Genomic DNA, 103,777 nt, shown 5'->3' on the forward strand with positions numbered 1-103,777 from the left:
ATCGACGGCAACTAGTACTCGCCCACAACACACAACTTTGTACCGTAGCATGACAGTATAAGGCACTAGTTCATAACCTGCCCCTCACTAGGTCTACCCATGAAACCTCTCGATACCAATGACATCAATGTCAAAATGATCATTACCAAAAGCACTACGGGGACCAACATTTTGTGAGAGTTGAGATATGGTCCAAGATGTCCGGCCGGACCATCCTGGCCAATCCCAAAACTCTGACAACAATGCTATAGGTACCGCTATGCTTAAGGTCTTAAATCCTCAATACAACAAAAGCAACAACTCCAATGTCTCAAAACACTCCTATTAACAACATCAATCAAAAATCCAAAGCCTTCCAGATAAATCAACCCCACCATGAATCAAAACGAACCTCAATACAAGACATTTCATCGAAAGTCCCACATATCTCCCTGAAATAGATCAACTACAAAACTATACCGAAATTAAACATCAGATCCACATCCTTATCATGGATAACTAAGTCCTCGAAAAACAAGCCCACCACGTGGCATACACATTAAAATTCTGACAACTATGGTCATAAAAACAGAGTCTATCAAAACCGTGCTTGGCAATACCAGGCTAAATCAAAATTCCTCAATTTCATTCCATACCCAATCACTGGAATTACAATTCCTCAAAATGATGCTAGCCATAACTAGGACGAGAAAACTTCACGAACAAGCCAAATCCAACTGCGATCCTTCAAAACCTCTCCTAAGGGTCAACCACATCCAGCTCTCCAAAATCGAAACAAGTCTCCAAAAGACATTCTCAAAAAAGCATTGAGCTCACCTCACAAATAAAAAAAAAATCCTCAATAATATGGACACAAGTCCTCGTAAAATGATCTCACACAAATCAACTCATCCTGAGCGCCATAACTCCGTCAACAAACACAGTAAAAACTCCCCAAGGGACGACACGAAAGAAAGAAAACCACCAGTCCTAAGAAGGACAACACCACGACTCCACCTCTGAAACAAAAGACAACAAGGTCATAGACTTCACCCCCTACTTGGAAATAAGTCGACCAAAATCCACCAAACCCTCACCAAGGACTCAAGACAACCACGGTGATCCGTACGGACCAACCAACCCCAAAATTGTGCACGAGGCGACGAAGAGAAGAAACAACCAAGAAAAAGAGGAGGAACCCTATCCACCCATGAGTGTTAACACAATGAACACAAAAATGGAGCGTTCTTCCCACCGTAGGGAAGCAGATAGCTCAAAACAAAACAAATGTGAAAACTCCTCCACAAGGAATCTCACAATGGAACCATTACAAAACCCACATATGCACTAAGTGCGACCGGAGGAAACAAATGGGAAAACTAAACATGAAAGTCATGCATATGACAAGGAATGCAACTACCAAGTAAGCAAATCTACTCACATAGATAAAATTAAAAGTACATGCAGCATGTCTCCACGTAACGCAAAAGCATATTATTAAAGTATAGTAACAACATGGCATCTCTAAGCATGTAAATAAGGTATGCTAATATCATACAACAAGAAAAAAAATGTGGATAGACCTCCACCTACTCATGCATTACAATAACATAAATAATACTACTAACATGGTAATAAACGAAACTGTAGAAGATAAGATGATGCAACAATGAACCCTATGGACATCGTGTCCTAGAGTGTCTAAGTAAAAGGAAAACAAGTCCTAACTATAATCTGACTCCAAACAAACGTGAGACCTTACCACAACGGTAAGACTCTAACAATCTAACTCCGAATCTAAAGGTGACACTACAAGTGACACTAACAGTGCAGTGCTCTCACTACCCAAAACATCAACCAATTGACTTGATCCCAAAAGCGTCATCACGCAAGAACTCCTCAAGGAAAATGGCAACTACAGCCATACCAATAACAACTAAATCAATCACCACGACTGATCCCCAAAACAACCATCATCATCACTGATCAAAGGACAACGCCTATCAAAACAAAACCAACACTGATTCCATCCAAACTGCGCTTGTAGCTAGCCAGCACGGTAGCATGACAGTGCCATGCACCCGCCACAAACGTACCCACCCACGAAAATTGCAATCTCAGAAGAATCTTCCTAAACAACCAAGGACCCTAAGAGGTCCACAACTTCATCATAACCCAAAACCAACAAATCCAGCACTACGGCTACGCCTAATGGCTCACCCCACGAGAGCCTAAACAAAAGGTGACCATCCACCTATCCAAAGCCAACGCTAGGTTAACAACGACCTAAACTACCATGAAACCAAACTGACAATTGCTAACAACATCTAAGAAGAGTGCCTAAACAAAACCAAAACACACCAAATATTGCACTAAGTGCAAACTCACCAAACAACCCAACCTCGAGGCAAACATCCGTGACTAATCCCAAGTCCTATCAAATACGCAAAACAATATGCATATACAAATCTAACCTAGCATACATCATATGTCATGCTTCTTATACTAGAAGAAAATCATGTTTTAACCAAACGATATACTACATATACCATCTAGGCACATAAACATGTTATCAAACTAAAACATGTTATCCTAAAGCATATAAACAAATAGAGCATGGCAACACAAGCATGATATGCACCCAAAACCCGTCGTCCAAGGTATTCAAACCTAGGAGCTCTGATACCACATGTAACGACCCGGATTTCTCAACCCGGTGCGTTAGTGATGAATCAGAAGTTGACCCGATAACGGACCCGAAATGCGGAAGCGAAAGAAACCAAATGACCTCAAGAGATGTACGTCATCCCTAAGGCCCCAAAATGACTCTTCATGAAGCCACGGAACTCAAATGAGCCAAGCAAATGAAGCAAGAATGCCTAACCCGGAAAGAGACAAACTAAGGGCAAAATGGTCATTTCTCACTGAAAAGGGTGCCACCGTGCACACCATTGGAAGGACAACGAAAAATGAACAAAATTAGACTCAAGAATTATTTGATTCTAAGTCCGGGCAGAAAAGATATGAAATTCCAACACCCGATGCGAAAGTTATGAAGCAATGACTTAACATTTTCTAATATTTTCATAGTAAACTTTGAAAACAAAAGTGCATAGAAAACGAGATACATGTCATTGGCCTCTGGCCTCATCTCATACATGTTAAATACATTGAAAAGAGTGCACTTACGTACACTTTACATATACGAGTCAACGAATACAAGTTTAAACAAATAGGGCTACAAAGAGGCATCTTATGCTAACATATGCATAAAATAGAAACTTAGAAACTGTAAGCCATCCAAGGAGTAATGGAATCTTCAAATCCTGAGTCCTGTACCTGAAATATGCCCCAGTATCGTAGGGGTGAGTAACATAAAGCTACTCGTAGGAAATGAGCATGCATCGACCTAGCATTTTACAATTTTATCACCTTATGGTGAAACATGTTAAAGGGGCTCATGTCACCTAATGTCTATATCAAGATGAGACCCAGGGAGCATCCTAAGCTACCTAGATCATTTCTATCATAATCACATTGTTCATGCAATTCAAACAACATGGAAACATGTTGTACAAGGCAACAATATATAGATTTTCAAAGTCTTCAACTTGAAATCCAAAATACGAAAACAACAAGTGTGAGTCATACCACCTAACGTCTATGTTCAAAATGAATCTATAAGGTCATTCCTAAACTACATTTGAACATCAAAACATAAATTATGAAATCGATGCAATTTAACTAACAATAGAACTTTCAATACAACGCATGAAGCATGCTTTCACAAAGCTACATCTTAAGCTCAAAATAAGAAATCAAATAAGGAACAACAAGTTACGATATCATCTAGTTATCAACTTGAAATGAAATACGCAATCAAACAAAGTCACGCCGGATCAGACCGACAACATAGTTACTTTAAGGTTACTAGCCCATGGGTAACCTCCCTATGTGCGGACTAGACTATTTAGAGGGACAATCCCCCGTACTAGAACCAAGTCATAGCCGTAGCCAAACAACGACATCACCAAGTTTCCAAAATCCACAAATTGTGCAACAACGTATATATATCAACATGTATATACAAGATATCAACTATTTATCAAGCACAATCCAAATTTTGGAAACTTATACAATACATGCTCAAAATTCACAACTACTATGGCATGTAAGATGTCAAATACAAAGTGTGCAATTCCTTACACATAGCAACAATATATTCAATAAGGAAAAACAAATTCTCATGAATATAAAAGTAACAACTATGTTATCCAATGCTCAAAAGTAATCAAGTGAACATACATTAAATCCAAATCAATGATTTAAATATAAAAACAACTTCCAAAATGCATTTAAATCCATGGAGTAATAAAGTAGAATTTAATTAAACATAAATAGTTAAATTCTCTAAATTCCAAGTGAATCCAAATAACCTCAATTTAATATATATTGAAAGATATGTCATGGTCATCATATATATAAACATCAAATGACAAGTTAAGTGATTAAAACACTTAAAACAAAATTAATCAAGCTAATTAATTAATTTCCTCTAGATTTTTAAACAATTCCAAATGCCCTCAATTTAATCTATGTTAGAGAACATGACAGGGCCTATTTAAATATCACATTACAACTTGATTTAATGCTTGATACAACCATGTGAATTAAACTTTCACTAAAGATAAATATTAAATAAAAGTTGTAATTTTTAATCAAATGATCCAAATTTAATATATGTTAACCAACATATCTAACCATAATTTCCTAACATGTTACAATTCAAATCAAAGTTATACATCATCATAAATTTTAAATCTTATACAAAGAAATAAAAATTACTAACTTTCTAAATTTAATACAAGGCATACATATATGTTGTATAATCATGGCAAGCACACAATACAACACACAAATAATCCTAAAGCATTCCCTACCTCAATTGGAATGAAAATCCCAATTACCACAGAAATGAAATCGCCCCAAATTTTCGGTCCGCAAAACAGATTTTTCAGCTTGCTACCTTCAACTTGTAAAATTCATAAAAAAATTCAATTCTAACCCAAATTGAATGAATCCAAAGCCCAATGAAAGCTTAAACACTGTAATTTGATAATATCAATTAAGTTTAACAAAATATTTTTCCAATTAAAACAGTTTTGACCCACAACTTTGAAACAAATTCTGCCCAGAAAACACATTTTCAGCCTGTAGCTTCCAACTTTGAAAATTCATGAAAAATTCATTTGGTATCAAAATTGGGCAAACCTAATTTATTTTGGAAGTAAACATATGAAAGTGTAAAATTGAAAATTTAAGCCATGATCCAATGTCAACAGGTTAGTGAAATAAATGATCTAAAAATATGTTTTCCAGCTGCAATAAAAACATGGATAGCAGATAGTTTCGGATTTTTTAAAAAAATTAGAAATGCTCTAAAATTGTGAAAAAAATTTAGACAGTATAAAACCAAGGGGGGAAGTTTCAGTAAAAATTTCAAGGCAATTGAAGCACCACAGCTCCATATAAAAATTCATTTCCGGACTGAAAAGGAAAAGCTTCAAATTTCCAGCAACTAGCTTGCAACTTCAAAAATTCATAACTAATTCATTTTAAATCCAAATTACATGAAACCAAAACTAAATGAAAGATAATTGAGTATATTTTCATATTCTATATTTAATTTGAAGTTTAAACAATTTAAGGGCAAAATACAAGTCCTTCTCTTCCATACATGTAAAACACTCAATAATGACATAAAAATACTTCAAAATAATAGATCAATACCTCACTAGAAAATTGAATCTCTAGATACCAAAGCAAAACTAGGAGTTAGGCTAGATCCTTCAAGGGTTTTGAAGAGGAGGATGAGGGGAACAAAAAGTATTCCAAACTTTATGGTCTAAAGTAAGTGGAAGGGCCTCAAAGATTAAGGTCAATGCCTAAGGCTTCAAGCTCCATCCATCGAGGTTAGGATTTTCTTGTAAGGAAGAGAATGAAATAATGTGGTTAAGTGTGAGTGGAGGAAATAGAAATCCTCCACTCACTATGTGCTCTTACACTATGGTCAACACATACATCTATGGTCAATTGCACAAAAACCTTCCTTTAAAACCATAATCCCAAAGTGGCCCAAAGATATTTGCAAGACTAAATTGTGAACCTACACTTGTCACCAATCCATGGCTCCTTCCTAGGCTTAATCCCACACCTACACTTGTCAACCATCCAAGCCAACAAGTGCACCAATCCTAGGCCAACAAGTGGGTGAATCCTCACCCTCCAAATGTCATCATCTAATGCATTAAAGTGTTTTCACACAAATGTTAACAAGTGGACCAATGAGAGTGGGACACTTGTCACACTTTTCAAAAATTACAAAAAGGTCCTTTTTGAAAATATCTTCCAAATTTAATTACAAAATAGTCCCCAAGATGAAAAATAATTACTTTATTTAATTACACTAAAACCCCACAAGTTAAGGATAATTACACTAAAGTATGCATTAATGTCCCTTTATGAAAGAAATAAGCAATTAACGTGCTTTTCTAGAAAAGTAAAAATACCACTATCATGGAAATTAAATATTATGAATGCATGCAAAACCGGAATCAAATCCGAGCACAAAAAGTGAGGTTGTGCCAGGAAAAAGGATAAACGAGAAAAAGACAAAATGTGAATAGTGTTTAGAAAAATAAAATATGGAAATGACACAATCCCCAAAGGAGGTTGTCAATCCAAGGAAAAGAGTCTCGGATTTCATTCCAGAGCACTTGAGACGACATCAAGTGATGGAAAACCGAGCAAAAAAAGGAAAAGACAACGGAAAAAAAATATTCGTAAAAATCTGAGAAAAAGAAAAGGAAGAAAAATGACCGGGTCATTACAACCTTCCCACCTTAAAGGGATTTCGTCCTTGAAATCCAGCCCCAACAAAACAAAAGGGTGAAACCAAGATAACTACAGAGTACATCTTCGAGTATCCCATACAACATGCTACGAAAGCAATCCCAGAACTGAAAGACAATGTACAACCCCATGTCATTCGCACTCATGTGCTCATGATAGGACAACCCCTCAAAAGAAAAGTGACGACATAGCCACACGACAAGTCAAACTTACACACAGAACCCAAGGTTAGACAAAGGAACAGAAAACAACAACAATAAGCATCCCTCCTGACGAACCATCATAAGGAATCAAAAACAACCAACAAAAGAACTTCAAGATAACCACATATCAAATCAGGGTACAGAACAAACACAACGTGGCAGCACGAATAGTGACCAAAATCCGCCCACGACGTACTCAAATGTGTGGTAGCAATGACAGTACCTAGTGCCCACCCACACTTACTCGTCAGTAAGGTAGCATCGACGGCAACTAGTACTCGCCCATAACACACAACTTTGTACGGTAGCATGACAGTATAAAGTACTAGTTCATAACCTGCCCCCACTAGGTCTACCCATGAAACCTCTCGATACCAATGACATCAATGTCAAAATGATCATTACCAAAAGCACTACGGGGACCAACATTTTGTGAGAGTTGAGATACGGTCGAAGATGTCCGGCCAGACCATCCTGGCCAATTCTAAAACTCTAACAACAATGCTATAGGTACCGCTATGCTTAAGGTCTTAAATCATCAATACAACAAAAGCAACAACTCCAATGTCTCAAAACACTCCTATTAACAACATCAATCAAAAATCCAAAGCCTGCCAGATAAATCAACCCCACTATGAATCAAAACGAACCTCAATACAAGACATTTCATCGAAAGTCCCACATATCTCCTTGAAACAGATTAACTACAAAACTACACCGAAATTAAACATTAGATCCACATCCTTATCATGGATAACTAAGTCCTCGAAAAACAAGTCCACCACGTGGCATACACATCAAAATTCTGACAACCATGGTCATAAAAACAGAGCTTTCATGTTTTTGTTTCAAAAAATCTTACAATAAATGGATGTTACCAAACATGTTAGCAATTATTATTCAAAATACTTTACAACAAAATACTTATTTGTTTCAGGTTAAAACAAAATGCCAAAAATGAAATGCGAACCAAACAAGGCTTTGGTATGTGTATATAAATTTTTATAATTTGAAAATTTGTAGTAAATTTCCCCTTAATAGTATATTTTGATCATTTTTTAAATATAAAAACTCCAAAATACCTTTAATAAATTTTGTGCATATAAGTGTTCTATATTTTTATTTTGTGCTTTAAGGGCAACATTTTCGGTATTGAGAAAATGTATTTATTTATTCAATTTGAAAAATGTAAGAGGGCCACAAGTGGGTAAGTCATTTGGCCTTCATGAAGTATCAGGTCTATGGTTTGACAACTTTGACTCCTTTTGAGTGCAAAGAATTCATTGGGGTGGGTGTGTGAGTATCAACTAAGAAACAAAATGTATGGAGTTTTTTAACATCAGGGGTTTTTGCACAGTTTGTATATAATAAAGGTTTTTTTTTTTTTTTTTATTGCTTTACCCTGTATAATTATTATAATACCCTATAAATTATTTTTAAAAACTTAAATATCCATTTTTTACCAAATGTTAACCCAATAATTTTCTACCAGTTTTTCATCCTCACCACCCTCTCTCTCCCCTCAAGCGAAAAATGCACAGTGCATAGCATGAGAATTCAATACCTCAACATCAAAATTCTGAAAGGTTGTTTGGTTAGAAGAAAAATTCGTAAAAAAAAAAAAGAAAGAAAGTGAAATGAATAAAAAGAAAATTAAATTTTCAATATGTTTTGGTTAGTATGATATATTTTTCAAGAAAGATATGGAAAAATATTATTTTTTTAGTTGGGATACCATAAGAGGGAAACGAAGATGGTTGTTGTTACCCAAGTATAGACTCTAGAGGGGGGTGAATAGAGTCTTTGGCAAACAATGGCCAATTTTCGAATTTGCAAATTCTACTAAACCCTTCTAACAATTATGTTATAACCAAGATATAAACATAAGCAATTAATTGCATAAATATAAAGGAGATAAGGGAAGAGAGATTGCAAACATTCACACGGTGATTTTAGCGAGGTTCGGAAACTCCTACTTCTCGGCTCAAAACCCCTCTTAAGACTTCCCAATCCACTATGGCACCTCCTTACGGGTGGAGAGCAAACATTTACATAAAGCAACACCTTACTTCACTTTGCTAAGAGACAACCTCTCTTAATCTTCCTTTGGGTCACACTAACCCTTACAAATTTGAAGCCAACTAGCTTCTTCTTCCTTTGCTAAGAGAATACCTCCTCTTAGGCTTTACAATAGATTTGAATATCAGATTTTCAGTACAAGATAATCTCTCACAGATTTGAAGCACAAAGTTTAAGCTCACAAGCTCACTCTAGATTATATATATGAATATAATGAAGCACAATACTCTTTTAATGATATGGGATGTATAAATGGAAGAACAAAAGCTCTTTGGATGCTATATGATGTTTTTCTATGGTAATAACTCTTAATCCTGAAGTCTCCTTACTCTATTTATAGAGTTTCAGCAGCTAATTCAAAATTAGAGCTGTTGTGCACGTTGCCCGAGAGGAAATAGCTGTTTAGATTCCAATCTGGGTAGTTTCGGTCAACCGAACTGAAACACCATTGTGTTTTGGTCGTCCGAAATAGTTCAAGGTTGGCTATCATTCCTGTTTTGGTAGGCTGAAATAATTTTCCTTTTGTTTTGGTCGACCGAAACTCCTTCTTCCTTTGTTCTAAAACTCTCTGTGAGAATCGGTCGTCCGATTCATATTGCCTCTTAGTTTCGGTCGTCCGAAACACATAGTAGTGTTCTTTCATTAACTTATTTCGAATATGACACATCTGAAATGTCTTTACAATATTTATATGTCCATTTACTTTAAGTTTACAATGTAAATAAGGAAGTGTCCCTCATTTGGATTCAATAAAAAATACTAGAAAATTGAAATCCAACTAAATCAAAATATAGAAATTCAGTTTTAGTACAAATTTGGATTTTCGACAGTTTTGGTAAAATTGAATCCTTATGTAGACCAATGTAGACTTGGTCAAAAATTCTGATAAAATCAATTTAGGCTAGTTTAGGTATAAGGAGTTATTACCGGGAAAAATTATTTTGAAATAATCATTATTTCAAAAATCCATTTTTTACGCTTAGTCAAAAACACAGTTTTTCGTGACGCGCATTCTGGGATCCTAATGTCCATTACCAACTCATGGTAATGAAGGCTTCTCATGCCTTAATTGTTGACCAATATGAATTATATGATTAATGTGCATGGTTTTAGCATTTCTAACACAAATGATGAGTTCTTTCAAAGCTTATGCAAACTTGAACTAACTCACTCTTTAGCAAAGACTCCATATGTCAATTGTATATGAATGAAATGCATAGTCTATTGCTAATGGATATAGGAGCATATGAATGATGATATGATATGCATGGTCCTATAGAGATGAGCTTCAAATGGATTCATAAATATTTTGACATTGAATCCTAAACACTCATCATCCTATCTACCCATTTCTTCACGCTTTGTCCATGATCGTGTAGGCTTTCAGGTAGACTCGTTTTCTTCCTTTCTTTGAGTTACTTTCTTGCTCGGTGTAGTCCAAGCTATCTTTGGATGGACTTTGCATTTGGTTCCTTGCAACTTCATGTTCCTTTGTCTCTTTTGCTTTCCATAGATGTGATCTTGAGTAATGGAATACTTGGAATGATCTTTTGTGCTTCATTGAGGTCACCCTTTGAATATGAATAATCTATAATACTCAATATAAACATTAGTCCTTAAACATTATTAATGGTTTCTTATCATCATAACCTCTAGATTGTCCTTGGATGGAGTCATTAAGGTCAACAGTTGTACTTATCAAAACTACCCTTATGATTTCAAATATTAAACAAATAAATAAATTTGAGTTAGATCAAACCCTTTATATAACCAATTGTTTATATTTATTTTTAGCAATATATATATATAAATAAAATAAAATTATATATTATTAAAAATAATAATATAATTTTTCATAACTATTTAAAAATTGTTCATATTTGAGGAAGGAATCATAATATTTTTAACGCCTAATTGCTTACTTCCAAAATATATAGTCAAGGGGATATTTGGAAAGTTATACATATCAAATTAGATTTAAGAGACCAGTTTCCTTTCGATAATGTTCGGTAGGTACGAAGGAAGGAAAGGTGTGGAGAGAAAATAGGAAAGAAAGAACGAATTTTCTTTGTTCGGTAGAATTGATATAAAGAAAGAAAGGAAAATAGGAAGGATGACACATCCTTCCTCCTTTATAAATTTTCATTCGTCAAAAATGGGCAGAAGAAAGTAGGGAAGACAAGTAGACTATTACAGAAGTTTTAAAATAAATACTATCCTAAATTATAAAAATCTTAAATTAAAATTATATCCTTTATAGATTACAATATTATAAATATAATTTGATATAATGGTAAAAACAATTAAAACTTTCTCTTTCCTTCTCTTTTAACGAACATAGTAAATTTTTAGTTTGTTCTCTTCTCTTCTATCCAACCAAACAAAAAGAAGGAAATACATAATCTCTTCCCTAGAGATGTCTTATCCATCCCTTCTATTCAATTTTTTTTTTTCATTTTTACCAAACATAACAACACATAGAATCACCAATGGAGCATAATAGGAAGATAAAATATCAGAGGACATCTTTTATGAAAACTTAAAATTTTCTTGTCTTTTTTACGAAAACGTTGTGGGAAAAATGAACCGCACGTAGGAATCCTACTTTCCTCAAATTTTTCATTTTCCTTACAACCAAACTCCTAAAAAATTTAAAATTTTCTCATTTCTTTTCCTTTCCTGCTATTTCTACCCTAACCACATCACTCACTCCTACTCCATGCAATAAATTTTCCCATTAGTTCCTTTATCATCAAACACCAACCACAATTTGGTTCCCCTACGTGCTCTGTTCTGGCTGTGAGATGTTGAGAGTTTGTGTGTAGCAGAATGGTTATGAAATATAATATGGATAAATAACCTAAAGGGGTGGTGAATAGATTCAACTTGCTCTTTTATCCAATTTTTACTTATTCTAATTTTGCCAAAATAAAACTAAAATCAAACCACAAAGCAAAAATAAAGTGCAAGTAAAGTAAATAGAGTTTGAGATGTGACACTAGAATTTTAGCGAAGAAACCCCAATTAGTAGAATATACCAATTGTAACAGGAAAAACCTCATTGGACTTTGCAGCCCTGAGATAAATGATTCACTATGTTTGAAACAAAGTATACCGAACTTTGACTCAATCTCATACCCTATCGTTCTACCAAAAACTAATTACTGACGATCCTTGACTTTACGACTCCCCCGTCCAACAGCTCTCGACCTCAGGCTTACTCTTGATCTCTGTAGAAGAGTTGCAGGTAGATCAAACAACACTCCACGAATATTTTGACCCGATCAAAGTGTAATCGCTCCCCTTTTCTTCAAGATCTGAATTTGATGAAGAACGAATAAATTCTGCTTTTCGGAATTTCTGAATCTTCAATTATGCTCCAATTCTGATGAGATAGAGAACAATACTACGAAATCACTCTTGTGTTTATATGCGTGCTCTCAAAAATAAAATCAGAAAAATTAGATTGATTTTCTGAATAAAAATATCTCTCAAAGATGGCTTGCAATTGGATCTGAATTTTGTATGCAAAAGCCGTGTATAAACCTAGATGACTATCATGGTTATATAGAGTTTAGAATGTCCTATTCTCTTTGAAAATATAGAAATTTTTGTGCATAGGACTTGGTATATTTCTAAACCAAATAGGAAAGAATTCTGAAACAGGAAACTAGAAGTTGTATTGTTGTCAGAACCTTTTGAACTGGTTCAAGGGTGCTGAACCAATTTAAGATTGGCAGTGAGAATTTGAAGCCAATCTTAAAGGCCTTGAACCAGTTCAAGGATACTGAACCAGTTCAAGTCTAACAGACTTGAATTTTTAGGTTAAACTTGGTAAAAACCCTATTTTGGATATATCTATAAATATACCAAGTATGGAATATGTCCTCACCTTTTTAAATTCCTTCCTAAAGTGTTATTCTTACCTTTCTCGAATGATCTCAGTCATGGTGACTTTGAACAACCTTTCAATTCCGCAGTCACTGTTGATCCCCATATAGTAACTTAAAATTACAACTTGACTAGGACTTATTTTGACACCGAAAGTTGCTAATTATAGAATATATATTTTTCACAATCTCCCCAAAATATATATTTCACAATCTCCCCCTTTGGCAATTTCGTGACAAAATCCTAAAAACAACATGTAATCTACCCAAGCAGAAAAAATAAATTACAATAATTGTCAAAGAAATAAAATGGAACTCTTCTTGAACCACATGAAGCTTTAACACTTGTAGTATCTCCAACTTGTAATCTGCACATCAGTTCAACAAAACTACCCGTTAAGCTTAATCAAGAAAGATAAACAATCAACATATATCAATATATATATATACATATCTCCCTCTCAATTCTAGAAACTCTTCCTCTCAAATATGCACATTTCTCCCCCTTTTTGTTACAAATTGACAAATAAAGCTCAACAAAGAATGAAAAGAAATAATGTAGGAGAATTAACAAGAAGAGAAACCAAAAATATCATCTATGCATAAGATATTTCAATAAGCACAAAAACATGATGATATATAGTAGTAATGGTACCAAAGACAAGTATCCAAGATAACACGTGTTCTATCCACAAAATAAATAGAACTAATCATGCTTAAAATCACACGCATGATATCTCCATCCAGTCAAAAATGAAAATTCCTAATAAAAATTAAAAGGAAAATCTTTATGGATTTTTTTTTTATTTTTCTGATATTCGAACAAAAATAAAATATGAGATAACAATTTCCATGAATTTCAAACATAAATGAGATCTAAAATTTTCTGAAGAATTTAAAAACACGAATTTTTTTAGACCCCACAAATTATTCAATCAGATCAATTCTCAAGCATGCAATCACAACATGAAATTCAACTTGCAATTTTTATAAAAATTTAGAAATTTGTCGAACAAGTTCATATGTGTGTGTGTGCAATCCAATCTCATCAAATTTCAATCAAATCACATTGACCAACTATCTAGATTATATTGATCGAAAAGCGTCAAGATAAAATTGTTTTGAGCAAATTTTACTAAGCAAGATGGCTTTCACCCTAAAGCATAGATAACAATTCCCTCTTTCGACTTATCTCCTCCTATCTTTTTATTCAATTAGCTCATCTTTAAAGTCTAGTAGGAGCTTTCGAACTAGTCTCAATAGGTAGTCTTTTCCTTAGCAAAGATTTTCAGAATTCTTTTGATTTTTCATTTCTTTTCATGCTGAAATTTTTCATTTTTTTTTTCTTCAAACACATGCTCTATTTTTTAAAAAAAACAATAACCTTTATAACTTTTATGAGCAATATGACCTAGTTCACTTCACAATGATTTTCAATTAAATTTTCTCAGAGTTGGACTAGTACACATGAAAAATATGAACTTAAGAGACTCTTCTCTAAAAAGAAATAAATAAAGCAAATTGTCTTTCAACATATAGATTACATATCAAGAATCTTTTCATCAAATAATCATTTATCCCCAATTTGCATTCAAAAATAATTAATTCAAGAGAAATAATTATCACTCATGCATTGATAAGAAAAACGTGATCATCATTTTCTCATGAATAAAATTTTTTAAAAAAATCTAAATCCTAAACTACAAGATATGGTCCAATGGAAATAAGATATTCATTAAATCATAACCCATGACCATAAAACCTTTTTAGGATTTACTCTGGGGTTTTTCATCCAATGACCTATTGGAAACAAATTTCTTAGCATCTATAGACACATACAACCTTAAATCCTCTTTCTTCACCCAAATAGTTTTTACCTTCAACTTTTGAAGAGATTTTTTAGGAACACCAACAACATTCTTTTTCTTATGTGAATTCCTTTTAGCATGAGAATTTTTAGGTTTATTCCAATTATTTTTCTTTCTAGCATGAAACTTATTCTCTGCAAAGGAATTATGACCATGAAATGCAGAAAAAGAATTGTTTCTGCTTTTATAAAAAAAGTGTTAACTATGTTCAGTTTTACCACAGTAAGAATAATAAAGCACATTAGACACATTCTTAGCATGCATAGGCTCAACAAAAAGTTTAGGCTTAACAATAGGCACATTCAAGCTCATGGGTTTAACAAAAACAGTTTCACCCTTCTTACTAGATGAAACCTCATTAAAACCTAATCCAATTTTATCACTTACATGCTTACCAACACTAATCATCTTATCAAGCTTAATCTGTCCAGAAATAAAAGCAATCAATTTTTCTTGTGACTTTTTCAATTCAAGCTCAAGAAAATTAAATTTGGCAACAAGAGATTCTCTAGCAAAATTAGCTTGACTTACCTCACTCTTGAGAATTTTTACTTTACCTTGAAAATTCTGAATTTCAATTTTGTTCTCCTCGAGCAATTTTTGTTTTTGCTTATTCTCCTTCTTTAATAGATCATTCTCCTTTTTCATCAACTCTAGTTCCTCAGATTGCTCCTGACTAGCCTTTAACATTGGCTCAAAGATTTTCAATGTATTGCTTTCACTTGGTTCTTCTTTAAATTTCTTATCATCCGAATCAGAAGAACCAACCTTGCTCAATGTCACAAATTTGGTAGAATCTCCTACACAAAAAGAAGAATTATTAGCAGTATCATTATCAACATTAGCAAGAAAAACATTTTTTAGCATCTTTCCTATTTTTCTTATCTTTGAATTTAGAAGAATCTCCTTTACTACAATTTTTATTCTTTCTATTTTTAAGGAGTCTTCTATGTCTTTTTGATAAACAAGAAAGTTCCTCATCAAAACTTAAACCATCAAAAACAATATCCAATTCACCCTTATTCATAGGATTTTCCATCATTAATTTTTGAAAACAAAAATAATTTTATTTTTCAAAAAAAATAAACTTCCACAAGGAACAACTCAATGTATAGAGGATGGCTTTGATACCATTTGTTGAGAGTTTGTGCGCAGCGAAATGGTTATGAAATATAATATGGATAGATAACCTAAAGGGGTGGTGAATAGATTCAACTTGCTCTTTTATCCAATTTTTACTTATTTTTACCGAAATAAAACTAAAATCAAACCACAAAGTAAAAATAAATTGCAAGTAAAGTAAATAGAGTTTGAGAGATGACACCATGATTTTAGCGAGGAAACCCCAATTGGTATAATTAACCAATTGTAACAGGAAAAACCTTGTTGGACTTTGCAGTCCTGAAATAAATGATCCACTATGTTTAAAGCAAAGTATACCGAACTTTGACTTAGTTTCACACCCTATCGTTCTACCAAAAACCAATTGCTGACGATCCCTGACTTTGCGACTTCCCTGTCCAACAGCTATCGACCTCAGGCTTACTCTTGATCTCTGTAGAAAAGTTACAGGTAGATCAAGCAACACTCCACGAATGCTTTGACCCCTTCAAAGTGTGATCGCTTCACCCTTTTTCTTCAAAATCTAAATTTGATGAAGAACGAATGAATTCTGCTTTTCGAAATTTCTGAATCTTCAATTATGCTCCAATTCCAATGAGATAGTGAACAATACTACTAAATCACTCTTGTGTTTATGTGTGTGCTCTGAAAAATAAAATCAGAAAAATCAGATTGATTTTCTGAATAAAAATATCTCTCAAAGATGGCTTTCAATTATATTTGAATTTTGTATGCAAAAGCTGTGAATAAACCTAGATGACTATTATGGTTTATATAGAGTTTAGAATGTCCTATTCCCTTTGAAAATATAGAAAATTTCTTGCATAAGACTGGTAAAATTTTAAACCAAATAGGAAAGAATTCTAAAATAGGAAACTAGAAGTTGTATGGCTGTCGGGACTTCTTAAACTTGTTTAAGGGTATTGAACCGGTTCAAGAATGGCAGTGAGAATTCGAAGCCAATCTTGAAAGCCTTGAACCGGTTCAAGTTTAACAGATTTGAATTTTCAGGCTAAACTTGATAAAAACCCTGTTTTGGAAATATCTATAAATACAACAAGTATGGAATATATCCTCACCTTTTAGATTCTTTCCTAAAGTATTGTTCTTACTTTTCTCGAATGATCTCAATCATGGTAACTTTGAACAACCTTCTAATTCCGCAATCGCTGTCGATCCCTATATAGTAACTTGAAATTACAACTCGACTGGAACTTGTTTTGATACCGAAAGTTGCCAATTACAGAATATATATTTTTCACAATCTCCCCAAAATATATATATTTCACATGAGACACCGTGGACAACCCAAGCTCAAATAATCCGGATTTTGAGTTCCTCAAACCTGTTACTAAATATGGTTTAACATTTGTTGACCATCCACCATATGCAAAAGAGGAATGCACAATGGAATGGAAATGTTGCCTCATTGATTTTTTTGTCTTAAAAAAAAATACCCATATAGCATGGTTTGCTTCGAAGCAAATAAGCTTTGGATTATCCAAAGGTCTTGTGGAAACCATAGGCACTGATTCAGGGTTTTTCATTTTTAAGCTTTATAATACCCCTAATTCTTAGAGGCTTTATTTATTAAATTAATTGCTTTATTTGAATTATTTAAATTGATTGTATTTATTTAATTGTTTGTGTTAATTTTTTAATTAATATTTAATTAATTGTTAATTGTTTATTTGTGGTTTAATTTAATGTGCTTATGTATATTTAAATTTTTTATTGCGTGAATTAATTATTTTATTTAAATTGTGTATTTATTTTATAAGCAATAAATTGGGTTTGGAGTTTTGGACCAAATGATTAGGGCTTGTACAATTTAGGAAGGTCTTGATGGGTTAAGTGGGCTTAAGGCCCATGGGTATATTGTATGTATATATATATATATATATATATATATATATATATATTTGTATTAGTTGTGTACATGTATATATATTTATATATATATATATATATTTTATTGTTGTGTGTTTTATTATTATGATTATTATTTATATTATTAGTATTATTTTTGTAGTCTGAATAGATTTGGGATTAGGGTGTATATATATATATGTATGTATGTATTATAGCTATAGGGAAGGTTACGTGAAAAAAAAAAAAAAAAAAAAAACAGACGCAGAGAGGAGAGAAAGTGATATTGGAAACTGGGGCATTAAAAACATAAACTTTGGATGAGATTTGAAATAAATTCCACTAATAATTTTTTACGGATCTCTAGACAAGCGCGTTTCTCTCCACAATGAGATGAACGTGGTATATTTACTTTCTAAAATCCGTTTCCGGATGAATGAGAAATTAGCTCCAAAGTGTGATGTTTTGATAAGCCTAAATGGGTATGCAAAATGTGGGAAGTGTTTGTCCCACATGGAAAAAAATGTTGAAACAAATTGAAATTTAAATAAGCTGAGTTTAAGATTTGGGCTTGGGCTTGGGCCTAATTGTAAAGTCCAGATTATTCTTTTTTGAAATTTTGGATTGGGCCTAATTTTGGGCTGGGCTTATTTAAATGGGTTTCACAAATGAGTGGGTTTTTTGGGTGGTTGGTTTTTTGAATTAAAAAAACTACTTTTTAGTTTTTCTAAAAGGTTACACCTTTTAAATTAAAAAACCATATTTTAGTTTTTCTAAATGGTTACACCTTTTAAATTAAAAAACCACTTTTTAGTTTTTTTTCAAAGGGTTACACCTTTTTCCGAACCATCATGACCCATGGTTGCACCCACTTGAAAAGGCACATTGCAACCTATTGGAATAGATGTGTCTATTGGTGAACAGACACCATGTGAACCATTGCAACCTATTGGAATAGATGTGTCTAGTGGTGAACAGACACCATGTGAACCATTGCAACCTATTGCAATGGTTGTGTCCAATAATGAAGAGATACACCCAATCCGAAAAGGTATATCTGTTTCTATAAATACCCCCCTTTGGATCATTTGCAATTCATTCATTTTCATTTTCTTCTATCTCCATCTTTAGACTGGAACCCAACCCAAGTGGGTTCAAACCATAGGTTAAGTGGTTCGAGCCACTTCGACCCTAATCCAATTTCATCGAGTCATATTAAGATTGGTCCGAACCATTTGGTTCGGATTACACCCAATTCAGCATTTATATAGTATATAGATGCATTTTTTAGTCAGAGAGAGTATTACACGGAGGAGGTTCGCCGTATCCACGAGTTTGTAGTGCTGCTACTGGTGGATGTAGACCGTTGTATCCTGGGAGATAGAAGCCACTGAGTCCGTTAGCACCATAGCGGGGCGAATCTGTCTTAAGGACATAGTATCCAATACTAGCCTCGGTCCAGGTTCATTCCTTGCATATTATTATTATTTTATTACTTTATTTTGCATATTTAATTAAATATAGAGTTGCATATTTAATTAATGATTTATTAGCATATTGTTAATTATCTCATGACATATTAGTATAAGGGTTGTTATATCTTAAAAGTTACATTAAGCATATATTTTTCCAACAATCTTAAGACAGATTCCTTCATTGCGTAGATTTTATTATATGTTTCTATTTAAGATATAAACAAGTCGATATTATACTAATAGTTGAGATATGATAAAATAATGTTATATACATTATTATATGATAATATGTTAAATATTAATGCATTCAATATTATGTGAAATTGAAGCATGTTATATAAGTAGATTATTGAATTATTTAATATTGGTTGAATTATTTAATTTTGTAATATGATATTATGAAGTATATGACATTACCTTAAATATGTACCAACTAGAGGTGGAAAAAAGTACTTCGTTACTTTTATCATTGGTTGCACAAGATACCGTTATGTGTATTTGCCACGAAGCAAAGATGAAACCTTAGAAATGTGACATCATATGAATTATGGAAAGGTTTTCAACCTTTCTATAAATTCTTAAAAGTGTGGGGGTGTCTATTTAAGGTTGCAGATCCTACTCCTAAGAAAGGTTAGAGTGGACCTAAAATGTGACAACCTTGTAGGTGAGTGTGTCGTGGATGGGTGCAAGAGGCACTAACAAGCTACCACACTAGGCGAGCTACAAGTACACAGTCCCTACACATAAAACCTTTGATAGGTAATGCTTATAACAGTATTGCATATCATTTTCTTGTGCATAAATCATACAATGAAAATAAAGATGAGCTTAGAGGTAGTAAAAAGGCTAGAACGTCTAAATCTTTTATTCCTGATTTTCTAGCATGTTTATTGGAGAATAAGCCACAAAGCTTTAAGGAAGCAAATTCTTCTCTTGATTATTATTATTTCTTATATTAATTATATGATATAATTAATCATGTGATATAATATGAAACTATATTGTTATGCAAGTTTAATATTATTTTTATAAATGTTTACTTTCATTTGATACTATAATATTGAATTATGTAGTTGAATTACTTAATGTGTATTGTAATTCAAATTTACAACATAATTTATTTAATATGTGATATTATTGAATTTTGTATGAATGGATTAGTCCAACTATGTCAACTCTTCTGATAGTCAAAGGAAAACGATATATACTAGTGTTTAAGACACGTATAGCTGTAAATGGGCTGAATCAGGAAAAATTTTCCAATAACTCGAAAGAATTTAATGGAAAATGTTATGAATACACTAAGCAAGTACACCAAGACTAGCTAAATCAAGCTAGTTAGCTCTAATATACAATTTAGCTAAAAGCTAAAATGTTATTGAGTTGCAAACTAGTTAGCTTAGGTATAAGCTAAAATGATTAATGAGGTACACAGAACCTAAGAGGAAGATGAAAAACTGTCAGTTGGTTCTATCTCTTAACTGATAGTAAAACAAAAAAAAAAAACATGAGGGTGATGAGTAACCATTTTAGCCATAAGCTATTTGAGTTATACATCATATCTGCTCATGTAGGAGGGAATAATACTACTTGTAAAGTAGTAGTTTTTGAAGAATATTCTTCAAAACAAATTATTTTACTACCAAGATAGACCACTAAGATAAGTGTGTACTAAAGCTATGAGCTACTAGAATTGCTAGCTAAACAAACTTAACTTCAAACTAGCGGTAATAACTGAAAAGTGGGTGCTCATCATAATTTAGTAGTGAGATATGAGAAGAATGTGTAATAATACTTGAGAAGTGAGTGCTCACTCTGTGGTGATTGTATCCAAAACTTAAATAATAAGATAATTATTTGCTTAAATGATTGAGTTATGTGATGTGTGACACATGAAAGGTTATGATATGTTAATATGACTAACTTAACATGAATAACTCAATTAATAAATACAAGAGATGTAGAAGCAAATATTAATTAAAGTCTATATCTCTAGCATTAATTCACAGTAACGTCAGTGACATATTATAAAAATAAGTTAGAGATAAAGTGAAAACATATGCACTAGAGACTGTTAGACATGCTTGTTGAAAAACGAATATAGAACCTTGGAAAGGTAAATGAGGTAAAATATTTAATATATGGTATTTCAAGAGTTAGAAAACCATAGGAAATATATCATATATAAAATTTCAGAATTATCTCAAAGTTGTGGGGGGATATTGTCCATGGATAAAATTTACTATGAGTTACCTCACCAAATAAGAAATACTTATAAATGTAGGGTTCTTAATCCTAAGAAATTTTGGATAGAACCAAAAATTATTTATAGTATTATAACAATAGTGCATGTTGTTTCATATAAGGAAAATCTTATGGAACAACTAGAAAAGTTCTTTTTCCAGCGGAAGAGCCGAGTTATTTGTTCTAGTTGAAGAGTAAAGTGTGCAAACTTATAAGTCCTTGAGTGGATTAAAGTTAGTACCAAGACAATGACATAAATGTGATGTATAAGTCATTGTATGCCTTAAAAAAAAAATTAATGATATACTAATTAGTATATTTGATATGAAAGATTTAACATCTAATAACATAGTATATTCTCAATAGAGTGAGATTGAGATAATACTAGTTATGATAACAAAAGCCTAGCTAACTTTTGTAGATGTAAATGTCAAATATAAATACTAGCCAAAGTATATCATTGGTTGAGATTGCAAGGCATCTTAATAACTGTGTTTAATTGCACATTTTCAATCCAGGATCGGATCACTAAAAAACAATAAATTGGGTAGTTGAGATACACCCTAAATCCAATATTGCATAGATCGAGGTATCTAACTAAATTGGAGGTGTAACAGTGATGCAATCTGGATATGGGATATTAAAGACTTCAAATCCAATAGTGGATATGTCTTTTATATTAAAGGTGTAGTTCTATGTTCTTAATATAACTCAAAGTTAGAAACTTTGAATAAATTAAATAGGGAAGTCAATAGACTTCACCTAGAGGAAAATTCAAAGTAAGTTTACACCTGTGCCACTAAAGAAAATGATATTGCTAACAATAAGCAATTTTAGGGCACAAAGTATACAGTTGCTCTCACCTGGAGAAATCTCTGCAGAGTGTAATATTTCTAAACACAACCTTGTGGCCACATATAAAATTGAAGATTGTACTAGAGAGCAATTGTACAGTTCATCGAGGGGAATGGGGTTTAAAGCCGAAAGCTAACGAGTCACCTTAATAGAAACCCAACCTAGATGACTGGAGATCCCAAGATCTAGGTTCAAAAGGACAACAGAAATTCTGAGTGACTCACCAGAAGCACTGGGAAGATATAAATCTTCTACCCATTTCTATGATTAGACAGTGCTACCTACAGCGATGATCAGGATAAGCTACGCTTTTAATGACTCTTATACCTTGAAAATTCAAGTGGGGTTTGGTAGGATACTCTTAATAAGAAGTCACCTATATGAGTGTGAAGTGGGGCCGCTTCTATGAGAACTATAAAGGCTAAGTTTTCTAGAGCACTCATTGAATACCAGGACTTGTTCAGGGCCAAAATGAACACAACAATGAGAACCAACTTTGTGAGGAAAGCTACTGTGTGTTTGTTATTGTCTTGGTTTACACAAACGGTTGAACAGTTCAAGACATCGCGTTCACTGGTTAGCCAGTAAATCCGATAGCAATACACTAGGGAAGGTTCAAAGCCAAAAGCCACCTATCCTGATGCAGTAACTTTTCGACTATACTCTCTCTAGTGTCTGCATGATCATCTTTTGCATTTTACGCAAATTTTCATTCATGTGGGGGATTGTTGGAAACTGGGGCATTAAAAACATAAACTTTGGATGAGATTTGAAATAAATTCTACTAATAATTTTTTACGGATCTCTAGACAAGCACGTTTCTCTCCGCAAGGAGATGAACGTGGTATATTTACTTTCTAAAATCCGTTTCCGGATGAATGAGAAATTAGCTCCAAAGTGTGATGTTTTGATAAGCCTAAATGGGTATGCAAAATGTGGGAAGTTTTTGTCCCACATGGAAAAAAATGTTGAAACAAATTGAAATTTAAATAAGCTGAGTTTAAGATTTGGGCTTGGGCTTGGGCCTAATTGTAAAGTCCAGATTATTTTTTTTTGGAATTTTGGATTGGGCCTAATTTTGGGCTGGGCTTATTTAAATGGGTTTCACAAATGAGTGGGTTTTTTGGGTAGTTGATTTTTTAAATTAAAAAAACTACTTTTTAGTTTTTCTAAAAGGTTACACCTTTTAAATTAAAAGAACCATATTTTAGTTTTTCTAAATGGTTACACCTTTTAAATTAAAAGAACCATATTTTAGTTTTTCTAAATGGTTACACCTTTTAAATTAAAAAACCACTTTTTAGTTTTTTTTCAAAGGGTTACACCTTTTTCCGAACCATCATGACCCATGGTTGCACCCACTCGAAAAGGCACATTGCAACCTATTGGAATGGATGTGTCTATTGGTGAACAGACACCATGTGAACCATTGCAACCTATTGGAATAGATGTGTCTAGTGGTGAACAGACACCATGTGAACCATTGCAACCTATTGCAATGGTTGTGTCCAATAATGAAGAGATACACCCAATCCGAAAAGGTATATCTGTTTCTATAAATACCCCCCTTTGGATCATTTGCAATTCATTCATTTTCATTTTCTTCTATCTCCCTCTCTAGACTGGAACCCAACCCAAGTGGGTTCAAACCATAGGTTAAGTGGTTCGAGCCACTTCGACCCTAATCCAATTTCATCGAGCCATATTAAGATTGGTCCGAACTATTTGGTTCGGATTACACCCAATTCAGCATTTATATAGTATATAGATGCATTTTTTAGTCAGAGAGAGTATTACACGGAGGAGGTTCGCCGTATCCACGAGTTTGTAGTGCTGCTACTGGTGGATGTAGACCGTTGTATCCTGGGAGATAGACGCCACTGAGTCCGTTAGCACCATAGTGGGGCGAATCTGTCTTAAGGACATAGTATCCAATACTAGCCTCGGTCCAGGTTCATTCCTTGCATATTATTATTATTTTATTGTTTTATTTTGCATATTTAATTAAATATAGAGTTGCATATTTAATTAATGATTTATTAGCATATTGTTAATTATCTCATGACATATTAGTATAAGGGTTGTTATATCTTAAAAGTCACATTAAGCATATATTTTTCCAACAAGTGAGAGGCGACAGGTTGAGAGAGAGGAAGAACTAGCTTATGGGATTTAACTATATATGCATATTTATACATAGATGTATGAACTTGTTTGATTTGTTGATTTAATGTTTTAATCTCAATTTTAATGGTTAGAATTTGTGAATATATGTTATATTAATTGTTGGGGATCGTATGGAACTTAGCAAGCATGTTTAGGACCCAAAATGGAGGAGTTGCAAGTTATTTTCTGCTATCGCAAACTAGTGCTCGAGCACTGTGATTTATGCTCTAGCATTGGGCAGAGCTCGAGCACTAAAAGGCTATACTCGAGCCTTAGGACTGGAATTTCATTAAAATTTCCCCAAATGACCCCCAAACTGACTTTTAAGGTCCCAAACATGTCCGCAAGCTTCAGAAACAGCGTCATGAGCTTTAAATACAAGAAATTGTATTATATTCTTTGAGATTGGATGGAAAAGATTTGAACCAACTAATAAGTTGTGAATTAATCTTTTGTGATATTTAAATTGTACGGGTAATTAAATGCATAAACCTAATTTATAATTAAAATCATGTATGTTGGTCTACTTATGATCTATAAGCATGATCTATGATCGTGTTTATATAATTTACCATTGTTAAATATGGTTAAGCTAAGAAATAATATATATATGTGATGGAATTTGTGAGATGGCTAATAAGCTTAGGTCTACGTGATAAGTTTCCATTATAATGGATTTAATGTGTGTATGTGATGGAATGTGTGGGATGGCCAATAAGTTTAGTCTCACATAAATTATGCCATTGTTGGAGATATCTTTGATGATTTGACGAGTAGGTGGGCTGGCTAATAAGTCAAAACACACTACATTGTGCCATTGTTAGATATAGTTTTGTGGTTGATATTACATAATATATGTATGGCCTTATACAAGTTTGTAGTCTCAGGGTTAGTGGTTAAGACTGATGCGTATTATGATGGGCCAAGTTTTGTAAAACCCTGTGCGTTAGTGAATAACCCGAAACTGACCCAATAACAGATCCCAAATGCGGAAGCAATGAAAGAGATGTGGTCTCTAGAGATTGATATCATCTTTAAGATGCCAAAGTGACTTCCTAGAAGTCACGGAACCCAAAGGAAAACAAATGCGGAAGCTAGGTTTTAAAAATGGACAAAATGAACCAAGAGGGGTAAAATGGTCTTTTCACAATGAAATGGATGTTTGTATTCATACCATTGGATAGAAAACAAAAAATTAATAAGTTTAAACTTAAGAATCACTTGATTCGGAGTCCGGACGACGAAGATATGGCTAACGAAAAAAAAAGGTCAAAGGAAAACAACACAAGACCATCTAACCGGTTAGATGATCTATCTAACCGATTAGATGGCAAAATAAAAGGGATGCATGAATGCCGAAGGCCATCTAACCGGTTAGAATATCCATCGACCCGATCAGATGAACTACGCAGCTCAAAAAGCTTTCTGCCAGCAAGGATTGTTTTAGAAAAAATGGGTTTTAAAGGGCCAAGATGAGATTTTTTGAAAAAAGTTTGTGAAGTAATCTCCCTCCAAAATCATGTTTTCTGATCAACCATGGTCCAAAACAAAGTTGGAAAACAATACAAAATGACAAAAATGCCCCCAACAGAAACTATGTCATTGAAGTTAAAACAAGCTGAAATTTTGCATACATTCCATTACATAAAGATGTTTGCCCTTGGCCTCATTACATATATGATGAAACTACATCAAAATAAAGTGTTAAGGTACATATTACACAAATCAAAAGAAACTAAACAAGCTTCCAAATATCATACATCCTTGATATACAAAATGTGGATCAAAAGGCATGCTAAACAATTGCATGCTAGCAAAACCAAAGTGTCTTCAACACCAAAGCTACACAAGAGTCTAAGTGTGATGCCCACCCAATAAGAGAACTTCTTTACCTGAAAAAGGCTCAATCAACTAGGGTGAGTAACTTGCATTACTTGTAGGAAGAAGCATATGCCTATACCCTAAAGTTTCAACGATTCTTTACAACGTAATATAAACGGTTACATGTAGTGCATGCCACCTAACGTCTATGTTCATAGTGGTACTAAGGGATCATCCTAAGTTACCTTAAAACATTTTAAACACAAACCACAATAAGTGGATCAATTAAACAACATTGGAATAGCCAATACAAAACAACAAGTTACGATGATCTACTGTCATCAACTTGAAACGAAATGAGAAATCAAACGATGTGGATATACTTGGACATCACGCCGGATCAAATCCAAGCGAATTATAGCTATTTTGGGTTACTAGCCCGCCGGGAACTACCCTAGTGCGCACGTGTGTGGAGAACTCATATCTCCCGCATTAAAACCGTACTCTAACCATAATCAAGATAACGACGTCCCAAGTTTTCAAAATCAACAAATTGTAAACAATGTACACTAAGTATACAATGCACTTAACCACTTAACATGCACAACCAAACATATATTCACACAATTCATGACCTATGTCCTCAACTACAATGGCAATTTCTATGGTAAGATCACAATGTGAATTCCACTAAGCTACATCAATGTTGTCAACAATTGAATTTCATCTACACTATCACAAATTAAGTCTCAAATCCATGATTTGAACATTAACATAATATTAAATACACAATTGAATCTTCAACCACAAAAATGTAGAAATTTAATAATTATACAAATAAAAATCACACGATTTCAAAACACTACTAAATGAGACAAGATAAATACAATTACAAGGTCATCAACATAATGATTTTAGTCATACTAACATGGTATTCATTAAATCCCTAACTTAACAATGACATAGTCAAATATCACAACACAAATAATGACAATAATAATTCTAGATCAACTTAGTAACAACAACAAGAAGTACTAGAATTTCATTATCTACTAAGTGAAACTACAACAATACAAGTAAATGATCACATATCAAACTTGTATAAAAATGACACCCTATGTTAGATATCATCAATATTCATCTAATACAACCCTCAAACATCATATTACATGTATATAATTTATATCAACAACAAAGGAAACAAGAAACAACAACAAGAGTATAAACATAGGATAACCCCTACCTCACTAGAGGATTGTTCCTCTAGAATTCAAGGCAAGCGAACTCAAAATGTAAAACTAAGAAAAGGTGTTCTAGATCAAGAAGATAAGAAGCTTTGGTCTTCAAAGTGGAAGACCAAATTCCTCAAGTAAGGGGGTCGAATTTCATAAATGGTGGCTGAGGTTTTTGGATTTTTTCAAACTGCTCATTAGATGTTTGTACCTCTAGAATCTGAAACAAACAATGTCAAAATGAAAAACTGGAAAAAGGTGTTCTAGATATGGAAGAGATGAAGATTTAGTCTTCAAAGTAGAAGACCAAATTTGTAATACCCCTAATTTTAAAAGAATAGTCCAAGTATTTATTTAATTATTTTAATTGTATTTTTAATTGTTTAATTACATATTTTATTGTTTAATTGATTATTTGGCTAATTGCTTATGTTTTTAATTGATTTAAGTGTTACTTGATTTTTTGGCTATTTGTCTATGTATTATTTGTATTATTTATTTAATTAAATTGTGTGCGCAAATGATGTGAATTAATTGTAATTTTATTTGATAGATTAAATGTTTATTTTATTTTATTTTTAGTTTAAAAGGATGGATATGGATAGTAGTAATGGACCAACCAATTGGTTCGCATAAAGACCACCCTAGTGTGCACTATCTCAATTGGGGAGAACTCATACCTTCCGCACTAGAGCCAAACTCTAGCCATATCACAGTAATAATGTCCCAAGTGACTCCAAAATAAATAAGTTAACAATTTATATACGTATTAAATAGTACACGAAACTACCTTCATGCACAAGTAGGTTGGAACCACATAATACATGATCTAAATCCACAACTACTATAGGATGACAATGTCGAATCTTCTGAGTGCGATTCGTTACACGCTATAACAACATCACACGTCGAATCTTCAGTGTGCGATTCGTTACACGCTATAACAATATAATTCAATATTGAAATATAATCTCATAAATCCATTACAAGTCTAAAATCATGCGTCAAACATAATATCAATGTCAAACACATGATTTAAATCAGTAATGCAATAGAATCGAAAATTAATCAAGTAAACTAATTAATTTCTCTAAGTTTCAAATCTCAACCAAATGGTCCCTAAATAAATACATGTTATACAACATAGCTTGATCATTACATATATCAATACAAAAACTTGATTAGACCATTTGAACAATAAAATGGAATTTAACTAAATCATGATAATCAAATCCCTAAATTCTAAAACAATATCAAATAGTCCCAAATTAACATATGCTAGTATACAAGTCCTAGTCATCACAAATACCAAGTTAAAAACTTAATTAGGCCAATGGAACCTTTCAATAGATTTTAATTAATCCTATTAATTAAAATCTCTAAATTTTCATACTTATCCAAATGCTCTCAAATTAAAGTATGTTAAAGAACATGCCTAGAATTAATTTAAAATCATATCACAAGTTAATTTCATGCAAGGTACGTCCATGAGAATTAAACTTTCACAAAAGATAATTATTAAATAAAAAGTACAATTCTTATTCAAATAATTCCAATTTAATATATGTTAACAAACATATCAAAGTATAATTTATCATCATGCCATAATTCAATTCTAAGCTATATACATCCTTGTAAATTAAATCTTATACAATGAAATAAATATTACTAATTTTCTAGATTTGATACAAGGCATGCAAATAAGTTGTATAATCATAGAAAACACTCAATACAACACATATAAAATCCTAAAACACCCCCTACCTCCGTTTGAGATGAAATCTCAAATCTCCACCGAAATGAAACTGCTCTGAATCCGACAAAACTTCTAGGTTTTGTAGAGGACAACAAGGTGATCATTAAACACCAAGGAATTACCATGAAAATCCAAACTTGGCTTCAAACCTGAACTCGAAAAATGGCCAAAATTGAACTCTAATAAGGGGGAAAGGTAAAGCACGTCAAGGCGAACATAAAATACTAAGGCACTACGACTTTTTACTAAAGGGAAGTGGCCGGAAAAGAAGAGAGAAGGGTGGTAGCCCCTTGGCTGCCGGCCAAGAGAGAGGAGAGAGAGAGAGAGAGAATTTGACTTTTTCTCTTAAGACCCCCTATTTATAGAAAAAGCCTAAAAGTGTCCTAAAAGGGCCCCGCCGGGTCCGGAAAAGTGGAATTTGAGCAAACGCACTCAAACGGCAAAACTCCGTCAACAAAAGAGAACCGAAATAAGAAAATATGAATAACAGAAGAAACGACGTCGAAAATTAAGTCCCAAGCAGTGAGATATGCCCCAAACAAGTTTGGCGGCAACTAGGGTTAGAAACCCTGAAAGTGGGAAAAACGATCAGAAGAAAATTCTAAGAGTACACGATTCGACGAAAAGTGAAAATGAATCCCGTACGAGAATCCAGACTCAAAATAAGGCATTTAGCAATAACTTTCATTAATTGCACAATGGCCCCTCCAAAAAGTGAAAACTACACAACTGGCCCAGAATGAAAATATCTTCCCAAAAATATTTTTTGAAAACCCCTGAAATAAAATATTTTCAAAAGATATTTACGAAAAATACCCTAAGAAAAGAAAAAGATTCTGAAAAACTGTGCATCCATGCTCCTATGGACACCGAAAGCAACCAGAGTACTAGTCTACAAAAGTAAAGATACGTATTTCGTGAAAACCACTTTGAATGAAGATATGTGAAGTCAAAAACCAACTCCGAACACAAAAGTGTGGTTATGCCAACAAAGTGACAAACGGGGAAAAGACAAAACAGGGAAAATGACGAAAAGTGAATAGTGTCGAAAAAATGAAAATGTGGAAATGACGCGGTCCTCAAAGGAAGTTGTCAACCTAAGGAAAAGAGTCTCGGAAATCATTCCAGAGCACTCGAGACGGCACTAAGTGACGAGAAACCGAACTCAGAAAGGAAAAGATCAACGGAAAAAAAATATCCGTGAAAATCTGAGAAAAAGGAAATGAAGGAAAATGACCGGGTCATTACAAGATATGTCTTTGTTGCCTTGATATACGGCCATTACTTTGGATTGTGTAACTTGAGTTAATGTGTACACTGGAGTAATGTAATCTCATTGGCAACAGGGGCGGACCTAGAACTTTAGGTAAGGGGGGCAAGGCTGAAATTTGTAATAATTTCAGGGGGACATTAGCAATATTTTAGGGGTATATATTGAAAAAAAGAAAAAATAACATGGTATATTAGTAAAAAATAAAAAATTCAGGGGGGGGGGGGACCCCCCACTTGCTACTAAGTCCGTCCCTTATTGGCAATATATGGTTTATTTCGTAAAGATGATGTAATTGAGGCCATAAAACCATTTTATTTTTAGTGTATGGATTACATTTCATTGCATACTCAATGTATGATTTCACATACTCATTGGTTCACATTTGTCCTTGTCATGCGTAGATATTTAGTTTGGACATTTTTATCATGTTTCAGATTCATTTTGAGATCATATATAGGCATAGGTATGATATAAGGTGGCCATGAACCTTTCTGCAGGGTCATTTTTCTAGTCTGTTTTGGTTAGGATCAATCTTTGGTCAGTGGGATCAATCTCAGATTGTGTCTCCAAGTGCCTTTTTCCATTCTATTTTGTAGGGATCGATCCCAGGTTCAGTGGGATTGATACCACACTTTTCACATCACTAGGATCGATCCCACACTTTTCTTAGCACTGTTTTGTGCAATGATTTTCAATGGCCAAAGCTTGCTCATCTTAAATCCAAATTAGGTCATTTTTAAGTTCAAATTGACCATATTGAAATTAGATTTCCAATGGTACCGGTCTCACTTCAAAATTACATCCATGGAGTGAGTTATGATCACTTTTGTGAGACATACTAATGAAATCTTTTAGTCCAAGGATGCCTTTTATATATGGCGAATCCGTTCCTTTGATGTTTGGGACTTCATATAATGTTATTATATGATTGATTTGATCTTTGTACTTTATTTGATTAATCTTTGGGGTCACATTAGCCATGTGCTATTGTGGGTCATCGCTTCCGCATTTGTGACCGTTTTTGATCCTTTATCCTTAACTTCCGTAGTTACTCTTGAGTGTGAGTCTCATTGACTTTATTTGTGATTCCATTGTTGTCTTGGAGATAGTATTCATCTCTAGTGATGTCTTTATTTGTTTTTGCTTCTGCATTTGGACTCGATATTAAGTTGGGTTTGGATCTCTTTGGTTAATGCACTGGATAATGGGATTTGGGGTCAGCTTAAAATGCCCTCCAAAACTTCACTTTGTTGCAAAATTTCCAATATTGATTATGAAAAAGGTAGAAACCTGGGTTCGATTCCCGGCTGGTGCATTAACACACATAGCTGTAGCTTTATATTTTTATGTACATACTTAACCAACAAAAAAAAAAACAAAACGAAAAACAAAAACAAGGGACAATCTGATAATTAGCAACAACTGCAAGCCAAAGTATATGTAATAAATTTCCTTTTTCCATGTCCCCTGGAAGTTCACCCTTAAAAACCATGAAATAGTAAAATCGGGTCTTAATACCAGTTTTACGTAATTATTAGCCCTTTCTTCTCTGCCCCCTTCACTTTCCATAGGGGTTTCTTTAAACTCTCTATTCCTCTGTCTATATTCTGCTCTTTTGCATTTACCTTAAAACAGAAGCAGAGAGCAAGAGAGAGATCGCAGATGGCTCGACAAGCCACAAGACTTATCCCCAACTTGTCTTCAAAGCTTTGCCCCAACGCACACCACTCTCTCTCCTCGCCTTGTCATTCTTTGTCGCAATCTCGCCATTTCGCGGCGGCTCCTTCACCTCCTCCGGCAGTTTTCGTCGACAAGAACACTCGCGTCATCTGCCAAGGCATCACCGGCAAGAATGGCACCTTCCACACCGAACAGGCCATTGAATACGGCACTAAGATGGTAATATATATATATATGTATATATATATATGTATAGTTTTGGTTTACTTTGATCTGTATATTTGTGAAATGTCTCTGTTATAGTATTCTATTTTTAATTGTGATACGATTGACTTACTGGTTTATGGTGTTAATTTGTGCGATCAGTCTTTCTCCCAATTTGTGGATCTGAAATTGGGTTATTTCTTTGATTAATTTGAAAATACATTAGGATTTAGTTGTTGTTCAGAGCAAGTTAATTTAGTCATTGTATTAATTTTGGGTCTGAAGACTACGACAGCTAAGAAGAAAGAATAAGACCAGTACAACAACAAATAGGGCTGCAAATAAACCTAGCTGAGCCGAGCTTGATTCTGTTCTGTTCGGTGTGTTTTTTTGTGGGCTTAGCTCTGGCCTGGCTTGGGATCATGAAAAACTTGAAAATCTGAGCTTGGTTTTGGCTCGTCATTACTTTGAAAAGCTCGGACTTGGCTTGGGGTCAGTTCGTTTAATAACAAAATTTGTTTGGGCTCGGTTTGACCGTCATTTTGCTCATTCATGAACTTATTCGAGCCTACACAAGCCTATGTTCATGAACATACAAACCTATGTTTATTTAACGAACGAGTCTTAGATGAGGTGTTTGTGAACAACTTCGTTCATTTGCAGCCCTAGCATCGTTTGTGTACATAATGGAGTATATATTGACTTTCTAAATTAATGAAGTTACGTATTACATTGAGTGATTTCAGTACCTTGCCTAGGCAGGGGTTTAGGACATGTTCGGGGTGATGACTTTTATGCATTACAAGTTTACTGACTCCTTAGTTTCATAATCAAATGTATTATTACCTTGAGTCCTTGCCTTTATTTTTAAAATTTTCCCAGTTTGCACTGGTTAATTCTTTGCATGCTGGTTTAAATTTCTGCACTAGCATTCTTAATGCATGATGTCACAATTTGCACTGTACAAGGTTTATGCGTTCTGGCATCTAGAGCACGTTTGAAGACCTAGAAATGCCACCACATGTTTCCTCTTGCTGTCCAATTTTTGATGAGATTTTGAGTCTTTCACGAGCACAATGATACTTTAAGAATTTTGACATTGACATAGTTGGCTTCTTTATTTCCTTCTTTTTGAGGTTCACCATAAAAGACATCACAATAAGTAAGGCTATAGTGTATCACTAAGGCATGGACAATCTCTTCTCAAATTGGAGCTTTGTGGGTAGGCATAGTATGGGTGACACTATCTACCAATGCCATGACATCAAGTGAACTTAAGATGCCGAAAATCCTTAGGGTTCATCTAGGTGAAAAATTTCCTTTTGCATTTGATTGTGAAGAAATCTATTTTCTTTGAATCTCTTGACAGTCTTCATGTTCTTAATTCAATAAATATAAAATTATAGCTGAAGGAAATCTCCCTTCACATACTGAAAACATGAATAATATGTTTCTTGAAAATGGCCTACTAGATTCCAATGTTTGCGCAAACTTGATTTTAATTCTTTTTCCCTTCACTTTCCTTTGAATAAGGATGTTTTAAGGCTTCTCTCTCTCTCTCTCTCTCTCTCTCTCTCTAATTCTTATTTTTAACTTCTTATTTTCTGAGATAGGTTGGTGGGGTTACACCAAAGAAGGGTGGAACAGAACACTTGGGACTTCTAGTTTTCAACACAGTTGCAGAAGCAAAGGCTGAAACAAAGGCCAATGCATCAGTGATCTATGTTCCCCCACCTTTTGCTGCAGCAGCTATTATGGAAGCAATGGAGGCTGAATTAGATTTGGTTGTTTGCATCACGGAAGGAATTCCTCAGCATGACATGGTATTTTTTTTATTTTTCCTAAACCCATGACATGGTAATTTAATATCTTCCAATATATATTTTCAACCCTTTGATAGAATGGTTCCTTTGCTGATTATAATGTGGTGTTTGATTAGTTTCTGAACTGTAGACTGATGGTGGAAGAGAAATTAAAAGAGTTTTGTGGTATACAATGAGACAAATAACACAGTTGTTAATATCTCTGAAGTAATATATTGTTTTCTGAAAAGCACATTCCATAGCAAGATAATCTCTACAATGTTTGGATTTAAAATTTGTTGCAGCAAAAAATTATAAGGATATATAGTGAAAACAAATTTATTGCTCTTGTGCGTTTTCACATTGATATGGCATTGGCAATTGGATTTATCCACCTTTCTACTTTGCCAAGAGTTCTGTATCAGCAGTCATGTAGCTTAAAAAAAAATCATGATTGAGGCATGTGGATGAGATTGTTGCTTTCTATGGATTTCATTTGATTAGGTTATAGCTGAGGGGTTAGTGGATGCTCCAGAATGGGATACTCAAGGGGAGATCCCTGAGGTGTGGTCTTTCTACAGGATGATTCTTGTTAGTCAGTGATGGGGGTTCCCATGCTATTTGGCACGTCAAACCTTCTCCAAAGTTGCTTTCTTTAGGGTGGATGATAGTGTTTGGGAACATTCTAATCATTTTTTTTTAATCTTGAATGTGGTTATTTATATCACAAAATATACAATAATTACAAAAGAAACTAGAGGAAAACCACAAAAATTAAAAAACAGAAGCCCACAATGAGGGCATTCTAATCATTTGTAACCTGATGAATAAGAGTATCATTGTTAATTAGCTTGACATATGGAAAGAGGTGAAGAAATGGTCTGTGGGCTCCTTTGCTTGTTCAATTTGGATTTTTTAGGTATGTTATATTGACACGGGTTCGTGTGTTGGGTGTGGGCATATATCCATGTGTCGAACGTGTCAAATCTCCAAATAAAAGGACACATGGACACTGATAAATATTCATGTTATTTAATATTTTTATTTTATTTTCTAGAGTGAAATGGTTTATGTAATATAGTGTTCAATATAGGCATTTTAGTTGTTTTGAAGCTTATATATTACAATTGAACTTTAGATATGATTTTGGGTGCATGTCAAACCAAAAGTATTATGAGAGAGACCACAGGCCATAGTACCTCCAAAGGTATAGCCGGCATAGAACTCCAGCGAGTACATGGCTATCTTAAGTTGGAATTATGAAACTCTTCCTCGATGAAGAGGACGGTGATGGTGAAATGGACGGTGAGGATGAAGAATGCAACATAGGGTTCCGATTCATGGTCAGATTGTCCAAATCGACGAAACTCTTTGAAGCTGACAACGAAGGAGTATAAAGGAAGGTTGGGATGAGAGATCTGCGAGATGGATCTGCGAATGCCATTAGAGGTGATTTCTAGGGTTACAGACTGTTTCTATTAGCATTTATGATACCACGATTTATGGTATAACTTACCATAATAGCCGAGATATGATAGGTCCAAATCATGGGATGTGATTTACCATATTATCTGTGAGATATGATAGCCACAAATCATGTATTTGACTTTATTTACGCATATGTCTAGGCATAGAATATGCAATGATTTGATTTAGTTTCCTTTCTTGTAATATGAGCATGTGCTCATTTTATCTATAAATACTAGAGCTGTGAATGGGTAATTCATCTCATTCAAGCCTTTACGCAATTCTCTCTTTTCTCTTTTTTTTATATATTTCTACTTGGTATTAGAGCCAACACCTTTCCACACCTTTCAGCAGCCTTGCTACTTGTGCGACAGCTACGTTAGGCTGTTTGTGACATCGTGTGATGTTGCCTACACATGTTTTTATGTGTTGCTGTTTGGTGATAAAAAACAGGTATTTTTAAGTTTTACAATTTCTTTTTCACTCTTCTAGGGTTGAGTAAATTGGGATAGTTGGTTTCTAACACCTAGAAGGGCTTGGGTAAAAAAAAAAAAAATAGTTTACAAAGAGGTTCCGAATATTAAGAAAGAGGCTGTCTGGCTATATGTAAGCGGGCAGCGCTCCTTAAAAAGGTATGTATTTGGATTTTTCGGGAATAGTCTGAGGAGACATTGTTTATGGTCTGAGGAGACCCTTTGATTTATTAACAGAATTTGTGGTGTTTTTGGAGTTCTTTTTATTGTCGTGTGACAGATTATGGCAGATTCAGGGTCCTCGACTATTAATTCTCTTGGCTCACTTTCTGTGTGTGGTGGTGCCATTTTTCCCACCAACTCATCAGAAAATCCAGGACTTCAAATCACCACAGTGAAGCTGGATATTTGGGCACAGTCTGCCAAGATGTTCATTGGTGGCAAAGGCAAGATTGGCTATATTACTGGTTCTGAGAAAGAGCCAGCTGAGTCAAAGAAGGCATATCCACAGTGGTTTGCAGATAACGCTATGGTTATGTCTTGGCTAGTCAATTCGATGCAACCAAACATAGCTGTTGGCTATATGTTTATAAAGACTGCTAAGCAGATTTGGGATTCAGTTCAACGCACTTATTCTCAGAGGCAGAATAATGCACGAATTTTCCAGCTGGGGCGAGATATCACCAGGATTTCTCAGGGTGACTTGACAGTTTCAGGTTACATCGCCAAGCTTCGTGCTATTTGGGAGGAGATGTCATATTATGATTCCTTCCACTCTTGGAAGGATCCAGATGATGCAGTTTTATATGCAGGAATTGTGGAGAAGAATCGAGTGTTTCAGTTTCTTGCCGGGTTGAACGACAAGTTTGAGTATGCTCGTGTTCATTTATTGGGCTTATCTTCATTCTCTACTCTTGAGGATGCATATTCTTATGTGTTGTCAGATAAGAGCCGCCGGACTCATCCATTAGGTGTTGTTTCTGTTGATCGTTCTGCTACGGCAGTTCGGATTTCCAACCTTTCAGGAACTCCACCATCCCAGTCAGTTCAGAGCACTACCACCGGTCCTCCTCTGGGACGATAACGTGGACGGTGTGACCATTGCGGAAAAATTGGTCACATCAAATCTCGTTGTTATGCTCTACATGGACGTCCACCGCAACAGAAACAACAGCTCGATCCTCTGCACATTTTGTTACACAACCAGTCTCGTTGTCAACTCCTGACAACCCTGCCTCTACATCTTCTGCCACAGTTACCTTGACTCAAGCTGATTTGGACAAGTTCAAGCAATTCTTCAACCAAATGGAGGCATCATCTTAGCCAACCTCCACTTATGCCCACTCAGGTATTATTGCATCTGCACATAGCGTATCTACATCTTCAACACCATGGATCATTGATTTTGGTGCTTCAGACAATATGACTGGTATGTCCTCACTCTTCCAATCTTATAGTATCTGCTCTGGCCAACGCAAGGTCCGCCTTGCGGATGGCTCTCCATCTTCCATTGCTAGGAAGGGTCACATATCAGTTACTCCTTCATTAACTTTGTCAAATACACTTCATGTTCCAAAGTTGACTACAAATCTTATTTCTGTTAGTAGCGTTACCAAACAATTAAATTGTAGTGTAACGTTCTTTCCCTCTCATTGTATTTTTCAGGATCTGGTGTCGAAACTGACGATTGGCAGTGGGCGTGAAGTGGACGGTTTATACTTGTTGGATGCTCCTTTGTCACCACAAGCACATTCAGCTTCATTTTCTAATATTGTTTCATCTAATAAAGCCCAGCTTATGCGTTGGCACATGCGTTTAGGACATATTTCTTTTGGTTATTTGAAACATTTATTTCCTTCCTTATTTTGTAACGTGGCAGTGTCAGATTTATCCTGTGAAACATGTCATATGGCTAAACATGTTTGTTCCAATTATCCTGCTAGTAGTAATAAATCTGCTTTAACACCTTTTGATCTTGTTCATTCAGATGTGTGGGGTCCTTGCTCAGTTACTTCTAGTCTTGGATTTCGATATTTTGTGTTGTTCATCGATGATCATAGTCGTATTACTTGGGTTTGTCTTATGAAAACCAAAAATGAGGTATACACCATTTTAAAAAATTTTATGACAATGGTTCAGACTCAATTTGGTCATACCATTAAAAAATTCCGATCTGACCAGGGTACAGAGTACATTTATGGGGAGGTAAAACGGTTATGTACAGAATTTGGGATTGCGCATCAGCTGGCTAATGTTAAAACTCCTCAACAGAATGGTCGTTCTGAGAGAAAGAATCGCCACATCCTTGACTTAACCAGAGCAATCTGCATAGGCATGAATGTTCCCCCGTCATTTTGGGGAGATGCAGTTCTTACCGCTGTTTACATCATTAATAGGACTCCTTCTAGGATTCTTAACTTTGCAGCCCCACTCTCAATCTTACATCCCAATTCATCTCTATTTTTGATTCCTCCACGAGTTTTCGGGTGTGTGTGCTTTGTTCAGCAGTTGGGGCAAACTCGTACAAAGCTTGACCCCAAGGCTTTGAAGTGTGTGTTTTTGGGCTATTCTCACTCTCAAAAAGGTTATAGGTGTTACCATCCTCCCAGTCGTCGGCGGTTTATATCCACGGATGTTTCTTTCTTTGAGCATACACCATACTATAGTGGTTCAGTTGGTTCTCAGAGTGAATGGTTCCCATTGAATATAATGGATGATCACCTTCTTCCGTCTTCAACTCCTCTACCATTACCTGTTTCTTCTTCTATAATTCCTCCTCGTGATACCCCTCTAGCAAGGGGAATTGTTCCTTTTTCACAGGTTTATAATCGGAGACAACAGGTACAAGCTTCTACTCCCACGATCGACTGCCTGTTCCTTCGGCACCAGCTCTGCCTTCTCAAGCTATTGTTTCGCTTGATGATCGCCCCATTGCTCTTCGAAAGGATAAACGTTCTTGCACTTACCCTATTTCTAATTTTGTTTCTGATTATGCTCTCTCACCCTCCTATCGGAGTTTTCTTGTTTCTGTTGCCTCGGTTTTTGTTCCTTCCAGTGTTGCAGATGCGCTAGCACAACCTCAATGGCGTGATGCTATGACAGAAGAACTATAAGCACTTGAGAAAAATCAGACTTGGGACATGGTTCCGCTTCCTGTTGGACGAAAGGCTGTGGATTGTCGTTGGGTGTTTACAATCAAGCATAATCCAGGTGGGTTAGTTGCTCGTTACAAGGCCCGATTGGTTGCCAAGGGTTATGCTCAGACTTATGGCATAGATTATCAAGAGACTTTTACCCCTGTTGCCAAGATGAATACCATCCGTGTATTATTTTCCGTTGTTGTAATTCGATCTTGGCCTCTATTTCAGTTAGATGTCAAGAATGCCTTTCTTAATGGTGATTTGCAGGAGGAGGTTTACATGGTTCCTCCTTCGAGCTTTCGTTCTCCTGCTCATTCTGGTATGGTATGTCGTCTTCGTCGTTCTTTATATGGCCTCAAGCAGTCTCCTCGAGCTTGGTCTGACCGCTTTGGCACTGCTATGCTCAAGTTTGGTTTCCATCAAAGTGCAGCTGATCATACCTTGTTTTTACGTCATTCAGGCGGTAAGACAGTTGCTCTCATTGTGTATGTCGATGATATTATTCTTATCGGCGATGATACTACCGGAATTAATGAGGTTAAGAGCTATCTCGGCCGTCAGTTTGAGATTAAGGATCTTGGTCCCCTACGATACTTCTTGGGCATTGAGGTGGCTCGCTCCAAGACTGGCATTTTCATCTCTCAACGCAAGTATGTTCTTGACTTGCTTTCTGCTTCTGGTCAGCTTGGCGCTCGTCCTGCTGATACTCCGATTGAGCAGAATCATCGGTTGGCTGATTCTGAGGGGGAGTTGTTGGCAGATATTGGTTAGTATCAACGACTTGTGGGGAAGCTCATCTATTTATCCCTGACTCGACCTGACATTGCTTATGCCGTGAGTGTCGTGAGTCAATTCTTGCACTCTCCTCGTGCCTCACACCTTGATGCAGCTATTCGGATTCTTCGCTACTTAAAAGGGTGTCCAGGCCGTGGTTTTTTGTTTGCTAATCATGGTCACTTACGTGTTGAGGCTTGGACAGATGCTGATTATGCAGGATCAATTTCAGATAGGAGGTCTACTTCAGGTTATTGTACCACTATTGGTGGTAACTTGGTTACCTGGCGCAGTAAGAAGCAGGATGTTGTCTCTCGATCTAGTGCAGAGGCAGAGTATAGGGCTATGGCTCTTGGGGTAGGTGAGTTGCTTTGGCTGAAAACCTTGATGACAGACTTGTGCCTTCCAGTGTCGCTTCCATTCTCACTCTACTGCGACAACAAGTCTGCCATTAGCATAGCAGCAAATCCCGTTCAGCGTGACAGGAATAAGCATATAGAGGTGGACCGTCACTTCATTCGAGAGAAGATCATCTCTGGTTAAATTTGCACTCCATTTGTCACAAGCTCTCAGCAGCTTGCAGACATTCTTACAAAGGGCGTAAGCAAGATTGTGTTTGAGAATGCATTGTCTAAGTTGGGCGTTTCAGATATCCACGCACCAACTTGAGGGGGAGTGTTAGCATTTATGATACCACGATTTATGGTATAACTTACCATAATAGCCGAGATATGATAGACCAAAATCATGGGATGTGATTTACCATATTAGCTGTGAGATATGATAGCCATAAATCATGTATATGACTTTATTTACGCATATGTCTAGGCATAGAATATGCAATGATTTGATTTAGTTTCCTTTCTTGTAATATGAGCATGTGCTCATTTTATCTATAAATACTAGAGCTGTGAATGGGTAATTCATCTCATTCAATCATTCAAGCCTTTATGCAATTCTCTCTTTTCTCTTCTTTTTATAAATTTCTACTGTTTCTCTCTCTAGATTGCAGAGGAGATTTGATGAGAGAGAAAGGACGGAGTAGTGCAAAAGGGAAAAGTGCACCTATCCTATTACAACGGATCGGAAATGTCTGCTATTTTGTGTGATCGCGATTGAGAACACCGATGGACTTGATTCGTGATCTTGAATTTCTAGGGTTTTTAACTTCATGGTGATTTCTACAATGGATTTGGACTACGAGAAGAGAAATTTACAGAGAGGGTTCGAATAAGTGTGAAGGTCCAGGCTCGAGTTCGGAAAGAGTTGGGCAATTTACCCGAGCGCTCTTGGTGATTTTGGCAAAAAGTTTAGATGGATGTGAGGTGCGAGGTCTCACTTCGAGAAGGGTGGTCAAAGTGATAGAGGGAGGCAAGGTTCGCTGCTACTTGCAAACATAAATAAGGAAAATAAAAATTAAAAAAAAAGTTTGTTTCGTTGGTTCAACCGGGTTTCCTGATTATGTTGATCTACATAGAGCGGACCAGGAGGAAAGAAAGAAAGAATAAGAAAAAAAGAAAAGAAAAAAGAAGAATAAGAAAAACAGAAGAATAAGAAAAATGAGAATGTCCCCGAATCATTGACAACATTCACAAGATTAAATTTGTATAACATTATTAATATATTTTTGTTAAAACAATTGCTAGTGTTGTGCTCAACCCGCGAGCGATCAAGCGTTGGCGGAAAGCTGATCGAGCTCAAGTAGCGGGAGGAGAATGCGCGAAACAGTGCTTGAATGATGCTGACCAAAAGCATTCCTCGATTCGTTAGTAAAATATTCAAGGTCAACAATTAATGTCAGTAAAAAAGAAAGGAATGAGAGGACGTAAAGCTGTGAAATCTGTGATACATTAACTAAGCTGACAAATATGGATGGTGTCATGGAAACACGGAAGAAAAAGGAGATTTGATGGGATAATGACACAAAAACAAATAAATAAATTAAGAATTATCCACAGTGAAAGATTGAACTTTAGTCCTTTGCACATATATGTACTACTGCTATATTACATATGCAACATGTAGAGTCTAAGTCAATAATAATATGTGCATGCATATATATATATTTAATGTTACGTTCAAACCAGGGAGCCAAGTAAGATTAATAATGCTGATAATTAAAAGCTTAAATTGAAAATAAACAAAGTCACGTGCATAAATAGTGGAAGTTAAAATAAGTGATTTATCAACCATCCAAAGCTTATGCAACAATAATAAAACAAAGAGATTTAATTTTAATTTACTCTTACTGTTAGTTTAATTTTTCTTTAATTATTATGCTACAACTTTATGGAGTTGTAGTTGGCTATAATTATATAAGCTTTGAAGTAAAGCTGAGGTGCATACAATATATGTGGCATAGTTTACAATACAGTGTAATAACTTGCCTTGGTCAGTTCATGGTGTGACTAGGTCAAAGTAGCAATTGTCATTTTAGCACATGCAAAACTGTGTGCATAGGGTAATGGGTAGACCAACAAGGTAGTACAAGCTACAATGCAGGAAGTGTCTAACATGTGTCAGAGGTATGTGTAATACATGTGCAAAAGAGAAGTTACAGATAGATGGTGTAATGTAACAATAATAATAATAGCAGAAAATACTTATTATAATTAAAGAGATGAAAAATGGGACCTCGATGACCTCGAATAGGTGAGTCTTTACATGAATAAAGACCTTTAAGGTTTTGTGCCGCAGGACAGTTTAAATAGCCAACGGATAAAAGTTTGCAGGGTGAGTGACAAATGAGATTCTTTTGGAACTCTTTACATTTGAATGACCCGTCAACTGTGTGTGGGATTTATTGATTTCCCTCTTTGTTTTTAATACTATGGTGAGTGGACAGACTGGTGAAAAGTTACAGAGTAGGTGGTGGCAGGTGTCATACATCTCTTATCAAAAAATGTGTATGAAAAGATAAATCAAGTAAAGTACACAATATATATATATATATATAATGGGCACTTTTTTGGATTTTCATTCTCATGGCACATTTGAAAAATCATTGAATTCATCTTTCATTGCTCTTATTCCTAAGAAGGGTGACGCCTCTGACATTAAGGACTTCCGGCCAATCAGTCTAGTGGGATGTATGTATAAGCTTATTGCCAAGGCCCTTGTTCTTAGAATGTGAAATGTTTTGGATGGAATTATTTCAGAGTCACAAAATGCTTTTGTTGGTGGTAGACAGATTTTAGATTTCGTTCTTATCGCAGGAGAATGCGTTGACTCCAGGTTGAAGAGTGAAGTTCCTGGTGTCTTATGCAAACTTGACATCGAGAAAGCCTATGATCAGGTGAATTGGAAATTTCTTCTTTACTTGCTTTGGAGAATGGGGTTCGGGGATCGATGGATAAAATGGATTGAATCTTGCATCTCGTCCGTCATGTTCTCTGTGCTTGTGAACGGCTCTCTTGCTGGTTTTTTCCGAGTTCGCATGGTTTGAGACAAGGAGATCCCTTGTCATCCTTTTTTTTCCTTATTGTTATGGAGGGATTGAGCAGATTAATGAAAAAAGCAGAGAATCTGGGTTACATAAGGGGGGTTCACAGTTGGTAGAGATGTTGCTAATCAGATTGAGATATCCCATTTGTTGTTTGCAGATGATACCTTGGTTTTCTGTGATGCTGATGTTTCCCAACTCAGATATTTGAGGTGCATTCTTATATGCTTCCAAGCGATGTCTGGTCTTAAGATTAATATTGGAAAGAGTGTGCTTGTCCCAGTGGGGGATGTTTATGATATTTCCTCCTTAGCTACAGTTCTTGGGTGTGGAGTGGGTGCTTTTCCACTCCCTTATCTGGGATTACCTTTGGGAGTCTCCTCCAGGAGAGTGGGGACTTGGGATCCGGTGATTAACAGGTATGAAAAAAGATTAGCGGGATGGAAAAAACAGTATCTTTCGAAAGGGGGAAGGTCACTCTTATTAAGAGCACCCTCTCCTCCCTTCCCACATATTTCTTATCTTTGTTTCAAATCCCGTGCTTTGTTGCTGAACGGATCGAAAAAATTCAGAGAGACTTTCTTTGGGGTGGAAAAGGAGAGGAGTTCAAGTATCATCTTGTTAATTGGGAGCAGGTTTGCAAACCTTTGAAGTTTGGCAGTTTAGGCATTCGGAAGTTGGTCCCTGTTAATAGACCCTTATTGGGGAAGTGGTTATGGAGGTTCGGTAAAGAGCGTAATCGACAATGGAGAAGAGTTATCTCGTGTCGTTTCGGGGAGGAGAGTGGAGGTTGGTCCTCTCGTCCTGTATCTGTTACCAGAGGTGTTGGCGTTTGGAAATTCATTCGGAAAGGTTGGGATGTGTTTTCCACCAATATTCATTTCAAGGTTCGTAATGGTACGAATGTTAGATTTTGGGAAGACTTATGGTGTGGTGATCAGTTGTTGTCTCCTTCCTTTCCTCGTCTCTTTAGCATTGCCGAGAATAAGCATGCTTACATAGTTGACTGTTATCATCTTGATAACAGTGGGGTTACGTGGGATGTGCGTTTTAGGCGTTCTTTTCAGGATTGGGAGATAGCAGAAGTATGCATCTTTTTGGACCTGTTTTATAGACAGAAGAATGTTGGTAGAGGTTGTGATGACATTTTGTGGACCCCCTCTCTTTATGGTAGATATGGAGTTCGATCCATGTTCTTGTGTTTGTCTAATTTTACCGGACATAATTTCCCATGGAAGTGTATTTGGCGCTCTAAAGCTCCTCTTAGAGTCGCCTTCTTTGTTTGGACTGCTTCCTGGGGAAAAATTCTAATATTGGATAATCTGCGCAAGAGAGGTAATACCATTATTAACTGGTGCTGTCTCTGTAAAACTGATGGCAAGTCCGTGGACCATATTCTTATGCATTGTCCTGTTGCGTCTGAGTGTTGGAATCTCATATTTAGTATTTTTGGCGTTCAGTGGGTAATGCCTTAGCATTCTTTTCAATTAATTAACGCTTGTAGAACATGCTCTGTTACTAGTCATGCTCGTGATTTTTGGAGGGTCGCCCCACACTGTGTTTGGTGGTGTATTTGGGGAGAGAGAAATAACAGAAATTTGGAAGGAAATGAATCGTCTTTAGCAAACCTAAAGTCTCATATTCTTCGCTCTCTTTTCTGTTATGTAAGAGGTAGCGCTTGCTCCTTGATTGATGATTTTTTTGATCTCTTGGACTCTGTTGGTTCGTAGGTTTGATTTCTGCTCTTTTGTTTTTGTGTATTAGGACGCGTTTCCTTTTTGAACGTTTTTCTAATATACTTTATACTTATAATATATATATATATATATATATATATATATGAACAATAGATATATATATGTATGCATTCTTATTTTATATGTGAAGAGATTAGGATAGTACAACCTTTGTTTATCATCATTTTGGGTAAAGGCAGATTGATATATATACTGGGGCCCTCGACTCTGCATATGGCCACTTTACAAAACCCGTTTTAAGTCGAGGACTAAGGGTAGTGGGTTGCTTGAGGTGTCATGCTTTAAAGGGAAAAGATGGCTGCCTTAAGAATTGGCCATTTTTTTATAACTAGCAGACATGAGACCCACGAGGAATCAATCCAAAATAGTGATGAAGAAAATAATTTTTCAGATAGATAGAGGAGTATAAAATTCATGGCGTGCAAATCGTATTGTTGAATGTAAATAACATGGCATGCTATATAATAGAGATGAAACAAAAATCTAAAGATGAACATGTTAGTTTGAAACTAGAGCAAGCAATAAGAAATTGAGTTTGGAACGAAATCACCGTTTTGAAGCAGTAGATTCATAGAGGACTAATCTCTTGCGAACTCAACATTGATGGAATGCTCCTCCCCAGTGGAGTCGCCAAAATGTTAATGGTAGTTCTTGATGATGTGAGATCATTCCACGTTTGTCGGGATGCTGAGATCAGAGGCTGAGTGGAGCTCCAAGCTAGCACAAGGGATTCTCCATAGAGGAGATTAAGAGAGAGAAGACATATTTGCTTAACACCCATGGTAGCTTGAGTCCTAGAAGACCATTACTTATGGTTATGGTGTGCATATGTATTTTTCAACCTCCCTAAATGGTGAGAGTTAAGCCCTATTTATACTACTTTCATTTGGGTAAGGACCCTTGGTCATGAGAGCTAACTCCCTCTTTATCAATGGTCGCTTTACCTAGGTAAGGACCCTTGGTTACGATGGTAGCTCCTTCTTTATCCAATGGTCGTTCTGTGAGATATATATTTAATGTATTATGTGGTCTCTATTACTTGAGCTCAGCTATTGGGTATTAAACATTCTCTCCCCCTTGTGTAGACCTCGAAGTGAGGCGATTCCTTGGAACTCAACCACCTAACCACTGATACTCGATTCCCGCAACTGAAGATAGGGAAAGAGCCCTCCTCGGGGTTCTGCCTTCTTGGCCCCATCACCCCGTGGGCTTTATCTTGGATCTGCGCCTCGAGGTCCTTGTAGTTAAAAGGGAGCTTGAGAAGAGAAAAATGCCCGAGGTTACGCCTGCAGGAAGTAACCTCGGAAAGGAAGGGAGGAGGGGCCCATCCGACTGGAGCGGGGCACGTCCACAGGAGAAGAAGGGTAGCGATCCCTTCCTTGGCCAATGAGTTCAGTTATAGGACCAGTAGCTCGAGGATACTTAGTCCTTTCAGGGACACGCCAGATAAGTATGGGTCAGGTGTGCTTATTTTCAGAGATGGCGCCACACGAGTAAGCGTCGTGGCACCTTCATTAACAGTATGCAAATGTGGCCTTGCATTAATAATATTAAAATGACAGGTGGCGTCTGACGTAGAGCAGTCATCTACAGATACATATTCCAGACCTATGAATTGTGTGCCTAACACGGGTACTTCACCTACTTTTAAAGAGTCCATATAACACATGTCTTTACTCTTAAGTATGATTTCAGATTGGCGAGCGATGTGCTTGATGGTTGGAGAGGTTGTATAGTGGGGTGGAGAGTGATGACCATGTGGCAAGTGATTCACTTGGGTTATGGAGTGATTGGGTCGAGAGAAATTGGAGGTCTTGTAAAGGATTTGAATCACCTATACGGGTTCTTTTGCATAATATGTTGATTTTTTTTTTTTTTTTGATAAACTATTTTATTTAAAAAGAACAAAGTAAAAGAAAATATTTTTATTTTCTAAAGAAATATGATACATGCATGGATGCAGTAGATTGTTCATAAATTGCTCAGGTAGGTAGATTTTTCTTTAACGTTGCACTTACACAGTTTACCTTTTTGTTTTTATCTTTCTTTGTTTTTTGTTTTTGTATTTTTGTTTTTTTTTTTTTTTTTTTTTTTTTTTTTTTTTTTTCATATATAAATTTTTGTGAGAAACATGTTAAAGTTATATCAAGGATGGGCCTATTCCACACCCCTTTGGGCCGGATTCACATCCTATGATTTGGCTAATTACCCATGATGCGAAAACTGCCTCAAAGGAAAGGAAGGGAGAAAGGCATTACTCATTATGTCTCTCATCTGTTCAATCAGAGTCGTTGATTTTGTTTTCCACTCTTTGCCAAATTGATTATATAGAGTCTGACCTTTTGTACCATCAATGGGGACTTCTCAACAATGGTTTTTGTTGTTTTTAGTTTTATTCATGTGTGTGCATCAAGTTCACAACTTTCCTATTTGAAATATGTTTTTCTAAACTTTTTCTCTTTACGATTTCGACGAGTATTTGGAAGGGACGAAATAAGATTCTTGAGAGAGTTTCAAATGGGAAAAATGAGGTCGTTCTTAGAAGTTGCGAGGTTATCCCGTCTGTTTCAAGGTGGAAATGTTAGATCTGCAAACACTTATTGAGGGCATTCGATTTTTTTGGATAATGATTCGGTTGGAACAAAAAGGGAGGACCTTCGATCGTGTTTGGTGGGTAAGTTCGACAAGGATGTGGGTGATAGGGATCAAATCGCGGCTTGGGCTTCTCGTGTTTGGAAGGTTTCTTCCGGTGTTGTGATTTCACCTCTTCTGGATTCTTTATTGCTTTTTCGCTTTCCCTCTGCGAAGGAGGCTTCTCGCGTGCTTAAAGAAGGTCGTCGTGTTTGGGGGACGGCCACACTACGAATGGAACCTTGGAGCTTTAGGGTGGGGTGCTCCGAGGTGTTGAAGAGTAAGGGCCTGAAGATTGTGACGTTGTACGATCTTCCTCTCCATCTTTGGAGTCATGCACTGTTCGTTATGGTCGGTGATCTATGCGGTGGTTTCTTATGGGTGGATGCTGATGAAGCAATCGACGCTGAAAGGGTTCGCATCACAGTGTCTGACGGCAAGGTTTGTCCTCCTTTTGTCTTCATACATGATGACCGTCTCTGCTACAAAGTGAAGGTGTGGGAAGAGAAGCCTCCGGATAGCTTGGAAGGAGGTGACGGTTCTCATTTGCTGAAGGAGACAGAATGGTTAAGGCGGGATTCTTTGGGAAAGATAGGTTTGACTGAGTTTCAGAGATGGAAGGAATGGAGGGACGAATTATGGAAGCGAAACACGGAATGTTTTAAAAGATTTTTCACTCTGAAAAGGAAAGAAGGCTCCTCGGATGGAACTGATTTTCGACGGCAAGAGAAATCCCGGGAAAGGCATAGGGAAGGTGGTCTCATTGGGGTTGGCCGGCCGGCGTTCAGGAAGATGTGGAGAAAGGAGCGTCATCGTGTTGTTCCTCACGTCAATCAAGCGCGTGGGAGGGGGAGCTTTGACGGCCATACACGTGGTTGGCGCAGGGGCTTTGGCCGTGCAAAGTGGATGACAGTTGCATCCACCTTTAATTCAAAACCTTGGGCTCCGAATAATAGTAAGGCCGATTTGGGCTTTAAATCAGTGGCTGGGCCTAATAATGGGTTGAGGGTTAAGGCTTTTGAATCCAATTCAATTTATTCTGACGGGCCTGTGGATGGCAAGTCTGGTCTAATTAATAAAGGCATTTTATCATCTGGTGGTCCGGATGGAGGTGGAGCGGTCCACTTAATGGATGCAGTTTGTATTGACCAAGGATCCGTGGATTTGGGCTCTAAATTGAAGGAAGGACCGAGTTCTTTTAATGCTTCTTCTGGGCCAGACTTGGGCAACCGTTATGGGCCTTTATGTGTTGCTTTAGATAATTTTCATCCGCCCAGTGATGTTTCGGAAGGCTCTAGAAGAAACAGGCGTTCTAAAGGGCTGTTGCAGGGACACCGTATGAAGAAGAGAGTGATTTTTCCCCCTATTCGCAAAAAATGGTCTAGAAAGGAAAAGCAGAAGTGGATTCCGGTTTCACAGGACTCTGGATCGGTTATGTCTTTTGTTTTGCCTTCTCATTCTCCTTCTATTCCTTCTTCTTCCTCTGCTCACCCTTGCGGGGTGTCTCAAAGGAGTTTGATGCCGAAAAAGGGAGTGGTGTCTTCTGTGTCTAATTGCTTGTCTTCGGTTTTTGAAAGAGAGCCGGTGCTTGCTCTTGAGAAAAGACCTGATGACGACGGTGGTATTGAGACGGGTTCTTCTCGGTTGTGTGATGTTAGCAGTGACGGAATTACTGTGTGTGTGGGGCGAGATGTGAAGATAAGGATTGACGATGTTTCAGCTGCTGTACTCTTGAACGAATTGAGAGCTCATCTGGTCTCGAAAGGTTCTATTACTGACCAGAATGATCGAATGGCTGATGAGGTGTATGGTACTCCACTTTCTAACTGCTCTCCTTCTATGTCATCTGTTGAGTATGGGGAGGATGGGTCGTGTTCATCTGTTCATGGGGATGCAGGTATGGTTTTGTGGAACGGATGCGAGTCTGAGGTTGATTTGTTTACACCTTTGGTAGTTGTAAGACCTGACGGGAACTCTGCGGAAGGGAGGGGTTTTGATGCAGGGCTGGCTGATTTGGAGAATGACTGGATGAAGGATAATGGTGTAGAGATAGGCTCTCTTTTGGGTGTGTCATTTGAGGGTCGGATGGAGGAGGCAACAAACTTATTCCTTGATGTTCTTAATACTCAGTTTGCTGATAGAATGGATTGTAGGGGGAATGTTCCAGTGGAGAGGGAGGAGAGAGGGATTCAAAGTCCCTCGACTCTTGTTACCTATGAAAGGAGGAGGAGGGGGGCTAGGGAGAGGACCAGTGGGAGGAGGGGTGGGGTGGTCAATTCTACTGTTTCCCTATGAAGCTACAAATTCTTTCATGGAATGTCCGGGGTCTCAACGACCCGGCTAGAAGGAAAGTGGTGAAATCGGTGATTCGGAAAGTGGGTGGTCATTTAGTATGTCTTTAAGAAACCAAGATTGCCTCTATGACGGATGTGATTTTTCGAGGTTTATGGGGTGGGCGATTTGTGGAGTGGTTTGCTTTGGATGTGATTGGCTTTTCGGGTGGTATTCTGATCATGTGGGATGTTCGTTGGATCTCTGTTGGACTCTCAGGTTGGGCGTTTCTCGGCATCCCGTGTTCTATCCATGGTGGAGGATGGCTTTCGTTGGGTTTTTTCTGGAGTCTATGGGCCTACGGAGGATTGTGATTGCCATTTGTTCCTGGAGGAGCTGGGGGAGATCCGTAGTCGATGGTCGTTGCCTTGGTGTATAGGGAGGGATTTCAATGTTGTTCGTTCCCCTTTTGAGAGGTCGACAGGGGGCAGATGGACAGCTGATATTATGGCTTTCTCAGAGTTTATTAATGGTTTCTGTTTGCTTGATTTGCCTTTGGTGGGTAGGCCTTTCACCTGGTCCAGTGGACGCTCTCCTCCTACTCCCTCTCGTCTTGATAGATTCTTGGTGTCGAGTGATTGGGAGGAAAAGTTTTCTGATGTTGTTCAGGCCACCCTGGCTCGTCCTTTGTCTGATCATGTTCCTTTGTTGTTGGACTGTGGCGGGTTGCACAGCAGAAGCTCCCCTTTTAGATTTGAGAATATGTGGCTCCGGGCTGAAGGCTTTTTGGAGCGAGTTCGATCTTGGTGGGCAGGGTATGGAGTGGTTGGCACTCCGAGTCATTCTTTGGCAGGCAAGTTGCGTTACTTGAAGAAAGATCTCAAAGTCTGGAACAAAGAGGTTTTTGGTAATTTGGCTTGGAGAAAGAACCGGGTTCTCTCTGAGATTGCTGACATTGATAAGATGGAGAATCAGGGTCTTTTGACGGGTCCTTTGAAGCTCAGGAGGGTGGAGTGTCAAGTAGAGTTTGCTGAGATTGCAGTCATGGAGGAGATTTCATGGAGACAGAAATCTAGAGCTTTGTGGCTCAAGGAAGGAGACAATAACACTAAATTCTTTCATAGGCTCGCCAATGCTCACAGAAGGGGCAACCACATTTGGAGGATAAGGGTGGATGGGGTGTTGATTAGTAAAGAGGAGGAGATGTGTAAGAGTTTTTCTGAGTACTTTTCGAGGTTGTTCACTGAGTCAGCCGATTGGCGTCCTTTGCTGGATGGGCTTCAATTTGATTCTATTTCGGGTAAGGAGTGCTCTATTTTAGAGGAGCCTTTTTCCGAAGAGGAAGTTCTCTCTGCTCTGAAGAGCTGTAATGGGGATAAAGCTCCTGGTCCTGATGGTTTTTCTATGAGGTTCCTTTTGGAGTGTTGGGAGGTGGTCCGTGAGGAGGTGATGGCCTCTTTTCATGCCTTCCATGTGCAGGGCTCTTTTGAGAAATGTTTGAATGCAACTTTTATAGCTCTTATTCCGAAGAAGGGAGAGGCAATGGATGTTAGAGACTTTCGCCCTATCAGTTTGGTGGGATGTTTTTACAAGTTGATTGCGAAAGTTTTGGCCTCTAGGTTGAAGAAGGTGATGGATGGTGTCATTTCTGACTCTCAGAATGCTTTTGTGGGAGGTCGGCAGATTCTGGATTCAGTTCTTATTGCTAGTGAATGTGTTGATTCCCGCTTGAGTAGTGGTGTTCCGGGTGTTCTTTGCAAGCTAGATATTGAAAAGGCATACGATCATGTGAGTTGGAGTTTCCTTCTCTATCTGTCAGAGAGGATGGGTTTTGGTGGGCAGTGGAGGAGATGGATTCTTTTCTGCATTTCTAGCGCTCGTTTCTCTGTCCTTGTGAATGGAGCGCCAACGGGTTTTTTCTCTAGCTCGAGGGGCTTGAGACAAGGGGATCCGCTTTCCCCTTTCCTGTTCCTTTTTGTGATGGAGGCTCTTAGTAGATTGTTGAAGAGGGCTGTGGAGCTGGGTTTTTTGAGTGGATTTCGGGTGGGCAGGGATGTTGCTAGTCAATTGGAGGTTTCTCATTTGATGTTTGCAGATGACACTATTGTGTTTTGTGATGCGGATGCGTCCCAGCTGAGGTATTTGAGATGCGTTTTGATTTGGTTTCAAGTTGTTTCTGGCCTTAAGGTTAATGTAGGCAAGAGTCTTCTTGTGCCTGTTGGGGATGTTCCAGGGATTGAGTTGTTTGCTTAGATCCTTGGATGTTGCATTGGCTCCTATCCATTTGTTATTTAGGTTTGCCTTTGGGAGCCCCTTCCAGATGTGTGGGGAGTTGGGATCCGGTCGTGGACAGATTCGAGAGGAGATTGGCGGGTTGGAAAAAGCAGTACTTGTTTAAGGGGGGTCGAGTTACCCTGATTAAGAGCACTCTTTCTAGCCTTCCTACATACTTCATATCTCTGTTTCAGATCCCTTCTTCAGTGGTTGAGAGAATTGAAAGATTGCAGTGTAATTTTCTTTTGGGGGGGGGGGGGGGGGGGGGGGGGGGGGAGAAGAGTTCAAGTTTCACCTGGTTCGGTGGGATCAAGTGTGTCGTCCAATTCGGTTTGGAGGCTTAGAGTTAAGGAGGTTGTTGCCTTTTAATAAGGCTCTCCTTGGTAAATGGCTCTGGAGGTTTGGAATCGAGAGGCATTGGTTATGGAGGAGAGTTATTGCTAGCAAGTTTGGGGAAGGTCGTGGGGGGTGGTGCTCTCGGGCGATGCGTGGTCCAAGGGGGGTGGGAGTATGGAACTTCATTCGAAGGGGTTGGGATGACTTCTGCAAGCATGTTCGTTTTTGCATTAAAGATGGAGGGAGGATCAGTTTTTGGAAGGATCTCTGGTGTGGGGAGCTCCCTCTTGCTCTCTCTTTCCCATGGCTCTATAGGATTGCTTCTTACTGACTGGCCATGGTTGTTGACTGTTATCATCTTGATAACGGGAGACTGACTTGGGATGTTCAGTTCATGAGGCATTTTCAGGATTGGGAGATCGAGGATGTTTCTCGTTTTCTGTAGCTTTTGTATAACCAGGTGATTTCTTTTGGGGAGCTAGATGGGTGGCTATGGATTCCTAACTCGCAAGGCCGGTTTGAGGTCAGGTCCTTCTTTAGATGTCTTTCGGATGGTCAAGGTGAACTCTTCCCCTGGAAGTCTATTTGGCGTTCTAAGGCTCCCCGCAAGGTCGCCTTTTTTGCTTGGACCTCTGTCCTGGGTAAGATTTTAACCCAGGATAATTTGAGGAGGAGGAATCAGGTGGTGGTCAATCATTGTTATATGTGCTTGTGTAATGAGGAATCAATTGATCACCTCCTTTTACATTGCAGTATGGCCAGAGACTGCTGGGATTTGATGCTTCGTTTATTTGGGGTCCATTGGGCTATGCCTTTTTCCTCTAGAGGGTTGATTGAAGCTTGGAGAGGCGTCTCTGTTGGGGTTGGTGTTAAGGATGCTTGGAGGGCTACGCCGCTTTGTATCTGGTGGTGTATTTGGCTCGAGAGAAATAGGAGATATTTTGACGGGAAAAAGAAGCCTATTTCTATGCTTAAGTTCTCTGTTATTTCTACTCTTTTTTGTTGGGTTTCAGGGAGAGATTATAGATCTATAGAGGAAATCATTGTTTTCTTGGCCTCTCTGAAGGTCTAAGGCGCCTTTTGGCCCTTTTTGTTTTCTTTGGGCTTCGCTCCCCTTTTGAGCGCTTTTAATAAATTCTTACTTATCAAAAAAAGATTCTTGAGATGCATGTTGATTTGCTTTCAGGCTGTTTCTAGGTTGAATATAATTCTTGAAAAAGTGAGATTGTGCCGTGGGTGAGGTTGGGGTTTGGAAATTCATTAGAGATGAGGTTTTCCTGAATAGAAGGAACGCAAATGACGTGGAGTGAATTCTTATAACACATTCTGTTTTCAGTTAGTACGAGGAGACATTTGATTATGGGAGGACCCTTTGTGTGGGGACATGCCTCTTTCATTCACTTCTCTGAGACTGTTTTGGAATGCAATAAACAAACAGTCCTTAGTCACTAACTGTCATTGACTTGATAATGAGAGGGTGACATTGGATGTGCAGTTCGAGCGACAATTGCAGGACTGGGAGATTGAGAAGATCACTTCGTTGTTGGCTTTGTTGTATAGCCATCAGGTGGGAGGGGAGGGGGATGATGAGTGGTATTGGGCAGGTGCGAAGAATGGGGTTTTTGAGGTGAAATCATTCTATAGGAGGTTGTTGGAGCCTCAAGGCTGCTTGTTCCCTTGGAAAGCTATTTGGCATACAAAAGCACCTCCCAAGGTAGCTTTTTTTGGGTGGACAGCTGCATTGGGAAGAATCTTGACCATTGACAATCTATGAAAAGGGCAGCTAACTATTGTGAATTGGTGTTGCATGTGTCAGAGAGATGAGGTGTTGAGTCATGTTTTGTTGCATTGTCAGGTGGCTAGAGAGGTTTGGTCCATGTTATTCTCTGTTTATGGAGTTCATTGGACTTTGTTGGATTCCATGAGAAGTATGCTCGAGGTTCAGAGAGGTTGTATGGTTGAAGCCCAAGATGCTTGGAGAGCGACTACTCTATGCTTGTGGTGGGGTTTGTGGAGGGAGAGGAATAGGAGATCTTTTGAAGCAGAAGCGACTCGTATTTGGGTGTTGAAATGTTCCACTTTGAATTCTCTATTTTTTTGGGGTCAAAGGATGCCGTTTTAAATCCATGGAAGACCTTGTAGATTTTGTGGATAGCCTTAGAATTTAGAGGCTTCTTGGTTTTTGTGCTTTTTTACAAGGGCGCACTCCTCCTTTTGAGCACTCTTTAATGAAATTTACTTTGCTTATAAAAAAAAAAAGGAAAAAAGAAAAAGAAAAAGGAAAAAGAGAAGGACGAATTGCAATTCATTGATTGACAACAGCAAACCACATGTGCAGTGTCTGACATTAGTTTGGATTGGAGGTAATGTAACTTAGGTGATTCTAGGGTAAGAGTGGCATAGAGTTGTTCTCTTTTCTTATAATGGATTGTTTGTGCCTGAATTGGCTTCTTGTGGTTCTATTCCATAGGGTTTTATACTAAATCTTTGTCATACTTTTACTTACTTCGCTTTACTGCTGTATTGTTGGTTTGCATGAGTGATGGTTCTTATGTGCACTATTAATTATTTGAATTTTTTTACAATTAAAATCAAGCAAAAAGTTATTAAGAACTGTAGTATCATGGATACTCCTATTCACCTTCTCTAGGTCATACCGAACCCAAAAAACCTATTACTGTCTTTTGTTTTATTTTTCTTCAGGATTGGAGTATTCTTGAGTTGAATAATAATGCTCTTAGTAAGATTTAATCTGTTAGAAAATTGCTCTGATTTCTTTGTTGGTAGTCATGCTCTTTTTGTTTTGTTTTTTCATATGAGGTTTGTATCAAGTCTGGAAGATATGCAGTTCATGGTTCTTTTGAGATAATGGAACCCTGTTTTAATTATATGTTGTTAATTTCTGAATTCACTTGTTTGTTGGTCTAGATCTGAGACCAAATTGCACAATGACTGGAAATTTGCAATATGTTAAAACTTTCTAAGTATTTTTTTTTTTTTTAATTATAATAAATTTTCTTTTAGTTGGTTTTAGTTTTGTCAGAATAATCCATAAATCTGAGTTGGTTTGGAAATTGTGTGTTATCTTAATACCACTTTAACTGCATAAAAATGAGCACAAGTGAAGGTGTTCCTGCATGCACAGAATAGCATACGTTGGCAAGTTTTGTGAAACTGGAACTCCAGTCAGCTGCTTAATTACCTCTTTGATGAGACATTGTTATATTATTTCGAAATGTTAATTTGGTTATATCATTAGTGCATGTAATTCTCTCAAGCTTTTGTTCAATATAAATAGCCTATAGCTCCAACAACTATGCTGTTCTTTTAGTATCTTATTTTAAATATAACTGAGGTTTTTCTTTTAATTGCAACTGCAGGTTCGGGTGAAGGCTGCTCTTAACAAGCAATCAAAAACTCGGCTGATTGGTCCGAACTGCCCTGGTATTATCAAACCAGGAGAATGCAAAATTGGAATTATGCCTGGGTACATTCACAAACCAGGGCGTGTAGGAATTGTTTCTCGATCTGGTACATTGACTTATGAAGCGGTGAGATCCTTTTTCCCAAAGTTTATTTTTTTGCCGTCTATTTGTTAATTTCTAACAATTCTTTACACATCTTAAGTGTGATATCGATGTTGTGAGCCTCTCCAATCAGTGGTACCACCTAGCAGATTCCTTAGGCTTAAAATAAATCCTATTGGTTTTCCTTGTTAATTTCTTCTATACACCTTTTCTCCTGCGCAGTGCGTCCCTTCAATTTTAACCTTGAATGTTTTAATAGTAATTTTTCTTTTTGATATTTATGGTTTTTGATGACTCATATCTGTCATACAAGCCTCTTATTCCAATCAAGGCCTTTAGGTGACTATTTATATTGCCTCTATTTATGGGACAGAGTGGAGCCTTTATAACTAATTAACTATTGGGTGAACCTGAAGGCAAATCTTATTCTTATGTATAAAGAAAATATGTTTTATTGTAACTTCCCTGCAAATGGATTTTAGTAGTTCACTGTCTTCTTTTCCTAGATCCATATTTATCTTCTTTGTCTAGTGTTGTGTATTGAAACTTCATCTTTTTCAGGGGGTTGAGCATGCGGTATCTTAAAAGTAATCTCATGAGGCTCAAAAAGCCTTGATGCTCATTGGACATGAGAGCATCAACATTCTCGAAATTCTGAGTTGGAATACCGAATTGAACATTATTATCGTTTTGAAGTAAATACACACACACACACACACACACAAGATGAGGATAGAAATAAAAAATTGGATAGATCTCACAAATTGAGGGTAATAAAAAATTGGATAGGAAGAGTGGCATAGTCCACATTGAGGGTAATACTAGGGGAAGAGGAAGACCAAAGTAAACGTGGGTAGAGTTAGTAAAGAAGGATGTGATAGGTTGTGGTCTGAGTGTTTGACTGAGGCTATGGGCTTAGACAGAGTGGAATGGCAGCATAGGGTTCATGTAGCCAACCCCAAGTAGTTGGGAAAAAGGCTTGTTGTCCTTGGGAAGTATCCTCACTCTTGACAACCTTAGATGGAGACGTCTAATTGTGGTGAACTGGTGCTGCATGTGTAAGGAGTTGGGTGAATCTGTGGATCATCTTCTGCTTCATTGCCTTGTGGCGAAGGAAGAAGGACGTTTGGTCTATGTTGTTGGTTGCTTTTGGTCTGGCTTGGGTATTTCCAGAATCCACGGTGGACATGTTAGAGGCTAAGAAAGAGTGTATAGTTGAGAGCCGGGTCAAAGATGCTTGGAGGGCCACTCCCCTTTGGCATGAGAAAAATAGGAGATTCTTTGAGGGAGAGGAGTCTCCTATTTATTCTCTCAAATACAATATATTGTCTTCTTTATTTTTTTTTTGGGTAATAGGTTGGAATTGTAATTCTATGGATCTTCTTTTGGATTTTGTGGATAGCTTAAAGTTATAGTGTCGCCGTGGATGGCTTTTGTTTCCTTTGGGAGCGCTCCCCTTTTGATCGCCTTTAATGAAATCAACCTTACTAAAAAAAAAAAAAATGTCTTTTTGTTGTATAGATCTCACAAATTAATACCTGTGAGCTGTGCATTTGGCCATCTAACTAACGCAGTATGTATGCTCACCCGAGGTTGACTATTTGGCCATTCTTTTGTTGCTTGTAAATTCTGGTAGTTGATTGAATTTAAAATCACAGAATGTATTGATCAACAGTGATGTAAATGCCCAGGTAAAAAAAAATATTCCATTTTCTATTCTGTGTAAACGTGGCACCCTCAATAATTCTCACTTAATATAAAAAGCATTTGAACTTCTCAACTATTTCGCATGTGGCACCATCAAATATTGACACCAATGGATTTTGATTACGAAATGAAAGGAGAATCTTATTGGGACGTTGAAGTTCTCCATTATTAGTACTCTTTTTTGTTGGGTTCTAGGGATAAATTGTAAATCCTTGGAGGAGCTTGTTGATTTTTTGGACTGTTTGAGGGTTTAGAGGCCCTATTTGGCCTTGTGAGGCTTTTGAGGGATGCGTTCCCCCTTGTGAACGCTTTTTATACATTCTTTACTTATCAATTTTTTTTTGGAATAAAAGCAATTGGGAAGTGATGGCCTTCTTTTGATACCATAAGCCTCCTATTTACTTTGAACAATCGGTGTAGGTTAAGAAATATGAGTTCTCCCACTTTGAAAACATTTATGATTAGGGTGGGGCAGGTCAGAGAGCACTTAAACTAGCCCTGTCCAGAATCCGTGACTGATATTTGTTTTTGATCCCAAACTAGTACTCCCATCAGGAGCTATCTAAACTTGTACCACTTGGTTTTTTGGGAAGGCTGGGTTAGGCTACTTTGGTTTTTTTTTTTTTTTTGATAAGTGGGTTAGGCTACTTGTTCAATTGGGTACGATCCCATTCTTTCTGGATCTAAGCATATTTACTGAGATCACATGTAGAAAATGGAAAGCGATTATAAGACACTGTAATTACCTATGGGAATGAGTTTATTGGAGCTCCACTGGTTGCCCTATGACTAAGTGGCCAAAGAATTGGGAATGGTAAAAGACTCATCCACCTCTATCTCTCTTTCTCACGCTTCCTCTTTTACTCTCTTCTTCCCCACTCTGTAGAATTCATAATCCAAGTATTTGTTTTCTTTTCCCAAGATGGCACACATATTATAGTAATTAAATTACATTAATTTCAAACAAAATTTTAAATTATCTCATATGTGTTATGTTATTATTGCAGAAAGAAACAAATATAAACCAATAATGTGAGTCTGTTATACATGTTAACATAACCAAGCCGAACGTTTCTGAGTTAAGCCCTCATTAATCAAGTTCAGCTCGTTTACTAATTGATTTTTAAAGTTCAGCTTGAACTTGGTTCATTTAACAATGATTAATATTAAACAACTCTTAAACAAGCTGAGTTCAAATTTGTCACCAATAACTTGGTTTGTTTGTACCCTATAGCTGATTTGGTGGATGTAATAGAGACTAAAATTTGAGTTTAACTAAACATGTTACGAATATCGTTCCTACATCTCACTGTAGTAATTATTTACGTAGTATTAATTTATGTTTTCACTCTGCATTATTCAAAACCATTTAGTTAGAATCTAGGAAGTACAGATACGCCTAAAAGATTGAAGTATTTGTGTTGGACATGGGCGTGCATCACACATGCCGAAAAAGTGTCTGACATTTATTTTTTATAAAATAAATGGACACATCACCAACACACCATGGGCACGTGGACACATCACAGACATGCTCGTCGAATTAAAAGGTTCTATTTCTTCAGAAAATTTACAAAAAAGAGGATGATTTTAAAGTATAAAATCTGTGAATTTTTTTAATAATTAATAATTTGACGTCAAAGCTTAAAGATCAGATTTTTATTTTTATTTTTTTAAAAATTCATCAAGCAATTTTGTTTAACTAATTTTTATGCTTATTGTTTTTTGTTTAAAATTGTAAAGAAAGAAAGAAGTCTCACTCTCTTTTGCAATCTAGTATTGAACTGAGGGTTGAAACTTGACTTGTCCTCTTTTTTCTTCTTCAATAAATTCTCTATTTTTTTTTTCTGCTTCCCATCACAAACCTCTTTCTTACTCTATGTATTCCTCTTATATTATAATAGAACTCCTTTTTTTTTTTTTTTTTTTTTTGTCTCAATAAAATCCTAATTTTTTCTATTTCTTTTCTCCCCTTTATTTCACTGATTCTCTCTCTCTCTCTCTCTCTTCCCAACCCTGTCAGTATCTTCTTTCTTTCTCTATACAATTACAATCCTTTGTTTAATTATGGACTTTTATAAGGAAGTACAAAATTTTTACTCAGGACATTCGATCCTCTAAAACTCTTCTTTACTGAGAGAATTATTGTTGTAGCTCATTACTTATGGTGACTTGTGGGTTTTTGATTCTATGTTGATGAAATATTATATTAGTCTCATAATATGTAATAATATATTTATCATTTTCCATGTTCTCTCTTGTCCGTGTCTTAATTCATTAGGGTTTCCCTTGTTGTCATGTCTATGTCGTGTTGTATACGCATCCGTATCCACTCTATGCCTCTTAGGTTAGATTATTATTATTTATATTGATTTAGTTATGATTTAATTAATGTGGGGTCTAATATTAATTCTGTTTCCTTTAACATTGGTAAAACACATTCCAGAAGTGCACAAAATGAATTGTGGCTCCTTTTTATTTATTTTATTGTTTTGGGTGACGTCCCATTTTGCTTTTCACCAGGGTTTCTTATTTATCTTTTTATAGAATCACTCTTAAAGCAAAATAAGAGGTTTTCTTACTCGGGTGTCACATATTTTTGAAGTCACTGGTGATATGCATTGGCCTTTTTGGGTGAAGTATTTGGGCCTTCCCTTGGTACCCCTTAGAGGGTTCCATCAATTTGGGAGTTGGGATAAGGTTTGTAAACCTCAGAGAGTAGGAGGCTTGGGAGTTTGGAGACTTAAGCATTTCAGACCTTCATTGGGAAAGTGGTTGTGGAGGTATGGGTTGGAGAGAGAGGGAGGTTCATGGCTCTGTCGGAGTGGGTCTAAGGAAATTCATTCGTAAGGAGTGGAATGAGTTTTCTAAACACATCCGGTTCAATTTGCATAATGGGAGACAGGTCAGATTCTGATTGGATGCCTGTTGCAACGATAGACCTGCTGTCAATGTTCTTTTTTTGCCTTTTTGCATCAGTGATAACCTGTTTCTTGCACCATCTTTTTTTCCACTTGAATTGTATGGTAGTATTGTGTAAAGTTATGGTTGACTGGATCACTGGAATATGAAAATAAGATCTCTTCTTCTTTTTTCTTATTTTTCCCCCTTTTTTAGTCAATATTGTATTGGATGAAGTAAGTCTATAGGATATATGGTTGGGTTCTCAGTACCTCTACAGACATTTAATTTACTTCTGCATTGGCACCAGTATGTGTACATGATGTCAATGAAGATCATGCATTGCCCTTTTAACCTAATTGTGATACTCGTTCATACCACTGCTGTCTGTATTCATCATGTTATTGTTCTCTTACCCAAAATTTGGGCACATTTGCACCAGCAATGTTCGATCATGATCATTCACTTTAATAGCCTGTAGCGTAGGATCATGGATAGATCAATCTTCAAAACAAGTTTCAAGCAGTCATGAAAATCTGGGTTACTAAATAATAATTTAACTTAGATCTAGACCATGATGTTAGATTAGTCATATTCATCCAGCAGTTGTGCTGCCTCTCAAAGAGATGCTTTCACTTTATTATTCATAATTAACAAATAAAGTTGTCTGCTAATCTATTAGTCCTTTCTTTTTAGAGAAGGAAGAAGCTGACGCAACACTAAAATTATAAATGTATAAAAATTCCCATTGCAAAATGAGAAAATATTTGGATGTTCCTTAAATAGCCAACCTATTCCAATAGTTTCTAGATATCCATATATAAGTGTGTGTGCCAATTTTGAGAATTTCATTTATGTGTCTTGAAGTATGTAGAAATCTCTGGTACCATTGAAAATTAAAGAATTTATGTGATCTTTGACCACACTGATCATATGACCACGTTGTGTGAGACCATCACCTGCTAAGGCTTTAATGCATGTATTAGGGACTTATTGCTGTTTGACCAGACTGAAAATTAAGTGCTAAAATTTTTGAGAGCTGAATTGTAAGTGCTTCGTTATAAATTATTATTATTATTTTTATATTTGTTTAAAATTTAAGTATTCAGCAATAAGTTAAGTGCTAAAATTTTTGAGAGCTGAATTGTAAGTACTTCGTTATAAATTATTATTATTATTTTTATATTTGTTTAAAATTTAAGTATTCAGCAATAAGTTGCCTCATCCACTTAAAAATTTAAGTGAGATTTATTCTTTTAAGCGGCACTTAAATTGCGTTATCAAACACATTGGATTGAGCAAGCATTTAGTTTATTAGAATTAAGTGTTGAATTGAGTTACCAAACAACACCTTGGTGTGGCATTGTTTTTGTTTAGATACCATCGTAATTTTTCTAAACACTCTGATATTGATAGCCTGATATACTTAATTTGAGTATTAATTACATCTTATGCAATTTAGTAATACTGTAACCAATGAAGTCCTTGACATTGTGCTAGGGGGTTTGATGAGGCAAAGTGTTGCTTCAGATGTTATCTAGGTTCTTTTAGTAACTCAGTGCTGTGGTTAGTCGGACTGTTTGTAACATTTTCTGAAAACCTGTGGATTACTTTGTTTGTTATGTATATGGTAGGTCTTCCAAACAACTGCTGTTGGGCTAGGGCAATCAACCTGTGTAGGTATTGGTGGGGACCCTTTCAATGGTACAAATTTTGTTGATTGCATGAAGAAATTTCTTGCTGATCCTCAGACGGAAGGTAAACTCAACACCAAAGTGAATTTAGTGTCAGTATGTATACTATTTTAGATACTTTCCAGGATAATTTGTGTGCCATATAGGAAAATGAGTTTAATGCCAATAGGTGTTCAAACAATTTCCATCTCTTGTTGCATTATTTCTAGTTTTTTTTCCCTTCTTTAAAGGTCAAATGTTATGTTTAAGGGCATAGTTGGTTTGGCAAGTTTTACTGGCTGGGAATACTGCCTGTTGAAGTTGTTGTGATGCAGGTCATATTGCACGAGATATGACTAAGTCATGTCAATATTCTTCTGCAATTTTAGTAGAAAGATTGCTAGAGATAAATTATTGTTCTTTAGATGTTTGATATCTCAATAGGTTCTTAAAGGCTTATCATGATATAGTTTGCTCCATGTTCTCTCCATACAAAGAGGGACTAATTTCCCTACTGTAAATTTTGGCTTTGGGTTTTTCTTTCGTGTTTTTTTTTTTTTTTTTTTTTTACAACAAATTTATTTTGCATTGCAATGCACCCTTTTGGTTATTTTGTTTGTAGATATTTTTGCTGAATTAACCTTAAAAAACTATATAAAATCATTGTACAATACAAGATCTAGGGGTACAAAATGAATATAGCTCTCGGCTCCTAAAACTTAAGAGGGATTTTCATGCTTGGCTCATGTTTGGGTGTGATTGGACTCGCATTTATAGAGCTGTCAGCGGTGAGAGAGAATTACGAGGATGTCATGTGATTACGAGGATGTCATGTGACCTAGTCACTGGTGGCGATAATTGCTTAGCAAACTTGATGAAGATTATGGCCTGGCTATAACAATAGCAGTGAATGGTGGTCTGTGTAGATCTGTTGATGCTGCACATTGATGCCATTGGTTGCGACTGGTAAGAAATCTTGGGTCTAAATATTGGCGCTAGATTGCATTGTATAAGTAAAAGTAGCTGGACAGTTTTGGTGCCGGAAATAGACCTCGTTAGGTATAAATTTTAATTGTCCATTACGTTTCTGTTGTTGGTTTTTGGGTGCTTAGTGGGGAAGGTGATTTGTGTTGTGAAGTGCCAAAATTGCAAACTTGGACTCGAGGCATTTTGGTGTCTGTGGGAACAAAATTCCATTTAATGAATTCAAGACAGCTTCCTTTGTCATGCAAAGTTGTCTTGTTCTAATTTGTCTAAAATTGCACTTTTTGCATTTTACCCTTTTGTAAAAATTGTTAGCCTTGCTCTCTTTTGTATTTCCCACTAGTGTCTAGTGTAATCCTTTCACTTTTTTCCTATTTATTTTGTAAATGTTCTCTAACGTTGTCCCTTCTCTTTTATTTTTCATGTTTTCTATCTTAGCTACTCGATTATCTGATTGAAATTTTACCGATAAGATAAATAATGTATATACATTTAGAGAAGGAAGTTGAGATGTTCTCGATCTAACTATGTGTTTTTGCTGCATTACAGGTGTTGTTCTTATTGGTGAGATCGGTGGTACAGCAGAAGAGGATGCAGCTGCCCTGATAAAGGTGAGTAATGGTGAGATTTATTGTTGCTTCTAAACAAACAAAGCAGAAGTTATGGTAAGATGTGGTAATCTCTTGACTTATCAAAAAAACAAACAATTTACTTGGGCAATAAGGAGTGTAGGCAGGTTGCTGAGGATACTGGAAAGGAATGGGTCAAGGCTAATATTGGGACCACTAGCGAACTTCTGGGTGTCTCTAGCAAGGGCAATCTGGATCAGACCTTAGCAATCCTTCAGGCCACGGCAGAGGGGAGAGGGGGAGATGATTCAATTCTCCAGAAGGAGAAGCTGGAAGAAGAAGATCCTATCTCCGTGGAAAGGGGAAAGGGAGCTTAGGAATCTGTGTTCTAATGTGAATTATGATAGGGTGACTGAGGGGGCGAAGGAGGGGGGAGTGTGAAGGGAGGAGGGAGGGGTAAGGGGGTGATGGGGGTGAGTGTTTCCTTATGAAGCTACGATTATTATCTTGGAATGTCCGTGGCCTAAATGGTCCGGGCAAGCGGAAGGTGGTGAAGATGGCGGTGAGGAAATGGGGGGTGCATTTGGTGTGTCTTTAAGAAACAAAGATTGATTCTATGACTGATCGGGTGGTGAAGAGTTTGTGGGGTAACCGGTTTGTTGAGTGGGAGGCGCTGGATTCTGTTGGGACTTCAGGTGGTGTCCTTATTATGTGGGATAAAAGATGGATGGCTAATGGCTAAGGTGGATGTCTTTAAGGGGATTTTTTCTCTGTCTTGTGCCTTTGTGATGGAGGAGGATGGTTTCACTTGGGGCTTTTCTGGGGTGTATGGGCTAGCTGATGATGGTGTGAGGGATGGTTTGTGGGAGGAGTTGAGTGGGGTGAAGGGGAGGTGGTCTCTTCCTTGGTACGTGGCAGGTGATTTTAATGTGGTTAGGTCCCCGGCGGAGAGATCTACAGGAGGTTCGTGGACTCAGGCTATGATGCACTTTTCTGATTTTATTGATGGTCATCAGCTTATTGATCTTCCTCTTGAGGGAGCTTCTTTCACTTGGTCCAGTGGAAGGGAAACACCAACTCTCTCTCGTCTTGATAGATTTTTGATTTCCGGTGACTGGGAAGAGAAGTTCCCAGATGTTGTTCAGGCTGTGTTGGCTAGGGTGACTTCGGATCACATTCCTTTGGTTTTAGACTGTGGAGGGTTGAGATCTCGTAGCACTCCTTTCAGATTTGAGAATATGTGGCTTCGTGCGGATAACTTCTAGGGACTTGTGCATGCTTGGTGGGAGGAGAACCTGGTGGTGGGTCCATCGAGTTTCATCCTTGCAGGAAAGCTTCGTATTCTAAAAGATAATCTCAAAAGGTGGAATAAGGAGGTTTTTGGGAGGTTGGAGTGGAGAAAGAATAGGGCTTTGGCTGATATTGCCGAGATTGATTGACTTGAAGGGGAGGGTGTTCTTTCTGAATCTCAACGCAGTAGGAGAGTAGCTTGTCAGGCAGAATGTGTGGAGATTGCAGTTTTGGAGGAAATTTCGTGGCGACGGAAATCTCGGGCCTTATGGCTCAAAGAGGGAGACCGGAATACCAAGTTTTTCCATAGAACCGCTAATGCTCATAGGAGGAATAATTACATTGGGCGGATGCGTGTGGATGGTGCGATTTTGGCTACGGAGGAGGAGGTGTGTAGCGGTATTGTCTCTTTCTACCAAAAGCTTTATTCTGAGCCTTTTCGATGGAGGCCACGTCTTGATGATCTTCACTTTGATTCTATCTCTGTCGTGGAAAGAGATGGGTTGGAAAATCCTTTTTCAGAGGAAGAGGTGCTGAAGACTCTTAAGAGCTATAATGGCGACAAGGCTCCAGGCTCGGATGGATTTACTATGAGATTTCTGCTGGAGAGCTGGGAGGTGGTCCGGTACGAGGTTATGGGCACTTTTCATGAGTTTCATTCCACGGGGAGGTTTGAGAAATCACTGAACGCATCTTTTATTGCCCTAATTCCTAAGAAGGGTGGTGCTTCCGATACAAAGGACTTTCGACCAATCAGTCTGATTGGGTGCATTTATAAGCTCATTGCAAAAGTTCTTGCGTTTCGTTTGAGGGAGGTCTTGGATGGAGTTATCTCTGAGTCTCAGAATGCTTTCATTGGGGGTAGATAGATCCTGGATTCCGCTCTTATTGCCAGTGAATGTGTGGATTCTAGATTGAGTAGTGGTGTCTCCTGGTATTATTTGTAAGCTGGATATCGAGAAAGCTTATGATCATGTCTGTTGGAAATGGAGGAAATGGATTGCTTCATGTGTTTCCACTGTCAGCTTTTCGGTGTTGGTGAATGGGTCTCCTGCGGGGTTTTTCAGCAGTTCTCGCGGTCTGAGACAGGGGGACCCTCTCTCCCCATTCCTTTTTATTATTGTTATGAAGGCTCTCAGTAGGTTGATGAAAAGGGCGGTAGACTTGGGTTTTAAGATCGGCCCCGACTTCGTTCAACAGATGGAGATATCTCACTTGCTCTTTGCGGATGACACTATTGTCTTTTGCGAGGCAGAGGTGTCCCAGTTGAGGTATCTGAGATGTGTCTTGGTTTGCTTTCAGGCTGTCTCTGGTTTGAAAGTCAACGTGGGCAAGAGTGTGCTTGTCCCTGTGGGGGAGGTTCAGGAGGTGGACACTCTGGCTGCTGTTTTAGGATGTGGGACGCAATGCTTCCCTATCTCATATTTGGGTTTGCCGCTGGGGGACTAGGCTCGGAGGGTGGGAATTTGGGACCCGGTGATTGAGAGGGTTGAGAGAAGATTAGCTGGGTGGAAAAAGCAATATCTCTCCAAGGGTGGTAAAGTTACGTTAGTGAAAAGTATATTGTCAAGCATCCCAACGTATTTTCTTTCGCTCTTTCGGGCTCTAGCCTCGGTTGTTGGACGTTTTGAGATGCTTCAATGTAATTTCCTTTAGGGGGGCCATGGAGAAGAGTCTAAGTATCATCTTGTCAGATGGGAGCAGGTCTGCAGGCCATTTCAGTTGGGCAGGCTTGGGATTATGAGATTGGCTCCGTTTAACAGTGCTATCCTTGGTAAGTGGCTTTGGAGATTCGGCAGTGAAAGACATAGATTATGGAGAAGGGTTATTTCTTGTCGCTTTGGGGAGGAGAGAGGGGGGTGGTCAGCTAGACCAGTTAGGTATGCTAGCGGAGTAGGGGTGTGGAGGGCCATTGGAAAAGGATGGGACGAGTTTTCCAAACATGTTAGATTTAGAGTTCGGGATGGAAGATTTGTCCGGTTTTGGGAGGATCCTTGGTGCGAGGGTAGGCCTCTAGCTCTTCTGTTTCCAAGGCTGTACAGGATTGCTGTTGACAAACATGCTATGGTTGCCAATTGCTATCGTTTTGATAGCGGGAGGTTATCTTGGGATGTGCGATTCCGTCGATCTTTTCAGGATTGGAAGTTGGATGATGTCACTGGCTTGTTGGCTCTCTTGTACAGACAGGAGGTGGAGGGTACTGCTGTTGACTCCCTGATTTGGGTGCCTTCCTCTCAGGGGATGTTCCAGGTCCGGTCTTTTTTTGTGTGCCTCTCTGGTTTTCATGGCGTTTTCTCCCGGTGGAAGACGGTGTGATTGTCCAAGGCGCCTCTTAGGGTGGCTTTTTTTGTGTGGACTGCAGCTTGGAGTAAGATTTTGACTTTGGATAACTTGAGGAAGTGAAGACATATTATTGTTAATCGATGTTGTCTTTGTAAATTGAATGGGGAGTCAGTGGATCATCTTCTGCTGCATTGTCTTGTGGCTCATGATTGTTGGAGTCTCATTTTTGATCTGTTTGGTATTCATTAGGTCATGCCTCGGACATCTCGGGGCTTGCTGAATACCTGGAGGGGCCAATGGGTGGGGGCTCAGGCGAGAGTTTTTTGGAGGGTAACCCCTTTTTGTGTTTGGTGGAGCATTTGGAAAGAGCGGAATAGAAGATCTTTCGATGGGAAGGAATCCTTCATTGGGGTGTTGAAATTTTCTATTATTTGTACTCTTTTTTGTTGGGGATGGGGGAGAGATTTTTCCTCTATTGAGGATCTTGTGGACTTCCTTGAGATCATAGGTTCTATTTTTGTATAGCTTGGGACGCGTTCCCCTTTCGAACACCTTTTAATACATTTTACTTATCAAAAAAAAAAAAAAAAAAAAAGCCTCAAGGCGTACTAAGGCGCTAAGGCCTCCTGGAGCGTGAGGTGCAAGGCGAGGGGCGCGCCCGACTGAAGTGAGGGGTGCGCCCGACTGAAGTGAGGCGCAAGTTGAGAAAAAAATAAAAAATTGGCCCAAGAAAAAATAACTAGCATTTTAATAGTTTAGCAGGCATATTAATTTTTCATAGTTAAAAAAAAAAAAAAAAAGAAGAGAAAAAATAACATGTATTGTACTAATTAATATGGAATAATTATTAAAGCAGAAAGCAGTAGAGCACAAAGTAGGGAAAAAAAATAATAAAGAATAAGAAGCAAGACAGAGAGAGAGAGAAGTGAGAACAGGAGGAGGAAAAAGACAGAAGAAAAAGAGATGGAGAGAGAAGAGAAAAGAAGCCGAAGTAGAAGAAAAAAAGTGGTTGGGTCCACCACTTAACATATGCAGCAGGAAGAGAACAGAAGCAGCAGCATGTTTGAGCCATATTCTTTTGTCTTTATATAACTTATAATAAGTGATAGGGTCCACCACTTAACATATGCAGCAAAGAAGAAGAATAAAGAAGCAGCAACAGAGCCCCTTTTGTTGCTTTATATAACTTATAATAAGTGGTAGGGTCCACCACTTAACATTCACATACCAATTATATGAAAAGTCAAACCAACAATGAAAGTCACAACTCTTTAAATAACATAAAAACAAAGCTCTTCAAACAGGAGTGCCCCACATGCGCCTTGGGCCTATCGCCTTTAGCAAATAGGCGTGCGCCTATGCAAAGAGCCTCGCCTGGGTGCATGTAAGGCGCCAAAGCTGCACCTTGATGCGCCCCGCGCCCAAGGCGCGCACCCAAAACGCCTTTGACAACTATGGTAATGAATCAACAAAATCAATAATCTCCTCCACAGATTTACATTGTCTATCATGAACCCCCAAAAATAAAGAGCTTAGTATAAAGAATTTTAAAGCCCAAATAGGAATCTCTTCTCCATCAAAAGATCTTCTATTTCTCTCCCGCCAAAGGCCCCACTACAAACAAATAGGGTGCCACTCTCCAACAACCCTTCCAAGCTTCATGCATGTTTCTTGCGGAAGACGAAATGACCCAACTGATGCCAAATACTGCAAAGAGAAACTCCCACCCCTCTTGAGCCACTAAAGAAGGACAAGACTTGCTTGGTCTTTTTTTTTTTTTTTTTTTCGTTTTTGATAAATAAAATGTATTAGAAAGCGTTCAAAAGGAGAATGCATCCCAAGCAATATACAAGAAACCAAACAAAAGCCCTTTGGACCCAAAGAACCCCAAAAGTCCACAATCTCATCTAAAGATAAACAATTTCTCCCCATCACCCCAACTAAAAAGAGAACTAATAATAGCAAATTTCAGTGTCCCAATGGAGGTTTCCTCCCCATCAACAGATCTTCTGTTTCGCTCTTTCCAGATGCTCCACCAAACACAAAGGGGGGTTACCCTCCAATAGACACGAGCATGGGCCCCCACCCTTTGGCCCCTCCAAATGTCAATCAATTCCCTTGAAGACCGAGGCATAACCCAATGGATGCCAAAAAGACCAAAAATAAGACTCCAACAATCATAAGCCATAAGACAATGTAAGAGAAGGTGATCCACAGACTCTCCATCATTCTTACACATACAACACCAGTTGACTGTGAGTAGGTCATCCCTACTCACCGCTGATGTGGTCCAATCATAAATGCACAAATAGTCTGCAATCACAAATGCACAAATATTCTGCAATTACAAAATCAGGAAAGTAATAAATAAGGACAATAACTTTTTTTGGAATAAATTCAGTCACCCTCTCTGATTTCCTTTTTTATCACTGCCTAATGAGCATATGTACAACACCAGAAACCATCATTTTAGCAGAAAACCTATCTGGAAAGTGCTTTCGAACCCCAAATGCCTCTCCATGGAAGGGAGGAAATATGGTCTTCATCTAGCACCATAGCACGCACCCTTCTGTGCTTCTCACTTTGCCTCATAATCCCCTCCCCCAAAGTGCTGTTCCTATATAATTTACCGAAACAGCTTCTCAACTCTCTCCCTCCCAAACCTTGAACAGCCCCTAATGATTAAGACCGCACAATGATCAAGTGAAATGAGAATTGCACTGTTCAATATTAATATCAAGTATGTTCTGATGACTTCTTATTGCAAGTTTAATATTCAATATATATATATATATATATATATATATATATATATGAGTCCTAGAAAAACTCTCAAGAGAACATGATCAAGTCTTGTAGTCTTGTAGAGGGTGACATTACTAGGACAATGATAATAATATTCATTGCCAGCATCACAAATACCAGAGATGAAGTTATGCATTATATGCATCAATTGTCGTACTTATCTAGTTAGAGTTTTTGTGGTGCTAGGTTGATATGTTAACTTAGAACAGTGCATTCAAAAATATATGCAAGTGTTTGGCATACCAATTCTCGCTTTTTAATGTTTCTACTAGCTTATTGGCCCGTCGGTTTAGTCATGGCAGACTTATTTGTGCTTGCAGTAACTTGGTTGAGTTGTCAAAGGCTTCAAATGCGTCATTTTCAGTTATGGTCTGGGCTTGTAAAACATTAATCTCAGACCACTGTCTTCCCTCCATATTTTATATCCTTAATTTTTGTTGCTTTCCCTGTATTATTTGACAAAATAGGCACCTATAAAACATTTGAGTGATGTTATATAGTTGTTAAATGTGCTAGTTAGTGTGTTGAACTTTTGGCCTAATACAAGAATAATAGGGCTAGTGGGTTTGAGCATTTATTAAATAGAGAATCAGTTTACTCAACTATTGTTATTGTATTAATTTTACACATGCAAGCGAAACTCGTAGCACTATTATTATTATTTTAAAAAAAAAGAAAAAAGTAGAATTGATTGTACTTTCGTCTACTTGGAAATTGCTTCAACATTATACAATACAAAGTTATCCTTGAGCCTTTATTTATATTTTTCTTGGCTGGTCCCTTTGGTTCTCATTTGTTATTTTTGGCATGTGATTGTATGTAAAATTAAACAGGAAAGTGGGACTGAAAAGCCTATTGTTGCATTTATTGCTGGGCTCACTGCTCCACCTGGCCGGCGCATGGGTCATGCTGGAGGTATAACACTGCCAATGAATTTTGTAAATTCATATTGTTTTTTTTTTCCTAGATTTTTTTTTTTTTTTTTTTTTTTTTCCCTAAATGAAAGGAGTATATTGAATATAAACAAAAAATACATGGAGACAAATGAGGGCATACCCTCATTTAAAACAAAACAAAGTCCTAGAAAAGGACACTCAAACACCCAAACTAGCAAGCAATGGAAAGTTACAAGAGGAGTTGAACCTTAGACTCGATCCCGAGGCACCAGGGCCAATTTAATCCATATTGTTATTATTCTTGCATTTACTTTATTATTTGCTGCCAAGTGAACATTGCTAATTGTGCTCTCTTTAAATACAATTCTTTGATGCTAAACTCTTTGACGCTCGTGTTTCATTCCCTTCTCTAAAATGTTGCCTGTTAGTTCTTTAACCTCTCCCTCTGTTGAATTTTTGCCCCATTGTTTGAAGACTCCTTTGGGAGAGAATCTTGTGGAAGACTTACCACAGTTGTGACATTCATTGATTCTTCTAGTTTTTTTATTTATATATATATATATTTTTTTTCTCTTTGTTTAATCACATTTATCAGATAATTGAGTTCTAGTTTTTCTACAAAAATTCTAGAAGGAAAATATGGCTTTGGAGAGAGTCACGAGACAGGTGAAACACCCTAGAATTCGTTGTGGTATATGATGTCGCTATAACAAATTGATTACATTTAGGAGTGGTGTGAATAAAACACAAATTGATTGTCGTCTATATAAAAGAAGACAGTTAACATCATGTACGGCTATAAGGTAATTTTAGGGGAGTGTCTTACCAACCTACATCAATTGCTAATATTAGACCATTAAAGGCTCTAAATATTAAAACTCAGGAAAAGGACAGCAATACATAAAGTGAAAAGAATTGAAAGATAACAAGAAGATGTCATTTAGAGAAAACATTACAAGAAATGGTATTAGAATTGTAATGTAAATAACTTATGGTTGAATATGGCGGAAGAGAAATACAAAAGTAATGGAAGATAAGAGGATGAGGTTTAAAGAATGGGAAAAAAGTAAGAACCAAGAGGTACTAGATAAATGCAATAAATTATAAATGAAGCTAAGAGGATGGTAGCTAAAGCCAAATAAATCTCGTTAAATGATTTGTATGAACAATTATTATTATTTTTCCTTAGCTATATGAACAATTAGGTAAAAGAGATGGTGAAAAAGCTATTCACAAATTGGCAAAAGGTAGGGGATAAATTGACTAGAGATAATGATTGAGTTGGGTGTATTAAGGACGTAGAATTTTTTTTTCTTATTTGAGGATGATGACATGTTGGATTGGTGTCAAAGTTACTTTCAACAACTTTTGAATGAGGAATTTCTTAACAAAGAGTTAAAAGACATTTAATATAATTAGCCTAATCTTGGAATGATAGATGTAATAAAGAAATTGATGACATATTGTGAAAAATTGAAGACAATAAAGTGTTAAGACCGTATAATATCCCTATAGAGGCATGGAGTGTTGGGATTAGATGTGCCCTTCAAGCCAATAGCTGATTGTATTCGACATATTTTATCAATGAGGATCTGATTTTATAGTTTACGTGCTTTGATACATATATGGTGAATACTTGTTTTGGTTGACTCTAGAGTTGAGTCTAGGTACCTTTGATATTGTTAGATGATTTATGTGCATCCACGATTGAGCTAAATGATAGGAGATATGATTCTGGTAATCATATTATCATAAAGAAGTTGGTTTGCATTCTTGATAGAGTTGGTCACTCTATTTTGATACAGTGTAGCATGTGTTCCTATTTATAGATTGACTTATCTCAGTCATTATAAATAGAAGGACTTGTACATTAGAAATAGAAGGACTTGTACAAGTTGATGTGTACGACACGTTGAAATGGATTAAGAATAAGTTGAAGGAATTATGATAGCCGTCATTGTAATTTCTCCTTATTGGTGTTTTAAATAATTACTCTCAAGTCTGAGAGAATAGTGGACTTATGTATTAGTTAATAATTACTTTGATGTATTCAGAGGACCTCATGGTTACTTTGGGTAATTATTAATTAATACATGGAAGTTTGTACAAGGATTCTGAAGACATTTTTGCTTGATCACTTTTTATTATTGGATTGTTTTGATGACAAAAATTGGTTGGTAATTTTTAATGAAAAGGATATATATTTTATATTTTATTTGTTAAATGTTATTTTCTCAAAGGAACTTGTGTGATCAAATAGCTTTAATCAAGAAGTCAATAACAAAGGATTAAGTTAGTGATTGGATAGGCTACACCATTTGTCCAATATTTTAATTTGTCCTGGAGCAGTAATTAAGTAATTTAAGGGGTAATTAAGTAATTTAACATGTTGTGACAATTTTGTAATTTATTTATAATTTGGAGCACAACTATTTTTATTTAGTGAAAGTACCATAGAGTTGTACTAGGTTAAGGTTTAGTGGTCTCTTGTGCTCTCAATCACCATTGAAGAAAGCTTCAAAGTTGATTCCCGCAGGTTTTTCCAGCAGTACCTACAGTCACTAAAACGGGCATATCTCTTTCATCTGAATTCCAAAGTCGAATTGACACAAGGTCAAAGGCATTGGAAAGCTGACTTTCGTGGCTACGTTGTGTCCAAAAATAAGAATTTTTGGAGCTGCAGGTTGCTGCCAGTTTCAGTTTAAAGTTGTTGTGCCTGTTCGGGGTTTTGGTTCGAAGCGCAAAAAGATTTCTTTCAAGAACTCTTGTTGTTGCGGGTCTTCGAATTACCAAAATGGTATGGAATTCTTTTTCTTCTATAGGATCATGAATCTACTACAACTAATGGGAAACGATTTTGAAAAGCTTCCGCATTGAGACATTTTCCAACATGGCTAATAAAATTAGTTTAATGGCTAATAAATCTGTTTAATAGCTAATAAATCTGTTTAATAAAATTAGAGGAAGGCACGATGGCAAATAAATGAAGGAAAAACACTTTAGTACCAATATATAAAAATGAAAGAGATGTACAAAACTATGCCAACTATAGAGGATTAATGAGTCATACTATGGAACTATGAGAAATGGATTAGAGAAAGAATGTGTAATCAATTTGGATTTAAGCCAGAGAGATCACTGTAGGGGTCATTTACTTATTAAGACAAGTAGTTGAAGATTGTAGAAGCAAACAAAAATACCCACACTTATTTTTTATAGTCTTAAACTAGACATGATGGAGTATCAAGAGAGATAAGTTGGTGGGTTCTAGGAAGAAAACATATTCTCTGTTCTCCCAATCCTCGAACTCTAGACTTAAGTGGTCAACTCCCAAGCCAAAGAGGCCATAAGAAAACCAGAGTTCGTGCTATATGTGGGAGAGATCAATGATATTCCTATAAAAGTAGAAATTCACCAAGAATCATTGCTAAGTCTATATTTATTCACGTTAATTTTGGATGAAATAAATTTTTTTTTTTGATAAGTAAAAAATAATAAATTAAAGAACATAAATGCCCCCATTCAGGATTGAACTACAGACCTTCAGTTTACAAGAGTCTTGGATGAAACAATGAATGATTTTCAAGGTGACATCTCATGGTGCATGTTATTTGCTGATGACATTGTGCTATTGGATAATTCAAAGTCTTAGCAATAAAATTAGAAAGTTGAAGAGAGAACATTAGTGTCAATAGGTTTAAAAATAAGTCAAAATAAATAGAATACATGAATTGAAAATTTAGTAATGCTACAGGAAATGGTAATATAGCGATAATAATTCAGGACCAAAGCATTACTCAGAGTAATTTTCGACATTTAAGATCAGTTATACAGGAGGACAAAGATATTGATGTTATAAGTAGTAGAATTGGAATCTGTTAGACAAGATGGAGGCAGGCTCGTAGTGTTTTGTGCGATAAACGGATATCAAATAAGTTAACGGAAAAGTATATACTATGTAGGACAGTTATTAGACTGTCTATCTTATACGGAGTAGAGTGTTGGATGTTAAAAAAGAAAACAAAAACAATGTGTTCATATAGCTGGAATGCAAATGATGAGATGGATGGTAGGAGTAACTAGAATGGATAAGGTTAATAATCAATAGTAGGAGAGAAATTAGGAGTGATGCCTACTAATGAGGAAATAAAAGAAAGTAGACTTATTAGTTGGATAAATATATTCAATGGTGTAGATGCAATTGGTGAGAAAAGGAAGATTGGTTTCTATAGTAGGAGGTAAGAGGCAAAGAGGTCAAGAAAAACTAAAATGGAACGAAATAATAAGAAATAATTGTAAAAAATTAAATCTAATAGGAGAAGAGCATAATGGAAAAATGAAATTCATGTGGCCAATTCCGTTGATGGATAAAGGCAATGATGATAATGATGATGATGCTGTGTGAGCATGATTCACACTAATTGATGCTGCATATGCTTGTTGGCAAATGGACTTCGGTGTCTGCCTCTTTGCTTCGAGTTCTAACCGTGTACATTTTAGTTGCTGAGTCTCCTGTTCATGTTATAGAACAAATTGCGTATTGTGAGGCATATCGCTAATTTTCTACGAAGTGCAATTTCATGCTGAAGAAGCAAATTTTCATAAAATAAACAGGTCACTATTAATAGTATTTGCGATATTTACCCGTTTTGAATTTTCCCTGTTTGTTTAGTATTATGCACCCTCAAAGTTTGAAACAGACAGATGCTTCTAAACCTGAATGAATTGTTAGAAAACTATTATGATGCTTCTGCAAGACCAGCATTGCTACATTTTCATGTATATACTACTGATGAAGATCTTGAGCAAAACCGTGTTCTTATTTTCAGTTAAATTGTTATTAACGCCTGTTATTCCTTTTCGTGTATGCAGCTATAGTATCGGGAGGAAAGGGTACGGCGCAAGACAAAATCAAGACCCTCAGGGAAGCTGGGGTGACAGTGGTGGAATCTCCAGCAAAGATAGGAACTGCAATGCTGAATGTCTTCAAAGAAAAGGGCCTTGTATGAGTTTCCTAGTGTCCTGCGCAGATATGAGAAATTACACTGCCTGAGGCTTTGAGGAGGAGGGAATACCATCTTTAGCGTATAATTACAAAGATATACGTTGAGGCACTTGCGTTCATTGCATTGTCCATGATTTGACCATTGGAAGTTTTTAAAGGTATATTTCTTTCTTTGTAATGTATTTTTTTTCTTTTTCTTTTCTCAAATTCTCTTGGAGATCTGGATATATTTTGGAAGTGTACCTTGGAGTTGGGACAATTTTGGTATTTTCGTATGCATCATACAAGTCAAACTTCCCGGTCAATTTTGTCTTCTTTAGTTGTGGCTTGAAAAGTTTGGATTTGGGAGAGTTCCATAGGGCATTTGTGGTGTGTATTAGTATTTACCTAACACCAACCCCACCAAAAATTAAAAAAAAAATAATAGGACTCAAACTTTGCTCAAAGGAACTAAAAATCAAGGGACAATTATTTATAGTTTATTGACTAGGTGGTGTTTGATAAAATTGAAAATTATTAATAGTTTATTAACCAATTTACAATATTAGAATATAGAGTAATTTTGCTGTAGTATTTCCGTGGAATGTTTGGAAGCATTTAAAAAAAAAAAATTGCCTTGTTTACGAAATGAAAATGTAGTGAGACTGTGAGAGTGATTAGTTCGAGACTGTAATAATTTAGTTTTGATTGTGAATATGATAGCAACACAATCCTTTAGCATGCAAAGAGAAAAAAGTGAACTGTACTGAACAGTGTTATTGGGGAAAAATTTAGGACAGGTCACATCTAACATACCATATGGTGCAATTTGTATTGTGGTGACTTAACCAGTTAACCCTACTTCTAGATAATTCCATGATTTTTTGATAAGCATCTATTTATCATTTAATAAAACACAATTTGAGCTGTGTTTAGGCCATTCTAGAACCTTCCAATATGATCAACCAGTACATGCCTATTAGGCGGTACCCATGGTGTTATTGGACTTCTAGTCCTCTTCTTTTGCACATTTTTATACCATCATCAACATACACTTTTTAACTATAATACTTATATATATATATATATATATATATATATATATCATAAAATAGAGTGCAGAGGAAATTACTCTGATGTTTTTATTAAAAATTCAACAGCATCATTTTCCATCCCTGATCCGATTTATAATATTATACCGTGGATGGATTATTTTTGATAAGAAACCTCACTTTACTTCTGAAGAAAATACTTGAACCATTGGTAGGAAGCTTTGGGATATCTTTTTAACCCATTATTATAGTCTATGTAGCTTATACCAAAACGAACGGTGTAACCAGCATTCCATTCGAAGTTGTCCATCAATGACCATACGAAGTATCCCATCACATTCACACCATCCCTGCAATTTCAGAAAAATAGTAAAAAATAAAAAATAAATAATAATAATAATAATGATAATAAAATAAAAATCTATAATTTCAAGCTCATAACATTCCTACTGGATAGCTTGTTGAACACAAGAAAGGTGACTGCTGTGGTAATTTACTCTTTGGGTGTCCTCCAGGGCTTCCTCCAGCGGTATTGTGTCGTTTCTTTTCTCGGAAACTCCTACAAAACAATTAAGAATTATATATCTAGGTGTAAATTTGTATTGAATTACTAGTACTTTAATGGTCGGTTTGATGGGAAGGAAGGAAGAAAATTTGATTGAAGTAAGAGACGAAGGGATCGATGGGACATTCTAAGGGTAAGAATAGTGTCATTTCCAATTTTTATTTGGTTGGATGAAAGAGAAGGGATGATAGAGATTGCTTATACTGATTTTCTCTAATAATTTTGAAGGGTAGTATTGTGATTTCAAATTTCTGTAACAGTCTTGCAATTTTTTTATTTTCTTTTCATCCGTCTTTATTTTATGCGGTTGAAAATTTGTGAAATAGGAAGAATGATTCTAATCATCATTTTTTTTCTTCCCTCATTGTCTTTTCTATGTCAGACGAAAGAAGTTTATTTCTTCCTTCTTTCCTATCATCCTCTTAACCCGTATTCAGCTCATACCAAACCGTCCATTAAATTAAGTAACCTTTCTTGAAATTGATGAAGTAAGGATTAGAAAATGTTCTTACCATTCTCTGTAATGTAAATAACTGGGCTGTTATACTTTCCATTGATGTAGACTAGAAGATCATGAATTCCACTCGGATAAACAAAAAGCCAATCTGAACCAGTCTGTAATTACATCATCTAAGATTTAAAGTTAGTTATTGAAAGTTATTACATTTGGAAGCACCAAAAAAAAAAAAAAAATGGTGTTACTGTCTATAATAAGGTGCTTCCAAGACATAATTTTGTTTTGACTAAAATAATAAATTGGGCAAAGTATAATGATGCCCTCTGGAAGTTTGTTATATGAACAATCATATACAAATTAGTTATTTTTTTGGACAATGACACCCTTTCTCAGAATTGTTAACCAAACAAGGTCTTAAATGTTTTGAAAAAATAAAATTGTCCCTTCAATTTTATTATAAAATATCAGTTATGTTGAAATGTCGAAATTATCCTTGAGTTAATATGAGTCATAAAATGTTACAATGGGAAATGACTAGATTTGGATGCAGCACCTCGTCACCGATATAGACCCCGTTCCGCTCACCTAGGGTATCAAAATATAATACACATTTAGATTAGAATTTATTATATTTGGAAGCGAAGAATCAGTGTTTTGAATTTGAGATCAAAAAAAATTTAATTTAAATTTTTTTCAATCTCAAATTAAGACGCTGATTCGATACGGCGAATATAAATTTATATAATTAATGGAATAAAAATATGACTTTTTACTTACTTGTAAGATTGACTCCAGAATCTGTTGTGTAACTCATATACAAACCATTATCTGAGTTGGTTAAGTCTGCTGCATAGTTAGCAGTATAGTAGTTTAATCCCAGAAAATCAAATGACCCATTTACCCTCCTGGATTGTTCTTCCGAAAACTTGGGAAGTCGGCTTCCTACCCGAGATCTCATGCTATCTGGATAGTTACCACTTGTCAATGGGTCCATAAACCTATACAACACACAAATGAAAAAATATATAAAAGTGAGAAACTAATATTTAAACCCTTTAAAATTAATAGATTTACTCAAATTCCTCCATAACATAGGCAAATAAAGAACACATTAACTTTAGAGAAGTATAAGAGAATAAGTTCTGAGTGGTTATGTTAATTAATACCGATGTACAATGGGTACCCTAAATTTTTTTGGCGATAAGCCTGTTTCGAAGCATGGACGCCCATTCTCTCGAAAAAGCCCAACAATTAATACCTGTAAGCTTTGTTTGTTTTTTTGTTTTAAAAAAAAAAAACCAAATTATATTGTCTAGGACCTCAAAATTATTTTTTTAGTATAATATTTTAATTATTATTATTTTTTTTTGGCAAAAGTGCAAAAAAATATCTTAAAGTTTTACCAAGTGAACACAATATCTCCGGTGGTTTAAAAGCGAGCAAATTAATATTTATAATTTCAAAAATGAGCAAATTGCTCCCTTGCATTTTATATTGGGCCACTTTCTATCCATATTATGCTGTAGATGATTGATATATATTTTTTAATATCAGAAATACCCTCCAATATGACTTTTATACCCCTCTCCCTATAAAAAGGTTTTGCATTTATTTGTTACCAAACTTACAATCAAACCCGTTTTGCTCTTTCCTTTCGTTTGCGTATGCGCTCCAAGGTAAGTTGATTTAAACATTTATATATATATATATATATATATATATATATTATTATGATAAGTTGTACATATAATATAATATAATATAATAATACCAATCCACAAGTGCCCAGCAATATCAGATCCCTACTTTTCAAAAGGAGATCGAGGTTTGAGCCTCCATGGAGGCATGGACTTCTGAGTACCAACTAGAAAAATAAAATCTATAATATATATATATATGTGTGCATTTCTTTCACTTGTCTCTTCTGCTACCTACATTAAATACCTAAACATTATTAATGCACACGTACGTATGCATATACATTATTACATGGTCCACATACAAGAACCCATGGATGGTTCACTCCTTTTGCTCTCTACCGAACCCGACCATGAACAGAGATAAGGAAGCATTACAATAAAATAATATTAAAAAAATTATAGATGAGAAAAAAGTGGAACACGTGTTGTGAAAAAACAGAGCAGGAAAGTCTGGGTTCAAGTAATCCATGCAGAGACCTAAATGAGAAGTTACACACTTAGTCAATTTAGAGTCATATGATGTATCCGTTTATTTTAGAGGGCATTTAAGATATTTTATCTTTTATATATTTAAAAAAAAGGTTAATTATAGGAGATAGTTTGGTAAATGCACAATGACATTCGATGGAAAGTGATCGGAGGTGAAATGTAAGAGAACAATTTGTTCACTTTTGAAACTATAGGGACTGATTTGCTCAGTGTTAAACCACAAGGGGTATTGTGCTCATTTGGTGAAGCTTCAAGAATTTTTTTTTAGTTTAGTCATTAAGAACCTTTTTCTATTTTTTATTTTTTTATTTTTTTTTATAGGGATTTGTATTTTTTATTTTCGGAAGTTTTAAGTGTTGAGGGCTACAAGAAAAATTAGTTTAATTATTTTTTAATAAATTTTGTGCATTTAAAGGTTTTCATCTGTAATATTTCATAACTTTCATTCTCCCTTCAGAATTACTTTCATACCCTTATTATATTAATGATATGATATTATTAAATATTAATACATAATGATATATCTACTAAAATAAATGCACGTTTATCATTTGGAATACTCACCATCCAAACATGAAATCAAGGGCTCGTTCCGCAGCATCATTGTCTTCCGTTGAATTAGAGAAAGGCTCCGTCCAGAGTGTCACAAGTGTAATCCCTATCTTACCCTCTTGTGCTGCCTATATACACAATTTCATATATGTTCAATTTATATCAGCCAACAAAAATAATGGTTCAAAATTGCAATGTATCACATAAATTACACTTAAAACTAGCATTAAATTCCGAAAATGGGACCTGATACTTGTTTTTGTACAAGTTCACAGCAGCTGCATGAGCAAGAAGTTGGTGGTGTGTCACCAAATATGGTTCAAGGCTTGCATCTCCGCCAGTGCAATTGTTTTGTTGCCAAGAAGAACATCGACCTGGCGCCAACGTACCTGTTGCATAACCACCATTGCTGAAGGACCATGGCTCGTTCAACGTGATCCAATACTTAACTCGGTCACCAAATTCCATAAAACAAAGTTCTGCATAGTCGCGGAAATCATCCCTGTTGAATAAATCATATATAAATGCCTCGCCTCAATCAATTAGCATTGAGCTTGGGAAATCTGATGTGCATAACAATTCTGGTCGACATATACATGGTTCAGTACTAAGACCTACATCTATTGATCAAGAGCCGCTGAGGTTACATTTTTCTTATTGCTTGTATTTCTTGATATGTTTATATTGTATATTGTGTATAGGAAATAATGTTGACAAAACGAATAAATTAAAGAGGTAAATCAAGGAGGAAAGAAAGGAAACCGAATATAATATATATACATATATATTGTACATATATAGAATATATATTTCAATACTGTTTGATTATTCCATATCAATCCAAACAACTATATATGTTATATACATAGTTAGATGCCTATATGTATATAGTTAGATGCCTATATGTATGAGTAACAAGTTATTCACACAAACGTCTTTGACAAATTAACAATGTTATAAAAATCTTAAATACATAATTTAGATGTATAAACAATCACATAACCATTCTTTGAGCCCTGAATTCTAAGTTTAATTTTATGGTTTCTTAAAATATATAACTTATTAAAATTTTTTATATAGGCTTCTCTGCTGAAATTCAAAACAATCACATAACCTCAAAATTATTTGTATATTAATTGAAAATTGTTTTTCAATCTTGTTGGAGTATATCATATAGTACCACTGATTTAGATTAGGAGAAACAAAAGATAAAAAATAGAAATAAAATCTTTTAGTGAATTCTATTTAAAGTCACCAAATTATGATGTGTTTTTAGTGCAGTGGTTCCTAATTTAAGACCATCAAAATGTAAATGTTGTGGATGTTGCTTAATGTATCTACTAACTGGATAGATAAATATGTAGATCATTGAATGAATTAAAGTTGAGTGACTTACACAATTTGAGGACTTAAGAAACCACCATACTCATCTTCTAAGGTTTGCGGAAGATCCCAATGAAAGAGAGTCACAAATGGCTCGATTCCTGCGAATAAATGATAAGATATATACAATTGTAATGTAGAAGATGAACATGCATGGCTAATTGATTAATGAAGAAAGAGAGTGAGTTTCAATCATAACCATTGTGTAGGAGCTCATTTATGAGGTTATTGTAGTATTCTATTCCTTCCCGATTTACACCCCTATTTATTATCCCTTCTGCAAGTTAAAAATTCAAAATTAACGAAATTAAATAAATAATACAAGATTAGTAAAAATTAAAGAGAAACTTTGGATATTCAGGTTCAAAGTTTCTATATCAATTATATGATTCTTATTAATCACTTAATCATATCATGAGGTCTGTGAAAATTGAAGCAAGTGATCGATCATCTTACTTGGTATCACTCTTGACCATGAGATTGAGAATCGGTAAGCATCTAGGCTTAGGTTCTTCATCATCCCCACATCTTCCTGTCACATGAGTAAAAATAAAATAAAGATAAGAGAACAATTCAAGGTTAACATTTTCATACTAATATCACAATTTATAAAACTTGTTAATTTGGTTCAAATTATAAAAATTAAATTGGGCTAATAGGAAGGTATAGACCATGCCTGGTATCGATGATAGGAATTAATGGCCATGTCTCCATTACTGCCATCATCTATTTTATCTGCAATCTTACCATAAACTTCATCAGAATCAGAGACATCATAATTTTTATATATGTGACGTAAATATATTATATAGTTTTATATATTTTCATGAATTATCCATTTACAGGGACTTTTTTTCTTTCTTTCTTTCTTTCCAAGCCCTAGTCTATCCGTCCATTAATCACGTTAGGTCCATATTGACATTATATTAAGAAATTATCAAAAAAGTGTTGACAGAAATTTAATGTGACAGGAATGATATTCTTGGCTCTTGGGGGCATTGCATGGCATGGAAGTTAATATTGGTATCTCAATGTTTTGAGAGGACAATATATATTGCTCAATATCAATTTTCCTATTGCCTTACCATCAACATATATATTATATACATATTGATACAACTTTAATATATGTAGTTGTAATATATGCATGGTTTTGTCTTTCATTAATTTTCAAACAAACTTTTTTTTTTTTTTTTTTTTTTTTTTTTTTTTTTTTTTTTTTTTGAGGAGAGATTGACCTGGAAATGTGTGTGTAAAATTATCCCATATACTTTGGCTTCTGCCACCGTCACTTGCTGCACCTTCAAACTTCAAACAAACAAGAAATATTTAAACAGATAAGTAAAGAACAATCATAAATGTCCATCATTATACTGCCATATATATATATATACATTTCTCGAAACTTTTGATAACTACATTGTATGAAACCTATGGCTTATGTACCTGATAAGCAGATGAAGCTGCTCCAAAGACAAAACCAGATGGAAAATCTCTACGATCATTCACCGAATGAGTGTGACTAGTTGGTGATAAAGGTTCAGTAGTAGTACTGCTATCACTCAAAACCGTGCCAAAACGCCGCGGCAAAGCTGCAATACTAGCCACTGAATTGACAAGAAATAGGAATCCTAAGAACAGACAGCTTCGTGTACTTGCCATTGTTGAGTTTGGTTAGTGCATGCATGCCTTGGCTATATATATACACAGTTTGGTTAGTGCATGCATGATGCATGCCTTGGCTATACACACACACACATATATATATAGAGAGAGAGAGAGAGGGAGGGAGAGCATTCATGCAATATTACACTACGTAGGTAACAAGGTTTCTGTGATGGACTTACCCATTAAAGAATTTTTTGTATTGTAATACTCGTGCGAGGAATGATCTATCTGTCCACTCTCGTCATTTATTTCGTTTCCATCTGACCCAATTTTTTTTGGAGTTCATGCTATCATTTATTATTATTATTATTATTATTATTACTAGTGGGGGTTTAGGACCAGTTGAGATAAAAGTACAAAACCGCAATTAATTAACATGCGGACCATGCACTTTCTAAGATGAAACTAGTTTGTAATTTATTGAGCCCACTTGACTTTCTAGAACTATAATAGAAAGAATGTGATGGACTTTTGGATGTGCCATAAAAATTGAATAACAAATTTGTGTTTTACATATAATTCGTAAGATTACGTGTGATGTGAGTTGCACGCAGAGGAAAATATTTAGAAAGTTTTGATTATTTTAAAAACAAATTTTGTGTTTTTCTAACTTACTTTATTTTAGTAATTAATAAATAAATATCATGCAATCTAAAATAAAACAAAATAAAGTTAGAGATGACACCAGGATTTTAGTGAGGAAATCCCAATTGATAAAATACATCAACTGTTTACATAGGAAAAACCTCGTGGACTGTGCAGTCCAAAGTAAAGCACAGTTCAAAGTAAACCGATTCACTATTCTTGAAACAAAGTACACTGAATTTTGACTCTAACTCACACCCTATCGTTCTACCAAACACCAATTGTTGACAATCCTCTGGCTTTGCGACTTCCCGTCCAACAGTAACTTGACCTCAGGCTTATGCTTGATCTTTGTAGAAGAGTAGCAGGTAGATCAGACAACACTCCTCAAATGCTCTAACCCTTTCAGAGTGTGATCGCTTTTACTTCTATACTTTAATCGTCTGAATTTGATGTAGAAGTAGATCTGCTTTTATCTGATTGATGTAGATGCAACTATATGATTACGATCAGGATTCGAACAACACAATTCTAAACTCACTTAGTGTTTATGTGTATATGTTCTAGAAAGACAAACAGAAAATTCACTAAGAATTTCAGAGACAAAATATCTTCCTAAGGCTTTTAAGAATAATAAACTGATAATGCAAAAGTCGTTCTTAAACCAATGTATATGACATGATTTGTATAGAGTATAGAATGACCTAATCCCTCTGAAAATAAGAAAAAAAAATTCGTGCATAGGATTTTGTACAATTCTAGACCAATTGGGAAACAAATCAGGAAATGAAACTGAAAGTTGTACTGTGAACATGACGTCTTGAACCGGTTCAGAGGGACTGAACCGGTTCAAGTTTGGCAGATTGGATTTCGAAGCCAATCTTGAAGCCTTGAATTGGTTCAAGAAGGTTGAACCGGTTCACGTATACCAGACTTGAATTTTTGGTTCACTTAGGCTTAAAACACTGTATTTGGTAATTCCAAAATAAATACCAAGTTTAGAATGTCCTAACCTTTTAAAATTCCTTCCTAATGTGTTATTCTTACATTTTTCTTCAAAAAGATCTTCAAACATGGTAATTTGGAACAACTTCTCAGTTCCGTAGTTGCTGTCGAACTTGATAACTTGCAGACCAAGTAACTTGAATTACAACTCGACTTGGACTTGTTTTGTTTATGATAATTGCTAAAAATAAAATAATATCTCACATGTGACTCATCTTCTTGATGATCTGTTGTAGTAGCCGAAGAAAACTAACATAGAGATTCAATCAGAAATGAAAGACATTCAGAATATAAACCCCTCGAGATAATTATAAACTAATTGAATCACTGCTTGGAAAGAGTTAAATGACCAATAGCATGCTTGATTTATATAAAAAGACAATTTACCTAATCCAGAGAGAATCAAGCCGATGGGAGTCAATTATGTGAAAACAGTGTTAACGCAGGCTGCGGAAACTATTAGTTGATTTTAATTGTGATTAACTTCTTTAATGACCTAGATCTAATTATTAGGTTGGCTCAATTTATGATTGATTAAACTATATGATCAATTAACCATCCATAATAATAAATATAAATACTGAAAAGTAAAGTAAGTTAAGGTTAGAGAGATTAAACTAGAATTTTTAGCGAGGAAACCCCAGTTGATAAAATATGTCAACTGTTTGCATGGAAAAAACCTTATGGACTATGCAGCCCAAAGTAAATCGATCCACTATGTTTGAAACAAAGTATACTGAACTTTGACTTTGGCTCATACCCTATCATTCTACAAAACACCAATTGTTGACAATCCTCTGGTTTTGTGACTTCCCGTCCAACAACAACTTGACTTCAGACTTATGCTTGATCTTTGTAGAAGAGCAGCATATAGATCAAACAACACTCTTCGAATGCTTTGATCCTTTCAAAGTGTGATCGCTTTTACTTTTGTTCTTCAAGATTTGAACTTGATGTAGAAGAATTAAATCCTGTTTTTTCTTCAGAATCTCTGAATCTTCAATATAACTCCAATTCTGATGAGATAGAGAACAACACTACACTCATGAAAATATATGTGTGCTCTCAAAAATTCATTTAGAATAATCATATTTGATTTTCTGAATTTTCTCTCTCTAAAGGCTTTCTCAAAATATAGAATTGATGTTCCTTAAAGCCATGAATAAACCTAAATGACTATCAGGGTTTATATAGAGTTTAGAATGTCCTAATCCCTTTAAAAATATAGAAAATTTCGTGCATAGGACTTGAAAGGAAGTTTAGTCCAAAAAGGAATCAAACAGAATGAAAAAGAAAAGTTTCAAAAACTATTCAGGATACCTTGAACTGGTACAAGAATATGGCTACCAGTTTAAGAAGGTCAGAAGGAATTTAGACGCACTTTGGCTACCGGTTCAGCCTTTGGCTACCAATTCAGCAATGGCAGTGTCTATCCCTTTATAAACCATTGTTGGTTACTGCTTCAAGAAGTGTGCTACTGGTTCCCAATGATCAGAAGTAATACTATTGTGTCCTTCAACCTTCTAAAACTTCCTAAGTGTTCTCACTCACTCACATACCTTTCTAAAGCATTGTTCTCATTATCTCAAAGTGTAGTAAATCATTAACACTTGAACTTCTTTAAATCCACATCCAATCTTCAATCTTGAAATTTTGAATCAAAAAATTACAACTTGATCGCACTTGTTTTGATATCGAAATTTAGCCAATTATAAAATATATCTCACAATCTCCATCTTTGTCAATTTCATGACAAAACCCTAAAAACAATATGTAATCTACCCAAGTAGAAAAAGTAAATTACAATAATTGTTGAAGGAAATAAACCGCAGAAATTTTCTTGAACCTCATGAAGCTTCAATACTTGTAGCAACTTGTAATCTACACATAGCTCAAACACAACTACTTGTGAAGCTTAATCAAGAAAATAAACACAAGCATAAAATAAACAAATTTTAGTGCCTGAATATCAATGTAATAAAAATGCAATGATCAATGGTTCTCCTCCTCAATGCAAAAAGTTCTTCTCCTTAATGCAAAAGTATCTCTCCCCCTGAATGATAAGACTCTTAACTTTCTCCCCCTTTTTGTTACAAATTAACAAGGGTCTCAAGGAAGAAAAATCCTAGAAGTAGGAAGCAACCAACCATATAGAACTTGCAAATTGTATCTAATGAGAATGTAGACTCCACAAGACTATATGTATCAACACAAATAATCAAGATCAATTCAATAAAGTTCCACAAACTTAGTAAGTGTAGTAAAACCACTACCAAGTTCCAAAAATATATGATCTGTTAATTATTTAGATTTCAGACAATAAATAAAAGAAATCACATATCCTTAGAAATCAAACAATCAACATGTACAAAAGACATTTTTATTTTTATTTTATTATATCTCTTTGTGCTCCATTGTTCTTTTTGCACATTGGCGGCTTTCACGCTTAAGGGCAACCATCTCTTTCCCATATTCCCATTTGTTTCGAGTCAAGGTAGTTTCGGACAATTCCCAAAGGTAGCCTTTTCCATCTCACATTTTCTTTTTAAAACATCAAATATTTTTCATTCTTTTCAAAAGCTTTTCATTCCAAGCTGTTTTTTAATTTGCTTTTCTTTTCACTCTTTTGGTCTAAAACACATAAATCAAGTTAAATTCCAAGACAATGATCAATCATATCAACATTATCTTTGACCAAAACAATGACATCTCAATTAAATGTACTATCAATGATTCATTTATTATACGAAATAAGTAAGTAAAACTAATTTCATCAATTCATAGCCGGCCATAGTATGCTTTACATATATATAATCTACGTGTATAAAACTCTTTGTGTTCAATATACTCAATCAATATGGTTTGCTTAACTTTCCAAAAATATAATCTAGACACTTAAGATATGCATGAAAATCCTTTCTAGACTATGTCTTTTTAATGCATCTAATCAAGACAACAAATGCCTATAGATTTCCTAAGATGAGAAAACTTAGGAGCATCTAATGACTTAGTGAGAATATCAGCCAAATTCTGATTAGTATGCATTTTTTCCAACGACACGACATTTTGTTCAACAAGTTCCCTAAGAAAGTGATGTCGAATATCAATGTGCTTAGTCTTACAATGCAAAACTGGATTCTTTGAAATATTAATTATACTAGTATTATCACAAAAGATAGCAATAGTACCTTGATCAACTCCATAATCCAGAAGCATTTGTTTTATCCAAAACAATTATGTGCAACAACTTCCAGCAGCAATGTATTCAGCCTCACAAGATGATAAAGATATGTAATTTTGATTCTTGCTGTACCATGAAACAAGGTTAGTACCAATATAGAAACAACCACCTGAAGTACTCTTTCTATCATCCTTGTTACCAGCCTAATTAGCATTAGTATAGCCTACAATCTCATAGTTAGATTCAGAAGAATAACGCAATCCATAATTTAATATGCTATTGACATAATAAATAATGCGCTTGACTGCATGAACGTGTTGTTCTCTAAGATCAGCTTGATATCTAGCACAAACACTTACACTAAATGAAATATCTAGCATACTTGCTGCCAAATACAACAAGCTACCAATCATACTCCTATACAAGAAAGGATCAACCTTGTTAGGATCAGAGTCTCTATCCAATTTGGATGAAGTATTCATAGGAGTTTGCACATGCTTCGAATCTTTCATACCAAATTTATTAATTAGCTCCTTTGCATATTTAGATTGAGATATGAAAATCCCATCATCAAGTTGTTTCACTTGAAGATCTAGAAAGAAAGTTAGTTCACCAACCATGCTCATTTCAAAAGTATTAATCATATCCTTAGCAAAATTATGAACAAGGTTATCACATGTAACACCAAAAATAATATCATCCATATATATTTGAGCAATAAGAAAATCTTTTCCTTCCTTAAAAATAAACAATGTTTTACTCGCTCCTTCTCTTCTAAAGCCCTTATGTATTAGATAAGAGGTTAACTTCTCATACCATGTTCTAGGTGCTTACTTTAAACCATAAAGAAACTTTTTTAGATGAAAAACAAAATCAGGATTATATGGATCGATAAAACCTTTTGGTTGTGCTACATAAACTTCTTCCTGTAAAATTTGATTAAGAAAAACACTTTTCACACATCCATTTGAAACAATTTGAATTTAAAGTGACATGCAAAAGTGAAGTCGAATATATTCAAGTCTAGCAACAGGTGCAAAAGTTTCATCAAAATCAATTCCTTCAACTTAAGCATATCCTTGTGCAACCAATGTAGCTTTATTTCTCATTAAAAGACCATGTTCATCAAGTTTAATTATTTTTAAAGATCCATTTGGTCCCTATGATATTAACATTACTAGGTCGAGGCACTAATTCCCAAACATCATTTTTCACAAATTGAAGCAATTCTTCTTGCATAGCCATAAGCCAATCAAAACTATGATTAATTAAATATGAGTAATTAGTATTGTGATTCTTAAATCATGCTTCTATCATATTTATTGTTTTAGACTTGAACTATTGTGGATCATAATTGTTGTACTATTGATATATGGCTATGATGAGATTTATTCTTGCATGTGATGTGATAATTGAGATAGCTAATAAGCTATACTTCTTGATATTTTATACTATTGTTAGATATGGTTTTGTTGGATTGATGTGTAGGTGGACTGGCTATTAAGTCATGACACTCTACTTATGTTATTGTTCGATATGGCTTTATTTATTGCTGTTGTGTGTGTGTGTATATATATATATATATATATGTGAGCCATGATATGACCTTGAGGTCTCGGGATCTATGGTTAGGACTGAGGTGTATATTGTCAGATTGGATGGGTAGCTAGAATAGGAGATGTGTGTACCTTGGTAGAATGGGGACTCTGGACCACCTCGTGTGCGATTTTTCCAAGAGATACTCACTATACGGTTGAGACTGCTTTATTATCCAGTGAGGGTCTTAGTATATATGTATGTATCGACTATGTAGATATAGCATGAGCTTAGTTAGGGATGTATTGATTATTGGTTCTCTGATCGGGTCATAGTAGAGGGAATTTGTTTGTGGATTTGACCTACTATTTAATTTTTAGGTCCTTGGCCGCACCAGCCTTAGAGTATTTCGTGCAGATAAGAGAGTATTTAACTTAACTCTTCCGCATCATCGATGATGTATGATATTATTTTAGATATTTTGTTATTTCTCAGACTTAGTAGTTATTTATTATTTTAATAGACGTTGTTTCTATTATGGGATTTTATTACGTGTCCTTGATATATGGATTTTCGAGGTGTATTTTGGAGATTTATAATCTATTGGATTTATTTGGAATAGTGGTATTAGAGGATTTATTAATTATTAATTATTTAGTTTCCCTTTTAGCTTTATTATTTATTTTATTATATTACTCTTGTAATCTGTATTCGTTTATTACCTGATTGTTACGTGGGCCTGGCCAACCCACACTCAAAATTTGAAAGTATCACAAATACTTATCGAATTCGGATCGAATTAAGCCTGATTTGGTCCGAATCCTCTGTCTACTTGGTGGCTTCCTCTGTCTCAAGTTAGTCATTTATTTAGTGGAGAAATGACCAAACATTCCACTAAAATTGTTGGCCCAATACCACTCAAATTGTTCATTTAGCTGAGAAATTATTACATTTTTAGCGGGTCTTTACTTAATGGAGTGTTAATTAATTGTGGAGGGAGACATATGTTACCCATTCTAGTTTTGTTGATTATGGTATTCTAGACTTTGTCAGTCAACTTATTGTTAATGTGAGTGTTCGGCTTGCGAAAAAGCGCTGGTTTCGCTTTTTGAAATGTGTGGTGGAATTAGTAAAATAGTGGGGTGTGTGGGCGTGTGTGATACCCCTTGGATCCGAAATTTGGGTTGATCAGGCCCAGGCCCAAACCCGAGGGAAATATCAAATAATTAATATTTAACAAACACAGAATACAAATTGAAATAATAAGAAATAAATAATAAATGGTTGGAAAGAACTCTAATTGAAAAATCCTCAAAGTATAATAATTAAAATCCATTAATCCAAAACCTCTAATTATTTAATAACTTGAGAATCTATCTAGAGGACCCCTAATAAAAATCCCAACTGTAAAATACAATAACTGTAATCAAAATCCAAACTAGTAAGGAAGCAGTCCTACGTAGTCGGTGGAATGGAAGTCTGTGTCTGCTCTGCACGACCAAGCTCTAACCCTGGAACTGACGAGCACCTGGAAAATAAAAGAGTAGGTCAGGCCCACATGCAAGTCCTATTCTATTACGATCCAAACAAGAATCCGATACGCAGATACATCCTAGATAGACTCAACAATATCTAGAGTAGTCCATATATGTATATTATACACACTATAAGACGCTCACTAGTCCAATAGGTCTGTTTCAGCCTGAGTAGAGATACTATGTAAATTGCACATTACGTGGTCATGTGTACCTAGACCTACCAGGGAACAACACTACTGTCCAGCTATCCATCCTAGGCAATATACGCACTCTAACCATGGTCATGAGACTCAAGCTCATACTATAGTACCATAATATAAATATATAAAGTTTGTTCCAAGTGTGTCATTCAAAAGGTTTATTGACCTGACACCTAGTTATAAGTAGGACTTAACTTTTGTAGTTAATCCATCTTATTTCAATATAGGTAGGACTTCGTGTTTGAACTAATCCATCTCCAATATAGGTAGGTTTCAGTGTTTTGAACTGAGCCGTTCCTAATATGCCACCGTTCCATACCGGTGCATAGACATCCATATAAGTAGGACTTAACTTTTTATAGTTAATCCAACTCATTCCAAAATAGGTAGGATTTAGTGTTTTACTAATCCATCCCTAGTATGCCACTGTCCCATACCGATGCACACAATCCTCCAAATAACATAATTGTAAAGACAATAATTGTTATCTATTAACCATTATCCAAGATATGCATAAATACAGTTTAATACATATAACATAACTTTAGGCATTCATTACAGAACCTAAACATCACATTCCAACCATTTAAATTGCTAATATGAGTTATAGCATTTAAATCCTCCATTTACCATAGTTGACCAAAAACAGTATAAATAGTTATCAACTACATTCCAAAATAAGCACAAATACAATTTCACATGTGTAAAACTAAATCATGCATCCACTAACAGAGTTAGAATCCAAATCCCAGTCCTTGAAATTTGTAAAATAAGATTACACAATCTACCTCTCCAAACAGTACCATACTGGTGCTATGTATAACCGATTTAAACACCAATTAACTCCATTTAAGCATACATATTATTAAATTACTATATGCCTAAATCACAGCTGAAAACATGATTCTCAATTTAAGATTTTGTAGAGAAATCAAAGTTTCAAAAACAGTAAGCAACAGAAGTTAATTCTCCAATCCTTCACCTACGAACTCTCTATTTAAGCTTAGATTAATCCCATCCTCAATATCTAAATGTAGGCTTGCTTCCCAACAATTTTATAAGTCTTAAACAGTGAATTTCATTATTCAATAACACATAGACAGCCTTAGAAAAATCCAGTTTAACCAAACAGACCTCAATTTATCAGTTTTACGTATTAAAGGAGAAAGAGAAGGCTCTGAAAACAAAAGAGCCTTCTCCATTTCAAGGAGAGCCTTCTCCATTTTAAGGAGAGCCTTCTCCACTTTAAGAAAAATGTCTATTTTTCTGTTGTCTTCTCCGACTCCGGTGGTTTCCAGTCCTTAAATTCAGTTCTATTACATGTTTTAAGGTCCCATCCTCATCCCAAATTGATCACAAGACAGAGTTATACATCTATGAATTGAATTACAGATCAATGTTTAAAGCAACGACAACCATATAAAAACTGAACTTGTAAAAACTGAGAAACAGATTATAATTCAATGATGCTTGAAACTAATTTAACATGCATAAACGATGTAATTAAAACTTAGTTTAATTCCTGGAGTCTACCTAAGCATTCACAGAACACAGATTCATGGGAAAGAGAATAACAGAGACTTGCCTTTGAGTTTCAGATTTGAAACTCTAATTCCATAGTTCTTGTATTCTTCCTTGAACTGCTCCGCTAATTCCCCAAGTTCACTCTTTGTTTCTCCACACGGGAGTAGAGGTTCTTTGTTTGTAGTTTACAAAATCTAATTCCCTAAGTTCACTCTCTATTCTAAAACCCTAAGTCGACAGATCCTTATAGTATTTATAGGCTTCCAATAACCAAAACCCTATTCCAACCCTAACTATAAGTCAGCCAACGTTAAATCCTAAAACCCTAATTTAAGATAAACAAAATAACGAAACCGTGAATTAACTAAATGACTCAATTAACTAATTAAAGTAATTAAAACAAGTTACATATTAATACACAATTAATTTAATTTAAATAATTCAAATAATTTAATTAAATCCAATAAAAACAATTAAACCAATCAATTAATTCAAGTAATCAAAACAATTAAATAACTACAAACAAATGCAATCAGTTAATTCAAGTAACAAAACAATTAAATAACTAAAAACAAATGCAAATAAATACTCAAGTAAATACCAGAAATATCCTTTTAAAATTAGGGGTATTACAGCGTGACAGGAACTGCTGTCAGTTCAAAGTGGATATCCGAACAATAATTCAGTTGGAGATTTGTAGGGATCAGGCGATTGTACGAAGGTCTAGAATGACCATATTTGAAGGGTCTTTTTTGCCTTTGAAAAAGGACTTCTGGACTATTTTACGGTTAATGGAAACGAAGACGTTATTGAAGGTGGAAGGCTGGAAATTAAAGTAATTAAAGTGCAAGACTAAAATTAAAGATATGAAAATGCAGTGTTTGGTTGGAAATAATGAAAGGAATGTTGGACTTAACTCAAGTGTTATGAGAATTCATTGCTAGAACGAATGCTACATGGAATAATAAAGTGCTAGACTCGATTAAAAATGATGTACATTCATTGCTGGAATGGAAAATACATGAACTAGCAAAATGCTTGGTTTAAAAATAATGTAAACTCATTATTAAAATGAGAGATACATGAAATAACAAAGATGCTGTGTTGTATGCGTTGAGCAGTTAGGGCTTTGAGCAGGATTTGTAAGTTATGCCTTAGTGCTCTATTTATAGAGCTTTTCCATGCATGTAATTTGATGTGTGGCAGCTTCAGCAACTTCCACGTGGCCTTTCCTCAGACTGCCAAGTGTCCCATAGTCTTCCAGCCTTCTCTTAATGTTGACAAGTGTAAAACCATATTCTCCCATGATCTGCAACTAATAAAGAGTGGTCTTGGCAGTTGTATACATGTTTGTAAGCCTTCTCTCACGTTTTGGAACTGCCTAGATGGAAAGACAGCAATTGAGAACTTCCACCTGGAAGGTCCAGATCGTGCCACGTGTTCCATGTCTTCGTTAGTCTTCTCATAGTGTTGACACGTGTAAGAACATGTTTTCAGCCCACTTGCTGATTTTTAGCAACCTCTTCACTTAAATAAGGCAAGTGGTTGCCTTATTTTTGGAGTGACTCCTATAAACTACAAGATAATATAGGAGTGGGGGAGTTGTCATTCTAAATGACTAAGTCAAAGGCACACATGGCTTTCCAGATGTTTGCCACATGTCCACTTGGAAAGTTATGTCTTTCCAACTGCAGGTCTTGTACCAAATGGCTTCATTTGATGAAGCCACGTGTTGCTTTATGATTGCACCTTATTTGCATATCACCTTTCCAATTAGGATTGGCCATGACAACCTTTCTAGCTAGAGAATATTTATGGTGTAAACATATGCCTCCCAAATTTCTTGCCTTGTGGAGTACTCAATCACAAGGTGTGAAATTTTATATTTTGAGCGAGGCTTTGGCATATAACAAAAACCTTCTATAGTGGCTACCAATTCAGCTTCCATTGTTCTTTACACCTCAGATTACACATGGAAAACAAGCAAGATGAGCAATTTCTAGTATGAATAGAAACTGGACCATGTATTGTAGTCCCTTTTCAATGAAACGTTCCATACTTAGGAAATTAGCTGATCTTGGAAATACAACTAAGTTCACTCCATGGCTCTGGCTAATGCACTCCTTTCCAAGTACTTAGCCTTTCATCCCTTGAATGTATAATCCTTCACATGCTCAGACTTAACTATTGGAATGGCATGTGTGGCCATATGCTTCCTTTCCAACTTTCCGGTTTATTTAGAAAGGAAACACTAGCCACTTTAGGTGACCGGTTGAAGCACTGTGGATTACCAGTCTTCATAGATGGAATGATGACACTCGTTCATCCAATTCGTTACCTCCCTAGGGTCTGGAGGTTTGAGAGGATGATGGATTTATACATCTTTTGGCCAAATAAATAGTTGATTAGTGATGAGCGCTGAAAAGTGCGCATTTAAACCCTTTAAGCTCGAGTATTCTAGGACTTTTATCTATCTTATTTTCCCGTTTTAGACTAATTTCATGTTATTGCCCTTTTCAGGTGCTTATCCCAAAAATAAGTTAATTCAGCCAAATAAGAGCTTAAAAGAAGTTATCTCAAGCTGAATGGAAGAAATGAGCATAATAGAAGCAAAATGAAGCAAAGTGTGGAAAATCAGCATGTTCGATCGATCTCAACATTCCTTCGATCGATCAGAGCAAGATCGATCTAGCCTCATCAAGATGGATCCAAGCAATTGTCCTTATCCAAAAGATTCTACCATGTTTGATCGATCCAACCTTTCTCAGATCGATCGAAATATTCGATCTTATCTACACCTACCACCCCACCTACCACTTTTGTCTCTTTCTCAAAATATCCCAAAATATTTTAGAGATTTGTCTTTATTCAAAAAGGCGCCGCCAAGGATAATCGATCTCTGCAACATTCGATGGATCTCACCAATGTTCTATCGATCTCAACACAGTTCGATTTATCGAACCTCCTCAAGTCCGAAATAAAACAAATTTCAGCTCATTAAAAGATGGCTCATGGTGCAATCATTGCAAGGACCCTAGTGCATGAATCTAGACCATTGGGTGTGACACTTGAGCCTCCTGTATAAGGATTTGGAGCCATTTTAAGAGCATATCATTTAATATCTTCAATATACAACATATCATCTATCTTGGAGAGGAGGCTAGAGACTAGAGAGCTTTTACACATCTTTGGGAGTTCTTCAATTCTTCTAGGGTTTCCATCAAGAAGGAGGTCATTCCTACCATGGAGATAGCCCTTGAGGGTTGGATGACTACTTCAATGAGTGGCTAGACATCTACTTGGGGCTAGAGTAGCCCCTAAGTTTGCTTCCTAGACTTAGTGCTTTGTATATTTTTGGGGATTTACTTGTAACAAATGTTTTGATCTTAGATTTATATATATCTTGTGATTTTTACTTGATGTGTAGGGATTAATGCTTTTAATTGATTGTCTATTTCTAATCTTATGTCTATGTATGCTAGAATGGATGATTCATGTGCTTTTCTCTAGATTTAGTGGAGTTTATGCATGTCTATGTGTATGGATGAAGTTAATCTAGTAATGATCAAAACATAGTGCTTAATTGAACACTTTTGTAATTTATTTGATGGTTCACACTTGTTTCTTAATGGATTGTACCACACCTTTAGCTCACTTAGTTTAATTTCCATGTCTTTAGTGTAGATGTAGTGTAGTTGCTTTAGATTCATAGATAGGTGGACAATCTTTTCTTGTTCCTTGGTGTTCCATATTTATGAATGCAAAGGGTGTATGTTTTTAGATAGTTGTGTGTGCATAAATTATGGTTTCATTGAATGGATTTTGGTCTCATTTGATATGTTGTGCTTTTCATTTGAATTGGCTAGACAATCTATACTTATTTGCCATCCATACCTAGTTTCAATTAATGTCACACATACACACAAGTTACAATTCAATTCCCCATTGATATACAATTGCTAGCGTCTAGTGAAGTCAAGCTTAGTGGTGAGCTCTAGTACCCCAAGTCCTCTCCTCCATATCTTTTACCTACTTTCTAAATTGTTACCTCTTACTTGCTTTAATTTCAATTGCATTGTAGTTTAATCAACCGAACAAATCATCTTTTGATCATTCGACCTACTAACCCTATACATTATTTCCATTGCAAACATGCCCACAATCCCTTGGGACGATCCATACTCACCCTAGCTATATTTTTAGTTAGAGATAGTAGTGGCATTTATAAATTTAAAACTTGGCCACATTGCACACTCACACTCTTTTGCACAAATTTGGAGTCATCACGACAGACTTGCACCAATTAGCCATACTTTCCCCCACAAACACTACTTGAAGTGGGTTTAGGTCTACTAGAAGGTTATTGCTCCATCTAAGTTTCTTTGGAGGGGGTTGTCTTTCAAACACCATTGGAAAGGCCATAGGTGGCCTTGGTGGCATGGTTGCATCGTTGAATGCTCACAAATGGAACCTCAAATTGAGGTGGTTGGACTATTGTTGGTGGAAGACACTACACCTAAGGTGGAACCTGCACATGTAGTGGAAGTGGTTGCACTACTACCGATTGAAGGTTTTGCACTTGGGGTTCTACTTGAAGTGGAACCTGAACTGGTGGAATGGTTACTACTTCTCCACATTGGACAGTAAAATGGCTGATATATTCTAATGTGGACTGATCGCCCTTTCCATTGAATATTGCAAATTCTGGAATTCTGAAATTCCTTGGATACTCAACTTCATCAATGAACTCTGGATAGGACTTTTGTAAGCTGGTCTTCCACCCCTTCAAGTTAGGCCAAATTCCTGTTGGACGAATTCTGTAATTTGGCCTTTATCAAATGCCATAGGCTGTGGAGGGTTATTTTCCGGCCAACCTTGAGGTTGGTTGGCCCCTTGATGCCCCCCATATGCCATTAGCAGTAGGTTGGCATCTGCATAGTTGTTCCTACTGTAGTTTCTTCCTCCTTGGTCTAGAAGTGGCTCCCTTGGAAAAGGTTACCCCCCAATTGCCATAGGAATGACCATGTGTGCCCTTGGAGGTATGGTAGCTGCTGGCTAACATTCTGCTGTCCTTAAGGGATGTGGTATATATGGCCATGGTTGGCTAGGCTGATCATGACAAGTCTGTTATGGAAACGCCAAAGGTAGAGGATTCTGGACTTGCTGAGTGACTAGCATGGGCACTGATCGTGGAATGGTCATCTACGCCACTGGAGAAGCCATAGGTGCAACTGGAATGTAAGTTTGTGCCATTAGAACAGATTGCATCTGCTGCTGACTTGGAAGGAATGAACCTGTATGTTGTTGAGAGGAACTACCTACAATAAATGTGGAAAGCCTACTGATTTGAAAGGCTGATGGTTGAATCCCTTCAGAATTAAATGGCCTCGGGGAAATAGCTTGAGTCAAACTTCGAAGAGACCGTTCTAATATAGATTCGAACCTATGAGAGATTCGGTCTACCAAATCTTCTAAATTCTGCTCTACTATTTCGGCAGGGTCTTGGATAGACTTGCTTTGCCATCTTCCACCGGCCATGAAACAATTTGTTTAGATGTCTCACCAGGCGTGCCAATATGTTCGGCTTGTGAAAAAGCGCTGGTTCCACTTTCCAGAATGTGTGGTGGAATAGAAGAATAGTGGGGTATGCGGGCATGCCAGGAACTACTATCGTTCTAAAGTAGATATCTGAACAATAATCCAGTTGGAGATTTGTAGGGATCAGGTAATTGTATGAAGGTCTGGAATGACCACCTTTGAAGGAACTTTTTGCCTTTGAAAAAGGACTTCAATCTGGACTATTCTATGGCTAATGGAAATGAAGACGGTATTGAAGGTGCAAGGCTAGAAATTAAAGTGTAAAACTAGAATTAATGATATGAAAACACAGTGTTAGGCTAGAAATAACGAAAGGAGTGCTGGACTTAACTTAAGTGTTATGAGAATTCATCGCTGGAATGAATGCTACATAGAATAGCAAAGTGCTAGACTCAATATAAAATGATGTACATTCATTGCTGGAATGGAAAATATATGAACTAACAAAGTGCTAGATTTAAACATAATGTAAACTCATTGTTGAAATGAGAGATACATGAAATAACAAAGATGTTGTGTTGTGTGTGTTGATCAGTCAGGGCTTTGAACAGTGTTGAACATGATTTGTAAGTTATGCCTTAGTGGTCTATTTATAGAGCTGTTCCATGCATGTAATTTGATGTGCATCAACTTCAACAGCTTCCACGTGGCCTTTCCTCAGACTGCCAAATGTCCCATGATCTTCCAGCCTTCTCTCAATGTTGACAAGTGTAAAACCATATTCTCCCATGATCTACAACTGATAAATAGTGGTCTTGGCAGTTGTATACATGTTTGTAAGCCTTTTCCCATATTTTGGAACTGCCCAGATAGAAAGGCAGCAGTTCCAGCAGCAGTAGAGAACTTCTACCTAGAAGGTCCGGATCGTGCCACGTGTCCCATGTCTTCCTTAGTCTTCTCATAGTGTTGACACGTGTAAGAATATGTTTTTAGTCCACTTGCTAATTTTTAGCAACCTCTTTACCTAAATAAGGCAAGTGATTGCCTTATTCTTGGAGTGACTCCTACAAACTAGGAGATAATATAGGAGTGAGGGAGTTGTCATTCTTGATGACTAGGTCAAAGGTACACATGGCTTTCCAGATGTTTGGCACGTGTCTGATCGGTTGAGTCGATTACAATTATAAATCAACCTTCGCAATAGCACGAATCATTGTAAAATAGGGCTATTGGTCGGGTAAGTCGAACCACTAGGACTGCGCTAATCTATGGCAACCTAAGTGTCTAGAGTCTTTTTAGAATGATACAGGGTGTTCATAGAGGATTTGTTGGTTGTCACTTAAGCTATGAAATTAAGGTGCATAAATTAAAAGCTTGCAAGAATTTAAAGGAGATGAAATACAAGTAAAGAAGACTAGGGAAGTGAATCCGGCTCCATCCCTATACACATGCTAGGTTAGAGCTAAATTGGGGGAAAAACAATATATACTATGGTCATGATACATAGCAACACTTGTTTGCTATAATATCCTCAAGAAGTTCATTACATCTGAAGCAAGCATGATCCATCAAAGGTTAACATGTTTAGACTACTTAACTAAGGTGTAGCTTAACCACATTTACTTGAATGAAAGACTATCAAGCCCTAGATAAAATGATGAAGCACATGAAGGTAAGAAATAAGCATAAATCATCAAAGGTTTCACCTAATCAATGATCTATCAAAGTCCTCCAACTCCATGCCATTAAAACAATTCCATGATCTCACTACCATTGTCACCATGAGAGTGCAAACAACATGATTAAAAGAATAAACCATTAAAGATAGATAATTGACTCAACATTAATCATTTAAATACATGAAGATCCATTACAAAAGGCAAAATGCTCTAGACCATGAAAAGACCAAAGAATAGACATTGTAATCCCCAAAATATAGCCTAAATTAGAACATGCTTACAAGGTAGGGGCCTCATCACCTCCCTAGATGGAGGTTTAGTTACCCATGGAAGCTTTAGAAGAAGGAAGAAGCTTGGTTGCAACCTCCATTTTCGAGCTCCCTTTCCTTGGCTTCAAGAACTCTATCTTTTTCCTCCCATTTCTCTCTCCACAAATCTTGCAAAAGATGAGATATGATCTTGTTTGTGTGGTTCCCCTCCTTTGTAGACATCCTCTCCCACCAAACAAGGCTCAACTCTCCACCAAAAGACATCTCCAATCAACCCATAAAGATGGAAATCAGAGATGAGGGAAACAAGGTGCAAGTGGGCTGAAGTGATGGTTCCCGAAGAGTAGTTTTCCCATAGTTCGAGCGCTCGAACTAAGCACTTCGAGCGCTCGAAGTTAGACGAGTACATTCCTTCCTCTTGACCTGTTTTGTACTACTTTGGTAGAACAGCCATAACTTTCTGCTCCAAACTCCAAATGATGAACCGTTTGAAGATTTGGAAAGCTAATTCAAAGCTCTAAATATGTCATGTTTAATGAAAGTCCAGTTCTTGAGTTTGATTGGTCAAAAATGGCGAGCAAAGTCAGATTCCACTGCTGCCAGAACTTAGCCTTGAGCACATTGCTATTCAAAGATTGAATAAAACACCATTTTTGCTCCTTTTTGGCTAATGAACCTGAAAATATATAAAAACGTGCAAATAAAGATAATTTATAAAGAATAATCAAATAATGGATTTAACTAATGCAGCTAAAGGCGCTTGAATATGCAATATTCAGCGCTTATCACACCTCCAAACTTACATTTTGCTAGTCCCTTAGCAAAACTAAAATGAAAAACTCAATGAAATGACAACAATGGGAATGCGACCACAAAATTAACTATGGCAAAATGAAATATATACATAGCTCAAATATAACTCGAAACAGACACAGGACTGGAGACGGGGTCATTGAGTAGACTACCATGCATATATGAAGCATTGATACAAAAATTGGTTAAACACATTTCAATATACATGCATCAACATCCTAGTCTATATAAATAACTCAATTGTCATCTCTTGACTGGAAATCAACTCTAGCTTCAGTGAAAGTGGATTGGATTCACAACATGCGGCTTTTACTTTCTTTTTCCAATTTCAAGACACAAGTCTTCAAATCATTGAATTCCATTTTAAATGAAGTCCCTAAGGCATGAATTAATTTACAAACAACTTTGTTGCTTGTTGACAATTTATTTTAACTTAAAAATGATACATAAAATGGTTGTGCAATGCTGAAATCCTTTAAGCTTTCTAACCAACCCATATAGCAAGCGTTAGGCCAACAACTCCCAAACCAGATGGCTTTAGGGTGCTGAGTGTAGAGACACTCCTAGGGCTTAATAGCTCGAATTGGCAAGGCTACGAACTCCAACGAACTATGTTTATAAAAATATTTTTGAATGACCGTGCAATGTCTAAGTCTTTTAAACTTTCTGACCAACCCATATAGCAAGCGTTAGGCCAACAACTCCCAAACCAGATGGCTTTAGGGTGTTGAGTGTAGAGACACTTCTAGGGCTTAATAACTCAAGTTGGAAAGGCTACAAACTCAAACTAGTCATTATTTTTTTTATTTTTTATTTTTACACCAAAGGTATCCATCTATTAGGTTCATCAATTCAGATTAACTAGGTCAAGATCACGGTTAATCAAGTTACATGCCTCACGGTTAAGTTTCCAATGTGCATCTGTGCATTGTGAAGCATAAAAGAGTGTAAAATCCAGTGAGAATCTAATTGAGACATTTATACAGACTAATTTGAATCCACATGATCACTTTAAATTCACATTTTTCTTTATTTTCAAAAATTCACAATTGCTTTTATATACACAGTATTAAACATATGCTTTATCTCTGACAAGCTTCAAATTATACTGTCATTGCTTAGCAAAAATATGGAACCAACAATGCAACTTGCACCCCTAAACTGGAAGTACACATTGTCCTCAATGTGGGAGACAAAGATGGATAAATAAAGGGCATAGGGGATAAAAGGAACAAAAATACCAAGTGGAGCGATGAAGGCAAATGTTTCCAGGTATATAAAAGCGCAAAATGCTTCCCCCAAACTTGAAATGTGCCACCTGTAATGGGACACGAAGAAAAGGCAGAACAACGACAAAAATAGTAAAAAATAGTAAAATATAGACGAAAAATTGCTGAAAAGAAGATAACAGAAGTGCTAAAGGATTTTT

At 36.2% G+C, this 103,777-nt stretch overlaps 2 protein-coding genes across 2 annotated transcripts; one reads left to right on the plus strand and one right to left on the minus strand.

Moving 5' to 3' along the window:
• The first annotated feature begins 32,310 nt into the window (after positions 1-32,310).
• LOC132303288 (succinate--CoA ligase [ADP-forming] subunit alpha-1, mitochondrial-like) lies at positions 32,311-76,940 on the plus strand. The gene is made up of 7 exons (XM_059800497.1): positions 32,311-32,643; positions 34,242-34,451; positions 56,376-56,546; positions 62,765-62,888; positions 64,337-64,398; positions 71,568-71,649; positions 76,503-76,940. Exons 1-7 carry the CDS (start codon positions 32,407-32,409, stop codon positions 76,637-76,639), a joined length of 1,023 nt encoding a protein of 340 aa, XP_059656480.1. The 5' UTR covers positions 32,311-32,406; the 3' UTR covers positions 76,640-76,940.
• Positions 76,941-77,847: 907 nt separating this feature from the next.
• Positions 77,848-84,474, minus strand: LOC132304994 (beta-glucosidase 12-like). The gene is made up of 13 exons (XM_059802685.1): positions 84,259-84,474; positions 84,051-84,120; positions 83,489-83,547; positions 83,269-83,344; positions 83,012-83,089; positions 82,826-82,913; positions 81,676-81,931; positions 81,442-81,557; positions 79,466-79,686; positions 79,242-79,273; positions 78,744-78,846; positions 78,117-78,225; positions 77,848-78,016 (listed from the first exon to the last, which is right to left on the minus strand). Exons 1-13 carry the CDS (start codon positions 84,472-84,474, stop codon positions 77,848-77,850), a joined length of 1,593 nt encoding a protein of 530 aa, XP_059658668.1.
• Positions 84,475-103,777: the final 19,303 nt, after the last annotated feature.

This window comes from Cornus florida, unplaced genomic scaffold (genome assembly GCF_030987335.1).
Source record: "Cornus florida cultivar Cherokee Brave unplaced genomic scaffold, ASM3098733v1 CherokeeBrave_3.0.0_Hap2_Chr04, whole genome shotgun sequence".
Classification (NCBI taxonomy): domain Eukaryota; kingdom Viridiplantae; phylum Streptophyta; class Magnoliopsida; order Cornales; family Cornaceae; genus Cornus; species Cornus florida.

Coding starts and splice junctions, on each gene's coding strand:
- LOC132304994 (XM_059802685.1), bottom strand. CDS start 84,474: ATGGCAAGTACACGAAGCTGTCTGTTCTTAGGATTCCTATTTCTTGTC. Junction 83,090..83,268: donor ATGGTCAAGAGTGATACCAA/GTAAGATGATCG, acceptor TTTAACTTGCAG/AAGGGATAATAAATAGGGGT. Junction 81,558..81,675: donor TGTACAAAAACAAGTATCAG/GTCCCATTTTCG, acceptor TTGTGTATATAG/GCAGCACAAGAGGGTAAGAT.
- LOC132303288 (XM_059800497.1), top strand. CDS start 32,407: ATGGCTCGACAAGCCACAAGACTTATCCCCAACTTGTCTTCAAAGCTT. Junction 32,644..34,241: donor TTGAATACGGCACTAAGATG/GTAATATATATA, acceptor TTTCTGAGATAG/GTTGGTGGGGTTACACCAAA. Junction 64,399..71,567: donor ATGCAGCTGCCCTGATAAAG/GTGAGTAATGGT, acceptor AAAATTAAACAG/GAAAGTGGGACTGAAAAGCC.